Here is a 144,179-nt window from a genome sequence, read left to right as displayed (position 1 = left end):
GACAACATGCTAGCAGCCCTCGCTCACTCTCAGTGCCTCCTCGGCCTCGGTGTCTGTTCTGGCCACACTTGAGGCGTCCTTCAGCCCACCACTATGCTGCGGGGGCCCCTCTCTGGGGCTGGCTGAGGCCGGAGCTGGCTCCCTCTGCTGGCAGGGAGGTGTGGAGGGAGAGGCGCGGGTGGGAGCTGGGGCTGCACGTGCACTCACGGGCCAGCGTGGGTTCTGGGTGGGCACGGGCTCGGTGGGCCCTGCACCCTTTGTGGCCAGCTGGTGCCTGCTGGGCTTGATCAGGGGACAAGCTCCCTCTGGGCTACCAGAGTGCCCAGCCTAGGTGATGCAAAGTCCTATGGCAAGTGCCATTGAGAGGTAAAGCTGGCTGGGCTTCTGGGTCGGGTGAGGACTTGGAGAACTTTTGCGTCTAGCTAAAGGATTGTAAACGCACCAATCAGCACTCTGTGTCTAGCTAAAGGATTGTAAATTCACCAATCAGCACTCTGTGTCTAGCTAAAGGTTTGTAAATGCACCAATCAGCTCTCTGTGTCTAGCTAATCTGGTAGGGACTTGGAGAACTTTTGCATCTAACTAAAGGATTGTAAATGCACCAATCAGCACCCTATCAAAGCGGACCAATCAGCTCTCTGTAAAATGGGCCAATCAGCTCTCTGTAAAATGGACCAATCAGCAGGATGTGGGCGGGGCTAGATAAGGGAATAAAAGCAGGCTGCCTGATCTAGCAGTGGCAAGCTGCTTGGGTCCGTTTCCAGGTTGTGGAAGCTGTGTTCTTTTTCTCTTTGCAATAAATCTTGATGCTGCTTACTCTTTGGGTCCGCCGTTATGAGCTGTAACACTCACTGTGAAGGTCTGCAGCTTCACTCCTGAAGCCAGCAAGACCACGAACCCACTGGGGGGGGACAAACAACTCTGGACAGAAGGAAGGAACAACTCCAGATGCGCTGTCTTTACCAGCTGTAACACTCTCCGTGAGGGTCCGTGGTTTCATTCTTGAAGTCAGCGAGACCAAGAACCCACCAATTCCGGACGCACCACCAGGACCCTCCTCCAACTTTGAGGATTACAGTTTGACGGGATATTTGGGTGGGGTCACAGAGCCAAACTATATCACTCCTTAAACCTCAAATGCCTCCTCCTCTGTTCATAAATATTCTAGCCTCCTTTCTTCCCAGAGGCCTAGCAAGATTGCAGTCCACAGGCCCCCTTTGAAGTTAGATGTGACAATGTTACTTATTTTGCTGATGATATGTAGACGAAAGGTCATATATCACTTCCAGAGACAGGCTTTAAGAACCAGAGTGCCACTTTTCTTTTTTTACAATCTTGGCAAAAGAGAGCAAAGAAAGCCTCCTAGCTCCCTAAATGAGGTTAGAGCAAGCAGCATCCTCTAGCTGATCTACAATGGACACTTAGCATGAGAGAGAAATAAACCGTTGCTGTGTTAAACTGCTGAGATACAGGAAATAAGGAGGTTGTTATTATAACATCCCAGCCTATACTTTACTGCCTAAATTGGTGAGAAAATAGAAGCAATCAGAAGATAACTTCTACAACCTCCCATGACCACATCTGTGACTGATTAGTCACCATATACTCTGTCCTCCTCTAATATTTGAATGAATTCTCCATAGTCCTATCTAAAGTCCGTCTTTTATCTTGTATACCGGATGGGAACTACTTTTCGTTACTCAAGGCTGACATTCAAACATTTCTCTCCTTTGTCTTTTATATAATCAATGTTTCCCTTTCGACTAGATCCCCTTCATCAGTAAATAAACATACATAATATCTCCTGTTTTTAAAGAATCTCTCCACTAGTTAACAGCACCTCGATCCCATCTCCAATGTGTTGTAATACTTGCTCCCATTCTCTTCAGAATTATCTCACTAGGTTCTGCTTGTCCCACTACACTGAAAACTGCTTTTGTCCGGGTAACCAATAATATGGAATTTATTAAGTCTGGAAGTCAAATCTTGGTCCTGATCTGACATAACATTGACTTGGTTGACTGTATTCCTTCCTTCTTGAAATATTTTTGTACATGGCTTCCAAGACACAACTATCCTACCTACTAATCCTCTTCCTACCTCACTGGCTGCTCCAGCTTGATCTCCCAAAGTCTAAATGTTGGGGTTCAGGCCTTGGGTGTCTTTTCTCCTTCATTCACACCCTCTTGCCAGGTTACCTCATCCAGTTTCATGGTTTTACATTGTCAACTGAAGAATAACGAGGTTTATAAATTTAGAAAGGAGAGCTTTATTTTTCACAAAGAAAAATAAAACTGAGTGTCCAGTATGTGCTAAGCAAGGTGTCTGCCACTGATGGAGCAATGCCCAAGCAGCGGACACCAAGGCCAGGAAGGGGAAGGCTGGACAGAAGGGTCTGAGAAAATCGTGAGAAAATAGAGGAGGGAGAGGAGGAATAAGAACAGAAGGAGGAGGAAGAGGAGGGGGGGAAAGGATGAGGGGCAGGAGGACGAGGGAGAGGAGAAAGCGGAAGTGGGGGAGGAAGAAGAGGGATGAGGAGGAGGGAGTTGGAAGGGGAAGAGGAAGGGGGCAGAAGTCAGAAGAAGAGGGGGAGGAGAAAGAGGAAGAAGAGTAAGAGGAGGTGGAAGACAGACAAGGGGAGGAGGAGGAGGGCGGGGAGGAGCTTCGCCGCGGCCTGCTCCGCCCAGCCAGGTTCCGTGGCCACATGGCTTCGGTCTCCTCTGCGACCTTCTTGGGCCACGGGGCTCGGTCTCTACTGCAGTTCCTGCGGCTGGTGGGGCAGCTCAAGGTGAGCGGGCGCCAGGCCCGGAGGCTGCGGCCGAGCGGGCGGGACTGTGGGGCGGCGGAGCTTCCGGCTCCCCGCTGGGCCCGCGGCCTTTCCCCTTCCTGCGCTGGGTCCGCCGCGCCGAATTCGGGAAAGGCCCCAGTCCAGGGGATGTGGCCGCGCCTCGCGGACTGTGGACAGAGGAAGAAGCCGGAGGGGCAGCCGGGCCAGCTGGGACGGCGCGCAGTCTGAGCCTAGAGCTCGGGGCCGCGGGGGCCGCGAGCTCCGCCCTGCAGCCGTGCCAGTTCCCAGAGAGCAGCCGGCCTCGCCCTTCCTGCACTGAGCTTTTCCGGGGCTCAAGACCCCAGAACCACGTGCGTGTGTGTGTGTGTGTGTGTGTGTGTGTAGGGTGGGGCTGCTTCTGAGCACGGGTGGAAAGAATAGAATCTGTCGGCTCTGCAGATTTTAAGTGGAGCGCTTTACCTCTGCCTCACAGTTACTTCCAGAAACAAGACTTTTCTCAAGGCCACCCCCCAAACAGGATTTAATGTCATACACATGAGTTTCATCATGTGCGTCTTCCCCGTCTCTCTCCCAAGTTCAAAGTAAATTATCTGTTTCATGCCACTCTGACTACTAGTTATAACATTCCTTAGCGATGTAGAATTCTGAGGAAGAAATGCAGTTTCACAAGATGAGGTTATGATGTGAATAAAAGGAAGAGTCCCGGCACGTGGTAGCATCAAGCAATTAGAAGTGCCCTTATCCCTTGTGCCTCAGATTTTGGAAGCCTATCACTCGTTCACGTTCAGAGCCTTCAATACAGTGTTTTCTGCGTGTGTAGGATTATTTGAAGGCAAAAAGCCACAATTCTTGTAGTTAGTAAAAATGCAGTTTTTGTTTTGTTTTTGTTTTTGTTTTTTAAAGAACTTGCATATGTTCCGTCATTATACATCAGTAACAGAGTAATCTGACGAATGGACTTTGTGACTTATCTCTCTCTGTCTTCTCCCCCTTTCATTCTCTGAGCTCTCAAGTTCATTTGATTCCAGATGTCTATCATTTTAGCTAGTTTAGCAAAACATTTTGTAATAGGTTCTGAAACTATGACCCGGTTTCTGTGTGTTATATCCTGGACATCTCTTGAAGAGCATAGCAGATAGTTAGTATTTGGTTTTTAAAACTTTTTTCTTCTTCATATTTATCAGAGAGTCCCACGGACTGGCTGGGTATACAGAAATGTCCAAAGGCCGGAGAGCGTGTCAGATCACATGTACCGGATGGCAGTTATGGCTATGGTGATCAAAGATGACCGTCTTAACAAAGACCGGTAAGCTGAGCTGGACTTTGATGCTCGTGAGGGATTCTGGTCTATGGGTGTGCACCCGTTTTTACCACTGAGACCTGTGTCAAATCCTTGTAGGTTAGTTTATAGGTCAAGAAAAATTATTTGAAGCAAACCATGCATATTTAGGATGTGGGTTGTGTTGCCTCCGTTGTTGTAAACTGCAATCTGGGTTTTATGTTGGCAAGTGATAGAGCCTGCCTAGGGTATCAGAGGAGACTTAAGTGTGATATTGGGGCCTTGAAGGTGAGTGTGTTATGTCTAAAATTCTAGCATTGTATTATACCGTGTGCTCTTTTCTAGTGCCTTTTATGGATAGTAGCATACATTCATGAGGCTCTTTTTGGAGTTGTATGTGCAAGACAAGAGGTATCCTCTCCCCCTTCATTCAATTGACAAGTGTTAAAATGCTTTTTGAGCACAGAACAAAAGTAAGTTTACTAGCGTATAAGAGAGTAAATAAATCCCAAGTGACTTACACAGGCCCAAAATAACTTCTATAAGAAGTGAAATATAAGTTATAGTCGAAAATGTTAAGTATTGTAAGAGTAGGGGAGATCACCTGTTCTTGGTTGATCTTTATGGAGGAGGTGCAATCTGAGTTGAGCTCTAGAGGGTTAACATAGGCAGAGAGGTAGGAGAAGGCACTGCATGCAAAGAGAAGGGCAGATAAACCAAAGCCCTGAATGTAGGAAAGTAAAGGAGTATTTTGCAAATGAGAAATAAATCAATTTGACTGCAGCAAAGGGTTCACTGGGGAAGCCTGAGTAGTCCTCTGTTACTCAGCAGATGGTATGGAGCTGAGGAGGTTTTTGGCAAATAGTACGAAGTGAAAGTGAAGTCCAATAGAGATGCAATTTGGAGTAGTCTGGGATTTGAACTGGACCAGAAAGAGAGTAGACGCAGGGAAATCTCAAAGGACACTGTTGGGCCTTGTATTGCCTCGGTAGTATGGGAGGCTAAAACATACTGGCCCGATTGGGCATTTATCTCATTACTTGACTTCCTGTTTTGATGACGATTATCACAACTACTATTCCTTAACCACTAATAATCATAACCACTTATGGAATGATTCACATGTGTCAGGAACATGAAAGTTGTTAAATGTAATTTTTTTTTTTTGAGACAGAGTCTCACTGTTGCCCAGGCTGGAGTGCAGTGGTGCAATGTCAGCCCACTGCAACCTCCGCCTCCCAGATTCAAACAATTCTCCTGCCTCAGCCTCCTGAGTAGCTGGGATTACAGGTGTATGCTACCACACCTGGCTAATTTTTGTATTTTTAGTACAGATGGGGTTTCACCATATTGCTAGGCTGGTCTCAAACTCCTGACCTCAGGTGATCCTCCTGCCTTGGCCTCTCAAAGTGCTGGTATTACAGATATCAGCCACCACACCCGGCCTATTTATCAGCCTTTTAAAGTGAGATTTCAGAGACAAACCATTTAAGAAAAAAAATTCATGCTAACAATTTCCCCTCCACTCACATGTATTTTATTGAATATGAACTAACAGTTTTGATCAGAACTGTTGTAGGCTGGCAGAATGTAACTACTTTAGAAAATACTACATTAAAATACTCTGTTAAGGTGGAGAAAAAAATATATTTTATGCAATTTTGGAAGAGTATAGAGAAGGAACTTGTAGTGAATATAATTCTGTGTAATTATTCAACATTTCTTGCCTGATCAGATGTGTACGCCTAGCCCTCGTTCATGATATGGCAGAATGCATCGTTGGGGACATAGCACCAGCAGATAACATCCCCAAGGAAGAAAAACATAGGCGAGAAGAGGTCAGTGTTGACTGTTGACTCTGCAAAAAACCACCAGAAAAACCTGTTGCTGAAGCAAAGCTAAGTTTATGAGACCTGTTGCGGTTAGGGAGAATACTGCCTTGATAGTCTTAGTAGTGTCTTAGGAAGGGGAAGGTCAGGGGAGGATAATTTTAGAGATTCAGGGCCTGGGCTGGAGAGTGTTAAGATGGATCTGACAAGTTAGGCAACTAGCTGGGATTGCACAGTTTAGGACATAATAGATTTAGATTAGTAAACATATGAAGGAAGGTCGTAATGAGTTTTGAAGAGTAAACTGTTAGTGTTGACTCTGTTTTAGGGGTTTACAGCCTTATCTTCCAGAAGCAGGGATTTTCTGGAGTAAGCAGCAGATTGGATTTTGCTTGTTGTGTTAATCTGTTCTTTTGTAGCTTTTATAAAGAAATACCTGAGGCCAGGTAATTTTTATTTTATTTTATTTTTGTTAATTTCAACTTTTATTTTAGATACAGGATATATGTGTAGATTTGTTACATGGGAATATTGTGTGATGCTGAGGTTTGGAGTACACATCCTGTCACCCTGATAGTAAGCCAACAGGTAGTTTTTTTAACCCCCCTCTCCCTCCACCCTCTAGTAGTCCACAGTATCTGTTGTTCCCTTGATTATGTGTATGTGTGCTTAATACTTAGCTTCCACTTACAAGTGAGAACATCCAGTATTTGATTTTCTGTTCCTGTGTTAATTTACTTAAGATTATGACCTCCAGCTCCATCCACAGTGCTGCAAAGGACACGATTTCATTCTTTTTCATGGCTACATAGTATTCCATGGTGTATATGTACCACATTTTCTTTAACCAGTCTGCCAGTGATGGGCACCTAGGTTGATTCCATGTCTTTGCTGTTGTTAATAGTGCAACAGTAAAGGTATGAGTACATGTGTCTTTTTGGTAGACTGATTATTTTCTTTTGGGTATATACTCAGTAATGGGATTGATGGATTGAATAGTAGCTGTAAGTTCTTTGAGAAATCTCTACATTGCTTTCCATACTGGCTGGACTAATTTACATTCATACCAACAGTGTACAATCATTCCCTTTTCCCCACAGCCTCACTAGCTGTGGAGAAAAAAAAGTCTTTTTTTGACTTTTTAATAGTAGAGTAATTTATAAAGAAAAGAGGTTTAACTGGCTCACACTTCTGCAGGTTGTACAGGAGGCATAGCACAGGCATCTGCTCCTGTTGAGGGCCTCAGGAAGCTTCTAATCATGATGGGAGGCAAAGGGGGAGCGGGTGCATCACATGGCAAGAGCGAGAGCAAGAGAGAGAGGGTGGGGAGGTGTCACACTCTTTGAAACAACCACATCTCATTTGAACTAATTGATCAAGAACTCACTCATTATGAAGGGGATGGCGTTAAACCATTCATGAGGGATCCATCCCCATGATCCAATACCTCCTTCTAGGCCCCACCTCTAACACTGGAGGTCACATTTCAGCATGAGATTTGGAGGGGACAAACATCCAAACCCTATCACTTGTCTCATCCTTAACACAATAAGAGGGGTTTATGTCTGCTCCCAGCTTTGTTTAACACAGGGACAGAAAATTGTGTTGGTTTCAGTTCTCCCTAATATGTAGCTGTAGATAGTATAACTTTCATTAGAATAGTAGAAATAGCTGGAATTTAAATGAGGTTGTAGGAAATTCTCCATGCTAACTAAGTTCTTTGGAGAGAAGTTCTATAAATCACAAATCGAATCATTATTATAATTATTATTTAGTAAATTTTAAGTTACTCCTTTAACTTAGGGGTTGAAGGTAAAGAAAAATCAAATATTTGTATTAGAAAGAAATGAATAACATCAATAATGTATTAAATTACCATCAATTTGGACTCTAAACCCAGAGCCCAGGGCAAACGAGGAAGATGTGTTTGAAGCAGAAGTTGGAAAATGAAGGAAGCCTTTTTTGAATGCTGAATGGTTGGTTTTCAATTCAAGAGTTATTGCTAGCTACTTTTTTTGGAGGCCTAAGAGATTGGTCCTAAACTGCTGAGTAGTAGGAGTCTTTAGTGAGATGGTTTAACAGGGCAAGTAGGCTTAAATGTCTATTCTCAGAGCTGGGGAGACTGGAGCTTGTGGGGAAAGGAAAGAGAGATCAGACTGTTACTGTGTCTATGTAGAAAAGGAAGACATAAGAAACTCCATTTTGATCTGTATTTTGAATACACCTATAGACTAACAGGGGCTCAGTAGCCAGCAGGATTTTTGCCCTCCAAAGGTAAGAAGGGCCACAAGGAATGAGGGTCTCAGTTTAAGAGTTCCAACCTACCCAAAAGTATAGGCACAAGGGGAATCGTATAAGGAATGTGTTCATCCTGCCAAAGTTTAGGTCCAAGATACAGGCTGACCAAGACAGGAAAAAGGGAGGAGTCTAAGGAAATGTTTCTCTATATGAATCTGCACTGCTATGAATAAAGAACTGTTCTGTTGACTGGCCAAATTAATATAAAAAGAAACCAATTAGTTCGAGATTCTGAGTTGCAGAAAGGAATTGGTACCTGAAGCAGAGGATGGTGAGTAATGAAGTATAACACAGGGAAAGGAAGGGAAAAAATTCCTCAATTATACAGCTCATTGCAGGATAGTTTTATTCAAGGGTAAGTCTGGACATTGTGGATGAGAAATCATATTCTAAAGTACCAGTGAGTCATTGAAGTCCTTAAAGTGAAGAGAAGGCAAGGAGAAATGGGGCCCAGAAAAAAAAGACAGACTTCCCTCTGGAAGCACACAGTGAATTTGAGATTCACTCCACAGAGGAGCAAGTCAAAACCTTCTGGAGAAGAACCAGTCAGTGTGAACCATCTCCAACAACTGGAAATGAGGAAGATCTACGACTGTTCCTAGCAGAGCTGAGTCCTGGCTGGTGACACCCCATGGACAGGCACAGAGGGGACCTGAGCAATCAGAGAGGGTACTGCTGCCTTCCAGGATGCTATTTCCTGGCTTTGATGAAAAACCTTTCCAGCCTCATTAAACCTCCTGACTGCTGCCCACTCCTGCTGATTCACAGGGGAATCAATGTCATAAGCAGAAGGCAATGGGGAAACATCTTAAAGAATCACAAGGTCTTGGACAAGAAACCAAAGGTTTGGAGAGCACTGATGTTCTATTGCCTCTTCCTGCTGCTAGTCAGGATTTGGGAAGAGAGAAGAAAATGAGGGAGGTGAACAATTCTTTATGCAGATGGTGTTTATGAACAAGATTTGGATGTCTGAACCATGCATTAAGATAATTAAATGAGGATTTCTTGGCTCCTGGTGGAATCTGCCTAATGAGAACCAGGAAACCTCATTTGCCCTTGCTGGCTAGATCATTGAGCCTCTGAACTGAAGTAGGAGGGAGAAAAAATACAGTGGCCCCTCAGTATGTATGGAGTATTGGTTCCAGGACCCCCATAGATAACCAAATCTGCAGATGCTCAAGATAAAATGGTGTCATATTTGTATATTACCTGCACATATCATCCCATATACTTTGTCATCTCTGTTTTACTTATGATACCTAATACAATGCAAATGCTATGTAAATAGTTGGTAACACTGTATTGTTTTTTATTTGTATCATTTTTTTTCATTTTTTTTTTTAAATCTATGGTTGGTTGAATCCATTAATGCAAAACCCGCAGATATGGAGGACCAACTGTACTTGATAAACCTGGAGGGCTGATTGTTTTGGAGAAAAGTGGGTATGAAGATGAAAGGGAGAATGAGGGCATAGAAGAAGCAAATTTAGAAAGGGGGCCAAAAGCAATACTTGTAGTCTGGCCTCATTCCTAAACATATTAACATACACTTGATATTATAATGCAAGTTGATAAATGATGTCTGATAAGGATCACCGTGATCTAGTGAGGTGGAACTTGAAGCTGGAATACAGCAGTGGCAGGTCATATTCCTTTGCAAAGGGAAAACCTTATTGAAACAGAAGGCAGAGTCGTGGTATGCATGTGTCTGGGAGGGTTAAAGTTGCTAAAGAACTGGGAGATTACAGCGAGAATGGAACTTTATTATAGAGTGAGCATGACAAGAAGGAGAAAATGAAAAACATAGCAAACATGTATAGAGTGCTTATTATGTGCCAGATTTATAAAGTGCTTAGTATTGGCACATAATAAGCACTTTATGTGTATTAACTGCTTAATCCTTATGATCCTCTTAGGTAGGTACCATTATTTGACCCCATTGTGTAGATGAGAAACCTGAAGGACAAAGAGGTCAAATGACTTGCTCAGGGTTCCACAATTAGTATTAATAAATGGCGAGCCGGGTTTGAAACCCAGTCTGGATCTGGTCTTCAGTTGACTGCTACACTTTTCAGCCTCATCAGTGTCTGAATGATGAATAATACCTTCCAGATACTTGTCACAAAACTGACACAAAATATTTGCCGAAAGCTTCATTCAGCTCAGCGCTTTAGGCAGATTTTTGACATATTTTGCTAACAGAGGAAGAGGCTAGGGAAGCTGTCACTCTAAATCTATGTCTGAACAACAAGGTGAAACTCAGTATAGAAGTGGAAGTGGCAGGGCTCATCGCTTGCCAGGAAGGGAAAAGACTGGCATACTTAGCTGTGTGCCCTGGACCTGAGCCATGTTGATTTCAGAGGGTTCAATTAAAAAGGTGGGCTTGATTCTGGTATATGCTGCCAAACAAAGAATATTAACTCTCTACAAGGTTGCAAAAATGCAGTTCTGATTGTGTGATAACAAATACCAATCAGCCTAGATTCAGAAAATTATAGTTCAGTTTCAGGAAGAGAGCAACAACATAGTTGCTGTTTTGTTTTTTAAAGAATATGGTGATTTTAAACAACAAGAAGCCTATTAATAACTTAGTAATTGGACATCATCACCAAAAAGCCAAATCAGTCTTACACTGCTCTTAAAGGAATATAGTATCTACCATGAGGAAGGTGATGATTCCATTTTCTTCCACCTTGGTCAGATCATACATAAATCACTGTATGCAGTTCTGGGTGTGTCGTTTTAAAGAGAATAAAATAGCCTCTTGTCAGAGCAGGACTTTCATATTTGCATTCTAAAGTTGAGATTTTCATATACCTGTATGTACATATGATTTAGTTCTTTCTTTTCAACTGGAAGTAGTTGGCAAACTTGTGTTTCTGGAATTATGTAGAGAAAAGCAATCTATAAAGACACAGTTGATTTGTGAAAATATAAAGTATTTTCTCAAGTATTCTTGGCTGAAATTTATGAAAAAGAAACAAGGAAGAATGCATGTACAACATAACACTAAATTTCTTCATACTAAGGGTAGTGTGATGCTACCACTCTATAACTCAATAAGCCATTCAAGATGGTGTTGTTATTTATAAGAGGGGATTGTTGACATTGGCAAATGTGGTTTGCTCTGGAAGTGGTTGTATTCTGTAACATTTTTTTCTCCCAGTAATAAATAAATATACACACAAATGTCCAATTTTGTTTTCATTGCTTTCCTGCAACTCACTATTTTATTTTATGTAAGACCTTTATATTGCCAAAAATGGTTTTTATAGCCATATTCCATTCAAAGAGCCTAGCCTCTGTGGTTAGAAGGACTGAGCCGGATTAAAAGGTATGGAATGAAGGTGGTGAAGGAATTTGAAGCCATTTGAGAATACTCGAGTAATTCAGAAATAAAGGAAGGATACTAGAGTAACTCATAAATAAAGGAGGAGAGTGGAGGATAAGGGTAGCTCCTGAAATCTTTGGGACTACAAAGTACAGAAAGCCTAGAAGTACAGGACAACCTCTACTCTCTTATTTCGTCTATGCTTTTCATTAGGTTTTGGCTAACTCTCACGCTTCTCCTTGTGGTGGGGAATATGGCTTCTCTCCTAGCCTCTGCGTGACAAATGCAAATGGCCCCTGAGTGGCCTGGTTTGAATTATAAGGTTATCTCTTGGACCAGTCACTGTGGCCACAGATAGTCCAGCCCAGTGGGGTCACTGTCCACCTGTTTGACATTGTGTTTGTGGGTGAGAGAGGAAAGCAGGAGGGATGGGTTAGGTGTGGTAGAAGAACTACAGGGAAAATTTTCAGCTTGATGTAAGAAAGTAATTTCTGCCAGTACTGCCGAAAGCCATGGGGCAGCCTCTTGAGGTACTAGGCTTCCTCCCACTGCATACATTTTTGGAAAGAGAATAGAAGCGTTCCATGATGCTATTGAAGGGTTCAGATACTACATGGATGGTTTAGCTAATTGCTGTTTAATATCCCTTTTCAGCCTGTGAGTCTGTGAGCCTACAAAATTCTATCATGTAACTTCATTTATGTTAATGGCAATAATTGCTCATTTGTGTTGTACTTTACATCTTGCAATAAAAACATATTAACAATAGAAAATGAATATACAAAAAATCTCTTTGAGCTTCGTAATTCAGTACTCCTTTCCCATTCTCCCCACTCAGGTTTGTTTTGAACTCTCATATGCTTATGATTGAAATGTATGTGGGTATGTTGTGATTTATCCACAGATGTAAAATGGAACACCTCTGATATTTTTGTAATTGTCTCATGACCTCTTCATTGTCCTTTTCTGTGTCTGTTGTGTTGTAGACCACAAAATAGGTGCTAAGCAAAGCCCATATGAAGATTACACTTATTTTTTTAAGGTATACAACTGCCTGCCTTCCTTACAAGCTATAAATATTGTCCAATATAGGCCAGTTTACTCTGCTGCCCCTGTGGGAGTTGTTTGTAAGAATCCGAACCCATTTGTCTTTTGCAGAGTAGTTGTTAACTTTGATAAATGTCAATATAATTAAAGTAATGGTTTGATATTTCAGGAAGCTATGAAGCAGATAACCCAACTACTACCAGAGGACCTCAGAAAGGAGCTCTATGAACTTTGGGAAGTAAGTATATATAATGCATTACTGTTTTTAATTTCTAACTGAATTTATATGGCTCCCTGATGCTGTAGTTGACTTAGATGATCTTAACAAGGGGTCTCTAACTTATTACTGTCTGGTTTGTGTCTGTTTGTCACTTCCCAGCTGCTGCAGAAATTTCTCCTGATGGATAGAAATTTTGTATCTCTCTAAGTTCCCCATTTCCCTCGCCACCCCAACTCCTGGCACTTGACTCACAGCCTTGGATTTCTTGCTGCTTTGCCCACACCCACCCATTTTTGGTCCTTGAAGAGAACATGGACTTGGGGATAGTTCAGAGCTGGGATTGAATCCCACCTCTCCACTTTGAAGTTCTGTGACCTCGGCACGTTTCCCTCGCTGAGTCTGTTGCTCATCTGTAAGACCCTGGAGGGTGGTTAGGGTTGGATGAGGTCAAGGTAAAGTGCCACAGAGATGCGTGGCATGGAACAGGGCTCTACCAGTGCTCACTCCCTTCCCAGTGCTGCTGACAGTGAAGGGAGGTTGGGCTGGAAGGAAAGGGCAGGTTCAGCTCTTTTTTCCCATTGCTTCCCTCTTCTGCTGTTGTCTTTCATTTGTGAAGGGGAAAAAAAAATTCCCATTTCCAATTACAGTTTCTCTCTTCCAGCCAGTCCACACTGGCCCTTCCTTGCTTGAGCCCTAAGCCTCCTCTTATTTGTGAATAGCCTTCCCTCCCACTCTTACTTTTCACATTTTCTTCAAAGTCCATATTCATCCTCCTGTCTTAGAGCTTGATCTTCCACCTTCCCTTTCTACACTCAGGCCCCTTCCACTTTGCCTCTGCCAAAACTGGCAGAATTTCCTGTCTTACTGCCTCATGTGTTGGGGTCAGGTCGTCCCTTGTCTTAGGAGTGAGAGAGGAAGTGCCCAGGGTTGAAACCCTGTACAACTCCCTCTCCTAGAAATGCCGTGTAACGCTCAGATTCTGTATGGCACTGCCATTTTCTGTGGTTCGGGTTGATGATGGGATGAAATAGCCATTGTAAGGCATTCAGGTGTGATGCAGAGACCAGAGCCTTGCAGCCAGAGACCTGAGTTTGAATTCCAACTCCTATTTACACACGCATGTGTGAGTTACTTGACTCTATTTAACCTCATTTTCTCCACTAGAAAATGAGAGTCATACAGGTTCCCACACCCTTATCCCCAGTCATGAAATTTGAAAAGCTCAGAGAACCAGTTTTTAGGAAATTTGACCTGACCTGAACTCATTAGACAGCAAATCTTACCTGAACCAACGTGAGGCTATTTAGAGTCCTCATCCATCTCTCTTGGCATGAAAATTAGTATTCTTTGATGCAGAAATCTTCATCCAGCAACTGAGTGCTGTCCCAGACCTCATTAGAGGCGTGACTTAGTATATACCGCATGTACCATACTATTTTTCAAAAAAAGAAAATGCTGAAATCTGAAAGCTCTAGCCCCAGGGTTTAAGATGAGAGATTGTAGGCCTTCAATACCTATCTCATTGAATAATCATGAAAATTAAACCTGGCAAAGTATGTGTGGTATCTAACTTGGAACCTGGCTCAGATGGTACCTGTTACTACTAGTTATAGCAGGGTTTCTTTAGAAAAGTGTGCCTCATCTCAAAGTATATACTTTCAAATGAACTTTCAGAACATTCCTTATATGTTGGGAAATAATGGAGTGGAGTTAGGTTGCATCTCATACATAAAAGAAAAAACAATAGCACCTCATGTATTGTCGCCTAAGGGGGAAACACTCTTGTATTAATAATTTGAAAAACTTCTACAATAATTTGTACCTTTGTGCCTAATTATTGTAAACATGGTAGCAGTTATCTATCAAAATATTTTCTTAGCTATCAACAACTGGTGAAAAACTACTGCAAAATTTACTGTAGTGTCTTCCAAAGATAAATGCTACAAAAGCTATTTAGAACGGCTTTGAATTTGAATAAATATAAAACACAGAGAATTAAAACACTTGATAACCCCTAAACAGGTAACAATTTTACTATCTTATAAATGTCATTGGTTGAATTAATGAAGCCTGATAAAGATTTCTCTCCAAAAGCAAAAGGAGGATTCTTCCTTGCCTTTTTGTAGCTTTTGGTTATCGCAGTCCTTGTCTTGCAGACACATCACTGCAGTCTCTTCCCTGTAGTTACATGGTATTGGCCCTATGTCAGAACCCATGTCCAAATTTCCCTCTATTGAATAAGGGTCCACTCTCATCCAGTAAGACCACATCTTAACTTGATCACTTCTATCGAGACCCTGTTTCCAAATAAGGTCACATTCACAGGTCACTTTTATAGGCTGTAGGTGTACATACATTTTTCAACATAGTATTCGACACAGTACAAGTTTCTGTAATAATTTATGCATTTGATACTTCATGTCTGTTGTTAGTACATAAGCTTCAGACTTCCAAGGTTCAAATAGTGACTCCCCTGTTTACTAGCTGTGAGATCTTGAGCGATTTACTTAATCTCTATGCCTTAATTTCCTCGTCTGTAAAATGAGGATATAATTGGCAATATATGAGGCAATAATTATAGGGTTATAGGAATTAAAGTAATTAATATACATAAAGCAATGAGGATACTGCCTGGCACATAGTAAGCTCTATTTTTCTCTGTCTCCAGTCCATGTATCAAGGTTTTTGGTTTAAGAAAGTAGGGTCATTCTGTGCCCATTGAGCTTAGAATAGCATGTAACTAACATAGAAAATGACAGTTGATTGGTTTTAGAAATGCTAATTACAACTATTTATCACTTTAAAATGTTTCTCAGCCCAGAGGATCACATCTATTTGCAGCCATTAAACATCCTTGATGATAATTTATCTTTTATCATAGAAGGTGAAATCACATTTCACCAAGCCAAGAAAAAACATTTTTTTTTTCTGAAAGTATCACAGAAAGATGTCTACTGAACCACCTGCATTTTGCCTTAAAGAAATGTCCTTTTCAGCCCCAAGGCATGAGGGGAGCCTCTCCTGCATGTGAAATGCCTAGCACTCCCCACCGTCCTTGGATTGTTTCTAACCCCAAGTTTTCTCTCCACATTGTCAGAAGTTCAGTCAATTGTAGATACAGTTAAGGTAACAAGTACCCTTTTAAAAATGTCTCCCCCCAATTCATTCTTCAAAGTACAAGTGGGGTTGATGTAGAGCAGCATGAGGACCCCAGGACCCTGGAGGGAGAGTTGCTAGGAGGTTGGAGAGGGGAAGATGCAAAAGATAAACTTTCAAGAGATCAGCACTTCACTCAGGGCCAACATTTTCCCCAGGAAGGAGAAGGAAATGTTAATCTCACTGTTTTCCTTTCCTCTGCCTATTTAGTCCTCCATTTTCAGGACCTAGAATTTGAATCTCCAGCCTGCTTGGACTCCTTGCCCCTCTGTTTCTTCGAAACCCCAATCTGAGTCATTTGGTCACATGTCCTCTCCTGTCCTACCAGAAGGCTGCGAAACACTGATTCAGAGTCTCTGTGCCTGGGGACTGGGGTCACAGCTGCCCTGGCCACCAGGCTCTGCAGAGCCTCAGGGCTGCTAGCACCCCATCAGTGGGCCTCAGGTCACCTCCCTGCTCCTCTCTCTGCCTCCCCTGTCTCTGCCCCACATCAGCTGTTCAGCCCTCTCTTCAAGCATCTACCTTGCCACTTCTCCCCTGATTTTATAGCAAGTATTCTTGCCCCTTCCTTCCTTAAGAACATAGACGCTGTCAGATAGGAAGTTTTCCAGCTTTTTAGAAGACTTGCGAATATGTTCACACAACCCTGTTTCGGAATAATTTTCCCTGAATGCCACATTTCCCTACTTCTCTTCACAACTAAACTTCCCGCTTCTGCTTCCTCACGGCCACCATGCTGTGACTGACAGGCCCACCAGGCGCTGCTCTGGCTAAGGTCACAGCCGGCCTTCATGTGGCTGAATCCGGCAACCCCGCTCTGCCTGTGTGCTGCCTGACACTGTGGCAGCCTGAGGTGTTGCCACTCCCCTGCTGAAAACCTCATTCCTCAGGTCGTGAGATTGTCCTCTCCTGGTTTTCTCTGTGCCTTTCTGGCTGTTTCTTTTTTCAAATGTTCCCCTCCTTCAACCTACATCTTCAGAACCTGTGTCTTCCTCTTGGGGCCATGTCCTTAGCCTTCTTTTCTCTCCACACCCCTCCTGTGCCTCAGCAATCATGTGCTGATTGCTCCATAGATTCTACTGAAAAACCTTCCTCCTAAACCCCAGACACGTAAATCCAGCAGCCTCCCGAACAGCTCCACCTAATCATCCACAGGAACCTCGACTCAACAGCTTCAGGCCTGTACGTGTTCTCTTCTGCCATTTATATTATTTTTAAAGCCTTTTATCGAGAAATAAAAAACTCAAAACCATGCAAAAGCCCAAGAGTAGCATAATGAATTATTAGAAAGATAACTTTCTTCTAACTCTACAACTCAGGTAAAGATTTAGAACTTTTTCATTCACCACAGAAGCCCTTCCCTGTGCCATGATCCAAACACCCTCCCCACCCAAATTAACCACTACCCTGATTTTCACAGATATCCTAGAATGTCTTTAAGGTTTAATCACTTAACTCTTCATTTCTAGATATTTTAGTTTAATCATGCTCACTTTTTTTTAAAGCTTAATGTCTTTTAAATTTCCTTTAATCTACAGTCTCCCCCTGCATTTCTTTCTTTTTCTTATAATTTACCTGTTGAATCCAGACCATTTGGCCTATAGAGTTTCCCATAGTTTCCCAGTTGCACACTTGTGGTGCAGGTCGTGTTCCTCTGTTCTCTTATTTTATACAGATTGGCAGCTGGATCCACAGACTGGATCAGACTCAGGTTGGAACCTTTTGGCAAAACTAGGGGGCATATTGGATTCTTTTGGTCATGCACTACATAATGACTAGTTTTTCTTCATGCTTACATTCCTTAATACTTCGGGGCTTCAGAATGGTAATATTCTAATATTTTATTTTTGTTTTTATTTATTAGCTGAAATACTTTTGTGCTTCACTCTCATCTACTCTGATTACAGTTCATATAGGAAATAATGCTTCTTCGATAGCAGAAATGGCAGGGCGTTCCAGCTTCATCTTGAGCATATTCCACCCTGACCTCCTGTTTTGCTTTTTGTTTGTTTAATTTAAAATAGCAAATGGTATTTCAAGACCACATAATGAGCATTATGGATGGTCATTGTACATATAATACCTTGTGAGTTCATACTGATGTTTTCAATTCAACTTCAGTACTACAGAGGTTTTACTTAACCACTTCTCTATTATGGTACATATCCTTTTTTCCACAACAGGAATTCTGGCTATATAGTACAGAGAGGATGCTAGCATTAGAATGTTTTATACATACTCATTTGCTTTATCCTTCTTTACACATGAACCAGTCTCAGAATGACAGTTGTATATACCACCATCATTAATTCTGATTACTGAAAACAATTTTTAAAATGGTTTTGCCTATACTATCCCTGAGTCACCCTATTTTTTTAAATAGTTGTACTATATCTACATTGTTAAAACATTTCACTATTACACACTATAACCTCTTCCTTTTTAACTGCATTTAGTTTTACTTCTACAGGTAACCATATAGTTATGTTCAGCACCAGTCCTTATGTCAATTTCTCAACAGTTTTGGTTTTCTGAGACTCGTTGCCTAGTAGATTCCTCATGAAAGGCTCACAGAACAGTATTCCTTCTTCTTGCATGTTATTAATAGTTTCTCTGTGTTCTTTATACTTGAAAGTCAGTTTCACTGCATGTAAAATCTTTGCTCCCAGTTTCTTTTCTTGAATATCTTAAATCAGATTATTTATATCAAAGTAGAAGTAACAGATTGAAGATTTAAGGTCCCGGGATCCTTATACTGCTCTACATCAAGCCTCACCTGTACTTTGAGGAACAGATGGGGAGAGACATTTTTAAAAGGGTACTTGTTAAGGCAACTGTATCTCCAGTTGACTGAACTTCTGACAATATGGAGAAGCTGTCGAAGTCTGATCATAATTTTATTTTCCTTAAATGCCAGATACTCTTTTTACATAGGTGTCCAAAGGATTTTTTTTCTTTTAAGTCTGGTAATTTTATTAGAATGTATCTTCATGTTGCTCATTCTGGGTTAATATCCTTAGGTATTTAGCATGCATTTTCAATATATACTTTGAAATTTTTTATAAAAAATTTAATTTTAAGGGTTTCTTGAGGTATAGTTTTCCTTTTGCTTTGCTTTTCTTTTTTCTGGGACTCTTCCGTATCTGTATGTTGGTTCTTCTTTGCCTGTCTTCACTATTTGTCACCTTATTTCAAACCCTTTATATCATCTTCATTTCTGTTCAACTTTTAAACTTATCTTCCTTTTCCATTTCTATTTCTCTTAAGGCATTATTTATCATATTTAATTACCCTTGTGTTTCTTATTGCTTAGTTTCTAAAACAACCTTTTATCTTACATTTCACTGTTTTTATGTTGTTCTTCTATGTCTTATATCATTTTCTTTTTTTTTTTTTTTTAATACTTCAAGTTCTGGGATACATGTGGAGAATGTGCAGGTTTGTTACCTAGGTATACATGTGGCATGGTGGTTTCCTGCACCCACCAACCCGTCATCTACATTAGGTATTTCTCCTAATGCTATCACTCCCCTTGCCCCCCACCCGCTGGCAGGCCCCAGTGTGTGATGTTCCCCTACCTGTGCTGATATGTTCTTATTGTTCCATTCCCACTTACGAGTGAGAACATATGGTGGTTGGTTTTCTGTTCCTGTGTTAATTTGCTGAGAATGATGGTTTCCAGCTTCATCCACGTCCCTGCGAAGGATATGAACTCATTCTTTTTTATGCCTTCATAGTATTCCATGGTGTATATGTACCACATTGTCTTTTTCCAGTCTAACATTGATGGGCATTAGGGTTGGTTCCAAGTCTTTGCTATTGTGACTAGTGCCCCATTAAATGTATGTGTGCATGTGTCTTTATAGCAGCATGATTTATAATCAATCCTTTGGGTATATTCCCAGTAATGGGATGGCTGGGTCAAATGGTATTTCTACTTCTAGATCCTTGAGAATTCGCCACATTGTCTTCCACAATGGTTGAACTAATTTACACTGCCACCAACAGTGTAGAAACATTTCTATTTCTCCACATCCTCTCCAGCATCTGTTGTTTCCTGACTTTTAATGATTGCCATTCTAACTGGCATGATATGGTATCTCATTGTGGTTTTGATTTGCATCTCTCTAATGACCAGGGATGATGAGCTTTTTTTCATATGTTAGTTGGCCACATAAATGTCTTCTTTTGAAAAGTGTCTGTTCATATCCTTTGCCCACTTTTTGATGGGGTTGTTTGTTTTTCTTGTAAATTTGTTCAAGTTCCTGGTGGATTCTGGATATTAGCCCTTTGTCAGATGGATAGATTGCAGAAATTTTCTCCCATTCTGTAGGCTGCCTGTTTACTCTGATGATGGTTTCTTTTGCTGTGCAGAAGCTCTTTAGTTTAATTAGATCCCATTTGTCAATTTTGGCTTTTGTTGCAATTGCTTTTGGTGCTTTAGTCATGAAGGCTTTGCCCATGCTTATGTCCTGAATGGTGTTGCCTAGGTTTTCTTCTAGGGTTTTTATGGTTTTAGGCCTTATGTTGAAATCTTTAATCCATCTTGAGTTAATTTTTGTATAAGGTGAAAGGAAGGGGTCCAGTTTCAGTTTTCTGCATATGACTAGCCATTTTCCCATTTATTAAATATGGAATCCTTTCTGCATTGCTTGTTTTTGTCAGGTTTGTCAAAGATCAGATGGTTGTAGGTGTGTGTCTTGTTATTTCTGAGACCTCTGTTCTGTTCCATTGGTCTAAATGTCTGTTTTGGTACCAGTACCATGCTGTTTTGGTTACTGTAGCCTTATAGTATAGTTTGAAGTCAGGTAGCATGATGCCTCCAGCTTTGTTCTTTTTGCTTGAGATTGTCTTGGCTATATGAGCTCTTTTTTGGTTCCATATGAAAGTAGTTTTTTTCTAATTCTGTGAAGAAAGTCAATGATCGCTTAATGGGAGTAGCATTGAATATATAAATTACTTTGGCCAGTATAGCCATTTTCACGATATTGATTCTTCCTATCCATGAGCATGGAATGTTTTTCCATTTGTTTGTGTCCTCTCTTATTTCCTTGAGCAGTGGTTTGTAGTTCTTCTTGAAGTGGTCCTTCACATCCCTTGTAAGTTGTATTCCTAGGTATTTTATTCTCTTTCTAGCAATTGTGAATGAGAATTTGCTCATGTTTTGGCTCTCTGTTTGTCTATAATTAATTGGTGTATAGGAATGCTTGTGATTTTTGCACATTGATTTTGTATCCTGAGACTTTGCTAAAGTTGCTTATCACCTTAAAAGTTTTGGGGCTGAGATGATGGGGTTTTCTAAATAGACAATCATGTCATCTCCAAACAGAGGTAATTTGACTTCCTCTCTTCCTATTTGAATACCCTTTATTTCTTTCTCTTGCCTGATTGCCCTGGCCAGAACTTCTAATACTATGTTGAATAGGAGTGGTGAGAGAGGGCATCCTTATCTTGTGCCAGTTTTCAAAGGGAATTCTTCCAGCTTTCGCCCATTCAGTATAATATTGGCTGTGGGTTTGTCATAAATAGCTCTTGTTATTTTGAGATATGTTCCATCGATACCTAGTTTATTGGGAGTTTTTAGCATAAAGGGGTGTTGAATTTTATCAAAGACCTTTTCTGTATCTGCTGAGATAATCATGTGATTTTTGTCATTGGTTCTGTTTATGTGATGGATTATGTTTATTGATTTGCATACGTTGAACCAGCCTTGCATCCCAAAGATGAAGCCTATATTTAGGATAGTTAGCTGTTCTTGTTGCATTCATCCCTTTACCATTATGTAATGCCCTTCTTTGTCTTTTTTTATATTTGTTGGCTTAAATTCTGTTTTATCAGAGACTAGGATTGCAACCCCTGCTTTTTTTTCTTTCCATTTGCTTGGTAAATCTTCCTCCATCCCTTTATTTTGAGCCTATGTGTGTCTTTGCACGTGAGATGGGTCTCCTGAATATAGCACACCAATGGGTCTTGACTCTTTATCCGATGTGCCAGTCTGTGCCTTTTAATTGGGGCATTTAGCACATTTACATTTAAGGTTGTTATTGTTATGTGTGAATTTGATCATGTCATTATGATGCTAGCTGGTTATTTTGCCCACTAGTTGATGCAGTTTCTTCATAGTGTCGATGGTCTTTGCATTTTGGTTTGTTTTTGCAGTGGCTGGTACTGGTTTTCCCTTTGCATATTTAGTGCTTCCTTCAGGAACTCTTGCAAGGCAGGCCTGGTGGTGACAGAATCCCTCAGCATTTGCTTCTATGTAAAGGATTTTATTTCTCCTTCACTTATGAAGCTTAGTTTGACTGGATATGCAACTATGGGTTGAAAATTCTTTTCTTTTTCCTTTTTTTTTTTTTTTTTTTTTTTTTTTGAGATGGAATCTTGCTCTTATCAGCCCGGGCTGGAGTGCAATGGCACAATCTCGTCTCACTGCAATCTCTGCCTCCCGGGTTCCAACAATTCTCCTGCCTCAGCCTCCCGAGTAACTGAGATTACAGGTGCTCACCACCCCGCCTGGCTAATTTTTGTATTTTTAATAGAGATGGGGTTTCACCATGTTGGCCAGGCTCATCTTGAACTGCTGACCTCAGATGATCTGCCCACCCGGGCCTCCCAAAATGCTGGGATTACAGGCATAAGCCACTGTGCCTGGCCCTTTTTTTTAAAGAATGTTGAGTATTGGCCCCGACTCTCTTCTGACTTGTAGGATTTCTGCAGAGGATCTGCTGTTAGTCTGATGGGCTTCCCTTTGTGGCTAACCCGACCTTTCTCTCTGGCTGCCCTTAACATTTTTTCCTCCATTTCAACTTTGGTGAATCTGACAATTATGTGTCTTGGGGTTGCTTTTCTTGAGGAGTATTGTTGTGGTGTTCTCTGTATTTCCTGAATTTGAATGTTGGCCTGTCTGGCTTGGTTGGGGAAGTTCTCCTGGATAATATCTTGAAGTGTGTTTTCCAACTTGGTTCCATTCTCCTCGTCACTTTCAGGTACACCAATCAAACATTTGGTCTTTTCACATAGTCCCATATTTCTTGGAGGATTTGTTCATTCTTTTTCATTCTTTTTTCTCTAATCTTGTCTTCACGCTTTATTTCATTAAATTGATCTTCAAACTCTGATATGGTTGCTTCCCCTTGATTGATTTGGCTGTTGATACTTGTGTATGCTTCACGAAGTTCTCATGCTGTGTTTTTCAACTCCATCAGATCATTTATGCTCTTTTCTAAGCTGTTTATTCTAGTTAGCAATTCCTGTAACTTTTTGTCAAGGTTCTTAGCTTCCTTGCATTGGATTAGAACATGCTTCTTTAGCTCGGAGGAGTTTGTTGTTACCCACCTTCTGAATCCTACTTCTGTCAATTTGTCAAACTCATTCTCCCTCCAATTTTGTTCCCTTGCTGGTGAGGAATTGTGATCCTTTGTAGGAGAAGAGGCATTCTGATTTTTTTGAATTTTCTGCCTTTTTGTGCTGTTTTTTCCTCGTCTTTATGGATTTATCTACCTTTGGTTTTTGCTGTTGGTTGGAGTTTGGATGGAGTTTTTTGTGGTTGTCCTTTCTGTTGATGTTGATGCTACTCCTTTCTGTTTGTTAGTTTTCCTTCTAACAGGCCCCTCTTCTGCAGGTCTGCTGGAGTTTGCTGAGAGTCCACTCCAGACCCTGTTTGCCTGGGTATCACCAGCAGAGGCTGCAGAACAGCAAAGATTGCTGCCTGTTCCTTCCTCTGGAAGCTTCGTCCCAGAGGGGCACCCCCTAGATGCCAGCTGGAGCTCTCCTGTATATGGTGTCTGTCGACCCCTGCTGGGAGGTATCTCCCAGTCAGGAAGCACGGAGGTCAGGGACCCACTTGAGGAGAGAGTCTTTCCGTTAGCAGAGCTTGAGACTGTGCTAGGAGATCCACTACTGCCTTCAGAGCCAGCAGGCAGGAACATTGAAGTCTGTTGAAGCTGCACCCACAGCCGCCCCTTCCCCCACGTGCTCTGTCCCAAGGAGATGGGAGTTTTATCTATAAGCCCCTGACTAGGGCTGTGGCCTTTCTTTCAGAGGCCCTGCCCAGAGAGGAGGAATTTGGGAGGTACTCTTGCTACAGTGGGTTTGCAGCGCTATGGTGGACTCCACCCAGTTAGAACTTCCAGCAGCTTTGTTTACACTCAAGCCTCAGAAATGGTGGATGCCCCTACCCGCACCAAGCTCAAGCGTCCCACATTGACTTCACGCCGCTGTGCTGGCAGCGAGAATTTCAAGCCAGTGGATCTTAGCTTGCTGGGCTCTGTGGAGGTGGGATGCACTGTGCAAGACCACTTGGCTCCCTGACTTCAGCCCCCTTTATAGGGGAGTGAGCAGTTGTGTCTCGCTGGCATTCCAGGTACCACTGGGGTATGGAAAAAAAAACTCCTGCAGCTCGCTCACTGTCTGCCCAAACAGCTGCCCAGATTTGTGCTTGAAACCCAGGGCCCTTGTAGTGTAGGTACCTGCGGGAATCTCCTGGTCTGTGGGTTGCAAAGACTGTGGGAAAAGCATAGTATCTGGGCCAGAATGCACCATTCCTCACAGCACAGCCCCTCACAGCTTCCCTTGGCTAGGGGAGGGAGTTCCCTGAGTCCTTGCATTTCCTGGGAGAGGTGAAGCCTCATCCTGCTTCGCCTCGCCCTCCATGGGCTGTACCCACTGTCTAACCAGTCCCAATGAGATGAGCTGGGTACCCTAGTTGGAAATGCAGAACATCACCCACCTTCTGCTTTGGTCTTGCTGGGAGCTGCAGACCAGAGCTATTCCTATTCGGCCATCTTGCCCGGGGAATCTCGTCTTGTATCATTTTCTTAATGTCTTTTATCTGTTTCTGAAATACAGATTCGAGTTCTCTTTTAAAAATGTAGTATCTTTTTTTTTTTTTGAGACGGAGTCTCGCTCTGTCGCCCAGGCTGGAGTGCAGTGGCCGGATCTCAGCTCACTGCAAGCTCTGCCTCCCGGGTTTACGCCATTCTCCTGCCTCAGCCTCCCGAGTAGCTGGGACTACAGGCGCCCACCACCTCGCCCGGCTAGTTTTTTGTATTTTTTTTTAGTAGAGAAAGGGTTTCACCGTGTTAGCCAGGATGGTCTCAATCTCCTGACCTCGTGATCCGCCGGTCTCGGCCTCCCAAAGTGCTGGGATTACAGGCTTGAGCCACCGCGCCCGGCCAAATGTAGTATCTTTTTGATATGTCTTTTTGACACAAATTGGCTGTGAGATGTTATTTTGCTGCTTATTCTTTTTATCTTATGGGATAGCTATATAGGATATGACCTTTCTGCCTTTCTGTTGCTTATTTTGATTGGCAGTTAGTTTTACTGAACTTTGAAGGGAAATTTGGTTCAGGTTGCTCTTTTTCTTTGTTTTTTCATTTTTATTTATTTTTAAATTGACAAAAATTGTTTATATTTATGGTTCACAACATGATATTTTGAAATATATAAATATGGAATGGCTAATCAAGCTAATTAACATATGCATTACCTCACATACTATATTTTGTGGTGAGAACAAGTTGCATTTTTAACTTCAGAGCTGCTTCTGCTTTTGTTGTTGTTGTTGTGTTTTTTTTAATGTAGCATTAAAAAAAATGTGGTGGCTTGCTTTTAGAGATGTTCTCCTGGCTTTGTTCCCCTTCCCCTTTTTTATCTGGGTCTTTTTTTCATCAGTGTTATTTGTATCCCACTCAATTTTGATTTTCTTCCCAGCAGTTTCTCCTCATGTGGGCCCTCTCCTGGGAAGGAGCCCCAGCAGGTCAGATTGGAAAATTCACTAGGGCTGGGCTGTCTTTGATGTAAGCTCCTTGCGCTCATCCACTATTGGAGTGGGCAAGATCCCTCCCAGTGTCAACTACTGTTCTTAAAATGTGAGGTTTCTAGAGAAAACCTTTTGGCCCTTTTGAGATTCTCCTATTCTCAGGTCCATCAGACATTAATCCTCTTACTCCCATGCTGATGTCATGCAGGGCTTATGGCTGGAGGTGGTTGTCTCTACTTGCATATATTTGGACTTGATTGGAATGTCATGTCCCCCAGTTTTTGATTGGGTTTTGCTATTTCTTTGCTGTGTCAGTTTTTGTCTGTTTCTTCTCTTTTGCTGACCCTTTTATCATGAACCTAGTTACTCAAACCAGAAACTAGGCAGTCATTTTCAGTTTTCCTTCTCGTTTACTTTTATATTTTAGTTCACTTCTTTATCCTTAATATTTCTTAAATCCTACCACTTCTTTCCATTTTCACTGTTACTATCTTACACCAGATTCCTATAACATCTCTGCTAGTGCTACAGTCTTAGAATCTGATCTCTCTGTTTCCAATCTAGATATTATCCACCTGTAGTTAGTGACCTTTCTGAAATGCAAATCTGAACCCAACTCTTCCTGACATTAAGAGCTACTTGCAATAATTTCTCCAAATGCCAATCTTTTTTCTCACCCCTAGAGTTCTGTCTGTAGTATTATATTGTGTGCTTTGCCTTTTTATTGGAGAATGCCTATATCATTATTTTTTGAGAGAAAATTTCAATAATTTATATTTCTTTTAAAAGAAATCTGTAAGTTCACAAGAACTTGTTATAAGATGTATTGTATTTCCTAATGGTCTTTAAATATTTTTCTCACTTTCAGCTTTCAACAGAAAAAAATAAATTCTAGACTGCTATGCCTGGAGTATTCCATTTCCTTTTGTGAAATCATGAACTTGAATTTATTAAACATAAACATATAACTGTGAATGTGAATAAACAAATAAAATGAAATTATTTTTAAGTGCCTTTGAGATAAAGCAAAGTGTGTTTGGTTCCATATTTAAATGATTCCCCTGTACAGTTCTCAGCTTTATCAAATCCAAGTAGCTGCCTTTATAAGAATAAGCATGTAATAAAAACTAAGAAACCTTTAAGTGATTCATATCACATCACCCTGCCAAGAAACCATGACAGGTTTATTATCTGAACACATCTGGGGTAGAATTACAAACAAGAACTTGGCAGGGAAACCATTTGGGAGCACTTTGGTCTTAATAGAAGAATGAATCTATATAGTATTAATTGGGACTTGCAGTTGGGTGGCAAGCATCATTCTATAAGAAGCAGACCTCCTGGAGCTTCTTGTTCGAAGTCTGCACTGCAGAGGGAGGGACCAGTGGGAAGAGAAAGGTAAAAAAACTGCTCCCACCCACCACATTCACCACCCTCCCGCTGCAACACATGCACACACCAGTGCATGTAAACCTCAGATCTTGGCTGTGTCCTCAATAGTCTTAACCCAGAGAAACTTAATTAAATCTACCCTATGTGGAAAGTAAGCAGAGAGATTCCCAGGTGAAGTGGTAACCAAAGGTAAATGATAAAGCTAGAAATTCACTTACAAATGACAAGGAAACCTGACATGAAATGGAGAGGGAAATACAAGTTTGAGAGGCATAAGATGAAACATCAGCTTGAAGTTAAAAATATCTAAACTACTTAGGTAGATTAAAGAATAATGATCTGAAAATGAAGACAGGTATTAAACAGGAAGAAAAGATCTTGGAAGTACGTAAGATGAATATATGAGACTTCCGCGGATTCTGGTAGAATACTTAGAATGGAGAGCACATCTTTCTTGTATAGAGTCCTGGTGTTAGGCTGTGAAATTACAGGAGAAGCGTCTCTGAAGGATTTCTAAACAGTAGAGAAATGGGGCCGATACAGAATGTACTTGTAGCTGTCACTCTGATTTCTGGTGCCAGAGTCAGAATTTTCCCGGGATACCCTATTATGCAGTGCTAATCATGCTGCTTTAATTGTCCCTTTACTTAGGAGTACGAGACCCAATCTAGTGCAGAAGCCAAATTTGTGAAGCAGCTAGACCAATGTGAGATGATTCTTCAAGCATCTGAATATGAAGACCTTGAACACAAACCTGGAAGTCTGCAAGACTTCTATGATTCCACAGCAGGTACTCAACACCATTTTCAACAAGAGTCCGTTTTAGTTTGGCTTACTCGGTGTAGTGACCAATGTTAACATTAGGGAAACCCACTGTTAGTACCCTTATCTGACCCTTTCACGTGGAGCATCTAAAAAGAAAGGGAAGGAAACATTCGGGTAAGAGGTTGAGGATAGGAAATAAATGGAATAGAGTTTAATGTGGAATGAACAGTAAGCAACAACAGACACAGGCAAGAACAGACTGTGAGAGAAGAGATGTTGGGGTGAACAGTCCCCCATGCTAGCTGTCATGGACCTACGATAGCTTAGAGCTTGGTTGCTACCAAAGCAGAAATCTGGGGAGGTCTGAGGAGCAGGGATGACAGTACAGATCAGCCAATTGAAGTGTAGAGGTGTTTACAAGAGAGACACCAGCATCCTTGTTTACATCCTGAGCCGGCCTAGCCCCTCTGATCTTCCTCCTTGTCTTTTCACATATAGGTGCTTCATTCTCCTTACTTAATTGCAGGTTTGGGATGGGCAGAGATTGTCGTCAGCTTTCTGAGCTCTCACACCTGAGTTTTCCCATAGTTCCTGGTAGAGGCACTCAGGAGCCTGGTGAAGTTTCCCCTAGCTCTGCCTAATTGATGATTCCTTGCCTGAGTCTCATCCTTATTCTCAGTTGCACCTGGGGTGACAGAGCGTAAATGCCAAGTGGTCCCCTTCGGCCCCTTCCCAGGACCTGCAATCTCCTTCTGCTTTGGAGTGAAGCATGGGTCAGATCACAGACTAGAGCCCCCAGTGAACCCTGGGATCAAGCTGGGGAAATGAATGTACTCTCTTGTCAATATGGGAATGTATTTTTTGCTGTTCTTTTGCTTTGCAGGAAAATTCAATCACCCTGAGATAGTCCAGCTTGTTTCTGAACTTGAGGCAGAAAGAAACGCTAACATAGCTGCAGCTGCCAGTGAGCCACACTCCTGAGACACTCTCTAAATTGCTGCACTCCTGTAAAAAACATTATTTTTCCATTTCATTGTATTGTGTTTTGCCATTGTTGGTCTGTTGATTTCCCTAGATGTGAGTCTGTTTGTTTTCAGTTGTCTGGACTTCAGCAAGAAATGTGATATAACTTGGGCACTAAAGCCACAGAACAGGAAGCGGTTATGAAAGTGCCATGGATGAAGACTTGAGGGGGCAGTGCCTGTTTATGAACTAAATAAATAAATATTAAACACCTAAAACTTTGGAGTATTTATTGGAGATTTAAAATCATCTTATTCTGACTTAATTACCAATATCCCTGAAGGCCAGATTCATTGAACAACAGAAAATTTCATTATGATTGCTTTTAAGAACAGATTCTTCAGCTGACTTAGTGATAAGAATCCAGAAAAGAAAATGTACTAGTAATGTATTCTCTCCCCGGATGAAATTGCTGCCTTATTCAGATTCTCTCTCTTGAGCCAGATTTTGAATTTCACTGCAGACTGCTTCAGACTCCTAATCATAGGCTTGTAAACCTACTAATAAATAGGCTCTTCCCCTCTTCCCAGTACTTTTTGTCATTTAGAGATATAAACTTGGACATATAAAAATGCAACTTGTATTCCTCTGTATATTTCTCCCTGACTTATAAATCTTGAGACTTTGATTGTAAGAGCATGTATCATCAGATGAGAAATATAATAGGAACTGGGGTCATTGAGCCTTAGGTAGGGAATATATCAACCCAATTTCTTCCTCTCTTCTCCCTTTTATAGGACAAATAATCTACCTCATCTGCTCTTACATTGAATAGTGCAAAAAGGAATACGATTTCCACAAACCTGCCACATATTTTGTGTGGAGCAATGATGCTTGTCCCTTTAATTCAAATGTCACTTTCCATTTGAAGGCCTTTGAGGCTGGCATGCTGAAAATTCTAGGCAGCGTTTCTTTGGAAACTCTTTGCAGTATCCATGGATACCCAATCTGCAGGAAGCAAGGTGCATGATCTTTTCAGAAGCAACACACATATGTATGTGTAAATGATCTGTATCAAAAAGAAGAAAGAGGGTAAAGTCTGCTACTGGATATATGGTTAGTAGGAAAACAACCCCATCTATTAGGAATGTGGAGATTTTGCCTTGGCATGAAAACATACACACAAAATAACCCCAGATGAAGTTCAAGTATTTCTAACCAGAAGGTGTTCTGTGGCCTCACAGTTTTATTTTCAATGTTTTGTCTACCATGATTTTCATAAATAGCTAACAACACAGTTCACAGAGAGACTTTGGAAACTTCTACTGGGTTAAACTTTATAACTAGTCACTTAACCATTATCTCAGTTCATCATCTACCTGCCAAATGGGAGTTTTCAATTAATCCTAAACCTACCTTCCTGAGGAAATACACCTTTTAAAGGAATAAAGAAAAAATATAATAGTGTTATAAATAAAACATTTGATAAGATAACAAAATGAAGATGAATAAAAATAACAGCTCCTGAGTCTGTCAGCAATGTCTATAAATATTTGAGCATTATTACTTAAAAATGTTTTCCTTAGAAGATACCTGCCACTTACCTAGAATTTGTCTTCTGAATGACAACCCTATAATTACAATGCAGAGTAAATAATTATTCGTGGTTTGAACTCAAGAAAAAAGAATTATTTGTTACTGTTTGTCGGATTGTAGCCCAAACTGAGGTCCAAGGGGAGTTGGTGGGCTGGTGGCGGGTAGCTGGAAAAACTTGAGGAATCGTAGGCAGTTTTGACATGGCCTTATTCTCTCTCTGGGCGTGAGCCATATGTACAGCATCAGGGGGGTAGTTAAACCTTTTACAGACAATAGTGAATCCAAGCCAAGCACAGGCTCCTGTGAATGGTCACCTAATGTGCCTCATGTGGCGTGGTTACATAATGTGTAGTTGTGCGCCTGCGTTCCAAACCCACTGAGTCATCCTGTGCCAGAAGGCTGCCTCAGCCTACTCCTGACTAAAATGCAGCCATTTCCCTTACACTCCATCCCCTAGGCTGAGGGGAGTCTTTCAGGTAGGGATACGTGCCCATAGGGTGGAGCCCTGAATTCATAACCCACAACAACAATACAAAGAGCGACAGCTCATTACTAGGATCCCAGCTATGCTACTTAGGACTATTAGGGCCCGGCGTAGGCCAGAGCCCAGAGATGTCCACCATCTCTGCAGGGGGTTACCAGTAAGGCTCTCAACCACCCTGATCTCCCATGAGACCTCTTGCAGGGCTGCTATTATGTTCTGCCAATTGTCAGGGATAAAGGTACAACACTGTGTTCTTAAAAGAGCACAGGTGCCTCCTTGTGCAGCAGGTTACTGTGTCTAAGCACATTCAGTTTTGCAACACCACGTTTCTCATCTGATGAGCCTCATCCATTAACAGGAGGAGGGCCACTTGGGTGTAATTCAGAGCCCAAGTGGTGTGCTCTGCAAGAGAGGTAACTCGTGCTTCTACAGTTGTGACACCCACTCCAGGGATAGTCACTGTCAAGGGGTAGAACCACCAAGGGGCTCGTCGCACTCAGAAACGAGAGTGTAGTGCCTCCCAGTTATGCAGTGTCTGGGCAATGTGGACAGAGCAGTGGCAGGTACATAAGACCACCCCCAGGTCCAACATTTAGTCCAGTTCACTGGTAGATAAGGCCACCCTGTGTCCCCACAGACCCATAAACTCCCGGGGGCACAAAATCCATTGGGGCCCAACCTTGGTGGGGCTGCTTGTTCCAGCATACCTTCAGTATGGTGACATGTGTTATGTTTACACAGGCCATGATGGGTACCCATCCCACAGTAGTGTAAGCCCAATGTTGCTCTATGCACTGTGACACCTGGGCTGGGGGTACTACGTGTTCCCCCACTAGCCAGCCCTAGCCATCATAAATGCTATGGGCCAGTCAGGTGATGGGAGCACCATGGATCTTGCAGCATCCTTTGTCTAAAGCTTGCCATGTTGCATTCCAGTTGTCAACCATGGGACCCCAAGTCTCCAACCAGGTCCAGTTCTCTGCAGTCACTGAATGTATATGCCAAGGCAAGTCATCTGCAGCTGCTGCTGGAAGGGCAGTGCAGACCCAAAAGTTGGAAACATTGGTCACCTCAGCATAGGTGTGGGCGCAGTTTACAATGCAGTTGGAGCATGTTAACCTATGGCCAAAATGGTAGAGCAGGCACAGCTATGAACAGGTAAATCATGTCCCTCAGACAAAATACAGGCTAACTTTTCATCCATGGATAACAATGCAGCTGCCAAGAGCTTCTGCCCTGGGCAATGGTACCATACCTTCTCAGCTCCCCATGGCTCCTATGGATCCAGTGTCTATGCCAAAGTCAAGCAAAGTCAAGGAGGAGCTCATAGTAGGCCATGCAGACAGTACTTACGTCCCCCAGAGGAGCGTTTCTTCCCTGGCCATTGCCCTAAGAACAGTCAACCAAGGGTGACATGCATTGAACGCCCAAGGAGTGACATGCAAGTCATACTGTAGGCCCTCCCCACAGGGAGCTACAATGGTCAACCACCAGCAGTGGGGAGCCTGGAGGGTCCATGGCCACAGCCAGGTTTTCTGTTCCCCTCCCTTCAGGGGCGTTGGGGCAGGCAAAAAAAGGTTACCGTTTGTCCCCATACCTGGTCAGAGGAGGTCATCCTTAGTGTGTATCTGCAACTGAATAGGGGTGGTGGCCCAGTATAACAAAGCCTCTGCAAGGGCCGGGCCATCTTTCCACGGCCATTCATGCAAGGTTTGAACCACCAGGTCCAGCTTGGAACTCCAGCCCTGCAAAGACAGGGGTGTGACATGCAAGCATAACCCATTCTTCAAGAGCCCTTTATATCACTCAATCATACCTACAGCTTGTGGGTTGTATGGCACATGGAATCCCCACTTTGTGTCCATTTGTTGTGCCCATTGTTGTACCTGTTGTCCAGTGAAATGGGTTCCCCTATCACTCTCTAGAGCCAGAGGGCAACCATACAGGGCACATAAGTGTTGCAAGACCCGGAGGATGTGCTGTTGATTGGCCACCCTGCAAGGGTAGATGTACAACAGTCAGGCCTGTGACCATGTCCACAGCTGTTAGCACATGTGCACATCCTTGCAATTTTGGCAGCAGCCCGATGTAGTCTACTTACCACCTGGTCAAGGTCACTCGAACTATTGTCACTTGTGTAACAGTGGGCAGATGCCTCCATCTAGGGTATGACTGAGTACATGCAGGGCATTTCTGATGAGCCTCCCAAATATCTTGCATCGGCAGGGACAGACTCCAACGCTTATTGCTCTGTTACATCAGTTTGCCCCTGGCATGTCCCAGTTTCTGGTGTAGCCACAAGGCCACATCTTGTGTAGGTGCCGACTAACCATTGGACCTTGGCCAAGACATCTGTCTCAGCATTACCAAGAGGGGCCAAAGGCACATGGCCTGACACATGATAAATAGTTACATCTTTCTGATGACCCATTTCCCAGAGGTCTTGCCACATCACTTGGCTCCACATAGGCCAGTGGCCGACTAGCCAATTTTGTATTTTCCAAGTAGTTAACCACAAGGTTAAGCCTAGAGAGACTGCCCAACTATTGATACAGATTACCATGGATGTCTGCTCCTTAGTGATCACCATCTATACTGCTCTAAGTTCAGCCCATTGGCTACTTTGCCCACACCCAGTTTCAAACCATATGGTGTCTGTACTAGGGTTGGACAGCAGCAGTGGTCCAGGCAGCATTAGATCCTAGACTAGATCCATCTGTGTACCATGCCCCATGGGGAATGGGGGTTACCCTTCCTTAAACAGTGATGTCTTGGGGTCTAGGGGTGCCTCAGGCCCTATGGCCTCTTGCATTAGGTCTATGGGTTCCAAGACCTCTTGCAACTCTGCTGCTAAGGGTCTTGTACTCAGCAAACTTCACTGTTCCAAGTAGGTACCCCACTGTGCCAAAGTGGATGTCTGGGCCATCCCAGTCCAGGGGGACATTACCCATGAATGCACCCACCCTGCTATTGGGTAAGCCATCCACATGATGACTGTAGCCCATTCTGTCACACTCTCACAAGACTGAAGTGCAGCATATACAGCTGCTAGCTGTTTCTCTATCAAGGACTGTTGGAGCTCAGCTCTTTTCCATAGTTGGGACCAAAAGCCTACTAGTGTTCTCAGGCACTCTGTGTGCTGCCACAGGCCCTAACTGAAACCATCTGTGGTCACATGCACATCCAGCTCAAACAGGTGCCCCTGGTCAACTACCCATAGGGCTTGTGCCTACTGAATAGCCTGCTTGGCTGCCAGGAAAGCAGTCTCAGCCATATCATCCCAATTCCAGGTAGCTCCCTTCTTTGTTAATCATGCAACGGTTTTATTATTTGAGCTAAATGGGGTAGAAATGCCTACCAATATCCCAGGAGGCCCACAAAAGTTTGCAGCTGCTTCACTGTGGTGGGCCAGGGCTATGCCTGAGTTTTGTCAGTAATAGCTTCTGGTATGGCCATCATCTTACCCAACCAGGTAACTCCCAAGAATTTGGCAGATAATCCAGACCCTTGGACCTTGGATTCATTGATGGCCCAACTGCATGCTGCCAAATGTCACGAGAGGAGCACCGCCACATCTAAATCTACAAGAGAATCAGAGGTTAACATAATATCATCAATATAATGGAATAGGCGAACCCCTTCTGGACATTGCCAAGTGACTAAATCCATGACAACAAGACCATGACATATGGTGGGGCTATGCACATAGCACTGTGGCAACATTGTAAAAGTCCACTGTTGCCCTTCTCACATGCAGGCAAACTGTTCCTGGCTCTTGGAGCAATGTTGGTGGAGAAAAATGAATTGACCAAGTTCACTACATAGTGGTACTGTCCCAGTTCCATTGTCAAGCATTCCATCAAATCCATGATTGACGGTACAGCTGCACGCAAAGGGGGTGTTACTTTATTCAGTTCCTGATAGTTTACCGTCATCTGCCAAGTTCCATCAAACTTTCTAACTGGCCACACTGGGGAATTGAAGGAGCTGTGGATGCCACACACTATCTGCACCTCCTCCAGCTTTTTAATTGTCTCAGTTATCTTCGTATGCCCACCCAGCAAATGGCATTGGTGGGTGGAAGTAACCAGTTGGGGTTGTGGCAGGACCTGAGGCTGGTGATGCTTATGCCCGCGCAGCACCAGCTTCACCAGATGCACTCGAAGTCTGAATTCCCTGGCCGGGGTTTGTAACATCAGGCCATGTAAAATGTCCACCCCCAGGATGTATTCAGGTCTGGGGGAGACATACACAGTATATAAATAGGGAGCCAAGCAGCCAATGCTGAGGTACAGAGACACAGGTTTCACTTTCAGTAACCAGCCTCCACAACCATCAATGCAACAGCATTGCCCGGAAACTTATCTGATTCCCATACACAAGGCTACAATCTGTGCCAATATTTACCAGCACTGGCACCTGCTCTAAGTTAGTGGGGGACTGGTGAATTGCTAATTCTACATGTGGCCACTGGTCATCTGGTGTCCCCCCAAGCTGGGCACTTTGGCCAGTTCCCTAATCAAACAGGAAAGGTGCTACATTTCAACCTGGCTGCAGCAAGTAGTCCTTGAGTTGGAGCACCTGGGAGGGAATGGGTCACGCAGCAACGTCCTTCTTCCCCTTGGTGTTTTCCAGAATTGCTTCTCTGGAGACAACTGTCTCCACAAAGTTAAGACTACTTCATTGGGCAGCTTATTGATATTTTTCTCAGTCAACCCTGGCCAAAATCAAATCTATCCACATCTGTGAGCGTGTCACTCGCTGGGGCCCCCTTTTTGCCCATGGGGGAGCCCTCTGTGGGCAGGGCACCTTCCTCTTTATGGTGTGGATCCCTCAGTACCACCGACAGCCTTCTGCTTCCCAGAGAGCCGCCAGAGCTGTGGTCACTTCATTTATGCGGTGCCCTCCCTACAGGGTGAGGACAGCAGCTAGGAAGCCAAAGGCACTCGGAGGTGCAGAGGTAAACGTTCATCATCTGGCCCCGGATATTCAGGTCACACATAGCCTGCCACATAACCACTGCCCAGATGACTTGCACCAAATCAGCACATGACTGCCATTTACTCACAGTTTCAGATATTTCACCAATGTCATTTCACACAGTCCATATGGCTGCCCAAAGCCACTCAATCAGGGTGTGTTCACCTTGCCCTGCCACTAACCACCTGCTCACTTGCAACCACTGAAGGAAGGAGGGGAGTCATGATGGAGGCGAGTCATGATAGAGGCCAGCTTTTCCATCCCAGAGGCAGAACAGGAGATACTATCTACTCCCTCATCCCACAAATGAAGCATCTGGGTAGGCAGGGGTTCCCCTGGACGCTGGCAGCTCTACTTGCCTAATTCTTGCAACTCAGTTGGGGTAGGCAATATATGAACTGTGTTATGTTACCACTCTGGGAGGGGGTCCCTGAGCCCACCCTTGGGGCCCCAATGGTTGTTCATGATCTACCTTCTGATGGACCACTGAGCAAGTCCACAACAGAGGTCCCTCTTCCACGGTATCAGACTGAGTGGGGATCTTCAGCCAAGACAACAGACCCAGACCTCGAAGCCTCACTCCTTGTTGGTGCTCTGTGCTTCCAGCTGCTTCAGTGCCTTCTCTATGCGCTGAAGCGTGACCCATCTAACACTGCCCAGGTTTCCAACAGAGCCCATCTGAGCAGTACAGCTGCCACTGGGTACCACAGCCCATGTTCTGGCCACGTGGCCGACCCAGAATCAGCAGGAACCAAAGGCTCACTCACCTCATGATCCTGCTCACAGCATCAATTGTCAGGTTCTAGCCCAAGCTGAGGTCTGAAGGGAGCCGGTGGACGGGTGATCGGTAGCTGGAAAAACACTCAAGGAATCATAGGCAGTTTCGACATGGCTTTATTCTTTCTCTGGGTGCGAGCTATATGTACAGCATCAGCAGGATAGTTGTACCTTTTATAGACAATAGTGGCTCCAAGCCAAGCACAAGCTCATGTGAGTGGTCACCTAATGTGCCTCATGTGGCAGGGTTACATAATGTGTGGAGTTGTGTGCCTGTGCTCCAAACCTGCTGAGTCATGGTGCGCCAGAAGGCCACCTCGGCCTACTCCTGACTAAAGCACAACCATTTCCCTTACACTCGACCCCCTAGGCCGAGGGGAGTCTTTCAGGTAGGGATACATGCCTATAGGGCAGAGCCCTGGATCCATAACCCACAACAGTACAGAGAGCAACAGCTCACTACTAGGATCCCAGCTATACTACTTATGACTTTTAGGGCCCAGCATAGGCCAGAGCCCAGGAATGTCCACCATCTCTGTAAGGGGCCATCCATAAGGCTCTCAACCACCTTAATTTCCCATGAGACTGCTTGCAGAGCTGCTGTTATGTTCTGCCAATGGTCAGGGATAAAGGTACGACATTGTATTCCTAAAAGGATACAGGTGCCTCCTTGGGTAGCAGTTAGTATGTCTAAACACGTTCAGTTTTGCAACACCACCTCAGCTTACTCCTGATTAAAGTGCAGCCATCTTCCCGACACTGTTTTTCCCTTATGGATCGGTATTTTATCAGCTATTACATAATTCTCAATGCCCTTGTATTTGAAAATGTTGATTCACCTCAAAACTTTGTGGTGGTGATACATGCTCTGGGGTAAATGACTGATGAAGTGCTTTGTAAAAAAGCATCTCTGTACTCAGCATTTTCATTTAAGCAACTTGTCAGTATTCACATTCAAAGGTGAAATGGGATGATTTCTGTGAAAGACATGATTTTGTTATTTTTGGTTTGCTTTAATTTTTTTATATATATATATATAATTTATGATGGATAGATATATGTATTCTATATATTTTATATATAATGTGTGTGTACATAATATACCCTCTGGTGTGAACTGAAAGTCAAGTAGAAATGTAGCATAAAGAATTTTACCATGCTTAGAGGTTATCAAAAGTAGCCATAAATAGCAAATATAACAATATTTGCCAAATATTATAGTTTGAAGTTACATTTGAATGCCAGGTTTGAAGAAGTTGTTTCACATTTCATATTAAGTTACTTTTTAACCTTACCACCATCTTCCTTTATCACGCCACTTCTACTCAAATTGAATACTAAGTGAGAGGAGGACGATAGGGTTGATGTTCAACAACTTTCAAGCTTACATATAATTTTGGAGCAATGAATGGTGACAGAAGAGCCATGTAGATCCCTGGGCTCCCTCCACACTGGCCACTGTGAATGGTATGGCATATCATCACATTACATCCTAAAGCATGCAGTTTGTTCTGTTTGCTATGATTCAAGAACAGATTTCTAACAAAATTTGTAATTTAGAGTAAGATATGCAGATTGCATTGCTAAAAATGACCTGCCAATAGTTGTAATCTTTTTTTTTTTTTTTTGAGACAGCGTCTCATCTCTCTGTCACCCCGGCTGGAATGCAGTGGCATGATCTTGGCTCACTGCAGCCTCTGCCTCCCTGGTTCAAGAGATTCTCCCATCTCAGCCTCCCAAATAGCTGGGATTACAGGGATGCGCCACCACGCACAGCTAATTTTTGCATTTTTAGTAGAGACAGGGTTTCACCATGTTGGCCAGGCTGGTCTCGAACTCCTGATCTCAGTTGATCCACCCACCTTGGACTCTGAAAGTTCTGGCAATACAGGCGTGAGCCACCACGCCCAGCCAATAGTCATAATCTTTATGTGATGTGAGTTGTGAGATAAAGTTAGCATTATAAATTTACAAATATGTTCATCATACCACAGTATTTAAAATGTGGTAAATGGTTAAATTTCAGAATGGCTTACTTTTTTTTAAAAGCTAGTTTGTTTTGTAATCACAATTACATCAGAATTTTTGATAATTTAAAGAACTGACCCTTGAACAACTCGGGGGTTAGGCCTGCACTTTTAAAATCCGATTCTTGGCTGGGTGCGGTGGCTCACGCCTGTAATCTTAGCACTTTGGGAGGCCAAGGCAGGTGGATCACAAGGTCAGGAGTTCAAGACCAGCCTGGTCAAGATGGTGAAACCCTGTTTCTACTAAAAATACAAAAATTAGCCGGGTGTGGTGGTAGGCACCTGTAATCCCAGCTACTCGGGAGGCTGAGACAGAGAATTGCTTAAACCCAGGAGGCAGAGGTTGCAGTGAGCCAAGATTGCGCCACTGTACTCCAGCTTGGGCGACAGGGCAAGACTCAGTCTCAAAAATAAATAAATAAATAAAACAAAAATCTGATTCTAACTTTGGACTCCCCCCAAACTTAACTACCAACAGCTACTGTTGACCATAAGCCTTACTGATAACATAAATGGTCAATTAACATATATTTTTATGCTATATGCATTACATATGGTATTCTTACAATAAAGTAAGCTCTGGAAAGAAAATGTTAAAAAAAACCCAAAGAGATAATATATGTACTATTCATTAAGCGGAAGCAGATGATCATAAAGGTCTTTATCCTCATTGTCTTCGTGTTGAGTAAGCTGCAGAAGGGGAGAGGTTGGTATCACTGTCTCAGATGTCGCAGAGGCAGAAGAAGAGCTGCACATAAGTGGACCCTCACAGTTCAAACTCCTGTTGTTCAAGGGTCAACTGTACATTTTCTGTGGAGGTATCCTTTCATACACACATGGTGTTGACCTGAAGTCATTTTGGTTTGTTCATAAAAGGTTATGTTCATTGTGTGCAATTACTTTTTAGGACTTGTGAAACATTTTAAACTACGGCTTGTGAACTGAGCCCCACTAGATGTCATTGAGAAGCTCAGCAATCAATTGCATCAGGATGAGCTTGCACACCCATGGTGAGGGAGAACCAGACAGCTCTTAGTGATGCTCCCGAGGCTAAAAGTAGGCTCACTGCCTAAACTAGGCAAGACTGCCCACCTACCAACAAGTGTTTGATTTATCTAATCTGAGTTATTCACACACATTTTATGACAAAAAGAAAAAATGTTACTTATGCCATGACCATTATGAATATCACATCTAGGTCAGAGTGAATAATGAAAAGCTTTTAGATGAATAGAGATGATGTGAATAAGATTCTTTCCAAACTAATGAAATCAGAATTTTGATGAATGGAATAAAATAAACAGCTAAAATATGTTGGAGGCTTTAAGATATTACCACTAAGTTTTCTTGATTGTTTTTCTATCCAATTCTAATATTGTGTTTTCAGATTGTAAGGCTGAGACTAATGTGTGCAGAAACTGGTTGGTGAATGGAGATATTTGTTTAAAGTACCATAACTTTATCTAATACAATGTGGTGTGCCGAGTATGGTTAAAAAAAAAAGAAGGTGGCAGGGAGTTTTCACAAGTTGGCCACTTCACACTCAACAGGCAACTACAGATTGGGCGCAGAGATTGAGTACCTGCGTGCTGTGGTGGTCGGGCCAGCACGGCCTGCGAGTCAGCTCGGCAGAGTTGGCTTCCTGCCTCTGCTTCAACCAACAGACTGGAAGCACAAGTATGGGAGAATTCCAGCATTCCTGCTAGTGAGCCTTCTTTGTTTACATTCATCCACTGTGGTTCAAGTTTACAGCCTCATTCCCTGTGCTAAGATTCCAGGCATCAGAGATGATGTCGTCCTGAACCACCTTGGTTTTCGGTTAGGTGTACAGATTGTACAGATTGTCATGCTCCATTAATTTGAGTAGAATTTTTCAGATGTGCTTTACTTCAAAATGTCATATATATCTACTTCTATTTAATAAACACAAAAAATGAACAATTAGCATGCTAACAAATATGTATATATTATATGGGCTTTCTAAAATAGTGATTTTTTTTTAGGTTGGATGTCTGTTCAGTGTGCATTTTACAAATATATCTTAAGTCTATATCCCTGCTACCTAATAACAAATATATGTTCCCATTTAGAAAAAGAAAAGAGATACATATGATATGGAAGATAAAAGTTAGTGCAGAAATCTGAGTGGATTGATAAATACCATTTTCAAACATGTGAACAATTTACAAACTGAAAGGGGTTGCCGAACTCTGCTTCTCCCATTTTCTAGCTCTCTCTTTTTTGGATATCCTTTATCTAACTACTACTGTATGTAGATGGGAGAGAATTTTAAAATTGGAGATTGTTTTAACATCCTAGGACAGCTGAGGTAATATTTATTTTCATATCCTCTCTCATGTTCACCAAACCAGCGTAAAAGTTGACTACTTATTATTTTTGGAGACAATGTCTCACTCTGTCACCCAGGCTGGAGTAGTGCAATCATAGCTCAGTGCAGTTTCAAACTCCTAGGCTCAAGCAATCCTCCTGCCTCAGCCTCTATTGTAGCTGGGACTACAGGCAAGCAACACTATGTCTGGCTAATTTTTTTCTTTTTTTTTGTAGAGACAGGGTCTGTGTTGCCCAGGCTGATCTTTAACTCCTGGCCTCAAGCAATCCTCTTACCTTGGCATCCAAAAGAGTTGGGATTACAGGTGTGAGCCACCACACCTGGGTAAAAGTTGATTTAAAATTGCATCCGTAAAATCATAACTAGCAACTTTTAAGACAAAGAAATTAAGAATTCAAAGTCATTAAAATCAATTATTTTAATTGCTGAAATTAACATACATAATTGATGTAGGTGAGAGAGATCACAAGTAGTTGGATGAAATTTATAGTAAATCATCCTATTACTGGAGACAGTCGTGAAGAGCTCCATCCTGTTGATCTGCTGAACTGAAAAGGACTGTTCATTCAGCCTTCAAGGACATGCACATCATAAAGGAGGCCAAGCAAAAATCAAAGCAAACAATAGCTACATGTTTGGAAAAATATACATCGAATTACACAGACAAGAGTTATGACCAGTTGTGTACCTGCTCAAGTGGGAACATTTTAAAATGTGACAGTCATCTATGAATACTGAAATGTGATGGTCAAGTGGTCCATCATCAACACAAATACAAATGGAAATCATTAAACTTTCTTGAGGGGCCATTTGAATAACAATGTCAAAGCCTGGGTTTTTCCCAGCGGGATTTTGGTCTTCTTATCTGGATAAGCACGGGCAGAGATGGGCTGGGTAGTGGCCGGTTTCTGGATGCAGCCACATGCTGGCTGGACTTAGCACTGCAGCTCCTCCTCCTTGGTCCGCGGGGAGCCTCCTGCCAAGCTCTGGGCGCTGGCATGGGCCGTGGAGCTGAGGACCTCCTCAAAACTGCCTCCATTAGGGTTCGTCCCGCCTACTTTCGTCTGAAATGAGCAGATCCACAAAAATGCAGTGAGTTGTTACTATCATTTTTGTAATGTCTTTATAAGAATGCCAAAGGCTGGATTACTTTCAAATTCAGAAATACTTTCTATCTTTAGAGACAAAAGAATGTACAGAAGTTTGTTTCCTTTTGCAGAGTGCTAGAATGTTATTCATACTTGGGTTCTGGGATAGGATTCCAAACTTTAATTTTGTACTATTTTAGCACCCTCTTTTTATCTCTTCTACATCCAAGATTTTAATTCCTTCAGAAGCATAATCGGATCCATGGACTTGGAACATCTATCCCCACTCACCCAGATAACTGATCTAATCAAAATGGAATTTGATTTTTTATTAATTCCTCCAATTTTACAATGTATAAACATCCTTACATGACATAAACTTAGATTTTTCTACTTGGAAGTTAGCAGGGCAAACTGGATTTCTGACAAATGTCTTTTGAAAAGTCAGAGTGGCTCAATGGAAAATGATTTCTGGTTTCTGCTTTGAAAGTTGAAGATGGATCAAGTCTTAATCACTGGTGATTTCACATCATCTTAGACAACTGCCTTTTGATACGGTTTGGCTGTGTCCTCACCCAAATCTCATCTTGACTCGTAGTTCCCATAGTCCTCATAATCCTACCAGGGAGGAACCTGGTAGGAGGTAATTGAATCATGGGGGCGGTGACCTCCATGCTGTTCTCGTGATAGTGAGTGACTTCTCACAAGATCTGATGATTTTACAAGGGGCTCTCCACCTTTTGTTCTGCACTTCTCCTTCTTGCCACCGTGTGAAGAAGGACATGTTTTCTTCCCCTTCTGCCATTATTGTAAGTTTCCTGAGGTCCTCTCTGCCTTGTGGAACTATGAGTCAATTAAATCTCTTTCCTTTATAAATTACCCAGTCTCAGGTATTTCTTCACAGCAGCGTGAAATGGAATTAATACATCCTTATAGTAGGAATATTCTTTACAATGCAGTTATGATGTTTTACAAGGCCTTTTTCTCGTGTATTTGTTATTGACTAAGAATAGAAACCTGAAGGAATTAACTTACAATTTAAAAATATGGCTAAGTATTTTGAAACATTCCTTATTAAAACTGCTGTATATTTGATGATGCAAAATACTTAGTGCAAGTCCATTAATAGTCACATTTGCCTTCCCTCCCATTGTTTTTCATAATGTAGAAAAACACTTTGAAGAAAAAAAAAAAAGATATAGAATACATAATGTTGTTATTGCCAAACTGATGTTGATGCCTCACTGTCACCAAAGTAATCACTCACAGACACCAACAACACTGGGGAGTGTGTCCGTGCTGCCTGGCCCGCCCTTTTAAAAATGTAACCAGGGTTCAAAGGCAGTTCCATCATTACAAAACACACTTTTCTCCAATTGTCACTAAAATCTCTCTCTGCATCTTAAATTTATTTATTATATTGAATTTTTGTACTCTGCTTGGTGTCAGAAAACTATACCTGTAAAGGGCCAGACAGTAAATACTTTAGAGTTGGGAACCACATTGTCACACTCACAGATACTCAAATCAGTTCTTGTAGGAAAAAGCCACAGTCAATACCTAAGTGAATGAGCATGCCTTTTCTTTTCTTTTCTTTCCTTTCCTTTTCTTTCCTTCCTTTCTTTCTTTCTTTTTCTTTCTTTCTTTCTTTTTTCTTTCTTTCTTTCTTTTTTCTTTCTTTTCCTTCTTTCTTTCTCTCTCTTTCTCTCTTTCTTTCTTTCCTTTCTTTCTTTCTTTCTTTTCCTTCTTTCTTTCTTTCTTTCTCTTTCTTTCTTTCTTTCTTTCTTTCTTTCTTTCTTTCTTTCTTTCTTTCTTTTTCTTTCTTTCTTTCTTTCTTTCTTCTCCTCCCTCCCTCCCTCCTTCTTTCTTTCGTTCATTCGTTCGTTCGTTCTTCTTTCATCCTTTCTTTCTTTCCTTCTCTTTCTTTGGGACGGAGTCTTGCTCCATGGCCCAGGCTGGAGTGCAGTGGTGCAATCTTGGCTTACTGCAACCTCTGCCTCCTGGGTTCAAGCAATTATTTCTGTCTCAGCCTCCTGAGTAGCTGATGTTATAGGCGCCCACCGCTATACCCAGGTAATTTTTGTATTTTTAGCAAAGATGGCGTTTCACCATGTTGGCCAGGCTGGTCTCAAACTCCTGACCTCTGGTGACCTGCCCACCTTGGCCTCCCAAAGTGCTGGGATTACAGGCATGAGCCACCAGGCTTGGCCAAGGCTGTATTTCAGTAAGACTTAATGTATGGACACTGAAATGTGAATTTATATAATTTAATTTTCAAATGTCACAAAAATTATTTTTATTTTGATTTTTTTCAACCATTAAAAAATGTAAAGCCATTCTCAGCTTATGTACCATTCAAAAGAAAGGGGTCAGCTTAGTTTGTGGACCTCTGGCAGAGCACCTCTGCCTTCCCTCTGTTATCTTAACACTGGGAACTGGTGGGGGAAAGGGATGGTTTCCACTGTGTGATTTTTCACTATGCTTATTTCTTCCCTGAGAGAAACAAGTAAGATTAATTCCATGTAATCTACTCTATTAATAGTTTCCTCTCTCTTTTTTCTTCCATTCACATTCTCTCTTGCAATAGAAGTAACACACAATATTGAATTCAGTGAATAACAATTACTGATGTTTTCTTCTGTGCTTTGTTTCATTATTCTTCCCTGTTTCTTGATTTCCTCAAACCAGAGTAGTAAAATGAAGAAGGAAGGAATGGCTTTATAAGAAATCAATTTGGCAAAGAAGGAATGGAATCAAAGACATTCCCAGCCATGTAGGTTTAATGACTGCCTACCGCAATACCTTAGGTAAGGACCTCCTTAAGCAAAGATGTGAATGATAAAAATCTCCTGGACCCTTCTCTTCGTAATTGTTTTTCATACAAGTATTTGTCACTGTGCCCCCAAATTATAATCATTCTTTGCATAGAATTTCATTTGAATTGCTGAGTTGGGCTTCCTAATCTCTCATAATACAAAAAGAAACAAAACATGTAATGTAACTTGGCCCCCCCCCCCTTTTTTTTAAGGTTTTGGTCCAGGCTGTGTGATGTATTTATCAAAAAATAGGTGCACTAAAAATATGGTCTGCTTGACATGGATGCAAAATGGTTGGAAGAGATGTAGTTACTCATGACTCATTGGGAGATGGTAGAAGATACCAAAAGTGGTTTCACAGAAGTTGGTTCTGCATTTGCTTGTTTGTTTTGGATGAAATAGAAAGCATGCTCAGTGACTATACAGGTGACACCAGCTGAGGTGTCAAGGAATACATTGTAAGGGCATAGGCAGAACTAAATTTTATAGGATTGGAAAAGTGTTTCATGGAAAAACAAACTACAGAATTGGGTATAAAGAATGAACCATGGATTTGGTACAAGTGCCACATGGTACATGACAGATTGTGTGAGAAGATGGCAGGAGTGGACCTTTACAGCAGAACCTATTTTCTCACAGAACATAAATATGACTATGATTCCTTATCAGCAGTGTCTTCAAAAATCAAATTGAAAACCGGGTATGTGAATGGAAATGCAGCTCATAGACCTGCAGGAAATTCCACTCATCTTTACCGATTTGTGAGTCATTCCCTCAGCAGAAAGCAGTCTAAGGATCCTTAATTAAAGAACAATATAGACATTTTGGAGATTTAGAACACAAAAGTAAACTGCAAAAAATAAGCTATATAAAAAAAGTATTATACATATCTATTATTTAGTCTAGTGGGGAAAAAAGGACTGAGAAATTTGTAATTATTGAGGAAGTGGGAAGTTCGACACAAAGCATAATTATCAGCTATTCTCCATTGCCTGGGTGGACAGAAAAAGAGGAATTAGGCTTTGGCTATGAGATAGGAGGTGTGTGGGATGTGTGTCTTGTTAAACCACAATCATACAAGCATAGAATCACTTTCAGAAGGTCTTCACAAAGGCTAGTATCTGCTGGGCTGGGTTAGTTATGTGCATATCTGAAGGAGGTGGCAGGCTATACCTTCTATCCCAGTGAGGTGAGAAAAGTGAGAAGCTGAGCATGTGGATTAAACACTTAAATCCTGTGGGAGCCATGAGCTTACCAGAGTTTCCTAAAAGCAAATGAAAATAGGTTTTTCTTTATTCTTCTTTTGCTTCTTCATAGCTCCTTCTTCTAAAGAAAACCTAAAAAGTACAACTTCTCCTCTGTCAGAACTTGTGTAGAAAAGCAATGGAACCTGTCCTCACTGGGTCGTCTAAGGCTGAAAACCAAACGTTTAGAAACTGACTCCTGGGATTTTTGAGCCTTTCATTTTGATCTTCTAGCAAGAGAAATGTTCATAACATTGGATGCTCCTCTCTTTAAAAAAAATTTTCCTACCCATGGGGCAGTTTAACAGCTCCCACTGGTTCCTGTATGCTCAATAAGGGATGATGTTGGCATGCAGAGCGGTGAAACTGCAACTGGAAACTTCTGGTGAATGAAACTGATGAAGGCACGGTAATGCTGAGTAATAATTTCATTCCTGGGCCTTAACACCTAATTATGTGTCTAATAAAGTAGAAGTAGACTATGTGAAAGACCCTGCCCTAAGAAAAAGACTCTCCAGGTCAAAATCCACAAGAGCACCTGGAACCGCGAGTAAGGAATAACTTACAACCTCACATACACTTATCAGGCAGCACACGTGACAGCAGCGTGGAGACACAGGATTCAGAGGCAGCTGAATAATCAGCATGGGATATGAAGGTTTTTGATCTGGTTAAAGATCACGTATATTCTTAATTTTCCCAGTTATGGTAAAATACAGAAATGGATTGTATATGAAATAGAGATAATGATAGCAAGATGTAATTAAGTCATTAAGTGATACCTTTAAAAAATAATCTTAGTAGTTTTAATGATTTTTCTTGTTTTAAAAATTCAAAAGACTAGACTGATTTCATTTTACTCTTTTTATTCAAACTTACCTATGCTCAAACAATAATTCCAGTGAATTTTAAAAACACTTACCCTGTAATAGGCACATTTTCAATTTACACGCAGGGATGAAATGCATTATAGTGTTATTATAAAATGCATTTTGTGACTCAGTTGAATTTTTCCCTCTATGATAGCCATACTGTGCTGTGCTCTGTACCTGAATTTATAAACAAGTCTAGGTAGCTGATGTAGTGGATACATAGTCCTGAGTTTGTTTTTGCTGTTCCATGTCCAAACCAGAGAAGCTATGTGCTGTTATTGAACTTTCACTCACACTCTAAATTCAGAATTCATATAGCCTTTATTCTATCCACAGTCATCTCTCACATATCTACTTTTGGAGGGATAGCATTAAGAGATTAAGTGGTAAACACATACCCCAATTCACTTTAATGAACAATTCACCCCTGAATGGTTTATACAAACAACTCTAAGGATACAGTAACACTATTCAATAGTGGTTTTATTCATAGATTTATATGTGAAGGAAAAGGTCTGACTTGATGCAAGTCTGCCTTCTTGGCCCTGCCTCAACTTTAACCGCAGCAATGGCTAAGCTGTCCTGAGTCAATGGACCCACTCACACAGAATTCACTTCATCTGTACCTTGAGGCTTGTGACAGTTGTCTCAACCCTCTCCTCAAATGATTTGAAAGTAGGAGAATTCCTAAAATAACAAAAAGAGAGAGGTCAGCTCCAAAGGCCTAGCTGTCTTAGCAACCATGCTGTTTGGTTTTCTGCTCATATTTGTAAACATGGCCTCTGCAACAGAGCTACCTGTCAGCTTGCCATGTACACCAACCACGTTTTAAAATGTATGTTACTTCTGTTAGGTTAGGTTCAGAAACCATAACCTGACATGGAGTTTTTCTAGGTAAAATGATCAGATACTCAACTATACAGTAAATAATATGGTATTTGGCAATGACACAACTGTAATAATTCCATGGTACACTGTAAATCGTTTCCAATGAGCCAGTGGAGCAATAGGTACCTTAAGTTTTCATTTAGCATTTATTGTTTCTATCACAACACTCCTCTTCCTGACTCAGGATTTTTAGTAAGCAATGGAAAATCCATATGAAGAATGTCATGTTTGAGTTTTGCCACTTGGCAGTATTTAAAGTTATTTATTTCAGCAAATGTGAGACAATTCAGAAATAGAGCAAGGAAAAAAATGTTCATATATTTTTTCTTTTCCATGCCTTAGAAAAATAATCATTTTGACAACTTACATGAAGTGGTGTTTTGGAAAGTTAATGCTTTCATTATTTTAAGATGAAACATACCCATTACCTACCTAACACCCAATGAAAATGGTGTTATTAGCATGTGTTATTTTTTCTACCAAATAGGATACACCTATTTATTCTCTTACCAAACAGAACCTTTGCAGCCTAACGGCTTTTTCTTTTTTCTTTTCTTTCTTTCTTTCTTTTTTTTTTTTTTTTTTTGATACAGAGTCTTGCTCTGTCGCCCAGGCTGGAGTGCAGTGGTGTGATCTTGACTCACTGCAACCTGTGCCTCCAGGGTTCAAGCGATTCTCCTGCCTCACCCTCCTGGGTAGCTGGGACTACAGGTCCCCACCACCACATCCAGCTATTTTTTTTGAATTTTTAGTAGAGACGGGGTTTCACCATGTTGGCCAGGCTGGTCTCGAAGTCTGACCTCAGGTAGTCCACCTGCCTCGGCCTCCAAAAGTCCTGGGATTACAGGCGTGAGCCACTGTGCCTGGTCCCTAATGACATTTTATCTGTGACTCATTCATTGTGTTAAATAACCTATACATCATTTTGTTGCTTTAAGCTTAAAAACTTCATTTGGTGCTTTCTGGTGTTCTATATTGGATTTGGCCCCATAATATAATTTAATGATATGACTACCATTAAAAATGTCAACTCCGACTAAAGAAACAGGAACTGAACTCAGTGTATTTAAATATTGTATCCATGTCAGCTTTCAGCAGCAACAACTGCCATCATTTTCAGATCAAATAATTCAACTAAATGTTGAATTAATAAGGCACTTGTTATTCTCTCTTGAGTGCAAAAAAAAAAAAAAAGTAAAATAAGAGGAATGGCCTAGAAAAACTTTATAAAGGAGAACGGCTATAGAATATAGGTTTTATTGTATGGTGCAGAATGAAGTATCACTCTTATACCACTAAAAGGCAATGAACATAGATGTTCATGAGTGAATTTGGGAATTGTCTGCTGAGTCTTTGGTGCTCCACAGGGTCAGAAATGTACTTGCATTCAGGCTGCACAGATTAACAATGGTGAGTTCAGAGGGTCCTGACATGGCATCACATTTTGTGTATGACTCAAACACAAGTCAAATTCCTATGAGTGATTCTCCATAATCCTGTTTCATGATGAAATATTAGTAAAATTATACTTGCACGACTCAAAAAGTATATAGTTATTGGCACTTCATTTCCATTGCAGATTTTACTTGGCCAAGCCTGCACACATGACTGCCTGTCATCCATCAGTTACACAGGCCCACAGTGAGGAAATGGTTCATGGGTGTATGTTAGACAAGCAAAATAATTTTTTTTCAAGTTAGTTTCAGGCAAGCTCATGCAGATTGCGTTTGACCCATAAGCCACTACCAGATGAATTCCTGGTCCACAGGGGAAAACCATGTTAATTTTTCCAAGTCGTCTTCTGACACCCAGATTCAAAATTTGACAGGTAAAGGGGAACAGAGCTGTAGGTTCCACTACCCACCTTGGGTATTCTTATGCTAGGGAGAGCAAGCCATTCAAAGATGAACTAAGCAATCTTGAATCTGTACTCTCTGTTTACCACCAAATACAGAGAACTAAATACTGTGGTTAAATTTCCAAATCAACCAATTAACCACATAACCCCAGTGCAGAAGAGCCTTCCTTCATAAAATATAATAAAATAGACATTCATCTAATTAAATTATACTAGGATACATGCTGGAGAACAGGGAGAAACTCTTTAATCAGATTTAAACAGATGTACAACTTTAATCAGATTTGATCAGATGTACAAACTTTTAGCACTGCAAATGACCCTAGGAAGAATTTGGTTTCATGACAGTTAAAAAACAGAGGAAAAGATTATATATATAAAGAATCTGGCTTCAGCGGTCTCAAACTTTTGAAAGTAACTGAACTCCTTCTATAATGCACTCAAACCAGAACATTAATATAAAGCAGGTAGAAGAGGCATAGGTCTGACTGAAGTGGGGGAAGATCCCAAAGGCTTCATCTCTAGGCAGCCTTAGGGCTCAGTGGGTGGAGGGGCACCTTTGGCAAGCAGCTGATCTGGTTATAGCCTCTTATTCTAAACATGATGAAGCTGATACCGTTGAGGTGATTTTTCCATGAGTGGAAAGTTAATCCTTGGCAGAGCTGGGCTAGAGCCTGCATTTTCTGATTTTCAATTTAACACTCATTCCTGTCTTGCTATTAGTTTAATTTTATCTGACTGCATCACTATGCCATGCAAACTTGAAGTGAGGAATGTCTTTCTCACCAGTTTTTATCTGGTCAGTAATTATACTGGCATTTTATTGTTTAACAAACATCTCACCTTAATATCTACCTTAAAAAATCCTAATGATATCCTTTCTAGAACTTTAGCCTTCTTAGTCTTCAATCCTTTCATTTAAACTTTCCCCCAGGCTGGCATTTAATTCTGCTGAAATGAGAAACCCAAGGTTACCTTTGCAAGATTGCTTGGCATGTTCAGACACTGTGCTAAGTGCTTTATGTAGGTTCCTTTGTTTATGCCTCACAAACATCATATGAAGTCGGTCTTATTTCTTGTAATATATGGATAAAAAAATTGAGGTTAGGTCACTTGCCTTGAGTCACACAGGAAAGGCTAGATTTAAGCCAGGATGTCTGGTCAAAAGCCCAAGCTACACAATTCTTCTACAGAATTGTCAACCTTTTCTTCTGAAGACCATCAGCAATTTCCTTTCGCATAAAGCAGGGGAACCCCATAAGTAAATATAAATAAAGTAACACCTTAAACACATTCCACATTAATATTACATAAAATATTTTACACACATTACCTCATAGCAGGCATACTTATGGAATGGCGAATGGAGTAGCTTCAGAGCAAAAGCAGATTAAAGGGGAAAAAAGAAAAAAGAAGAGAGCACACATAAGTACACGAAAAACTCCCTATTTATAGTTCTAAAACAGCAATTCCAAATATCTGAAATATTCCCTGCCCATCCAACCAAGATGATATTTGTTTTTGTTGGGTATAATGGGCATAGTCAGCTTTCAAGGGTATAAATGAAAAGTAGATGGTGGATCCACAGTTGCATATTATTTTACTTTCTGCAGCCTCCTTTTGCCAGGAAATCTGAGAATGTCTGGTTTCTCCCAGGTGAGCCCAGTAGCCCATGAGCATCTTCTCCAGGCCCAGCCTAGGTCTCTACTCCCTTCTGCTCAGGAAGACAGTAAGGAGCAAAAGGCAGTACCCAGGAAATAGAGCCAGGCAGGTAGAAGCTAATCATTCCATGGTAGAGAAACTGGCCAGAGGAAAGCAAGAAGTTAACATAAGACTTTCAAGGAAGCACATGCCAGGCAAACACAGTTCTCATAGGCCAATGTGAGGGCAGGGACTTCTGCATCCATTCTGGTTTGATTGTCAGGATGATTGATTTGTACCAGATGATTGTCAAGAACATCTGGTGCAAATACAAACATTCCTGAGAATTTTAAGAGATTTAGACTTCTCATCCTATGAATCCTAGTAGCTGATTCATCTTCCCTCTGGTGAATTGCCTGTTACTTTCTATTGAGTTCCACTCAGAAATCAGGCTGGGTAGGGGGAGGAGTACAATGGGTCCATTTTCCTGGCCTAGTGCTGGTTCCCACCTCACACTTTTCAACAGCACTCCTGCTTTCTCTTCTCTCAAGAAGCTAATAGTTCAGGGACCAAATCTGTCACCCTTCACTGATAATATCCACTGAGGGCATTAGTATGGGTAGCACTTTGCTAGAACACAGAAAGAAAAGGACAAAGAAATTCATGGGATACTTACGGTCTTACCCTAGACACTCGATTTAGAAACTATTAGGCAGATATTTCCTCAGAAATTACACTTAAAAAGCATCACTAAAAGAGCCTAATCTGCATTACCAATTGGTGTATCTCTGTAAACATAGACCACTTGCTCAGGAAAAAATTTAAAAAATAAAAGTGTATAATAAGATTCCAGCTAAAAGAAGGCTTAGTTTGGGGACTTGGGACTACCAATCACAAACTTCTTAACATATGCACTTTTCCAGTAGCCTTTCTTCCCTTCAACTTCAGAAGGCACAGAAAGTTGAAGGTGAAACATCAACACAAATTACAGGTACAAGAAATTCACAGAAACATGACAATCTACAGAAAATCTGTTTCTGTTTCTCAACTTTACTTTCTAGAAGCTTTAGAAAACATACATAACTTTCAATCTCCACGTTGTTTTTTCTTCTTTTAATTCTATGGACCTCTGTCAACACCGGAAGAAATGGTGCAGAGAAAGAGACTCCTGAGAGATTGTTCAGCTAGTGAGATGGTGTCAATGATTCAGAAATGAGATACAGACATACTTCAATAAGTTCAAATGTATTAAGTGCCCTATAAACTATCTTCCTGGTCATGGACACTCTCTGGAAAATAGAGCGTAGTTTTGTTGGTTCAGGCACAGGGTGAAAGAAACAGGGAGCCCTGGGAAGCAAGGAGGCAGCAAGGCAATGGGCAGAGCCCCACATGCAGCCCCGTGGCGCTTACCCGATGGAGTGAGACCTGAAGCCGGGAAGCACAGGAGAGAAGAGCAGGAGCAGAGTTAGCAAACAGTAGGCGGGGAAACACCGCACTGCCCTTGGTGGTCCCCTTCCAAGGGCCCCAGGGCAGAGATGGGGTAGCTTCATTTACCGGTCTTGATTATACTTTTTAATGTCTCTGACAAATCATTTTACCAACTCAGGTTTTGCTTCTAACTGCTATTCCTATAAGTATATAACATTGATTGCACTGTAATAAAATGACATGCCTTCTCCAAACATTTTGTCCCCACTGGATCACAGTTTGAACAAATTAATCGAGAAGTTCCCAGAAGATGCCAATGTTATTAGAAAAATGATTCCAACCACTTGGATTTCTTCGGAGTACTTTCCTAAGTGTGACCTCATTTTAACTTTACAGGAAACATTTTGGTTAAGTGGGTATTAACAATGTTACTTTACGGATGGAGAAAGGGAGTGGAAAATTCCATGACAATCAGGTTAAAATGAGAATCTTACTTAGCTCAGAAAAATACAACTAATTTTTACAAAACATACAAATTAAATCCTAACATAATGCTTCTTTTTTTCCAACTATTAAAAGGCCCAAATTCTAGGTTTTACAAAATCTGTAAATATTAATTTGGAGTAATTTTAAAGAAAAACTGAGAGGTGCTGTTTTTCTTCCAAGGTATTTGAATTTTGCTGGTGATGTTTTTGAATAAATTCAGAAATTTGTTATCAGAATGCACAAAAATGTTATAATATAACTAATAAAAATGTAGACTAATATGACACTTTTAACCAAAAAGAAGTTTAAAATAAAAGGTCTGTGACCAAATTTTAACATATCCCCCATATTTACAAATTGGCACATTAGTTTTTGACCAAAAAATCAAAGCTTACTAATTTTTCTCATTTAAGGGCTTTTATTAAATGAAGCTTAAACACTTTTAAAATGACTTTTATGTATATTACTTGCTTTGGCATAATTTAAAAGTAAAAATCTTTGTAAAACTTGTTGCTTTCACAGAGAGTTATTTATATACAAGTGTTAGATATAGTTTGAGAGAAATATACACATAAAATATTATGAAAATAAAGCTCTGAAATTTTCAAACTCTTCAAAATATTTCAGGATTGTATTTGATTAGCAACATAGACTACATTTTCCAATATTTTTAGCCACAGTGTATAATGAAAATTTTGTATCCTTTACATGGGGTAATAACAAATGGAAAGTTTGGAAGTCCTGGAAAATAGGCCATCCACTATACTAAACAAAGCCACATTGAAACAGGAGGAAAGGCAGTCAATACAGCCTTGACATTATACCCAATTAGTGTTTGAATATGAATGTCAACATATTGCATATGCTTCATTCTTCACTGCTGGGAAAAACAATTTATGAAATACCGTGGGCTTCTGTTAATATCCTCTCCCTAATTTTTACCATCTTGTAACCAAGCAGGTCATTTAAAGATAAAAACTACTATTTTTTGAGTGCATAATACATGTCAGGGTTTCTTCTGCTACTTTTGTAATAGTCCAATGACATTTTTATTCTTTTTTTTTTTTTTTTTTTTGAGACGGAGTCTCGCTCTGTCGCCCAGGCTGGAGTGCAGTGGCCGGATCTCAGCTCACTGCAAGCTCCGCCTCCCGGGTTCCCGCCATTCTCCTGCCTCAGCCTCCCGAGTAGCTGGGACCACAGGCGCCGCCACCTCGCCCGGCTAGTTTTTTGTATTTTTTAGTAGAGACGGGGTTTCACCGTGTTAGCCAGGATGGTCTCGATCTTCTGACCTCGTGATCCGCCCGTCTCGGCCTCCCAAAGTGCTGGGATTACAGGCTTGAGCCACCGCGCCCGGCCGACATTGTTATTCTTATCTCCATTTTATCAGTGAGAACTCACCTAAGGTGAACTAAGTTATGTCTGTCTTCCTCATAAATTGACCCTCTGAAGTCAGATTATTCGGAAGCTTGTTATAAATGCAGATTCCGAGACTCCACCCCAGACTTACTGAGCACAACCTCTGAGAGGTGCAACCTAAGAATACATATTTTAAACAAGCTTCAGAGGTGTTTGTAAGGTCTCCTAAAGATGCAGAGGCACTATTCTAGTTAGTAGTATCATGCTGGAGTTCCCAGGGTTCAAGTGAAAGATTTCAACACAGTATGAAGAGAACCAGTTTTATAAACATGGGAAAATATGTTTTCTTGGGTATAATAGGTACCCAAGGGTATAAAGATAGACAGATATTTGCCTCTCAGTGTCAAAGCTTTTCCTTTTTTTTTTTTTTTTTTTGAGACAGAGTCTCAACATTTTTATCCATTATAATAAAAAAAATACATATGTTGAGATGACCAGCTGATAGCTAGTGCTCCCTTCAAACGGAAAGCCAAGGGCTTAGCACTGTTCGCATAGTATTTTCCCACAGTACCTCATGTCTCCGAACTTCTTGCTGATGGCCGTTCCAACATTGCTGAAAGCTGCAGTTGCCTTCTGCCCTGCGTGACTCAGGGTTTCATGTGTTTTCTTGTAGCTAGAAGTAAAACAGAACAACATGGTTTTTATGTCATGATCTCCCATAAACAATTCATCTTCCTTCTCACTCCTTACTTTGAAAACGTTCTTTCCTCAATAGATTTAGGAAGAAGATCCACAGAACCAACTGTTTCCATTCATTGTCTGGGGATGACGGGTTGGCGGCTGTTCATCAGAAGGAAAGTCAGACCATTAAATCTGAATTTAGGAAGTATATACAGATACAAATACAAATACAGATCTGAATGTGCAGATCTTTCATGACAAATAACGGAACTGCCCAGAGAGAAGAATGTTGTTCTTGAAGTGTATTAGTTCTAAAACAGACACGTGTCAATGAAAGCTCTAGGCACCAAAGGTGACACAGAAATTAGAGAATGCAGGTTTAGGTTTTGAAGGGACATCTAAGCTTATACTGTTAATTTGGGTAAAAGAAAACCCAGAAAAAGGCAAACTACAGCTAGTTATTTAGTTTACTTTTCTAGTGTTTATAGCTGGGAATAATAAAAGCACATCATCTGAAGATGATATAGTGACTTTTTTTCAAAACAGTTTTAGGAATACGGTACTGTGAATATTTGTTGATAAGCCTATGTCACACTAGACTTGACTACTTGAGGGCAAGGAAGCCATTCATCTTTGTGTCCCTAGTCTCTGACAAAGGGATAAAGGAGAAGCTCCATAAAGAGTAGATGAATGAGTGGGTGATATCAAAAGGGACAACCTTCTGTGACTCTGAACTGGGAGTAGTGGCACTAGGAAAAGAAAGAGGTATGATGGATTACAGGGATCAAATGGATAGATTCAACAGGAGATGGTAAGTGACAAATAAGAGCAAGACAAAAGATTGTCCTGAGGATATGAGCATCATGACAAGAAGGACAATGGTGCTACTTATAGGGTTGAGAAATTTGAAATTTCTGAGTTAGTTATTAAAGTGGGAAATAAAAGGTACATAACTTGAGGAATAATAGTACATCAGCAAAATTTTTATACACATTAAAAAAAAAACTCAAATCTTAAAAATGCATATGCTGTCTTCTTCTGATTTATGCTGCTCCCAGGTAAGTTCTTCCAAAACCCTGTTACACTTGCATGCATATGGTACCTGTAAGAAAACATTATACCCTATGAAATCAGCTGTGTAGGAACTGCCCTTTTCCCTCTACCCCTTCCATCTCCCACAAGTCATCCAGCCCTAAGTATGATCTCAGGCTCTAGTGAATGTTTTAAAATATGTGCCTTGGTCTTCCCTAGGACAGAAATAACTTTATTAATGTGGTATTCTTTTTGTCAGCAGGATGGAATCTTTCTATAATATTGTTAGCATTATATGTTATTTATTAACACAATGCCTGTTTTTTTAGGAAGTATGAAAGACATACATTAACTAGATCATAAAACCAAATGTTCATTTACTAAACAGACATTTCCTATCAAAAATGAAAAGACCGAGGGGAATAAGGTCAAAGAAGAATCTGGTGACTAGGGGGTCATTTGTGTCTCTGGAGAGGACTGTGTGAGGAGAACAAGGAATGTGGATGCCAGATGGCACTGGGTCAAACAGCAAATGAGACAAAAATGAAAGAAATGAACAGCTTTGAGGAAGTTTGCTTAATTTATTTTTTTCTGTGACGGTCCAAAAAATATCAGCTGATTCAAATTAAACTTCATGTTTACATTTTGCTACATGATTTTGGGTTTTAATTTTGGAAAAACATTTTTTGACTACATGAAACCATAGAATTTCAGGCAGTGTATACATGAAATCAAATAATATCATCAAGGAGACAAGAGGAAGATGGCAGATAGGAGGCAGACAGGCTAACGTGCATCTTGCACTTGCTCAGACAGAACAGTGTGTGGAGACTCACATCATGAACTTTTGCTCCAAGAAGCACCACAGGAACTTAACAGGAACACCAAAAGAATTCACAGATCCTTTGAAAGGAGTGGCACACTACTGCAAATTCTGAGAGACAGGTGAAAAACTGAGTTCCTAGAGTGTGAGAGGAGAAAACCTGCCTCTGAACCCACGTCTCCACTAGGGAATCTGAAAATCCAGATCACAGGAGAAGGAATTAACCTAACTTAGAGCTGGCATGGATTTAGGTATCTGGGCGAAATATAGCAGTAGCAGCAATGGGAAAAGCCTTATAGGCACTCCAGTCTCTAGCTTGAGCCCAGGGAATGTATATAACTGTATCTCACAGAGCGCCTCAAGGAAGGCAGCCAGTGGAATTAGGGAGGGGTCATGGGAGGAAAGAAGTTTCCAACTGAATTTTATAATAATTTCCACTGGGCATGAACTTTCTTAAGCAGAATCTGGGGGGTGACTGGAAACTGCTGCAGATAAGAGTGCAGGAGCTACCAACACTGTGGGCAGACAGGGAGGGGTGCAGCCTGAAAGTTGTGCTTGCTTTCTCAGCAGGGAAGCCTATGGCCTGGGGCAGGTCTGAGTTCAGTGTGCGCAGACTGCCTGGATGGAAACTCAGCTCTGTTAGCAGAGCACTGCAGGAGTGAGACTGGCCTCGCCAACTGCGTGGGAGCTGGGTGAGGCCTTTTGCTACCAGGTATCTGCCACTTCCCTGATGAACTATATGACGCAGCAGAGGCAGCCATAATCCCCTTTGGAAGGTAACCTCATTGGCCTGAGAACCACACCTCCCAACCTCCAACAGTGGCTGCAGCAAGCCCCACCCAAGGAGAGTCTGACCCGTCCAAGGAGAGTCTATCCCTGCCCCCACTTGATGGTATTTCTCTACCTGCCCTGGTAGAGAAGACATAAACTCTTGAGGGCTTTATGGACTCAACTATCTCCTGAGAAACCAGAATACCTCTCTTGGACAATTTAGGGAAAGCTTAAATCCCACTGTTACTACTGCAGCTGGTGCCTTCTTAAATACACCACCTTCTGGCTGGAGGCGGACCAACTCAGGCCATTACTGCAACTCATGACAGAATAACTCTGATCCCAGGAAAAAGAAAAGAACAGCTAATACTGCTGCCTGTAACATCCTGGCTAAGCAGAGGTCCTGAGTCTGTCCACATGACAACTTCACTGCTAGCATAACCAGCATCTGAGAAAGCTGGCACATTAAACCTATCTACAACCAAGGATTCTCACAGAGTCTACTTCAGTCCCTTGCCACCTCCACCAGAGCAAGTACTGGTATTCACAGCTGGGAGACCTGAAAACTGGTCATATCACAGGACTCTTTGCAGACATTTGCCAGCACCAGCCTGGAGCCTGGTAGTCCTGCTGGGTGGTTAGACTAAGAAGAGAAATAACAATCACTGCAGCCCAGCTCTCAGGATGTCCCATTTCTAAGGGAAGGGGGCGAGCACTACATCAAAGGATCACCCTATGGAACAAAAGAATGTGTACAACAGGCCCTGAGTTCCAGATCTTTCCACTGGTGGGAAGTTTCTCATAGCAGAGACACAATTGCCGTGCTGGGCGCAGTAGGGAAAGTCTGCACCTCTACCCCAAATGTCAGGCAGCCTCTGTGATTGTAGGGACTTGAAAAAGGGGTCCTTGTTCCCCCCGGCACTCTACTGTAGACACAGCTGGACTTCCCCCAGAGGAATGGAGGCACCTATAGACAGCCTTTCTGGAAGAATCCAGGGTGAGTGCAACCCCACAGGAGGAACACACCCCAGATTTAGGCCTGCATGAGAGGCAAAGTCACAATTCCTCCCTACTTGGAACATCAACATTTCCATAGATGAAAAGAGGCGCCTGTCTGATCTGAATAGCCAGAACACTGGGACAGGAATGAGGCTATGCGGTGAGTAGCTTTCCTGCTGACCTGGTAGGAGAGCTGAGGTAGCTCCCACTCTTCACCCTGATAAAACCTCAGCACATCTAATTGAGAGCTCCTCCAGCCACCTTCATCAAGGCTGGGACCTCAGTCCACCATCAGGTATTACATCTACCCACCTGCCTTAGCCACAACCAGTGCCTAACCAGGGATACCTCTCCTAGTGGCCTAAAGCCTGAATCATCAACTCAGTAAATAAAACAGTGGGAAAAAAGTTAAATAAATAAATAAAGGGTACACCATGAGAGAACGAGATAAGCTTCAAGAGATACCTGCCATTCGAACTCCATAAGAGGCAGTGAACTCGCCCACACACCAAGAATGTAAGGACTACAAACAGCATAAGGGAAAGCCAGCTCACAAAAAAACTTTCCGTCACTAAGGATCTCATACAGAGTCTTCACCCCTACAAGCACCAAGAATTAAATTAGGCTAAAATAAACATTAACGTCTAATCCTTAAGAGGCAAAAAATAAATTTAAGTTTAAAAAAAAATTCAAGCCAAAATAAATTCAAGAACAATTTTAAGAAATAGCCTATCCAAATGAGAAGAAACCAGAAAAATAATTCTAGTAATACAACAAATCAGGGTTCTATAACACCCATGAAAGGCCACACTCGCTCCCAAGGAATGGATCCAAACCAAGAAGAAATCTCTGAATTGCCAGACAAAGAATTCAGAAGGCTGATTACTGTGCCACTCAAGGACATACCAGAGAAAGGTAAGTTGGCTGAAAACTAATTTAAAGAAACATAAAAAAAAAAAATACAGGACATCAATAAAAAAATTTTTCATAAGGAAAAAACAATCATAACTTCCGGAAATGAAAGATTTGCTTAGGGAAATAAAAAATGCAGTGGAAAGTTTCAACAATAGACTAGAACAAGTAGAAAAAAGAACTTTAGAGGTCAAAGAAAAGGCTTTCAAATGAACACAATCCAACAAAGACAAAGAAAAAAAAAATGAACAAAGCCTCCAAGAAATTTGAGATTATGTTAAATGGCCAAACCTAAGAATAATTGCTGTTTCTGAGGAAGAAGAAAAATTTTAGCTTGGAAAACGTATTTGAAGAAATAATTGGGGAAAACTGCCCTGGCCTTGCTAGAGATCTAGACAACCAAATACAAGAAGCTCAAAGAACTCCTGTGAAATTATTCACAAAAATATCATCACCTAGGCAGTCATCAGGTTATCTAAAATCAAGACCTCCTACCTTAGTGCCTCTGCTCTAGCTGTTCAGCTTTGTGATGCCATAAAATACGGCACGAAAAGGGTTGTGCTATATTTTAAATGTCCCATTTTGAAGAATTAAAAAGACTTAAGCCTGCACCCTTGGGAAGACTGTAAAAGCAACCTCTTTCTGTCCAATCAAGGCCAGAGGTCCCTGGGGCCTTGGCCACTTAGTGCCTACAAAATGGACTGAGCCCTAGGGAGAAGGGAGTGATAAGGGTAAAAAGGAAACCAGGGAAGGGTGGAGGAAAGGCAGAAAGTCTATTGAGCAACCACCTGCCACGGACTCTGTGTGGCCTGAAAGGTGACTCAAGGGAAAAGTAAATAAATAGTCTGCAATATCTGTGGCTTTTGCATGAAGTTGGGACTGGCTACTAGTTAGAGAATTCATTCTTGTGTTGGTCCCACATTTCTTCAATAATTCTTACAATTAGACCCAATATTTAATTTTCTTTTAAGCTTTTCCATGTAGTTTAACTTTATATATTTGAGAATGTTTTGAATTAAGATATGATTTTTAAAATACTTTTTTCTGTGTGTGTGACAATCTGAATTTAATGCATAATTTAAATATAGCTAGCTAGAGAGAAGTATATATGGAAAATAGGTGATAGCTACGTTGTGTTTTAAACACATTTCTACAGCAAAATGGGAGGTGAGCCTGTGCAGTGATCTGATTACTTTAGTGTGGATTAATATTATTTATGTCCCCACCAAGAAAAATGCAAGTCTATTTCTATGTGAAATTTTATAGTTAAAATTCAGCTATACAGGTACTTTAATGCAGTGTTAAAGATTTTAGGACTCCTTATTTCCAGTAATTATTTAATGTTTAATCTGAAGGGCATTGGAGCCGAATTCCTTCAGATTACAGATGATGAAACTGAGGCCCAAAAGAGTTATGTGACTCTTAGTGACACAGGTAAGTCTAGGGCCTCGTCCAGGGTGCCTGCTTTCCATTAAAATATCTTGTTGCCTTGAAGATGATAGACATTTAAAGGTGAGTTGGGTCAGCTTTCTATAGCACCAGTGTTCAGAGAGAGAAACAATATTGCATTTCAAGAATGCTAAAATGCACATTTTTTTCCCCCACATTTTTATACCTCTTCCCTAAGCTAAACATCATATTCCTTTTATATATATGTATAGACTTGGGATCTCACTATGTTATCCAAGCTGACCTCAAATTCCTAGCCTCTGGAAAACCTTCTTCCTCAGCCTCCCCAGCAGCTGGAATTATAGGCAAGCACCACTGAGCCCAGCTAACCATCACATTTCTTGAAAACAGTTAGTTGCTATTTTATATACATTACTTGGAAATCAACAATTGAAAGAAATTTCAAAAGGGTAAACAGTGAGAAAGGGTTATATGTAGGGAAACGATTTCCAAGAACACGGTAACCAGAGACCCCAAGAGAAATAGGCCATTGGGCTCCAAGACTTAAAAGCACCAAGGAGCACCACTCACACTATAGCCTAAGCCAAGCTTGTCCCACCTGTGGCCTGTAGGTCACATGTGGCCCAGGACAGCTTTGAATGCAGCCCAACACAAATTCATAAACTTTCTTAAATCATTATGAGATTTTTTTTTTTTTGCAACTTTTTTTTCTTTTTAGTTCATCAGCTATCTTTAGTGTATTTTATGTGTGGCCCAAGGAAGCCCAGATATTGGACATGCCTGGTCTAAGCAAATAGTGCCTCAGGAGTTATGTATTGCACAGGCCCTGTAACGTTATGCTGCATCCTGATTGAACTTGATCTTAAAATTGGCTGAGTAATGTAGATCCCCATCCAGAAGTTAGGAGTCTGAGTCTTGGAAAAAAAAGAACAAAAACCCTCCTATCAGCCCAAAGAAGTTGGTGCTTTATTATTATTATTATTATTATTATTGTTTTATTTTTTTTTTTTGTAGACAGGGTATCACTTGGTCACCCAGGCTGTAGTGCAGTGGTGTGAACACGGCTCACTGAAGCCTCCATCTCCTGGGCTTAAGCAATCCTCCCACTTCAGCCCCCTAAGTAGCTGGGACTACAGGCACATGCCACCATACCTGGCTAATTTTTTGCATTTTTTGTAAAGACAGGGTTTCACCATGCTGCCCAGGCTGATCTTGAACTCGTGAGCTCAAGCAATTCTCTCACCTCGGCCTCCTGAAGGGCTAGGATTATAGGTGTGAGCCACAGCCCTCGATGATGTATTGCATTTTATTATGCCATGGAATGTGGCACATTTTTAATACTTAAGATTGTTTTTCAACACTATCATATGGAAGTATGTGCTATAATATTCAAATAATGAAAAACAACTTAAATACTAATACCCTGATTGACTTGACAATCTTCTAATTTAAATACAAATAGTATTTAGCATTTCAGATTGCTAGCTCTCTTACTTTAAGCTAAATATAGGTTCACCATTGCTGACTTACACAATTGATAAAGCAGAAGAACAATACGTTTTCCTTAAGTAAAAGCATGAATGTGTAAGATATCTTTGAGTTGCTGTCAGTTGTGCATTAGGTGGCAGAAACGTTGAAAGTATATGCTTCGAGTCTGTGTTGTGTGCCTGTCCTCACTTCAGCTACAGGAGCAGAATCAGGAGTTTCCAGTGTGAAGCTTCTAACTCAAGAGAACAACTGAAGCTTTCAGGTGAGTGAAGAGAAATCTACCCCTGTGTGTTCTAAAGCCATTCCAGCAAACAACACCGCTGTAGGGACCTGCACTTCTGAAAGGGTCAAATCTGGTCTAGGACTGAACACTAGCTGCCATTACTTTCATGGTTAACCATTTGCCTTTCTTTGGCAGCAGTGGCAATAGCAGCTCACGTTTTTGAAAGCAATGGCAGCTAATGTTTATAGAGCACCTCATATGCATTAAGTCATTTAAGACTGTTTACTGAGAGATGTTTGGTTTTGAGTACACATAAACTTCCTGTTTTTCAAAGAAAGTCAACAGGAAAGTGGGCTTTACTTTTCGGAGACTCAATTTAGCTGGAATGGATAGCATTTATTGGCAAGGACAGGTTAGCTGTTTGGCCAGCACGCCAACCGGGGATCTTCAGTAGTGTGAGGTAAGGGTCTCTGCAAGCCAAATAAAAAGCATTCTGTTGACTTTTCATGCAAAATCCACTTGACATGTTTTAATAATTTGAACATCAGTGTTAATAATCAAAAGGAGAAAGCATGTTGTTTTCTAAATTGTTTTGACTTAAAGCATTTTTCTACACACAACTAGAAGAAATAAAAAGTTCATCCTTTTAGAAGAAGGTATTTTATACCACGAATATATTTCCTCTTATGAGATTTAAAAGAGAGTATTCCTTTAATGGTTGAATATACACATTTCATCAAAGATACAAAAAAATTCATTTAGGATTATTTTATTCCAACGGCTCCCTAAATATGTTATCAGAACATAAATTTACTACTTGAATCTAGAAAAAAAGAATCTACTTCCTGCCTTGTGTAATAAGATGAAAGCCTGAAGGTAAAAAGAATGAACAACCATGTGAGAGACCGGGTATGTACATCTTTTAAAATTAGGTCTTTAATCTTCACTGGCACTCCTGAACTCAATAGCGCTACAACCAGGATCCCTCATAAAAAGAGATAATAAGAATTCTTGACCATAATGGCCTGGAAGTCTTAGAAGCACAAAATCAAAGAGTAAATAAATCATAAACTAACCTCCAATTTTTGAGCACTGTGCATTTTTAAAATGCTGAATGTGAGGCTTTTAGTCCTCTTTATATAAGATAAAGTTATTAAGCTTTCAAAAAGATAGAATAGTTTAAATTCCTTTCCAAAATCTCTGCCCTCTGTCGACTTACCATTTAGATTGTGGCACAATTCAGAGGGGTTTATTAGTGGGGGGATTTCATGGGTTAGAAAGCAGAACACTTGTTGAATAAATGAAGCCCACTGCTTTGAATAGCCCACCATAAAATTGCATTTCCTGATTCTACTTCTGCCTACAGAAGAGGCTGGATTTCTCCTCCTTTACCCCAAAGTCACCCACCTCTCTCATGTCTCCTTGAAGTCTAATAACAACATAAAAAGGCAGCAGAAAATCAAAAAATGGGGAGGACTTTTTTGTATGTTCTTAGATACAAATCTAGGCAAGTAAAATCTATGACAAGAACGACAGCAACAAGAAACCCTGGATACCGATGATCCCTTGACCTGTTCCTGTATTCCTGGAATCTTTCTGTAAAGGAGATAATTTCAGTCTGCTGTGTAATTATTCCTGCTTATCAAGGCCTATTTCGGTTTGAATCTTACTGCAGACTGAAATATGCCAAGATCTTTCATTAACATACCATAGATTTTCTTTTCATTATAAATCAAACTAAATAGGTCATGATTGCTTAATCAGTATGCAAAGTATTGCCTCTGGGAATCACACACATCCTCTGACAGCTAAAATTTTTTTTACTGCTTTGAAATCTAATTCTACCCAACCTAACCTGATCATAGTTCATCATTTCTTCACGTCAAATTTTTCATCATATGAGGTGTAGATTTTGTCCTGGAATGGGTATCATGAACAGCACTAAGAGCAGGGGGTTAATTAATTCAGAGGGATACAGATTTTATCGCTCCTCCAAATATGTGATTAAGGTCTACTGCCTTCCCTCAGCAACCAAGAAGAAAAGGTTGGAGACAGACCCTTTCTCCAAATTATAAGGTTGATAGACTTATGCCTCCTCCTAAAGATGGGGATTGGTTCTTCCCTACAAGGGAAAGTTCACTTCATTCCTAAAGGTTAGTGAGTTCATGACCATTTGTATTTATTAAGTAATCCCCAAGGAAATCTCATCTAGTCATCTAGTTTTCAATGTTATCTATATGCAGATGAGTCCCAAATGTCCATCTCTGCGTTAAACTTTTCCACTGAGTTGTCCTCTCAGTCTATAAATCTGTTTATCTATCGGGCATTTCAGACTTTATGGAGCCAAAACGAATTATTGGGCCTCTCCTCCAGACTTGTTTCTCAATCTTTCTCACAGCAGCAAATAATCACTGCATGCCTGCAAAGAGTCAGATGCTCTTCTGCAGGCTTTACAAACATTAACTTACTGAGTCTTCACTACCTATGGGAACGGTATTAAGATGATCTCACTTCATGAATGCAGCAAGGCCTAGATTTCAACCCAAGCAACCATGAGCCTAACCACAATGCTCGTAAACAGTTCCAACACTCAGTAGCCCAAGTCAAAGGCCTAGACATCACACTTGGTCCTATTTCCTTCATCATCCACCTGCAAACCACTGTTGATCTGTTCTCCAAATCCTTTCTATCCCCCGTGTCCATGATTTTGTCGAATAAACAAACAACAACAACAACAACAACAAAACTCAAACTCTGTCTTCCTAACTAGACTCTAAACACCATAACCCCAGGGAATAAATCTGGGCTATTCATCCAACAAAATGCTTTACATTAAGTAGACTACCTGGCTATAAAACCTATTAGTTTTTCAAACATGGAAAAACACAAAGTAGACATTATCCTCTGTGGGAAGAGGCTAGAAGCCTTCCTTGAACTTGCCAGCTCTATTTCCAGTCCCAGGAGGGAATATGAGTCTCTCCCCTCCCTTCCCCTAGCAGACCTTGCACAAACTTGACACTCCCTCTGCTCAGACATTCCCACCTCCCTGCCAGGCACCTCTTTCCTTCAGCAACAGAACTGCCAGCATTGCCCCGCCTTCCATTTGGGTAGTTTACCTGTGCAATGTGATTAGGAAGGCCATGAAGGAAGGTCTTCCTGGTACTTATACACCACAGGGAAGTTCAGACCAATGTAATATGAAGTCCTTAGGCCAGAGTGCGAAACTACTGACAGATAAACTTATTTAATTTAATGTCTAAAATCCTGTTATCCTTTCAGGAGCTTGTTCATATGGTGTTGCAATTTATCTTTTAAATTGCTGCACATCAGTGCGTGAGTTCTTATTTTTTCCCGTAATTGTCATCATTAGGTTGGGGAAGGTTGGTTAACTTCTGGAGATAAACTGACAAGCTCCCTGGCTCCATCCTGCCTGACTCTGGGCTGTGCCCTGAACCTATCTGGTTGAGTCCTTAGGGTGCACAAGCATAGAGCCCAGTAGGACTGCTAGGCCATATTTAGAGGGAGAGAAACATTCTCATTCTTATGGAAACTAAGGAAGTTGGGGAGATGTCATGCTCATTTTAGACCCAATTCCTCATACAAAGGACATCTTCACATAGCAGCAAAAAGTCTTACACTTTAGTTCTTAGGAACCAGCAGGCAAAGTTGGCTGCTGGCAAAACTGAAATAATTGCTGTCAATCATTGGTACCTCTTCCTACCATCAGGTCTCTCTATGCCTAGGAGAAAGAGAGAAAAATTGGCTCCAACTTAGTTATTAGGAATGCAATATCTTTACCTTCCAAAGTGTGATAGTAGAGAAGAAAATGCATAACCCGAAGACAATTTCTTAATGGTGAAATTTGGGACTAAAGTTAGGGCTAGGGATAAAGCCTCTGTGATTTCCTCACCAGCCCCTAACCCCCAATACACAAAAAGAAGAAAAATTACATCACATATGTGGAGTACTCTTCTTTGGTACAAGACCCCCTGGCAGGTAAAATACTTTGCAACATTAGAAAAGTACCATCATCATTAAATGTTTCACGCAACTTAAGAATAATAAAAAAAGTGTGATTGTAGAATAATCGAGATTATTCTGTACCTTGCCTAACATAAGACAGGATGATAATGGCAAAGCAAAATCCACTTCTTCTTTTTTTTTTCTTTTGAGACAGTCTTCCTCTGTCGCCAGGGTGGAGTGCAGTGGTGCCATCTCGGTTCATTGCAACCTCTGCCTCCTAGGTTCAAGTGATTCGCCTGCCTCAGCCTCCCGAGTAGCTGGGATTACAGGGGAGTTCCACCACATCCAGCTATTTTTTTGTATTTTTTAGTAGAGACAGGGTTTCACCATGTTGGCCAGGATGGTCTTGATCTCCTGATCTCGTGATCCACCCACCTCAGCTTCCCAAAGTGCTGGGATTACAGGGCCAAAACAATTTCTACTGGTCTAAACCCAACTCTAAATACTCCCTAGAATAGTGAGAATGAAAAGTGCAAAACAAAAGACGAGAAGTACAAGGTTTTCTTTGTAAATCAACTGCCAACAAGTCAGTATTGAAACTGCCAACCAGTTTTGGAAGACATACGTAATGAGTGTCAAGTGTGCTGAGGAGAAAACACCTTCTCATTTATAGTTTTTACGAGAAGAAGTTTAAAAAAAGTATATCTGACAAATGTTTAAAAATATAAAGAGAAAAGCATTCAAACAATAAAACCTAATGAAAGAAGTCTGAGTGAAAACAGAGTTTCAGTGAATAAAGTTTTATTTCATGAAGCTGCTTCATAGAATCTGCTTCACGTGCAACATACTTAATGATTATTCACATTTCTTTGCTTTGCTTTTAGAGAAAGCATTGTTTTTTCCCTAGCTTCATGCACCAAATCAGCCTTGTAGGAAAAATGAAACAAAACACAACAGAGTGAGGAGCCAGCAGGCTGGGTTAATAAAACACTGTTCACATGATACTTACGCAGTGGTAGTCTGCATGTCATGCCAGCTTTTGCTGAAGTTCTGTTTTAATTCATTCATCAGGTTCATGCCGAGTTTTTGTTTTATCTCAACTAGATGCCTTTCTTTTGCTGACAAAACTTGTCGTAGTGTTGTAATTTCGTCTTCTAGCTATAAGGTGGAGGGGAAATGGAGGGGAAAAATGTCAGACCAGCAAAAAAGGATACTTACAGAAGCTCTGGGTGTTCCAAAGCAGCCTCTGACCCTCCTGTTTATACAACCCCACGTGTGGGTTTGCCAAACACACTCCCTACAGATGATAGTCTAATATCTCAAAGTAGAAACAGAATTTTTCATTTTAGTGATTATAGAAGTAATCAATGCTGCTTGTTTAAAAAAAAAGTCAGATTGTACAGAAAAACATAAACAAGGAAATAAAAATCACCTGTATCCTACTAGGAAATAGCCACTGCTTATTTTTTGGTTTCTAAACTTCCAAATGTTCTTTCTATAAGTTGTATACAGACATAATTTTTGAACAAAAATTGGTTTTCTACTGTACCCTTATTTTATATAACTTCTTCTCAAGCGTCACTTTATTTATTTATTTTAAAGAGACAGGGTCTCCCTATGTTGACCAGGCTGGTCTCAAACTCTTGGCCTCAAGGGATTCTCCTGTCTTGGCCTCCGAAAGTTTTGGGATTACAGACGTGAGTCACCATGCCTGGCCTCAATGTAGTTTATTTTTTGCCAACCACACACAGTTGCATTGGTGCAGGAATGGAATTGGCAGACAATGGGGTTTTGCCAAGCTAATGCCTTAAGAAAGGGAGGAACAAGGGAATAGAGGATGTATGTAAAGGAGTGATTTGTGTTGATTTTTCTTTTTAACAGTTTTATTGACCTGTAACTGTCATACAATAAGCTGTAGACATTTAAAGTGTACATGTATAATTCGTAAGTTCTAACATATGTATCTACCCATGAAGCCATTATCACAATCAAAGTAGTGAATATATTCATCACCTTTTACTTGCTTTTTGTCATTCCTCCCTCTCTCTTCTTTCCTCTCCCCCAGTTCACTCTCACCAGACAGCCACTGACTTACTTTCTTTCCCTAGGGTTTAGTTTGCAGATATTTCCTAGAATTTTACATAAATTGAATCATAGCATATATACTCATTTTTGCTTGACTTTGCAGATCGTTATTTTACATTCATCTATGTTGCTGCATTATCAATGGTTCTTCTCCTTTTTTGCAGACTAGTATTCCATTGTATGGATATACCACAGTGTGTTGTTTGTTTGCCTGTTGAAAGGGCATTTAGGTTTGGCTAATGCAAATAAAGCTGCTATGAACATTCATGTACAAGGCTTCGTATGGACATATTTCCTCTTTCCCCTGTGCTACAGAAAAGCAGATCTCTTCAGCACTATAAAATTGCTCTTGCAAATGCAATTTCTAACACAAGAGCTCTGTAAAGTACTCAGATTTTGGAAAGTGCTGTTCTATCCTGTGAAAATAAATCTGAATAAATCACAAAGTCTTTGATTTTCATTAGTTATTATACTCTATAATATATTGCTTTGGTAACAGTGCTTACATTTACATCTTTGTTTTCTGAAAAACAGAAAACAAATTTTATGACTTTTCCTTGTTAAGCCAGAAAAGAATCGTTAGAACTACCTTAGTATCCCACATGCATAGAGGTAATAAAAGTCTGTCACTTTAGTAGATTTCTCACTGAATTTTTTTAAAAAGGAGCAACTGTGGCTCATTTACATGTAAAGTGTCACTCTACTTTGGACCACAAGCTGTATGTATCACACCAACCCTGTCAGCCTGTCAGTCATCTTGCAAATGCGTTCCTTGGATCTCCAGAGTCAGAGCTCCTAGGAAAGCACCTCAAGAAGGGCATCTGCCTTTGCAAAAACAAAACATATAATAAAACCCCCCGTCTTTTACCAGCCCCAATAGTGAACAGACAGAAATGGTTCTGGGAATCTTTATATATACAAATAATCATGTAAGCAAACCAAGCAGAAATACTGAAGCACAAGCATCTCAAGCATCCACAGTAAGAAGTAGAAATATCTTGGGGTTTTTAATATCAGCAAAATGTCCTGGCAATTTAACATTATCCATTTCTTTATGTTCATGGAACATTTTTCATATGTACATGGACACCTTTCTAAAATCTAAAGTGAATTACATATTCTATAAACATAGTATAATCAACAGAACCCTGTCTTTCCTTGATGAGCAAGAGTCTTCAGTGTACACACATACACTGATGACTATAAAAGGAGTATATTTAGGGACCACCAAAGAGAATGATGCTTTTAGTCTCTCCATTAAATGAGAATACACTGTTATTTTAAAATTAAGCCCTTCTATTCTTTTGTTATCATGTCATATTTCTCTTTTTCATCTTTGTCAATTTGTCCTCCTGCATTTAATCTACTGCCCAATATTTCTCATGGTTGTATCTCTTGCTCTTTTACCACAGAAAATGTTTGGGGTTCCTGTCAGCCTTTTATTCTCCATTAAAAAGGCCGTTTCTGCTTTCTTTCATTTAGAGTGACTGAAATTACTGAGAGTCTGTTTTTTGTTTGTTTTTATTTTTTGTTTGTTTGTTTGTTTGTTGTTGGTATATTGAGTGTCACAGTATTTTCCACTGTGTAAAAAAAAAAATGGGAAAAAATTTTAACTTGCTGAAATAAATTACAGATGTACACAAGGAGAAAGAAGCTTGAACACCTTAATATTCTCAACCTCATAGCTATGGAGCCCCGTAAGTGTATTGAAAATCACGGGGGGCTGTGGATTATTCATTTGTTATCTGGAGGTGGGGAGAGAGTAAAGGATTCAGAGCTACCATTAAATTTTTAATAAAATCTTGATCCCCAAAAAGCGATAGAAACATTAAAGTGACCAATTTAACAAAAATCATTAAAAAAAAAAGAAAGAAATATAAAGTCCCACATTTAATAATTTAAAAATTCAGGCACACTTTGAAAGGCACACATGGGGAAGAGACCTCTAATAAGAAGACATGAAGTCAGCTATTTAAGTTGGATGTATTCTCAGGTTCTATAATAAAATTCTAACCATTTCAGTGCAATATTTATCAGAGATCTAAATATATGCCAAAAACTCTATTAAGCAAATCCCTAAAGTTGGAAAAACAGACACTCTTTAATTACATTAACTTGTAAGGTTCCAAAGGACCAACCACCTCCCTTTGTGCAGAGCCAAGAGTCCTGCCACAATGAGGTCTTTAATTACAAATACCTTACAGGCTGCTGCTGATGAACTTCAATCCTTTATTTGACTGAGATCGTTCGGTCTAGTTATCTCAGTGGTTCTCAACTTCAGTTTAAATAAGAGAGCTTAGTTAAAATGCAGATTCCCAGGCATCTGCTGCCTTTTAATGCCCTGAGAGTTCAAGGCCTTAGATTTGGTGGAGCCAGACTACTTGTGTTATTTAGCAAAAGCATCCTGAGATATTCTGATACAAGTAGTATGGAAACTCTATATTATAAGTGCTGCTGTAAGCCACATCCAATTTGGAATGAGATGAAGTGCAAGTAAATCACGTTAATGAATGAAAGTATTTAACATATCTTTTCCTTTTAATTTTGAATAATTATTTCTTCATTCCAAATTAAGGGTCTAGTTCTTTGGTTTCTTGACTCCCTAGAAGATCTCCTTGTAGGATGAATATTTATGCCCAAGATTAGATATTTAAGCTTGATTATTTAAATATGAATTAACAGGAAAATAACAAGTATTGACAAAGATGTGGAGGCATTGGAACCTCTGTACATTACTGGTAGGAATGTAAAATAGTTCCACCACTGTGGAAAACAGTCACGCAGTTTCTCAGAAAGTTAAACACAGAATTAATTTCCCCAGGACTCAGCAATTCCACTCTTAGGTATATACCCCAAAGAATTGAGAACAGGTACTCAAACAAATACATGAACACACGTGTTCATAGCAGCACTATTCACAATAAACCAAAGGTCACTACAGCCCAAATGTCCATCAAGAGGTGAATGAACAAATTGTAGTAGATAAATAAAATGGAATATTATTCAGCCATAAAAAAAATGAAGTACTAAAACATGCTACAATGGATGAACCTCAAAAACATCAGGCTAAGTGAAAGAAGCCAGACACAAAAGGTCACATATTGTATGATTTCATTTATATGAAATACCAAGAATAGGTAAGCCCATAGAGACAGAATGAAGACTAGTGGCTGCCAGAGACTGGGGAGCGGGAAATGGAAGCAATGCTTAATGAGTACCAGTTTCCTTTCAGATGTGGTGGTTACACAACACAACATTGTGAGTGTACTAAATGCCACTGAATTGGTCGCTTTAAAATGGGTAAGTGTACATTATACAAATTTATCTAAAGAAAAATGCAAAAAAGTGAACTAACTAGTCTGAATTAGCTAATGAATTAGCTTCAGTATGAAATTTATAAAATTTGTTTTTCTGTTTTATCTGCTAGATTACATAAAATTTCTAACTGCAACCCAGAAGGAAAAATACTTTCATAAACTAGGCATCATCCGTATGTTGCTTAGGAGTCACCACATTTGGTCTCATGTGCACTTGGCTTCAAGGCCTGCCTCTCTGGGCTACTCCTCCTGCCTTTGGCTAAGAGACCCAAGATTAAAATGTAGATACTGTCTGAGAGGGGCATAACAATAAGATATTATGGTTATGAACACATTAGCTGTCCACTAGCTCAGTCCAGAAAGAGTTAAGGTCTTCAGGAAGGAGCAGAGAGAGAGAGAGAGAGAGAGACGCCCAGAGCCTAAGGCACTTCTTTGCAAGTGTAAGACACAGTTAGCTTGAGGGCACTGTGTGTTCGTGGGGACTGCACAGACGAAAGGAAGAGGAAAGAGCCAAAGGAGAGATTGAGAGAGCATGAAAATAGGCTTTACTTACTTGATAATGCTGTCTGGTATTTTTCCTATTTCTATTAATGCCTATTTCTCTTAAGTCATCTTATCTCAGGGATATTGGCAGTACTTGATTGTTATATAATCACAAATTTACAGTACTAATGCCAAAACTTTATCCTTTTCAAAAGGCAAGAAACGTTATGGAAATACTAAACATAAAATGCAGCTTAGTGAAATTAAAGTGGGAGTGGGATGATAGTGGCACAGATTTTTGGGCAAGTGTGTTTAAAGAGAGAGAGGGAAAAAAAAACCAGATGTGTAAAGACCTCAGAAAAAGTGTCTGGTAATAAGACTAATGAGAATAAATATCTGAAACAGAAGATTACTTCTTTATTTATTGACAAGGTTTGTAAAAAAAAAAAAGCATATTCTACTTTTGGCATTTACAAATATAAATGTTTGCTTAAAATATAAAATAACTCAAGCTAATTATAAATATTAATTACCTTCCTTTTATGCATGAACCAGTGCACCAGATCAGAGGTGATACTGGCCTCACATTTGACGAACTATAAAAAAGATACATAATGCATGACCACAACAATAAATTAAAGATCAAGTTATGTTAAAAGAGATTCCTCTTTTTCTTTTTTTTTTTGAAATGGAGTCTTACTCTGTTGCCTAGCTGGAGTGCAGTGGTACCATCTTGACTCACTACAACCTCCGCCTCCTGGGTTCAAGCAATTCTTGTGCCTCAGCCTCCCGAGTAGCTGGGATTATAGGTGTGTGCCACCATGCATGACTAATTTTTGTATTTTTAGCAGAGACAGGGTTTCTCCATGTTGGCCAGGCTGGTCTCGAACTCCTGACCTCTGGCGACCCCCCACCTCGGCCTCCCAAAGTGCTTGGATTACAGGCGTGAGCCACCATGGCTGGCCAAGAGATTCCTCTTTTAAAATGCCAAATTTGTCCAAGATGTAAGCCTTTTGGACACTACTGGCTTATTTTACATCTCCTACCAAAAGAGGAAGTCTTCCTCTTGCCAGCACTTGGTAAGCAGATAAAAATACGTTGGCTGTGTGGGAGAATGGAGTTATGAGATTGGTTGAAGTCTAAGGGCAATCTCATGGGAATATTATCAACAAGATAATGCAGGATAAGACAGACGGGAGGGAAGAGAAAGAGAACTGGGAGGAAGGAATCCAGCATAGCCAGAAAGCTGTAGGAGGTGTCAACCTGAAATAATAAAGTGGATCAGAATCCAGTTTAAGAGTTAATTCAAGTGAAAAGCTAAGGATAGACATCTGGGAAACATAGACTCTGAAGGAATGTGGCTAGTGCTATGAAGCTGAAAAGTTAAAGTCTTATGTACATAGGCAAAAAACAAAGAAATTTAATAGGATTACAGCATCTTCCATATATTGCTGGTTTATGAGTTACAGCAATTCGATTAGTTACAGCTTGTTTAATTTTTCTTTTCCAATTTAAAAGTATATGTTTAACATTCCATCTTAAACAATCTAAGGTGTTTGTGTAAGAGAATAAAGAGGGAAGTTAATCTATAATAAAAGAGGTCTTCTCTGGTGCCCTTTAGTCTTTTATAGCATTTTACAAAACAATGTAGGTAACGAAAAGGCTAGTCTATAATTAGAGAAACTGGTTACAGCTGCCTAGGTTACAGCTGCCTGTTATGTGACTCAGGTCCCATAATCACATTCCTTTAAGACTCAAAATAATTTAAAGTTCCAACAGCTTTTATTTTGAATTATTTATTTCACAGAGGAGATGAGGAAAGTAGGGAGAGGAAGGAAACAAAGAGGAGACTGGACACCTGGCACACTCAAGACCTCTTTTCAGCAAAGCAGTCAGGGGTCAGAAGTCCTTGTACACACAGGTCTTGCTTTGGATCGTGACCACAACTGAGTGCCTGACTCCAAGGCCGTCATCTAATAGGCTGGTCTCCGAGGTATCTTCAGTACCCAAGGAGCTAACAGACCCAGTAGGATCTTTCCTCAGACAGAAAGAGGAGTTGTTTGTGACCAGGGGCCTGTAAAGAATCTCTGTGGAGATTTGGGGCAGAGGATGCCTCAGTTCTCCATAAGGCCAGCAGTGAGACTGCAGAGATGGCTTTCTGTGTGTCCTTGTTAAAATTACATCCTAGCATTGAAGGTAAAATCCGAACGCATATGTGATATCAAAGAACTCGAGTTCCTGTGTCCACACATCTGCATGCAGACTTGTAAAAGGGTAAGGAAAGTTGTTTGAAAAACAGAATGAGCATAAAGCAGAGGTGGCCTGACGTGGAGAAAGAGAAATGTGAAGAAAAAAATTACAAAGATACACTTCCTCTGCTTTTCACCGGGCCTGGGGCAGACAGCTGTGTTCATGTGCCGCTGGAAGTCAGGATGCTACCTTTGGCAGCATGTGGTACTTCTTCATCTCCGAAGAACCCAGAAATAAGAGCCAGGAAGCATGGAGGCTAGTGCAAAACATGAATCCTTGTAACTTGAACACAGTAACAAAGAGTCTGGTGTTATTTCCAGAAGTCAGGCTCAAAAACTCTCAGGAAGGAAATGTGCTGGAAGTGTATTACTGTGGCCAAATGAGACAGGAATTTCTGAAAACACTTCTAGTTCTTTATATTCATGCGGCATCCATTTAAAACCAATACTTTTTTCTTGATTATAAAAGTAATATCAAGCTCACTGTTGACATTTAGAAAATAGAGAATGTACAAAAATCAACATATATTCGTGTATGTATGTATGTATACCCCAGTAATCCTAGGGCCCAGAAAAATAAAAATCAAGGCATTTTATAGAAATTGGTCTGTTACAGATAGTGTGCCTGAACTTAAACTAGCATTATCACCGTGATGGAGTGAAGCTTTAGCTTAGACTCAGTTGGCTTACCCCACTCTGCAGAATATGACATTTGGACCCTGCAGTTAGTATGAACTAGTCATGAGCCAGAATTTCAGGCCATAAGAATATGTGGAGTCAGTCCATTATCTGTTAATGCTAACTTTGGTCCATGTACTCTGGTATGTGCAGCCACTCAGTGGCCACAGACAGACCCAGCTAAAGATTTGAGGCACTGTGCTTACTGAAATCATTTTTGGTTGTACCAGAGGAATGTGCTGCTCTTTTATTTTGAAATGAAATTAACTTGGGGGTGTGTCTTGTAAAAGCACCTGAAAGTCTTTACTATTATTCTGAGCTGTTATAGACAAACACTATCAGAAGGTTAGAACTCAGAGTTCAAAGTGGACAAAGTGGGGAGAGGGTAAGCTGAAGCTCAGAGCTGTGTCTTCAGCCTGTGGAGAGGCCAAAGCAGGAAGGCCAAGCCTTGCTTCTGTGGGAACAGGATCTTCCTGGCCTTTGAGCCAGGACAGAGAATGGGGAGGGAATGTTGGCCTTGGCTCCTCTGGCTCTGATGCTTCCTCCTACTCAAGGAGCCCTTTCTATAACACTCTCCTCCCAGAAAGTAAAGGCTTCTCAACAAAGTGTCTAAAGTGGGTATTGCAAGCGAAAGACTTGAACAAAGACTTGTATTCATAATGAACCTGATATCCTCCTCCTCCCTAGGTCCAGATCCCCAGAGCAGCTCCACAAGATCTAATTATGCCTCGATGAAGCATAGCTTTCCTCTCTACCCCCAGAGCTTTATTTTTCTGCCAACAAGTACACAACTTACAAATTCAGTTGCTTCTATGATTGACTTTTTCATTTAAAAAATCATTTCAAAGTAATTGTTGAGCTAAGTTGCTGATCTAAAATCAGAACTGGTCTTCAAAAGGATCTTGCACCTATAACATGGTCTGGAATGAATTCTATCAAGTTTGTAAGTAATTTATTATTCCCATAGTATTCTGATAGTAAAAAGAATAAGAAGTGCATATTTAAAACCAGTTATGATTGTTGCTTAGGCAGCACAACGATTCATTCTACAACTGTAACCAACAGGTAATAGATAACATTAGAAAAATGCCCTGGAAAAATGAATCATCTTGTAATGTATTCGTTTAGTAATTTTACTAAATGAAAGACAACATAATTACAATATGGGACTTACATCAAACTAATAATAACTCTCAAGATCCAGAGATAGAAATAGCAACAATAAGATCACTAAACATACCTGAACTAACTCTGCTTTTAACTCTTCCTTTTCCTCCTCAGAGAGCATGCTAGAGAAGTCAGCACTGGTTACTGCATCTTCATCTCTTCCTTGCAATGGTTCAGTCTCCAGCAAACCTTTAGGCAAAATTGATAAAAGAGAGTGCAATTTTTAAAGTGAATTTAAACCAACTTCTGCTTCCATAGTGTGGAGGACTAGATGCACTGACAGACCCTCCCACTGAAAAACAACTAAAAATTCCAGAAAAGACAAAAATCCTCCTAAACGTTTGATGAGCTCCAAGAAAGCAAAGAATACCAAGAAGCCAAAACATTTAAGAGAAAATGAGAAGGCAGAGATGTAAACAAGACAAGCTTTCAGGGAGGTCTACATTTACCACCTTGGTGAATTCCAGCTTAGCTCTTCACTGTCTGGTGGGGTGTAAGGGCAGAGGACAAAGCCCAAGGCCCACCCATGGAGAGGGGTTTAATGTGAGATTCCTGTGTAAATTGGAGGTCCCAAGGGCTGCACCCTGAGAGTCAGGTGAACTAGAAATAAATACTTTCATTCTTCACACATCTTGCAACTCAGCACTGAATGGACAGAGAAAAATAATCCTCCCCTGAGAACTCGTGACCCTGAATGGGATTGCATGGGAAAGCAGCTTGCAACTTGAATGCACACCACCTGGGTGGTCCCGAATTTAAAATATGAAGGCCTTTTTTCCACTGCAGATGTGGCTCGAAGCAGCTGGAGCTGTGAGGAACCATCACTGACAAACTGACTCTGGCAGAGGAAAATACGAGAAGAGCCGGGTTGTTGATGCCATCATTGTGCCTCGGGATAATCCAGAATAGCTTCTAACTTGGTATGTGAGATAAATGACTTATTATTTAAAATATAAAGAAGTTCCCTGGTAGGGCCCCTCAACATCTGGCTGACTCAAATGCCTGTGTTCTCCGGGGAACCCAGAAAACAGTCCCTACTCAGAGGGAAACTTCATCTACGACATGATTCAAGTCAGAGTTGGCATTTACACCTCTGTAGGGAAAGGAAATGAGACATTCAAGTACAAAGTGGTCCCTGGAGAAACTCCCACTGGCCTGAGCACTGGGACAACAGGTTGAGCCATGGAAGTTTGTGCCGTTTTTAGGGGGTAGGAGTCTGACCTTTCTCGTTCCAGGGTGGTAACTGGGAATTCTATCTGTGAGATGGGGGCTTGTTAACAGGAAGCTCTCTTGCTTTGCTGAGTTTTTTTCCTTTTCACCCAATAAATTCCATTTTTCTCACCCTTCAAATTGTCTGCAAGCCTAATCTTTCACGGTTGTGTGACAAGGACCCCGTTTTCAGTTGAACTAAGGAGAAAGTCCTACAACAGAAGGGTTTTTAATAAATTGTCCTGGAACAGTTATTTCTATAGAAAAAAAACACACTGGACACCTTTAAACCATTCACAGGGACAAAACTATAAACATTTTAGAAGACAATCTAGGAGTTTGTGTTTATGAACCTCCGGTTAGGAAGGGACTTGTTAAGACACAAAAAGGCAAACCATGAAAAAAGGATGAATAAGATTAAGAATGTCTCTTTATCAAAGACGCTATATGGAAAATGAAAAGACAAGCCACGAATTGGAAGATGATATCTCTCACATATATAAGTAAAAAGATTTGTTCCCAATATATACAGAATTCCTCCAGACCCACTTTAAAACCAGAAATAATCCAATAGAAATATGGGTCAAAAGACCTGAACAGATGATTTATAGGCAGAAATTACAAATGTTAATAAACCCAAGAAAACATCCTTGACTTCACTGATGCTTGGGGAAATACAAATTAAATTAGTTCATGCTCAATAGAGGAGCAAAAATTTACAAGTCTGACATTACTAAATGTTGGTGACTATGCAAAGGATAGAAACTCTCATATACTGCTGGCAAGAATATAAATAGATAAAAATAATTGGAAAATGATTAGGCATGATCTACATTATCTATTAAAATTGAACATTCACATATCCTATAACCCAGTAATTCCACTATGTGTAGACCTGAGACAATCTACATGAGCATTAGATGTTATACATGCACATCAGACACCATTAATAAAAGCTTTCACAGTACCAACAAACTGTAAGTCACACAAAAGTTCATAAACAGGACAATACATAAATATACTGTGGTGTATTTCCATGATAAAGACTTGACAATAGAAAAATGAGTGAACTATCACTATACATACTAAATGACTAAAACTTGGAAATAAGATATTGAGTGAAAAACTCAAGTTGCAGAATAAGAAGTATAATTCCACTTAATGAAGTACAAAAGCATGCAAAACTAAAATATTACTTAGGAATTAAATTATAAAGAAAAGCAAGGCAATAATAAAAAATTCAGGACTGTGGTTTTCTCAAGGCAGAGAGGAAAGGAGAAAGGAATGGAGGACCTCACAGGGCAGGGGTCCCCGACTCCCGCGCCACAGACCAGTACCGGTCTGTTACCTGTTAGGAACCAGACCACACCGCGGGAGGTGAGAGGTGTGCGAGCTGGCAAAGCTTCGTCTGTATTTATGGCCACTTCCCATTGCTTGCATTACCACCTGAGCTCTGCCTCCCGTCAGATCAGTAGCAGCATTAGATTCTCACAGGAGCACAAACCCTATTGTGAACTGCGCACGCGCAGAATCTAGGTTGCGCGCTCCTTAAGAGAATCTAGTGCCTGATGATCTGTCACTGTCTCCCGTTTCCCTCAGATGGGACCGTCTAGTTGTAGGAAAACAAGCTTGGAGCTCCCACCGATTCTACGTTATGGTGAGTTGTATAATTGTTTCATTATATATTACAACGTAATCATAATAGAAATAAAATGCACAATAAAAGTAATGTGCTTGAATCATCCCAAAAACATCACCGTCACCCTGTGTCTGAGGAAAAATTACCTTCCACGAAACCAGTTCCTGGTACCAAAAAGGTTGGGGACTGCTGCCTTAGGGAACTCTTACAGGATCAATGGACATACTCCATTTCTGGACACTGACTTTCTGTTCATGAGTATTTTCTCCACTTTACCTTTATATTGTAAATATTCTTTTGTGTACTTATAATTATTTCATAAACAAATGAAAGTGCATTTTGTCTAAAGTCAAAAGAGAAAGGTAAATCATTATCCTACAAAATCAGAACATTTTAGATAAAAAGAAGAAAAATATGACTCAAGTGTGTATAGTTCTGAAGCTGTCCCTTCTCTTGGGTCCCTGGTATTCTCATCCTTATGCCTGAATCAATAAGGTGCCATTGGCACCCTGATGTCACTGCCAACATGGTAACATTCGTAAACATGGCATATTGCTGATCCATGTTCATCAGATCCTCATCCCTTCTCTCTATGCCAGAAGACAGTTTCAATGCTAAGTAATTTCCTTTTTCATAAGTAATATCTGGTCATTATAGAAGACAGTAAGATAAAATTATCCATTATTAATTAAAATCAACATTAATCCTGTTACCCAGAAATTGGTATTTTGATCCTTCCTTTCTGGTACTTCTTCTGAGCATAGGTGTATTAATATTTTCATAGATAGATAGATAGATAGATAGATAGATACTGGATTTACTGTTGCAAACTTGGTTTATTTATTCAATAGGATAGTAATATCTTTTCATGTCTAAAGACACACATATACATTTATGTATTTTCAATGGTTGTGCATTATTTTGTCTTATGGATGATTAATAATTTACCCTGTTTGCTGGGAAGCTGCAGTGAACATCTCCTAGCTAAGTTATTAGGTACTTCATGATGACTTCCTATCCATTGGATTACTCAGTCAAATGGCATAGACGTCTTGTAACCTACTGCCAAACTATCACCCAGAAAGGCTGTACCAGTTTTATGCAACATCAGCAACCTATGAGACTACAGACTCAAGAGAAAGGACAGAACAGACTCCTGGTAAAACAATGTAACTTACAGGTCATTTAAAGTTTTAATCAGTGCTCTAGGATAACTATCTAAACCAGGAATCAGCAGCAATTCCAAGCACAGCTATGAGAGATAGAACCAGAAGGTAAGCTCTGCCCCCCGGCATTGGGGGTCAGGAGACAGTCCTGGGGGTACTGCAACACACTGTGGACTTCTCTCCACTCAGCCTGGCCCAAGAACTTATGGATATTGCTCAAACTTAGCTGGAACCCAAATTCTCAATCTTCCCTATCTTCATAGCGTGAGAAGACATGGTCCAGGGAATAAACAATAGTTCCAGGTCCTTAGACTTTTCAAGACATCAAACATCTCTAGTACCTTCTATATTCTAGAAAGAAAAGAAAGTTCAAAATCCTATTTAACTGGTAATACATGAATTGGGAAGCTTCGAGTGAATCTAGGGAAAGGGAGACGCAGCACCCAGCCGGTAGCTTCCATTTTTCAGAGGAGGAGGTGCATAAACCTTATAAAGTGAGAAACTCTGAACTGGCCTTCAGCTCTGATGGGCCAAACATCCCACTCCTCAGAGACATCATGAATCTTTCAAAGTCTCACTGCCAGAAGCCACCCATTCAAGAAATCTGCCCAGAGACCAGTTACTAGTTAGTCTAGGTCTAAGTTCCCCTCATCCTTTCTCCACTTAGGCACATATTTTTCTCGGTTGCATCTTGTCCCAGTGGTGCTCTCTGAGTTACACACAGGGTGTCACATAAACACAGACAAAATGAAAACAAGACCTGCTGTTTTCAGCAGAATATGTTCAACTCACTGAGTTAGGAAAGCAGCAATCAAATGATGAGGTCAAAGGATAATTCAAGAATCAAGAAGTAGTTGAAAAGAGGAGGTAGATTAAAAAGGTAACTAACCAGTGAAATGAAGTCAAAACCAGGAATGAAAAAAGCAAATGGTAAAAGATACCAAGTGACAGATGATAATGCAAGAAGGGCAATAAAATAAGTATAAAATTACCTAGTTACCATGGAAGTAGATATTAGAAAAAATTAAAAACATATTTTTCAATGAAAGCAATTATCACTGGGCAAATGCTTGAGTCACCATTTTTAGCAAGTACAGTATATTATGAACCAATTTCATGAACTTGGTTCTCTTTTCCAAATGTGCAAACTGTGGCCCCCTGTCTGGCAGAGAAGAAAGAGCACTCTAATGGGAGTCAGGAGATCTGGAATTCTAGCTGTGGGTTTGCTATTAACTAGCAGAGTACATTTGACCTCAATTATCTCATCTGTAAAATGGATACCTTGCAGGATTGTTGCTAAGGTTAAATGATGTTAAATCAGATAATATACTTGAAAATGCTATAAAATTTTAAAATTTCCATACAAACTATAGCAGCATGAAATTGGGGAGTAATAGCTTTTAAAAGTATTAACGTGCTATATTCTCTTTGCCTCTCCCAAAATGTAATATTTTCCTAGTTAGTCTAAGGCATCCATCTGCCAGCGGCAGGACAGAGAAGTTAAAGAAACACAAAGAAAAGGTTAATACTTAAGATTTTGGCATTTGAAATTGGATTTACCAGCAAGAAAACAGATTTACAAAGATAAATTTTTATTTTAGGCAATGTTCTACATATCATTATTTCTCTCTTGGCATAGCAAAAGTCAAGCCCAGGACATCCAACCCAAGCAGTTCCCCTTAGATACCCCTTAGATATCTAGGACTTACCAAGGAGGTGTGTGCCTCTGGCTCTATCCCTGGTAGATGGTGGGAAGAGGAAAGGGTGAGAGAATGAGGAGAGCTAAGCCCTGAGATGTGTATGTCCCACCTTTCTCTTTGGGCATGGCCCAGAGAGTATGAAATGTGTTACATTTATAGAGGAATCTGCTGGAAATTCTGTTTGCTCCTTCAGACCCACCCTCTACCCTCTTAAACCCTTCCCTGTGCCCAGGAGATGACCTAAGGATTATATCAACATGATTCCGTTGCCCTTGGCCAATGGGAAGCCCCTGCAGGACACTGGAGGGCAGAAGCGAGTGGTTAGCAAATGTCTAGTCCTGCCTGACTCCCTCCCTGCCAGGCTGCGTCTTGTAGTTTCAGCTTTCAGCTTTCAACTACCATAGGCCAAAGCTCCCATTAGATAGCTCCCTTCTACAGCTCAGCCACTGTCTGGTTCCAAGAACTCTCCTCTGGCCTAAGGACTGTATTGACTTCCTACTGTGGCTGTTCCAAGGTGCTTCAACACCCCTATTCGACACCCTTAATTCTTGCCATTTTTCTGATGGCCCATTCATTAAGCTTTCTGGAATCAGGCATCCCTTTTGGGCATGCCACTCATTTACATCTTTCCTGGTCCCTGACCGGTACAGGAAGCCTGCCCCAATTTCCTTTTTGAACTCTAGGAAGGAATATCTTTCAGGCTATCCCACACCAATCTGGTACACAGCCACATCACTGTAACCTTGGCAGGTCCAGGGGTGTTAGGCAGAGAGGCCCCTGGTGTTTAATTCTCCAGCTCACTCCTCTGCAGTCAGTTAACCATGGATAGGATTCAGAACATCCCACAGTACTCAGGGAGAAACTTACTGCCTTGGCAAGAGGTTGGCGCCCCTGCATCAGGGGCTGGGGCTACCAGCGCTGGCCAGAGGACAAAGGGAGGAAGTGGAAAGAATCTCCCTCCAATGAGAGCCAAGGCAAAGCTGAATGAACTCGGAGGGGCTACTGAACCGAAACTCAGCTGAAGGGGACAAGATCATGAGTAGTATCTGCAAATAACTTCAGCACCAGGGCACATCATGTTCCCAGCTGCCTGAAGAGCCATACAAGCAGAATACAAAGCACTGCATAGTCCTTCAGGCTTCCATACACCAGACACACCAGATGCCTCCTTAGCTAGGACAAAGGAAAGGGGATATGAAAAAGGAGAAATCTGAATTAGAAGATAACTTTACTGAGGAAATGAGTAATATTTAAAGAGGTTTTTAAAATAATTGCATTGGAATGGACTAGGCCTAATGTTTTTTTCCCACTACTCAAAGCCTAGGTGCTCATACTCATACAAGTATAGGTTAAAAAAAATTGAGCACATATACATATACCAAGTTGTAGTGTAAATAAATGTTGCTACCCTGCTATTGGAGTATTTGGCACTTAAAGACAGCCATTTTACTCTTTTACATGCAATAAAATATATGGAATTGTTTTAATAAAGGTAAATAATCAAAGATCTGATTATAATCGAGTAATTGCACTTCTCCGTTGGCCAGATGAGGTCTGTGGAAAACAGGTAGGTCTTAAAATATTTGTCAAATGTTACTATGTGCCTGTTTTCACTATACCTACAGTTAGCCAGTGATGACTCCATTTAAATCTCCCATGCAGAGCTGAACAACACCACAAATTAAACTGGCTCCAACTGAGAAGTCACAATGGTCACTGTGGTCTGCTCCCAGCCTTGCTGATGAAGACCTGCAATCATGGGACCTGGGGCTCAGTCCCAAGTTGCTGGGCTTTAACTAAAGCTAGTCTGGCTCCAAAGCCTACGCCCTTCCCTGTCTTAAGCCATCTGAAGAATGTAGGCAAAATCTTGGCAAGTATGAATCCAGAGATCAGCTTTAAAGTGTCTCCTTCAACCTTGCAATGAAATCACTCATTGGCATCCACACACTTACAGTGCATGCTGGCAAGCTCTCCTGTGGAGTAGGTGATGGCTTCATGGCCATGATTGAAACAATTCAGAGGGCTGGGAGTTAAAATGATTACAAACTATGATTTTGGATCAGTGGTCATACCCTGCATAGTTGGCAAATATGTAAAAGTTGCAGAATTGCTTTTAAATTGTAAAATAATCTTGCACTGTATTAGATAATTAAACAAATCCAACTGTGTAATCAAGCAAAGGGAGAAAAGCATACACTTTCAAAAAGAATACAAAATTATCCTAAGACTTAATAAAAGAAGGAATGCAATAAAGTAGCTTACATGAAAATTTTCCATGTTTTAAATAATAGATTTAAGACTGTAATATTTATTACTTAATTATATTTTCTTCATGATGTTTGGTGAAAATAACCTCAGGCATTCCTAAACGTAAAACTTCAAAATATCTAAATGTATTCCCCAAGGGAAAAATTATTGAGTTAATCATATTACTGTTGGATTTATGATTATCTTTAAGACCACAAAAAATCTAACACGAGTCAATTCTAGATGGAAATTAAAAATATAAAACAAGTTTATTTATTAGAATTGTACTTTCTGTGCATTTACTAGATGTACTACATTAACCTAGACATTATTTCTGAAGAACTTCCGTCATTGAACAGGATGCTTTTCCTTCATTTGCTAACAACTCATATCTTGCCTATTATTGAATCAGGCGTATAGTAAAAAGGTCTTTAAAGTGTGTTTTATTCCTGTTGCTCTGAAGTTTTGGCAGAGGCTCCAAATGCCAAGATCAATACCACGGGAGATGTATATCCCCAAATTCTAAAGCCACGCATAAAATCTCATGCGTGAACGCTAATGTGTGACGTGCTGAAAGAGTTTAAAAGTGGTTCTCCTGGGGCTGGGATCACCTACTTGAACCTTTGAGAGTGGGATGAGAGTGGAGCAGGGAAATCTGCATACACAGATGAACAATCATAAAACACAAGTCATACTCTCACCTCCCAGAGATCACCACTGTAACACTTGGGTACTTTTCTCTGGATCTTTTCCTACATATTGCAGCATAGACTTTTTTTTCCCCACACATTTAACATCTTTGAAATGAGGATGACTTTCATAATCAATTATGTCTTGCAATTAATTGACAGCACTTTTTCTTTCTTAGTGATATATAAAACAATGGGTATTTTACATCTTTAACATATATGTTACATGATAGATGATAGATAGATAGATCCATATATCTAAAAATGAAATCGCAGGATTTTGTAACTTGATTTTTTTCAGACAAATTTCTCCTGTTATCCTTCTCATCTCATCTAAAAGCTGACCATATCAAAGGTTCCCCATTGGTCCCATAATTTATTTAGAGCTACTTTGCTCAAACCAATATTCAATAAAAAACTACGTGCTTACCTAATTATGTGCCTTAAGTGTCTTTACCTGACTAATGACTCACGGAAGAGACCTGGGTCTGTCCTGCAGAATTCATCCCAATATTTTACTTAATGATCTGTCAGGTGATTGCAAGATAGTATAGTGATAATGGAAAGGGTATAATTTTGGGGAACAAACCAATCTCAGGAAGAATTCCAGCTCCACCCCTTTTCAACTTTGTAACTGTGATAGTTGAAATCTCATTCTTTTCATCGGTAAAATGGGGATAATAATGCCTACCTACAAGAACAAGTTGTGAGAGATTACAGTTTTGTAAAATGCCTAGCACAGTGTCTGGCGTATAATAGTACATTAGCTCCCAATCTGGTCATACTTGAGTAACATTCTTCCTTGGTCAGAATTATTTATAAAATTGAAGCCCTATAGAAGAAAAAGCAGAAGCTATTATTCTGTCCTGAAGAAGCAAAAATATTTCACTGTGGTGCCACCCACATATATACCTAAAGTAACACCCATACATGGTAGTCTGCAAGTACATACAAAATGAATGACTTCGAGAAATACAAACCCACAGGCCGTGTTCAGCTTCTTATTCTGGCTTAATCTGTCCGACCCTTAGAAGCGAGCCCTACGTTCATTTGGCATTACTTTCTCTGGCTATTGCTTAATGGCCTAAGATGGGCCTCTGACCCAGGGGTATTCTCTGGATTCCTCTCTTGAGATTTTGGGCCAAGAGACACAGGAGAGTTAAGTGCAGTAAGATTAAGTCAGGTATTGGTAGGACAGTAGTGTAGGCCTCAGTGTTTCTCTGAGCTCTCTTAGGTCATTTGTGAGTTCATTCGTTCATTCATTCATTCATTCAACGAACATTTATTAAGAGTCTATTAAGTGCTATGCAGGTCTCTGAGCTCACTGGAATTTATAATTCAGCCTGGCCTGAGGCCTGATTATTTGACTTCTCTGAACGTCCATGAGCTTTGTCTTTATCCTTAAAATAAGCCTCATTTTTCATTGGCACTAGTCTGAATGTCATGTTCTTTTTCTTCAAAGAAGAGCTCTGAGTTAAACAGAGACTAATAATATCACAGAATTCAGGTGAAAGAGAGATCATTATGAACTCTCTATCAAGTTTCATCTCTATGACTTCAATGACTTGCCATGATCTCAAATTAAATTAATTAAAAATTCAATAAATTATTTGTTGCCCCAATCTGGCTTCCTCTAAGCCTGAAGAAGTCACTTTGTCCTCTGTACAGTTCTTAAGATCTTGTCTGTAATAAATGGTCTAGGAGTCTAAACCATACTTGAACAATATACAATTTCCTTCTTTGCTTTCCCTGAGCCCAGCCCCCTTCACTCGGAAGAGGGCCAGGTGTGGGGCCCTAGTGAACAGGCCACACAGTGCCCCCAGCATACCTCAACACAGCAGCATTGTTAAGGCATTTGGATTCTCTGAGACAGATGGGACTGTACCTACCAGTTGTTGGTCTGTGGTCTCTATTTGGATTCTGAAGATAGGTCTGGTAGTTAAGATGTGGCCTTTCCATAGTTTACCTGGAAACATTCTCTACATGTATACAGAGAAGTTCGGGGATGCTGGCTCAACCACAAGAGCCAGGGACCCTTCTGGGACTATAGTGAATATCCCTGGAGAGACCAATCAGGAATTTCCTGGAGGTGAGGGTACAGGACTGGTTTCCTGGAGTCTCCTGAAGCTTGGCATAGACCTCATGACTGTGGGCTTGTCTTTAAGCTATGTTCGTCTTCATCTGCCCTGAGAAATGCCAGATGGGCGTTCTCTACTCCAATGTTTGAGGCTGAGTTCAATATGCCTGGCCCTTCATGGCTAGGGCCTCCTGAGAGCGTAGGCCAAGCTGGAACCCATGGTTTCATTTGGGTCATGTGGCCATAGATGGCAGCCAAGGGTTATATGTCTCCAAGTTGATGATAGCAGTCACTAGGGATTAAGCCTGAAGTCAAAGATCTAAAACAAGTTGGGCTGCCAGTATCAGAGTTCAAGGCTGTGTATGGGAAATAAATAAATCTGTGTCAGAGGCACATGGTGGAGATAAGATTTTGAGACTCTGAACACAGTGCTCAGCATTGCTTGCCTCAACAGCTCAGCATAGGCTTCTACAGCTTTGAGCTACACCTTGGGCCTGCTGGCTCATTCCTGCCCTTGGGATCGAAAGGCTCTCTTCACTGGTGTGAGGGCTCAGGACCCAGACTCTCCCTGGGAGTGCTGTCAACACACAGTACTCTCTCAGCACCTGGCCCACTCTCAGGCATTTGCAACTTTTTCTCCCAGGTTATGTCTATTTGCTTACGTGTCTTACCTCCCTTACTTACAATGTAAGTAACTGAATGATAGAAAATCAGTTTTATTCACCTTGAAACCTCCACATGTCCTAGCATGAGGGCGTAAGGGCAGACCACAGCTAAGGGCAAATGTACTCACTGTGCCTGGAGCCACCAACAAGAAAATGTCTCTAAAAACTGAAACCCAGCATCAGCCACCTGAGTGTCATACTAAAGTGTTCAAAAAAAAAAAAAAAGGCATTAGGTGATAACACATGTCAAGAGACTACAAGGATGATGCTCCTTCCTCCACCAGTCCCTTCTGGGAACTATCCATCCTTCTTATAAGAACAGTTGCTTGCATCTTCTCCTTCAGATTGATGTCCTCTGAGAGACAGCAGTTTTTCTCCTCTTCCCCAGGCCCTAATCCTTTTTCCTCTGTCCTAGGAAACTATCTTAGATGACTATGTTTATTCCTCCTCATCCCCAGCTGAATCCTAGTAACATGGATAAAGAATTGCTATCAGGCTACTCTTTGTTGCTCTCTAATGATATTTCTTGGTCTTGGGAGAAGTTAATGAGGGACTCAAGACCTTCAATTGCAACCAAGCAGCATAATAATCTACTGTTCTTAAACTTTGTTGAGTTCTTCTCTATGAGTCATGCCCAAATGTATCCTGAAACTCAGACAAAGGATCTGCCCTGACTCTGAAACTATATTGAAAAAGGGATAACTGCTGCTACCACTGCAGGAACTTTCTTGAAGCAGCTGCTCACTCACTCTATTAAGGGAAGAAGTGGAATAAATGTGTGTGTTTCTTTTTAACCACGTGCTGTGCTCCAGGTGTGTTACATATCTTATCTTGCCTCGTCCTCCCCAGAAACACATTAGGCAGGTGGCATCAAGCACTATTAACGGTCTGAGATTTTACTCAACTTGCAAGCTAACAAGTTAATCCGCAATAGTGTCATGGATGCTAGCAGAAGATTCCAGACTCCTAGATCAGACATTCATGGCACAGCAAATAGCATGAACATCATGTTCCAGTGAGTTCCCCTTGCTACCAAGTCCCATGGAGGGTGCAATGGAAGGACCTAGGTGGATACTGCACAAGCAATGGGTTTGCATCTCAGCTGAAGAAACTTGGGCTCAGGGAATCTGAATCTTTTCTAATAGGCAGTAAGTAAACCTGTTGGCCCTTTGCTCTGGAGGAAGAAGCAAAACTGACTTCTCTAGAAAGAGACATTGCCTCTGTCTTCCAACGTTGTTCACTATAAATGAATTTGAAGAATAGTCCAGAAAAAAGACCATCAGTGTCTCTGCTTACAAAATGTGTAGAAACACAAGAGATCTATGGAGAATCATCTTCCATAGGTGGCATTTCCTCATTTTCCAAAAGGAAAATGATGGTTCAGAAAGTTAAATAAATTGCCCAGACTCACATAGCTGATGAGTGGTGAACTTGAGATCTTAATGCAAATCTATTAGGTTGCAGAATTCATGCTATTTTGACTTTACCACAACACCTCATGCAGAAATTTGACAGGAACTGAAATGTCTCCCAATCCCACTCAAGACCCCAATCAAACAATCTGGACTTACTGAAGGCCTAAGCCTGGAGCTTTAATAGCTGCAGTTTCTCCACATTGACCACTGGGAAGTGTCCAGGGTGGCTTACGTCTCCCAAACTGTTTCTGATAGGACTTGCTCAACCAATGTTTGTTGAATGAATCCCCTAAGATAAAAACAACCAAGTCTTCTTGATGCTCTTTTCATAATATCTGTCATGTCTGTTTGTCAATAGCAAAAAATAGTTAATATTCTTGATGCATCGACTCCAGGAACTTCCTTCTCTGAACAAACTCCCAGACTGCATGAGGAAAAATAAATAACCCTTTAAATTTCATTTCTATATGACAGCAACATAGGGGTTTCATCACTACATACTCAGACCACTGAAGTCTTAGCCAAATTTCATCTTCCTGCTTGTATTCTCTTTCTCCTCCACCCAATCTACACAACACTCAGTATTTTGAACACATTGCTTTCATCATGCCAAAACCCTATTCAAAAAATATTCAATGGATGGATTCTCCATTGCTTCCAGCATAGATTTGAAAATTCTCATATAATAATTCAAAGCCCTCCATAGCTGGCTGTAAGTGGTGATTCCACCTAGACTGCCTGTGATGTCCCTACCAAAGCCTCTATGCCAGGTAGGCTGTCATACTTACAGCATTCTTCAGTCATGTTCTATTCAGTCCTAGCTTTTAGTGCCATCTGTCACTCTAGAAAACTTCTTTTTCCTCTGTTTCTCTTCTAAGAATCCTGCCAAATTGCCAACAGCACTAGAATAATGAGTATCATGTTCTGTGCCTTAATTTGATCTAAAATATTTTTCATCTCATATATATATATATAATATTATATACATTACTAGATACCTTACCACTATATACTATATATGGTATAAACGACATTACAAATTGCATTATAAATTGCACTAAGAGACATAATATTACATGTTACTATAATTATGGTTAAATACTTCATGAAGAAAATATTTCAGACACTGTCCTGTAAACATTTATTGTCCTTCTGAAAATATAAAGAACATATGAGTCACCACTATTAATAGTACTGTTTTCTAAAGCTTTGGTTTCATTTAATAATGTGGCTAAAAAAAGAAATTATGTCCGTAATGTTCAGCCTGAGAATGTACTAATCAGTTGACTATAGAAAGAGATTAGAAGATGCTTCTGAAGTTGTAGCCGACTAAATTAAACATCTTTTCCTTTTTTAAAAAAAAAAAAAATATGCTGCTTAGGTGACAATCCAAGTAGTTAGATGTTGATTAAAATGGACTCTAGTCTTGAAAGAAAGATTTGTGGCTGTCCAAAACCTAATTTGGGCTAAAAATGGAAGTGATATGCGATTACATATAGAGGTCCACAAATACATGGAACTCTTTCCTTCCCTTTCTCATTCATCCATATGTACAAGGCGGCCATCTTCTGACAGCCAGGAAAAATATACCATTGATACAACAATCTCAGGTTAACTGTGTATTATTGAAGTAACCAAAATTCAATATAATACTAAAGATAGCAGAAAGCATACGGTACCCAACAGTTAACCAAGTACCACATGGTCCTAAAGAGTAGGGAATCTTCCAGGAGCTCAAACCAATTAAAGGTTTCAGGAATATACATAAGCCTAAATTATTATCTCTGTGGCCAAGACCTAACCAAGGACTCCTATTCACCTCCAGAGTGAAGAATCTGAGAGCCTGAACTGGCTGCTTTTACCCAAGGCCTCCCTGGTCCCATCCCTAGCTTGTGCCTATACAGTATGCTCTTTACGGCACTGGAAGCTGTGGAAATTTGAAGTGATGGGAAGGACCATCTGAGGTGACACTGCGCAGAACCATGGGAGTGGTTGGCTTGGGACATCATTTCACTGAGCTAACTACAGGAAATGTCCCTGTATTAAGACCCAGCTTTCATTACCATATAAGATCAGCTGGCCTTTCAGGTTGGGGTCACCAAGTTGGCTGCATATTTGAGAGATACCATATTCCAAGCCTTCACCTGTGTTTTCTCAGGTCCAGAAATTATATTCCACCAGTTTACACAATGGTGATTAGCCTCTTGGATGACAATTTCTACGAACAAATCTGCTGGGAGATTGGTTTGACTAGTAGGCCAAATACCTTAAGGTAAATTCTGTGCTCTCTTTCCTTCCTCAGAACAAAATCCACTTGAAAAACCAAATGAACAGTAAAAGATGATTTGCTAAACATTGTGGAGAATAAAGAGAGTTAGGTGACTTAATATTGAAGCACTTACTATGCTGTATTTTAATTCCACAATTCATTGTCTTTTTCTTCCTCTAGATTGTGAGACGCTCCATTCTTTGTGTCACTGCTGCCTTGTTCATACTAGGTGCCCAATAAATATTTGTGGAATAATTTAATTAGCTATCATGCCCTTACATTTGCACTATTCAAATATCTATAAATTAAATCTGATAACTAGCGAAGAAGCACATTTCTTCTTAAAGTGCTGAAGATAAAATAACCAAGACTTACAACCAATGCAATGACCATTAACAAGTGTGGCAAATAACATGTGAGAGAGAAGTAACAATCAGCACACATCAGTATACCAGCTCTACTGGGACGAACACTCCATTTTTGTTAATGCATCTTGTTTCTTCAAGGACTACATTAAGCCAGAGTCTAGCTTTCATTCCATCAAATTCTGCTTGAGTTTATACCTTTATATGCTCAGGTAAAACGAATGCTAAATCCACAGTTTCTCAGGAAAGTAATAAGTAAGTAAAGTGAAAAAGATCAAGATGAATCAGGCTCTTCATTACATTGCAGGTAACACTAGAATGTTAGTTCCACTTGGTAATTAAAGACACCTACAGCAGAATCTTATCCACCATCCTGACAAGTTGAAAACTGATGTCTATCTGGGACTATCTGCAGGAGAAAGGTGTCTCTTCATGTCATTAGGACATAGTTGTGTTATATTTTCCAAGCTCCATCTTAATTTATGTTGTTTAGAATATATCAGTAAAAGACAGCTCTGCTTGACTGTAATATCATTGAAATTGTTTAAAAACTGTTTTAGAAGTAGGTCAAGGGAACAAGTATAGAAGGCATCAGGTCTTCTGCAATGCAAGTCAGAAATACAGAAACTTAGGTTCCTTACAGATGGGGTGGCTCCTCCACGGTCTGTGTAGAACTTCACTCCAGGGGAGCCAACTCGATTCCCAACCAAAGGGTGAGCTGCTCAGCCCTGAGCTTTTATTCCTGACCTGAGGTCACATGGCCTTACGCACACACCAAGGGCTTCTGTTGTGTCATTAGCATGTCAGTGACCACACTCAAAACCATGCAATCAACAGCTCTATTTTCAATGAAAAGATGGAAAATATGTGTCACAAGTCTCCTCAGCTCCTCCAATCGCCTGCATTTCAAATATAAGATTAAAGCATTTGGGATACTCTTCCTATTTCAAACCATTACTTGCTACTCTTGAAAGGGACTGTTTAATACACACGAAATAGATGCATTGTGGGTAATACTGCAAGCCAGATCAAAACAACTCCCCAAAAAAGTCACAAGAATACCGCAGCCACAAATTTGTGAAGAAAAAACTAAACAAATAGTTATGCAAAAAAAAAACAAACAAAAAATAGTTAATGTTCCTGATGGATAGACTCCAGGAACTTCCTTCTGTGAATAAATAAACTCCCATAGTATGTGAGAAAAAATAAAAACTACTGCAGAAATGGGAATAGACAAACTAAAAATAACCAGACCATCTAAACCTTTAAATCATCCTTCTCTCTGTATCCCACCCTCATTTCCCAACACTCTCCCTGACCACACAAACACATATTCAAATTCACATTTCACGGACTGGGAAAAGGAAGCCAAACCTGACAGGATAAACCTCCACTGGGAGGCTGAAGTGGGTGGATCATCTGAGGTCAGGAGTTTGAGACCAGCCTGGCCAACATGGCGAAACCCCATCTCTACTAAAAGTACAAAAATTAGCCGGGCGTGGTGGTGGGCGCCTGTAGTCCCAGCTACTCAGGATGCTGAGGCAGCAGAATTGCTTGAACCAGGGAGGCAGAGTTTTCAGTGAGCAGAGATCAGGCCACTGTACTACAGCCTGGGTGACAAGAGCGAGGCTCTATCTCAAAAAAAAAAAAAAAAAAAAAAAGATAAACCTCCAAATTTAACACCCAGCCTCCTTACATTTTTGCCCTAAGCAAAAAGGAAAACGGTCTCACTTATTATATTATAAGAAAACTACAGGTAATAAATTATTCTGAATTCAAACGCATTAATAAAAAGTCGCTCATTTCAATTAAAATGAGAAGTAATCTCTTCTTCTTCTCCTTCTCCTCCTCAGCCTCCTTCTTCTCACACCATCAAAAATAGACCAGATAACTGATTTTCCACTCATTTCTTTGGTTAGCTGAGTAGTTGCGAGACACCCTAGCTAGAGTTGAGGGCTCTGGGACCAGTTTCTCATCTTCTTCAACTCCTGAGGGAGTGAGATGAACACAGCCTGTGCATGCCTTGAGCTTCCCCGGACAGAATACATTCCATCTTATGTCACTCCTTAAAGGTTTACTGATCTTAGAAAGTGCTGGGTCATCCTTTAGAACTAGTTCAGTAAAAAGTTTTCTTGGCAATGAAAGATATTCACTATGAATACAAAGCAGGGCAAAATGAAGCTTTTTTTTTTTTTTTTTTTTGCAGGTCATGTTCAAAGAAAGGGATAGATAGTAAGAAATACTTCCTCAGACAGGCCTGAGATTTTTACAGTTCTCTAATCTTTGCACAACTTCAAAGCTATGACGAGGGTTACAGAGTGATGCCATGATGCAGCCACCAACACATCAAGCCTGGACCCATGCCTACTGGGACTGTAGCCAGATTCAGGGGCCTGAACATTCGAAAAGCATTGGTCAGACGTGTAGACAGTCTTCCCTTTACTTTAAGCAAAACGGTTCAGTAACATTCACATTTCTTCAATGTCTCTTATCAAATCTTTAGCATTCCAAACAGCTACTACTGACAATGCCCAGGAAAAAAATTCTTTTTCCTCCTGAAATCTGAGCAGCAAAATAAATGCTAAAAGAAATGGAAATATGTATTTCTGAGTCGTGACATGTTTAGCAAGAATAAAATATGCAAGAATTAGAAAAGTTTCACTCAAGTCACAGACAAGAAAATGCAATAGTGAGATGAAATATGAAGACACTTATCCTCACTAGCAATAGGGAAAGCACAAATTAGAATCACAGAGATACTGTTTTTCATCTAAGATATTTGCAAAGAATCCAAAATGGGATAAGAGCCTGTGTTGGTAAGGTTGTGAAAAAACGGATCCTCTAACCACACATTGTTGGCTTTTGCACTGTGACACCTGACTGGGAGAGCCTTTGACAGTGCCATCCCACTTTTGAGAATCGATCTTACAGAAAAAAAGGTGCAAACCTAAGGAGAGAGTATAAATCATTGTTGGTAGTGGTAGAAAACTACAAAAACCTAAATGTCCATCAGTAAGGTACCAGTATTCAAGTATAATATACCCACACTGTATACTATTTTTCAGTTCTTAAAATTTGTGAAAATAAATATAATGCAAAAGCTATTGGAACCCCCAAAGCACTTAAAGCCTTGAGAAAGATGTGACTGTGATCTGAATCACATATGGTTATAATTTCTGTTTCTCAGATTATACATTAACTCACTGTCTTATTTTTCTTGTTCTCTACAATGGCTAGAGATAATTAAATGTCCAGGACAAAAATCTCCTGCCTTCTTAATGACCTTTGCTATAGATTGACTTCCTCTTTGGTACCTTGCTTTGCTAAGACCACATGACAGAAAACCCATGACTACTATGCCCTCTGTAATGAATGTTAAATGTATCCTTTCCAAAGAGAAACGCTGCCTATAAACCAATCAAATTGCTGTAACTATGTGCCAACCCTGTCTGAAAAATGAAATACTGCTAAAAACTTCCCTGTCTCTGACTATATAAATGAAACCTTAATTTCCCTGCTTTAGAACGCTGACTCTATTCCTTTGGAGTTGGCATGTTTGAGTTGGCCATCCTCACAATATGCACTTAAATAACCTCTCCTTAAATTGGATTCTGACACTTCTGACTACGTTAGGTTGACAAAATAATAAATTAGATTGGCATGTATTGACTAGGAGGAATTTTCATTGTATATTGTTGAATGCAAAAATCAAGTTGCTGAGTCATATTTGCATCTGCACCATTTGGGGGAGGAATAAAACACCATTTTTATGTGAACACGAACGTCCATGCATTTGTATGAGCATTGAGAAAGGTGAGAAAGGATATGCACCAAATTGGTAATGTCGGCTGCTGCAAAAGGGTGAGGTTGGACAGGGAGAAGATGATTCACTGTGTTTTATATTCCTCTGTATTACTTGACTGGTTACAATAAGCACATATATAACTGTTAATTTTTTTTTTTTTAATTTGTATTTACTTGCTCTGGAGATAAATGACTACTGAGGAACATTTAAACATTAGGACATGCTAAATTATTCAAAAAACCAGGTATATCTTTTGTATCTAGTTCCTGAAAACATTTCCAATATTTCAAATAGATTTTTTTACAAAGAAAATACCTATATAAATCTGTTTGTGGCTAGTGCAATTATAGACAATCTTGAACACTTTTTTTTAACAACTGACTGAATCTAGAGATTTTTTTTTTAAACAGATCAAACGATCTTAAGAATTCATTAATGGAATTTATGGCATGCTGAACATAAAAGCAGGAAGAGGCCTATGTTCTCTTTCAAAATCCTTCCCAGATGGGAAACAAAGCTCGAAAATGAAAGTCTGCAAATAAGATGACTGAAAGAGGGGCTTAATAATCAGTGGCTTTGAAAACGTATGTTCCCTTTTAAAAGGTGACTCTTCAGAAGTTTAGCACAGTAAAGCAACTACGAAAGGTAGCAATGACCCTGTGTCCCCACTTACCTAGTCTAGGCAATGACCCTGTGTCCCCGCTTACCCAGTCTAGGCAATGAGGGAAGCCACTAAGGAGGCTTTCCCTAATGTAATGGAACAACATGGAAATACAATGAAAGTCGAGCTTTAAAAGGTGCTCTATGACTCCAAAGCCTTTTTACGTATTTTCTGCATTTTTATGACCTAAGTAATTTTTAATTTTTCACCATCTTATTTCCTATAATTTGTGCTGTAAGTGCTCAATTCTAGCACATTTAATTTGTATATTGCAGGCAAGCTAAACATAATATCTCCTTTACTTTTATTTTTTTTTTTTTGAGATGGAGTTTCGCTCTTGTTGCCCAGGCTAGAGTGCAATGGCGCAATCTTGGCTCACTGCAACCTCCACCTCCCAGGTTCAAGCGATTCTCTGGCCTCAGTCTCCCAAGTAGCTGGGATTACAGGCATGCACCACCACGCCTGGCTAATTTTGTATTTTTAGTAGAGATGAGGTTTCACCACGTTGGTCAGGCTGATCTTGAACTCCTGACCTCAGGTGATTCTTCCTGCCACAGCCTTCCAAAGTGTTGGGATTACAGGCGTGAGCCACTGCACCTGGAATCCTTTACTTTCATTTGACTGAAAATAATTATCTCTGTACATAGAATTTAACATGTGACTTTTTCTTGATCCTACATGATATGCAAATATCAATAATTATTTAGTAAATCACACAAGTCTAGCAAAACATTTTTTATACTACATTATTGGTAAAAATTAAAATCAACAAAATCCAGCCTTAGGTCCTTCAATCTATTGTTCAATAAACAAATTGAGTCATTAGAATTATTTAAGTCAAAACCACAAAAACCTTTTACTTTCTCTTGAGAATCAAGGAAGACTTTTCTCTCACCAGAATCAGATTTTGTTTCATAGCAGGGTTTAGATTCTACAGGCTCTTTCTCTCTTTAAGTGCTGGTAGAGGTCAATAATGTTAATATGTTAACATGTTTTTATTCCTAAGGATGAAGGAAAATCAGCTAAACTCATCTCATCTTGCTATGACCATTTTGCCGGGTTTCTCGGCCTCAGCACTCTGGAATTTTGGGTAGGGGAACTCTTTGTTGTGATTGTGGGGAACTGTCCCGTTCACTGTACAATGCTCAGCAGTATATCTGGCCTCTGCCAACTAGATACGAGTAGTACTCATCCCCCCATTTGTGGCAATCAGCACTGTCTCTAGACATTGACCATTTCCAAAATTGAGCCATTGACAACGCATTGAGGAAGCTCTGCTCATCAGACACAGAGACAGCTGCATGCCCATAATTTTGGCTGACACTTGTGTTCACAATGCGTTAGGCACTGTGCCGAAGATTTTATGCACATTATTTCATATGCATCCCTAATTTATAAAGAGAAAAATTGATGTTCACAGACAGAAAGTGGTTGAGCTGGGTTTCCCTGCTTTTTCTATACTCAGGTGACCAATAACCCCTGTGTGTCCCTGGCACTCTCAGCTTTGGAAGCTGGTCATGTGTTTGTGGTCACGTGTTTGTAAATAGATCTCCCTTACCCAATGCATGCAAGCATGTATGCAGGGATAGAACTGGGTATAACTCTACCCAAATGAGTAGAGATGGACAATGAAGGAAAGAACTTTGGAATTCTCCCATCTCTAGTAAGTAGCTGAAAATCACTTATCACTATAGGTTTCCAACGGTATACAAGATGACTGTGAAGACAATAGACACAGAAGACTCAAATTGCCTGAAAGGGTTTAGAGCACTGTAAGAGCCTCCCAATATCTGATGGTCTCTTGGGTTGTTCCTGCTGTAATCAGGAAACTAACTGCAGACCTCTGTCCCTGAAGGTAGACAGAGCTCCGTCTCCTTCTCTCAGAGGGCAAAGCAGAGTTCAAGATCACACTCAGATCAGCCAGAGTGCCCTGGTCTTGGCTTGAAGCCCAGGGACAATCCTAGTTCCTGGTAGGGCTTTGACTGTGTTGACCTTCCCAGATCCTGGCTGCTTCTTATTTAACTGGAGCCAAGGACTCACTCAGAAGTTCCAGGGCTAAGCGATCCCTTGGCCTGCCTCACACTGACCTTGAGCTGCAGCATTTACCCAGCCTCTTGTGAGTGAACTCCAGCAGTGAGCTGCTATTCATCACATCCTGTGGTAACATCCCCTGCGTCCCTCTTCCATTTCCTTTTCTCTGGAGACACTAGTGCCTGTGCTGTTTCAGGTAATGGACACTCAAATGCCTCTTTTAGACTCTGAAAATCGGATGGGGCAACCCCTCACCTCTGAGGCTTAGTGGGCTGTTATTTTATAAATAACATGTTTGTATAACTGATTAGTGCTTTATATTATATTCCACCTTGGGTGAAAAATAGACTTTGCTTTAAAAAAAAATCCTTCTGACTATACTTCCTCTTAGAGTTCTAAACTCTGCACTTTTCAAAAGAGTCTGTACTTTTGGGCCTAGCAAGCAGAAAGAGGGGAGTGTCTCTTGATCTGGGGACAAACATTTCCCTAAAATTCTCCTGGTAGAAAAAGAACTCGAAATAGAAGTGAAAGTGAGTTGCCGAAAAATAAGAAAAGTTATATTTCTTGCCCTTCTGAGTTTGTGAACTCACTGGCTACCTGCTTGATATTGAACTAGATATATGGTGGATATGTGCAGATGAGAGCTATTAAACTAGAGTATAGAGAGAACAGACTCACCAAGATGAAAAAGTAAAATCATTGAAGGGGTTGGAAGGTCAACATAATAACACATAAAACAGATTTTCATCTGGAAAAAGGACATCTCTAGAGACTGTTCATACAAGGGGGCTTATTCAAAGAGAAAGGACAGTCAGCTCTTTTCTCAGCAAGCAAGAAGGCTGGGCTAAAATTTCAGCAAGCATGATTATGAGTCTGTTTTAGGGGATACTTTCAGGTTATAAATTAAATGTAGCTCTCCGTGGTGTAGAAAAGCTTGGAAAAAATCTTTTCTGACAACCCCAGTGGGAGATTCAGGACATGATTATTCTGATGAAAGGCACAGATCCGGCCAGATGTCTCTGAGTAGTTTTTCTTTTCTTTTCTCTTTTTTCTGCCTAATGATCTAGGAATATGACTACAATTTTGATACTATGGGAGAGGAATTCCAATGCTGGGTCTGCAACTAATTGGCTCTGAGCAAGATTCTTATTCACTCTCACCTCCATGCCTCATGTATAAGTAAGGGTGACAGCATGCCATACATATAAATCCGTAAACACCATGGTGATGAGTGAGGTGGAGAGTCTAAGAATAGTCTGATATCAAATACAGGAATGTGAGGAAAAAAGAAAGTTCTACTTTCAAGGAAATTTGCTACACAATTTGAACAGAATCTGATAAACACCAAAGTATATATTATAGATAAAATAAGCATTTCTTTGTAAGTTACTAAATGTCATGCGCTTTATATAAGCTAACAGAAAACATAATTCAATAATCATTTAAATGCAGTCTGCGTCTTAAAAATAATTTGGTGATCACTGGTCTCGTGTTGAGACAGGAGCCAGGATAATAATTACTTAGACTTTTTTGTATTTGTGGGGCACATGCCGAAAGTTGTTTATACATTAAAACTATAATTAAGCTTTTACATTAATGAAGCAGTAATTAAAACTTTGGAACTGCCCCAGGTGTTTCTGTGGCTAATGTAAGCTCATGTTTGATCTTATTTTTCTCTCCGCGGCAGTCACAAGGCTTAAGGATATGGGATGAGGGTTTAAAAGAAAATATAAACAATTTTAAAAACAGCTACAACTTCGGAAGCTATGGAAAGCTTATCTTCCCTTGTTTTCCTGAGTCTTTGATGATTAATACATTTAGAGCCAAATTTAAGGGCATCGCTCTAGTCCTACTGAATCAGAATCTTTGAGGTTAACTTCGCACATCTGTGTTTTGTTAATTTCCACCAATGACAATGATGGGCAGCCAATGTCAAAACCCACTGATTTTAAATAATATAGTGTGATGTAAGGGGCATTACTGTGAGCTCTGCACTATTCTAGGTCCTGGAGAGACAATGATTATCAGAGCAGACAGGGCTCTGCTCTCCTGAAGCTTTAGAGACACATGATGAGCAGGTGAGCAACAACTGACCTGGCTGTGATAGCGCGAACAGGGCAATGTGATGGAGTGACTGGAGACAGGCTTTGTCACCGTGCAAGACCAACAATGGTCCGAGAAGTTGCAGAAAGCCTCTCTAAGATGGGTCAGTACACTCGGCCTTAAGAAGGAGTTGCTATGTGACATTCCAGAATAAAAGAGATTTCCAGGGAGCCGTAACAGCTCAGTCAGATGCCCTAAGGGTAAAACCTGCTTGGTACATCAAAGGATCAAAAAGATGCCTGTTGACTGGAGCAAGACAACAATGCGATTTGTTCAGTACCATCAGAGAATTTCATGTAAGTGCCTTTTCCATAGATCTAAAATTTACTTAATCTTATACCACTCAAAAATTTACTCATTTTGTATAAAACCTTCCTCTCATGGATGGGTGACACAAAATGCATAAGACATGCTTCTTAATCTCAAAGGACTTAGAGGTCCATGATGTACCCACTGTGAAAATAAATATGATTTAAAAGCTGTTGGAACCCTGAAGACACTTTAAGCCTTGAGAGGGATGTGACTGTGATCTGAACCACACAGGGTTGTGACTTTTGTTTCTCAGATCATAGAACAACTTGTTTCTTATTGTTCTTGTTCTGTACAATGACTAGAGAGGCTTAAACAACAACAGGGACAAAAACTTGCTGCCATCTTAATGACACTTGTTATGGATTAACTTCCCCTTTCTTGTCCTGCTTTGCTTAGGCCAGTTGACAGAAAACCCATAACTACTATACCCTCTGTAACAAATGTTAAATGTATCCTTCCCAAAAAGAAACACAGCCTATACAGCCAATCAAATTGCTGCAACTGTGTGCCACCTTTGTCTGAAAAATGTTGTAATCCTGCTAAAAACTCCCTGGTCTCTGACCATACGTAAATGAAACTTGAACTTCCCTACTTCGGAACGCTGACTCCATTCCTTTGGAGCTGGTGTTTACAGGTGGGCTATCCCCAAACTTTGCCCTGAATAAACCCTCTTTAAGTCAGATTCTGACCCTTTTGATTATTTTAGGTTGACACCAACTAACGATAAATAAGAAAAGAAGACATTAAATGCTTTAACCAAGGTTTAAACTATGCGCTATTAACACAAATAAGGAATGTTTAATTCCAATAGTTGATACCAAAGATCTTCATAGAGATAATATTGTCTGAGTTTGGTCTTACAAAGTGGGAAGATTTCATTCTCGTTTCGGCAGCACATATATTAAAACAAGATTTTGACAGATAGAGGTAGGGAGGGCATCTTATATGGAAGGTCATTGGCAAAGTATCAGATACGTTAAAAGAACCAAGAGTTGCTTAATTGTGTAGGGTCAGGGTTCTAGGGCACCCTAAAGATAGTAGGAAATACGCCAAAAAGGACATTTGGTCCAGATCATAGAGGACATTGAATCGCACAATAAGGAGTCTGGAAGTAGTAGAGAAGCACAGATTTTTGAGCAGGGGAATGACAGGATAAGAGATGTGTTTAAGGAAGAAAACACTACTTTCTTGGTGCTATGATGTATTTCATGCATGACCTGAGGGGTTGTTGAGTTATAAACGTCCTTAACCTTTAAACAAAAAGCTCAGTAATGCTGAGACTGTAGAGTTTATGGGTCTTCTGGATCTTAGCCTGCTGTCAGCTGGCATTTCTAGTTTATTGTAAACTAGAAGCTTCCAAAGGAAATGGAAAATGACACCTAATACTAATCCTATAATTAAGCAAAACAAAAACTCAAAATCCATAAGTAGTTCCAGTCCACTACTATTAGAAACTAAAAAGCATGGGGCCTTGTCCTTTTATCGGCTGTTTTTTTAGGAAAAAAAAAAAAAACTTTTCAGAAGACTTTTCCACAAAATTCTCTATCTATCTGAATCATTATGATTTAAGAGACTTGATCTAAAAATTGAACCATCAGTGTTAGCCTCAAGAAAAGCAAAAAAACCATTGGGTTGTGAGCTCCTTGAAGACTTGGGCCGGGCTTCATGACCACCAAGGCCCTAGCTCACTCTGCAAGGCTCCTAGCAGTTGCTCAATGAAAACTGGTTGTATAATGAATGCATAACAGCTTGCATTCTTACACTGATTCTGGAATTGGGGAAGGAGGACATATATACACACATGAATTCATATATGTGTTTTTCATATATTTTTCATCTGTATGTGTTTTGCATATGTATGTTTTTCATATATATGTTTTCATATTTGTAACAGTCATATGTTTTCCATATATATGGCTATTTTCTGTCCTTCCTCAGCACCCGCAGCAGTTTGGTGGCCTGTGAAGTTCTGCCATCACAGAGAGAGCACCAAAGGCAATAATTCACAGAAAAGCTGCTTGGGACTTTTGCAACCATTCTTCAGTCCACTGGTTCTCAGCTATTTTTCCACCCCGATATTCCTGAGGACTATGGCACACCTATGAGGAACAGTGACTCCGTGTGACAGCAACAGACACACCCACACCCCACCCTACCCAGAAAGCATATCAGAAGAGGGAAAAGGAAAGGATGAGGGAAAGGAAAGGGGAATATAAACATAAGCAGTTTGAACAAAAAAGTTCCTAAGTCCTTCTGCTATACCCTATCAGGACAGGTCTTAGCCACAGCTTCCATTCCCCCAACTTGAAAATCAAGTATCATTTAAGTGGATGGCTTTCAGAGTTAGAGGGGCCTGAACCTAGTCCTAGCAACACAATTATCAGTGGAGTGATCTCAGTCATCACATTTAGCTTCTCTAAGCTTCACTTTCCTCATCTGCAAAACAGAGAAGATAATAGTAACTATCTCAAACAGCTACTTGGAGGATTAAATGAGACTAAATTGTATAAACCGTTGGGCACAATGTTTAACACATGAGGATAATAAATAGATGTGAACAATGATTATTAACAACCCGCCCTTATAATTAAATGTTTGCTAAGGAGGACACGGATGCTAATCAAAGCTTCCAAGAAATCAGGTGGGACACTTGTGATAGATCCAACTGTCATTGGGCTTTATCAACAAAGTATATGTGCAAGTCAGGTGCAGATGTGAGAGAGGTGAGTCCATGCCGGTCAGTGCAGACTCAGGCCCGCCACCAAAGCCGACCATACGCAGCAAAGTGCTTGGTTGGTATTTGGAACCACGACTAATGTTCCCTTTTCTTTCTGGGTTCTTATTAATTCAGAAAAGGGGGCTCAGCCCTAGTTGGAAAGTCAACACAGGGAACAAAACACTGATGCTGATTTTCTTAGGAGTTAAGATGGGGCTCTCTGTTAAGGGGCTACTTCCTGCCCCAGGACTTGCTGGCAGATAAAATCAAGGGCTCTCTGGCAACAGCACATCCCCTGGTGGCCAGATGATGTCACTGCAAGTTTTTCTCCATTAAAAGAACAGAGTATGAATGAGTCACATCACAGCTGCAATTTTATTTCTCCTACCCGGGATAGACTATGTTCTAAGCTACCAGCAAGTACATTCTGGGATCCTGCTGAGGCAACACCAGATTAAAAAAAAAGTTTTTTATGTTGTTCTCAAAACTCTGATTGCTGCAGATTGAACCCAAAGAACTTTATTCTGCTCAGGTCAGCCGGGTTCTGAAACTCTTGGCATTAAAAGCAGGTGTCAGTATGGCTGGGTGACAATCATAAACCTACAGTTAAATGTCTGGTGTCCTGAGTGCCAGGCTCATCAGGAAAACAAAAATTTCCACTTGTAGTCAAAGCCAACCTCAGCCCCTCCCACTATTCTCCTACAACAAAGGCCCTAAGGGAACAGTGAGGAGAGAACATGGCTTTCTTTCCCCGGGCATCTACAGAAGCTATCACGAAAGCTGATATGTCAGGGTCCTTCATTCATAATTTTGTTCAAATCTTTTGATTCTACTTAGATTATGTTTTAGAATAGCAAGGTCCATATGCTATCATACAGTATGAATACTGGCTCTTTTTAATTTCTTCTTGAACTTACCTTGTTAAAAATAATAATAGCTCATAATGACAAGGTATGTCAGTGCCCAATGAACAGAAGGGAGGGGGAGAAAAAACAGAGGTATCTGGAGGCCACTGAGGATAGGGAGACATTCCACAGTTGTTCACTTTTTCCTTCGCTCCCAGCTCTCTCTCCTCAGATGATATGGAGGTAAACATGCTTAGAGTTCATTTGGTACACTCAGAATGTCTGCACACTTTTTCTCTATTTTGATGAACTATATGCCAGGATAGCCAGCCAAGTAGAAAACACTGCTGTTCTTGCACATCTACAATGCCGCACAAGTAACATTACACAATGGGTAGGTTTCTCTGCACTGTTTCAGTTAGAAGAAAGAACACAATTCACCCAATTTTAAATACATCATTATCCCTTCACCATTTCTTTTCAAAATCAAAGAAAAGGAATTAAGTCCATATTTTGATGGGAGCTGGGGAAAAAAAAAAAACACATTTGGCCTCTCTCTTATTCATTTAGAAAAGGAAGAGTTTCTCCCTTTCACAGAAACACATCAAGCAAGTGGACAATGAGCGACACACAGGTGCAAAAGCCAAAGGACAATTTGTTCTTCTGCAAAATCATCCACCAGGAAATAAGGCTAAGAGTATTACTGAGAATAAAGAAAACATGGCTGGAACAAAATAAACAACAACACAACTCCACAGCAAGAAAAGAAAACCCAAAATCAGCAAGGAATGATTCAGTGTAAGAGAGAAATGTTAACTGTAGTTGTGAGGACAAGTGAATTTAAAATCATATTAAGATTCCACATAATGTTATATGATATACAAATCACTGTAGTCAATATGTAGAGTGAAGACAACAAGACAACCTTATTGCTATTGCAATAATGGTGCCATTGTTTCCTTGATGTAGCAACAGAGAATGATATATTCAGTACAACATACTCTAAAGCAGGGGTCCCCAGTCCCTGGGCTACAGTCAGGAACTAGGCCATGCAGCAGGAGGTGAGTGGCGGGCAAGCCAGCAAGGCTTCATCTGTATTTACAGTGGCTCCCCATTGCTTGCATTATAGCCTGACCTCTGCCTCCTATGGGATCACTGGCGGCATTTGATTCTCAAAGGAGCACAAATCTTATTGTAAACTGCACATCAGGAGATCTAGGTTGTTTGCTCCCTGTGAAAATCTAATGCCTGATGATGTCACTGGCTTCCATCACCCTCAGATGAGACCATCTAGATGCAGAAAAACAAGCTCAGGACTCCCACTGACTCTACATTTTGGTGAGTGGTATAATTATTTCTTTATACATTACACTATAATAATAATAGAAATAAAGTGCACAATAAATACAATGTGCCTGAATCATCCCAAAACCATCCCCCGACCTTGGTCTGTGGAAAAACTGTCTTCCACAAAACCAGTGCCTGGTGTCCAAAAGGTTGGGGACTGCCGCTGTAAAGCCTGCTGCACAGTCTTCATGGCTCTGAGTCTCATGCGTTCCTGTCATCAGTTTGGTTGTTGCAGTGACTCCCGCATGCCACTAACTTCAGTAGTGTTTTCAGAAAAAAATAACCTAGAACCTATGCAGAAAATGGAGCACCAGGGACAACAGTCAGCTTCATTTGAGGCTGGTCACAAAATTGGGGTCATATTTTGAGAGTTCTACAAACTAAGAAAGGCATTCTTGCCATTCACAATGTCACAGCTGGTAGAAATTCTTCAAATTATGATCAATATAGTTCACAGGAACTACTTCCAGTGGCACTTTTAGTTACTTGGAAGTTGTCTTCGGCCATAGAAAGACATGGCAAATGTCTTAGAAGCAGATAGCTATATCTATACTTCCTTCTATCCTAACCACCAACACTCCAGTGTTGGCAGAGAATTCTAGTAAAGAAAGGAAAGTGGAAGGATGAGTTTTAGGAGTACCTATAATTTGACTTTCTGTGTCTCAACATACCCTTTTTGGTTTTGTGTTTTGTCAAACCTAAGTTATTATTGCTATTGCTTTTATTTTATATTCTTCTCTGTGTGGTGCATACTAAACAAACCTAAAAGCAAAAATGGCTCAATTTACTTCAAATACTTCTGTAAAATGAAATCGAGTTCCTTCAATATCAGATTTGGAACTACTTCAGAGTGAAAGGAAATAACAATGAGAATAGTGAAAGGAGGCTCATGGAAAAGTACCAGGCAGAGAGAGGTTGCCAACCTTTCCCCTTGTGATGAACTATCTTTTGACAACACCCACACAATCAAAGGCATCAGTGTTAATCATTCAGAAAAATAAGTTAGGTTAAAAAATAAAGTAAATGGCAGAATAGAAAAGGCTTTGTTTCCCTAGTGAATATTTAAAAATGTTTCTTATACACATCTTAAATTAGGTATATTGTAAAAGAGGCCATAGGCAGAGTCCAATTTCCACTGGCTTTTTGAAATTCTTTGCTCCCAAATCCGGTTAGATATAACACACTTCATTTTACTTTGCAGTCAAAGTATGAGTCAGATTTTCAAACACTTCCACTTTAAATACCTGTATATAAGTCACCTGTGTTCTTATGACCCACACAAATCCTGTATTTGGAACAGTGTACAACTGATCTCTACTGACTCTATGAAGAATTAATTAGGCAATATGCCCAACCGGGGTTATTATTATAAAAGAATATACTTAAGTGTTGCTTAGTTTCATATGGAAATTCTTCTTCCAACTTCGGCATATTATTTTAAAGCCTAAATGCGATTGGGATCCAAGAAAGCTTAGGGCAGAGTTGAAATCAACTGAGATGCCTTCTATTTATACCAAGATAACCAGTCTTCTCATGTCAGTCCCAACTGTAGGAAACATCGTTAGCTAAGGCATCTACCACAGCAGTTAAAATTTCTTTGCCTCTAGCTTAAGCTAATTCTCTAAAAGTATTGCAATGCTTTTGCCCAAGGCAAACTTAAAACTACCTTAAGACTTTCTGCTATCAGAAAGTCTTTCACATAAGCTGACCTTATTGGCATATGTGAAATGAAGTAAAACATGCCTAGGTCTGTATTTGACCTCACTGAGCAACTGTCTCTCCAGTCCAGTGAAAATCTTCTGACCATGGAATGCCATGCATGCCGCTTTGATAGGAGTCCTTTGATGCAGTATGTTTTCAAACTGCAGGTCACTACCCCATTTAGTGGGTCACTAAATCAACTCAGTGTGCTGTGATCATTTTTTAAATGATAAAATAAAGTAGACTAGAAGAGAGTAGAAATTGTTTGGAGTGCATATGATAAGAACAAGTAATGTTTCATAAAATTGTGTTCATTATTTTATATGCACACACGCAAGCATCCACACACCAACACAACTCAATGTGATGTAAAACGTATTTGTTACCCTGTGTCAATTTTTGAGAAGTCTGAAAACCACTTCTAAGAAGGATATTTAATTTTATTGTTTCACATAACATCTAAATGTTCACATACTACCAATCTATTCTCTCTTTTCAAGAAGGTAAGGGTGGGAGTAAACAGGATGGGTGCACCCACTTTTAGCTACACTAAGAACACAGCCGTGGGAGGAAGAATCAACTCTTACTAGGTGAAGAAGACAGATCCACTGAAGGATAAAAATGTGCCTTTCCACTTGGATAACAAGCTGATGACGTGGATATCTTAACAGATGAGAGAAGCGCTGTAAAGTTTCCATTTGAGTCATTGATTTTTTCCAAATATGGTAACTGGTTCCAAAACCTAAGAAGCTGAAGGCTTTGGTAGAATGTACTAATTAATATATGCTTGGCTAACTATGAGATACTCCCATTCAATAGGTGATGCCATAAAACCAGGGCCTCTTCTCAATAGAAACTTCTAAGACAAGATCTCTATTAATTATTCTTAAATGTAAACGCTCCCCCACTCTCCACCACACCCCAGCTAATGCTGTGTTCCTTGACATCATGAAAAAAAAAATCTGAGCTTAATTTCCCAGTGTTTGAGAGGGTAGTTTAACTAATATCTTCTCTTTAAGGGGGGGGTTACAAATAAAAGTGCATCTGACACTTTCTGGATTTAAAATAAAACAAGATTTCATTTATTCTTTGGCAATGTGTGCGTGTATGTGTGTACATATACATTTACAATATAATTATACATACACACTACAGTATATATAATTATACATACACATACCAGAGTCTTTGCCACTGTTTGACAAAAATGATTTCATATTCTATAAACTCCTCTCCATCTTGTTAATCTTCACAATTCATACTAAGTGTATATGCCAAATGTTGGAGTTATAACTCATTCTTTTAAAAGACTGCTGAATATTTCACGGTAAGCAAATACTGCATGTATTTAAACATTGCTCTTTTCATGGACATTTATTTTATTTTGTTTTTTCTGAGGAGGGGGTCTGCCTACTATAATCAGTGCTGCAATGCATAATTTTTGTACATGTATCATTACTTAAGCTAATTTTAGTTCCAGGAGAAGAATTTACATTTTAATAGCTGTTGCCTGATTATTTCCCCAAAAGAGTGTAGTAATTCAGATTTCTACCAGCAACACATGAAACTACTCTTTCTCTATCCTCGACAGCAATTGGAATTATCATACTTTTAATATTTTGCCTGTCCAAGGGATATAGCATAATATTATATTGTTACTTAAATCTGCATTTCCTTAGCATAGTTAAGACTCTTTTCATACATGGTTGGTCAGTTATTTTTGCTCTTCTATAAATTGCTCATTCAAATTATCTGCCTATTTTTCTATTGCTCTATCAAATTATTAGATTTTTTCATGTTTTGTTGATATTAATTTATTAACTGCTATATGTGATGAAATTCTTTCTCCTATCTATTGTTTGTCTATTAAATTTGATGATATATTTTTCCATGCAAATATTTAACATTTTCATAAAGGATAAAATGCCTATTTTTTTCTTTTGTACCTTTGCATTTCCAATCCCTTGGCTGAAACAGTCGCCCCAATTACTACAATGTACTTAATCATCTCATTTTTCTGTGAATATTTGCATTGTTTTATAATTTTTGGTTAAGATTTTAATTTATAGAAAATTAACTTTATAAGGCATGCAATAAAAGTCACATTTTATTTTTTTAAGTAGATGGGTCAGTTATTACTAAATAAAGCCTATTTGCCACAGAATCACAAATATTAAATTCCAGAAAATTCTATGATCTGTCTGTACTCTATTCTGTGGTGCTTAGCTATGGTGTCAACATCACGCTGTTTTGATGAAGGTGGCTTTATGGTACATATTAACAGCACATAAGGCAATTTCTTCTGCTTATAGTTATCATAATGCTTTGTCATGTCTCACAGTTTATTCTTCAACAGATGCTCTAGGAGCACTTAATCTAATTTCGAAATATCTTTGTTGGGACTTTAAATGAAATTACACTAAATATAATATTAATTCATCTATTCAAGTTTTCAGTTCTCCTTGGCTCAATTTTGGTAGTTTGTATTTTGCTATACTGGGTTCCTCTGGTTCAGGATTTGACAAACTATAACCTGCAGGCCAAATCCACTCATGGCCTATTTTCATAAATAAAGTTTGTTGGATCACAGTCATACCCATTTGATCCATTTGATATAATAATGTCTAAGGCTCCTTTTGTGCTACAATGATTGAGTTGGGTGGTTGTGACAGAGGCGGTATGGTCCACAAAGCCTAAATCATTTACTCTCTGATCTTTAGAGAGAAAGTTTGCAGATCCCTGCTCTAGGTTTAAAAATCTAGTTTCCAGGCCAGGCACGGTGGCTCACACTTGTAATCCCAGCACTTTAGGAGGCCGGGGCAGGTGGATCAGGAGTTCGAACCCAGCCTGAATCAGGAGTTCGAAACCAGCCTGAACAATATGGTGAAACACAGTCTCTACTAAAAATGCAAAAATTAGCTGGGCGTGGTGGCATGCATCTATAATCTCAGCTACTCTGGAGGCTGAGGCAGGAGAATTGCTTGAACCTGGGAGGTGGAGGTTGCAGTGAGCTGAGATCGCGCCACTGCACTCCAGCCTGGGCGACAGAGTGAGGCTCTGTCTCAAAAAAAAAAAAAATCGAGTTTCCAAAAAGTTATACGTGTTATCTCCATCTTCTAGAATTTCTTCAATATTTTGGTTATGTTTGTTTTCTCATTTCTAACTTTTCTCCAGAGAAAGGTTTCAGAGGGGATTTGTATATTACCACAAATTAACTTTTGAATTTATTTATCCATTCTGCTATTTTAGTTTTTGCTATTTTCCATTTTATTAACCTCTGCTTCCATCTTTTTAAATTCTCTTTTCTTTTGGTGTATTTTTTTTTCTAGTTTCTTATGTATTAACTTTTATTATTGGCAGTCTCTCTTTGTCTCATAGATTTTGAAGTGTTCTCCTTGCCATTGTTTTTTAGGTAGTTCAGAATTTCATTCTGATTTTACCTTCGTCCCAAGCGTGTTTCTTAATTTCCAAGTTGATAAAAATTTTTGGTTATATTTTAATACTTATTTCTAGTTTTATTGGGCAATACTTAAAGAATGTGGCCTATAAAAGCTCTTTTGAATTTTTCTAGCCACGAAAATTGGCTAGAATAGTCAAGTACTCTAGGCCAAGTACTTGACTAATTTTTCTAAATGTTTCATGGCACTAGGAGGCTAGAGAAAGGACATGAAATTCTATATAAAATTCTGTGATATATACCTAGTAAGTCAGTTTCTAAATTGGATCATTAAACCTCTCTATCCTAACCTGTGATCTACTATCTACTCATTAAAACATACCACCATAAAACTGAATTATCAATCAATTCTTCCTGCATTGTGACAGTTTTTAAAAATGCATTTATACTTGCTGTGTTATTTGGACATGCAAGTTTATGACTTTACAAATTGCTCCTCTTTCTACTATTTTATGCTTCCTTTCCAACACAAATTGCTTTTAGTATTATTTTGTTTGCTCTTTGTCTTGTATATTTCTGTTCATCTTTTCACTTCCCTAACCTTTAAGAAATATGGCTTAAAGTTTTTGTAAGCAACTCATGTGTGTTTTTATTTTTATCCAACATATTCCTAATCTTTCTTTACATAGGAGTATTTAGTCCTTTTACATTTTAATGTAGCAATGGTGCACTTGATTTTTTCCTTTTTTTTTTTCTTATTTTATATTTACAATTTACTTTGTTGGTTTCTCCTCTTTTCCTCTACTATTTGCTGGCTTGGTCGAGTTTCAGCTTATTACCTTTTTTTCTCTTGTTAATGTAAATGTTCTATCATTGTTTTCAATTCTGTAAGTTGTTACCCTCCCTTCACAAATAATTGTATTAAAGTGTTCTGAAAACAAAATGCCTGATACTAGGAACCAAATGAAACCAAATGTTTGTTATCATATGCAAACAAAATACCAACTATTTCTTCCTTCCAGATACTTGCTGCTACATTGCTTCTCCCTCTCTGTGTGGACAAACCTGCCTTTGCTGCAAAGTGCTGGAAGCTGGCCTCTTTGGAGCCAGAGACTGAAGGGTAACTTTGGCCTGGTCAGTGAAATGCCTTCTAAGAGATTTGTGAGAGAGCAGCCACTTCTGCTGTTCCTATAGTCAAGCACAGTCTTGGAGGCATCAGTTTTCTGTGACTGAGGTCCCAGTTTTCTGCCCCTAACTACGTGGTGTCAAAAATATCCCATCCATTTTGCTGGTGCAGACAGGAGCAGTTATGGAGCCAATGAAAGGAGCCACTGCTTGGTGCTGAGGCAGGTGTGATGGCAGTGCCTTCCTGATCCTAACAGCTTCTTAATAAGTTGCCATGGCAGCAGCAATGTGGGGCCCCAGTTCTGGGAGCAGCTTTGAGTTTGAGAGTTGTTCCTGAAAGTTTAGTTTAGAATCTACTACTTCAGCTGTGCAATGATTCTGAGGCCCACTTACCATGGCTCTGTAACAAATTCCTTCTTGTTTAAAATAGATGGGTGGATTCCGTCCTCTGCAACTGGAACCTGATTGAGAGATGTTCTCCCTATGTCCCCATAGAATCTCCAGATTTTACTGAGATAATAATAATTGAATATTTTTAATTTTAGAAAAAGTTTTTCTTTCAATATGTCTCTTCTGTATCAAGAATCTATATTTAGCTCATATCTTATACATTCCCAGTCACTATCATAATCCATTTATTCCATTTATGTTTATCCAACATTTCAGTGTCAACCACGTTTCCGGGAATTGGACTTTGCAGAAAAAAAGGCTGCTAAAAGTCTTATTGTTCTATATTAGTTACCTTCACAGATTTTATGTTTTCCAGTTCTAATCTCATGTAATCCAGTGATGCTTTTTGTTCATCATTTTCATTAAAAATACTTCCCTTAAGATCTTGGGGAGTCATAAAGAGAAATATCAACTACATCATGTGCTTCTACTCAAGGCCCTTCACTGACTGGGCACTCTTCATGTATCTATGCTTCTTCTGAATACATATAGCCTATCATTTCTTTTCTTTTCTTTTTTTTTTTTTTGAGATGGAGTCTCGCTCTGTCACCCAGGCTGGACTGAAGTGGCGTGATCTCAGCTCACTGAAACACCGCCTCCTGGGTTCAGGCCATTCTCCTGCCTCAGCCTCCCATGTAGCTATGATTACCGGCACACACCACTATGTCCAGCTGATGTTTTGTATTTTTAGTAGAGACAGGGTTTTGCCATGTTGGCTAGGCTGCTCTTTTACTCCTGACCTCAAGTGATCCACCCACCTCAGCTACCCAAAGTGCTGGGATTACAGGTGTGAGCCACCACGCCTGGCCTCCATTTCTAACTACAAAACCCGGCTCCAATCTCACCACTCAAAAGTTATCCTGCATAGCCCTGTCCCAGGCTGGCCACTCTGAAATCTTCTGGGTGCTTCAGTATTCTTCATGCATTTTATTTTATTTTTTTATTTTTTATCTTTTGAGACAGAGTCTCGCTCTGTCACCCAGGCTGGAGTGCAGTGGTGCGATCTCGGCTCACTGCAAGCTCTGCCTCCCGGGTTCACGCCATTCTCCTGCCTCAGCCTCGTGAGTAACTGGGACCACAGGTGCCTGCCACCACGTCTCGTGATTTTTTTGTATTTTTAGTAGAGATGGAGTTTCACTGTGTTAGCCAGGATGGTCTCAATCTTCTGATCTTGTGATCCGCCCGCTTTGGCCTCCCAAAGTGCTGGGAGTACAGGTGAACCACCGCGCCTGGCCTCTTCATGCATTTTTAATGTTGCTTTTATGCTTTTCATCCCTACTTATTGTATAAAGACTGGTTGTATTGGAAATTCCTCAAAAAAGGGGAATTTGTCTTTTGGCTCTACTCACAGTTTATAATACTGTGACTGGCCTAAAGGACTCAAAAAATAACATTCCTTGCATTCGTAATCCCCTCCATCTACGTGTGTGTGAATTCATATGTGATATGTAAACACACAGTAATTTTTAAATACTTGGCACACAAGCTGCTTAAGTTCTCTGGGCCTCTGTTTGCTCGTCTGTGAAATGATGATGCCATCACCTACTGCACAGTTGTGTTTTGGAAAAGATTAAATGGAATCGATCCTGTATGGCAATATTTGCTGACAGTTCTTCAGGACTGGGAGGCCAGAAAGCTGTACGGAGAATGGTATCTGACAGCTAATCAAGTGCTCTCAACTGCCCGGCTCTCTCAGCTTTTCTCAGTCAAATTAACTAAATGTCCCCTTTTTTCATTTACTCCAGAAGCAAAGGCTACTTTAAGAAGCTGTACCCAATGCCTGGAACATCATCACACTTCCAGATGGCAGGTTCCCTCCCTTTCTACCTTAAACCAACTCTCAAAAACCACCCCCTCAATGATCCTCTCCTGACTATCAGAGAGGGTAACACTCATCAGCACCTCACTCTCCTGAAAAATGCAACTCCTACAACACTTTGCTCACGACTCCAGCTCACGACTCCTGAAAAAGGCAGCTGTGCTTATACATCATGAAAAGTGACAAAAGTCCACAGCGCTGTGCACTTGATCTGTGTTTGCATGCTTTTTCAGGGCTCTACATGCTTATGATGTTTGCACATCTGCCCTAGAGAAAGCACAGAATTGGTTTAAATTGATTTGTACGATGCCCAGCCAAGTAATACACGTTTCTAAATATTAGCTTTTGAAAGGCCCCAGGCAGTTACTCATCATCTATACCTACTTGCCTTTCAAGTGGCTCTTGGTCATTATCTTTACCTGATTTTTAGAAAGTACAGCTGCAGAGAAGTACACTTATGCCTTCTAATGCCAGAGGTATCTGAGGGGAAGCCTTGTCCATAAGCCCTGACATGAAGGGGTGATCTAGACAAGGGCCACCTGGGGAGTGGCTGTGCAAAGCCAAATTTCCAAATTAAACTCCATTGCCCTAAAATTATCATAATATCCCTGAGACACCTTAGTTCCTGGAGTCAGTGCAGAATCTACCACTGACTTGCTCCCAGTTATCCTGGAAAATCTTGGCCTTTGAAGATCTGGGAGAAGACAGAATATGTCTAAAGATCTATGGCTTGCACTATGCCAATGTAAACTGGCAAGTCCTAGTAATTCAGAGTTGTCTGTGCTGACACAAGTTAGCATCCATTCTAGTTCATCAGACAAACGCTAGGTATCCCCAGAATCTATGCATGGCCTAGCACAAGGAAGATGTTTACCAAATGTTTGTGAGTAAATAAATATAACACGTGCTTCAATTTAGGTCTTTCCGCAGTACTCGTGTAAAACACATATATTCTTTATCTGTTCATAGTTTGATATTTAAATCCCATGATGCTGATTAAGTCTCAGTTTTGCTTCCTCTCTCTCTATGCTCTCTAGAAAATGGACAGCATACACATAATAATGTAAAACACCGAGCACCTCTTCACACCATCGCTGAATCCCCACAAATGCCTTAGTTCTTTGTGTATCCTGGCGTAAATGTTTCTTGGTGCTCTTAGAGAGGTCATTCAGTTCTCTTGGTTATTCCTACATCCTTCTGAATGGGTATCTTGTGTTCTGACCTCTTAGTCATCCTGAATTTTGATCTTGACATAGTTCTTTATGCTAATCATTTAGATCAGATATTATCAGGTTTACTACTTAATTACTATAAATTAATTACTATAGCATATAAGTAAACAAAATAAATAACATTATAATATTAACATCATATTCATTACTGGGTTCACTGCCATCAGATTCTTCATCTTTCCAGATCTTAAAGAGAAAAGCAAACTGTAGGCTTGAACCCAACTTCTAAGAATGCCTTAAGCCATCATTTTTCCCCCTTTTTCTGGTTCTAGCTTTGTAATCTGCATGAGAGCAACACCAGCCTCCTTCACATCACCAGAAAGGGCTGTGAATACTCACAATCAAATGTACTGAAAAGCATTCAGCAAATATAAAGACCTATGGTAATAGCAAGTCATTTGGCTGCAACTCTGTGGGCCTCCAAAGCAGGAAGCTGCTGTGGTTCTCTTCCTTTATTAAAATAATTCTGAACAAGTAAATAGAAAACATTTTTCATACCTGAATGCATCATTAGAAGGACCAGGAAACAAGTGTTTTATGCAGATGTTAAACAGCTCTCCTTCATGTTTTCCATTGTAAGTTGAATTATCCAGAATGGGGTAATTAACACTCTCCTTTACGTCCTCTATCAAGAAAAGACTAAATAACTCTCTCTCTGTCTCTCTGTGTGTGTGTGTGTGTGTGTGTGTATATATATATAATATATATTATGGGTGTGTGTATCTTAAATATATATTTAAAAACTATGTACCACATTTAAGTTGCAAATTCTTATATGTGTCAGTAATTTCAGGACCTTAAAAGTTAGGGTAAATTTTTGATCAATTTTAAAAAGTTATAAACCGCGTTTGGCATTAACTGTCTCCAACTGACCTTAAGAAGTGGTAGATAATTCTGGGAAAGACTCACTTTTCAAATAAACCTGTGAAAATGTAATAGTACAAGCCTGCCTATCTTTTCCTATCTCCCCTCCCTTCCACTTTCTCCCCATAAAAGAATCAAATTGACTTAAAACATCATATATGATGAAGTAATAATTACATAGAAATAAACAAGGGCTGTGCAGCAGTTATTCAAAATGACAGAAGGAAAGAGAGACATTTGAGTACTCCCAAAGCCTCTGAATACAACAGTTACCCATGTGATAGAGTGAGAACTGAGGAACAGCGATGACCAGAGCCACAGGTTAGGGTCATGAAAAGACACTGTCAGGACAGCATCAGAGTTCTGTCCAGTGATGGATACAGGTGCACTCAGACTCCAGGTAGAAAGTAACTTTTCTAGTTGAAGTGGCTTTCAAACACCCTCCTTTAACAAGATTGTCAAGATGATGTTCCCCAGAGCAACACGGCCCTCTTAAAAACCACTCCTGAATTTTCCATAGAATGCTCAAATAATGGTATAGTGCATGAGAGCAGGAAAAAACTCCTTTAAGTAAGAGCTGCCTTCTTCACATTTCCATCTATAAAGAGAACACTGGTGTTTAGAGTGGGATAACTGAATGAACAGAAAAAAGAAGTTAGTTCTATTGAGTGAAAATAAATAAATGAAAGTTCATCCTGATATATTGAAGCTATCCTGTGAAAAAGAACTTACGCCTGAATATACACCAGGCACAATAAAATGATCAGCATTGTGAAAATAAAACAGTGGTATCACTCATAGTATCCTAAAGCCTAAATACAAAGGGAAAGGGATTATCTGCTTGTGAAATGCTTTGAGGGATTTTTAAAATAAGCATTCAACCATTAATAGTAAGGAAAACTAGCATTCTTATAGTGGTTCTTAGTTTAGACAGTGCTTTGGGACACATAGGGATTCTTATAATTCCTTTTCACACTTGAGGAAGTCCAGTCTTTGAGCCATTGCCTGCAACCAAGAGGCTGAGTGGGACATGACCCTATGTCATTGAGCTGCACTATTCTGCTTTAAACAACATGTATTGAGGGACTGCTTGGGTAACCCATTGTGTTCTGCAGGACACAGTAATAAATGAGAAAAAAAACAGAGCTAAGACATAATAGTATTTATCCTCCTGAAGTTCTCTATCCTCTTGGAGAGCTAAAATTGATCAAGAAAGTGGGAAAATTGTGTCCACATTTCAGGACAAAACCATGAGGGATGCCCAGAATTCAGCCAGATGTGTCTGTTTAGACTGAATGGTCTGAAGAATCTGAAGGACTTCAGGGCTGTGTCAAAGGTTGTTCCACTTGGGTGGGAAGTCTGTTTACATATTATTTTAAGAGCCAAAGACAATCAAGTGATGTGGCGGCTACAGGTTTCCCTTTGGAAGTCCGGGAGTTGTGGACAAGCAATAATAAATTCAGAGTATTCACCAGAGTCAGCAGTGAGAATCCAGTCAATGTAACAAGCCAAATCTCTGGTCCTGGTACAACCTCAAGTGTACTCAGAAGGTAACACCTCTCTGCTGGAAAGTAGCCTTAATTAATTAATAAGGTATTTGTGCAGAGTATTAATCCTAGAAAAAGGCAGCATCATCTGCAACCACCATTCCACCCATCCCTCACATTTCACATCCTGTCTTCATTGATTTTTTTCTTTAACATTTGCCAAAATCTAGCATATATATATTTAGATGGAGTCTCACTCTGTCGCCCAGGCTGGAGTGCAGTGGCACGATCTTGGCTCACCACAACCTCCACTTCCCGGGTTGAAGCAATTCTCCTGCCTCAGCCTCCCAAGTAGCTGGGACCACAGGCATGCGCCACCACAGCTGGCTAATTTTGGATTTTTAGTAGAGACAAGGTTTCACCATATTGGCCAGGTTGGTCTTGAACTCCTGACCTTGTGATCCTCCTACTTCAGCCTCCCAAAGGGCTGGGATTACAGGCGTAAGCCACTGCGCCTGGCCTGTATTTTTTACTAATTTATGTTGCTTACTATTTGCCGCTTCCCTAGAATTTGAACCTCACAAGAATAGAAATTTTTATTTTGTTTGCTAACGTTTTTCTAGAGCCTAGAGTATTGCCTGGCACACAGGTATATTTTAGATAATTACTGAATGAAGAAATAAATAAGGCAAAATCATAGAACTAATGTTTTTGTGAGAAGGCACCTGAATATTTGGTGTTTTATATTATGATGGAAAGAATATGGTCTATTGAGGCTTATAATTATAATTTTAAATGTTTAATTAGGTTAGTGACTTAAACTTGGGATTTTTAAGTGGAAATCTTACTAAATTTGTAAGTAATATTGAAACAGCTAAAGAGAATTTTTAGATTCACTTCTTATATATTCAGCTTTTAAATTTATAAGATTTAAGTACTTAGGAAGGCTACTCAAATAGAAAATTGAAGTGCTTAAATATGAAATTGAGTATATTAGTTGAATTTGTATATCAGTTAATATCATACTATTTACGTATCATATTTATCAAAGTTGCTTTAAAAGTAATGGTTTGTTAATTTTATAAATAGTATAAGACTTGCAAGCTTCACTTAAAAGTGGAAGTTTTCGAAACCTAAACTTTAATTAATAAAACGTTAACTTTTAAATTAAAAATAAGCCTCTAAACAGTCTGTTTAATAAGACATATGGATGAATAACTGCAAAGTGCTGGAGAAGGTGAAGGGCTGATAATACAGAGAAAGGATCACTGGGCTGTAGTTAGAAAACCTCAGTTCTTTTTCTGGTTTTCCCATATATAAGATACTAGCTCAGGCCAATCCCCTGATCCCTCAAGTGCTTTCAGCTACAAAATGTGGAGACTGTATTAGGACATTTATTAAGTTCTCTCCAACTTTGAATTATGATGCTGTTTTTTAAGGACACTAAAAAGATTCATAATGCTGTGAGAGTTGAGGAAAAAAAAGGAGGATGACTTCCAGGGGGAAAATCAGGAGTTCACTGTCAACAATATGGGTGAGATCTGACAAGCTGAAATGAGGGTAACAGCAGTGCAGGTGGACAAAACCAGCTGAGCAAATGCTCTAAATTAGGAAACATAGAAAACGGGTTTGGAAAATTGGAAATCTGAGAAAATGGTCAATGGTGAGCTAGCCATCAAGTCTGATCAAGAGTGGACTTCACCAATGTACTGGTGAATGTATCTCAAAACTCAAAAAGCTAAGGTACCAGCACCAGCTGTTACTGTATCCATTAAGATGACAGATATTCTTTTTATTTTTACATTTATTTATTTATTTATTTATTTATTTATTTATTTATGAGACAGGGTCTGGCTCTGTCTCCCAGGCTGGAGTGCAGTAGCATGATCACAGCTCACTGCAGCCTCGTTCTCTTAGGCTCAAGTGATCCTCCCACCTCAGGCAGCTGGGACTTCAAGCACACACCATCACACCTAACTAATGTTTAATTTTTTTGTAGAGATGGGGTTTCACCACATTGCCCAGGTTGGTCTCGAACTCTGGGCTCAAGTGATCCACCTACCTCGGCTTCCCACAGTTGCTGGGATTACAGGTGTGAGTCACCACACCAGGCTGCCAGAGATAGTTTAATAATATATGATAGTATTCACACAGGACCTAAACAGTTGATTATCATAATTTTAACATCTATTTGTATTAAGATTAGATTTTGCAGAAAGGATATGCTCTTAAATTACTCTCACGGTTACTTACACAAAAATGATCTTATACTACTGTATTAGTATAAGGCCAACAAGGATTCAAAGATTCATTTTACAGATTCCATCTCAAGTTCTATAAAACTAAAAGAATAATCTGCTATTTCTGAAAGTGATTTCCTCTGCCCCAAATTCTCAACAAAGCTAAAAATACTCTCCATTGAAAGGCCACTGAAATTTGGAGATGAATGGATTTGTACCCATCAATATTTCAAACCCTAGCAGGCTATAAGTGAGGACTTGGGGAGATGGCACATACAGGGAAGGAAATCAGCATTTTACGGGTTTAGTTCAGTAACTACTTGCAACATGAAGAATAATGTTTTTAAGCAACAAGAATACGGATTTATGTTTTCTCATAAATCTCTATGAACTAGCTAAGTAGAGCAGGCCGCATGTGCATTATAAAAGAAAATGCCACCAAATTATTGTCATTTTTATTTCTGTAAATGAGACTTTGATTTGCCAGGTTAAAATAACTTGAACAGGTGTTGCCAATCCAAGGTCTGTGATCACTCTGAAAATCACCCTGAAGACAATTTTAAGCTTAAGAGTCCATGGCAATCTAAGAGACCATCCCCATGGGATTTGGCTACATTCTCCCCTTCCATCTCTTCTACTATGTTGGAACCTCCAAATCAGGACAGCCGAAGAACAGGGACATGCAAAACATATGGCTCAGCTGCATATCTCATGCTGATAGTCTATAAGAATTTCCTCAATATTTGTTTAGTGGAGACAGGGAGAAAATGAATACCTATTTCTTTGTAAAATATACATCAGCTGTCCATTGACCTCTTTCCTTTTAACCTCTCCCACAACAAAACTCTAATCCCACAAAAGTTTGAATGAGCAATGCAAAATTTACTAATTATTTCATAGGGGAAGCTAGGAGTTGGTTTATAGAATTTCCTGGGAAAACATTAGAAGCATCTCTTGTCCTACATTTCTCTCCCTAGCCTCCAGGCATATTGTCCTCTCTCCCTATTTATTTTTCTCCTTCTGGAGCTCACTCTTTGTGAATAATTTCCTCTCCAATTCCCATATTTTCCCCTTCCTCTCACTCTTTCTTAAGAAGGGTAATTTAGTTCTACCCTAGATTCTATCTTTATGTTGACACACTTGGACTCTTAAGCTTAAAGTTGTCTTCAGGATTTCAGTGTTGGGAACAACATTTAATACCAGTGGTGGAGTACTGAAAATTCTATCGTCCTAGCATTTCTTTAATTTTAGGAGCTTTTATAATAATTTATAAAATTTTTAAACTATTCATTTCTTACAGAAGTTGAAATGTCCATGCTGCTACCACCTGCCTGGTTGGATATAATGCTATATGCATTCAACACTATTCATTCATTTATTAATTCATTCATTGTTTTCTCCACATGTATTTATAGAGTGCTCTCCATGAACAGTCCTTGTTTTAGATATGGGGATATGGCAATAAAGAAAACGATCAAAGCCGCTGCCCTCAAGGAGCTTAAATGCTAGCTAGGAGAAAAAGTAAATGATTATGCAAAATACAAAATATTTATGAAGAAAAATAAGGCAGAGTAAAGGTGATAGATGATAGGATACACACACACACACGTATATATGTAAATATACACAAACATATTAAAAGCTTTCATTTTGTGCCTTATTTATTTTTTGAAATACCTAAAATGGCAAGAGCCGAAATCAGAACAGTTGGAGGTCTCAAGCATGGTGTTAAGTAACAGACACCAGGATTGTCAAAGTCCTACCATGGAGGACATGCACCCTTCTCCATGCACTTTGCACTCCTTTCAGCAAGTCTGTCTTGTTATCAGCAATATCCAAGCCACAAGAGACCGGAAATAGGATCTGCTAACTGAAGAGGTAAGCACTGTTGGCATTTTCCCTGGTGCTCTACTAAGTTATTTCAAAAGAAGCAATGGAAATGTAAGCAAAACATTTAACCTGTTCTTCCTCAAAATGTAACCAAACAATGAACATTGCTTTGTATATCTGCTATGCAAATCTTTAAGCTTTCATCCTAGTAAATAAAGAAGGACCAAAAGCAGCAACCATTTAAAACACTTAGTGTCTCATTAGCAAAATTTCGGTATTTTTTAGTAGGTACAATTTATGCTTCAGATTTGCATGCAGGCCAGATAGCCAAATTCCATCAACTTACATATTTATTTCTATCTTCAACCTACTCATCTTTCCTTAGCTCCAGAAAGCTATTTTTAACTTTGTGGTAGGTAGCATACCAAAATCCAATGAATTTTTGGGTAAAATAATGCATTACAAATAGTTACTTAACACCTAACTGCTATAACAAAAATAGGGTGGTAAACTCACAAAGGAATGGACTTTGGTTTTTTCATGTCTGTTTCACTAGTGCCTAATTTAGGGCCCAGCACAGGCAATGTTAAATGTATATTTCATGAGAAATTGATAAATGAATCTCACTTTTCTCTTTCATTGCCATAACAGTACCCAAGCACAGTCGTAAGCAATTCATCTGCATCATGTCATTCAATCATCACAAGATCCATTGGGGGCCCTGCATTTCCACCATTTTGTAGATGAGCAAACTGAGACTTGGGGAAGTTAAAGTCACATCGCTGATAAGGGACTGCGTTGGGAAATGAATCCAAATCTTTGTGACGACATGTAGGCTCTTTGTCACTACACTAGGATCCCTTTATGTGACAGGCCCTTTGCTTTGCTTTCTTCTGTGTTCTTCTTCCTGACTTCCTCCCCTATGACCACAGTCATCTCAGACTGGAGGAATTACTTATATGAGCATGCAGAGTCCTTCCTTAAACGAGAAGTATCAGCATCTAGAGTAACATTCTAGGACTTACTTTAAAAAATGCAAATATCTAACTTGACTGCAGACTTTCCTCATAGGAAATAAAAAAGCAAACATAGTTTAAGGAACAGCTTAATACATGTATTGGTAGGTATGTATGTACGCATGTATATATATTTAAAAAGCATCACCTATTGAAGGAGTTTAAACAGGTTTTTTAAGAATAAGCTAGGCAGGATCTCAAAGGGCAACTAATCCAACCCTCTTGGGTAAGAAAGAGGTGAGCAAACAGAGGAGCTGAGAAGGGAGTGGCAGAGTGGTGGTGAAACCAAGATCAGAAGCTGCACCTCTTGGGTCTTGGACCAGGACACTCTCTGCATCAGGCTGCCTCTCCAAAGGGTTTGATCAAGAGAAAAATGGCAGAGAACAACAGAAAAGAACTACCAGAGAAAAATTTAGATTTACAATGGGGAGGACAACCAAGCTGCTCTATAAACCATTCCTTGGACCGTGTGCCTGACTCAAAGTGGAAAGTTCTTTAGCTTAAATGACTGAGCCAGGAACAGCCTTGTAATTAAGAAAAGAGAGAAAGAAAAATGGGGCACAGCTTAACAGGAAGTTGGACTTTTCTTCCTCTTGGATTCCTTCTGTGAGCATGTGCTCACACACGCACAAACACACAGCAGTCAGGCCGACAGGGAGTGAGAAGAGACAGGCTGATAGAAATTAAGGGTTACATTCAATTGCAATATTGGTCGATAAACCAATTGGTCTTGTAAAAACAGCAAACCCAGAGTCAATTTATTATTTTTAATGGGGGAAGGGCAGGGAATGAAGTAAATTTTTTCATTTGCCGACTCCTTTGTTGAAATTATTTCCTTCTCATTTACTTTTACCATTCATGCAATTGCCTAATAATGAGGAAAGACAGTAGGAAAAACCTGTTGATTTCAGTGAAGCATTTGCCAGGATCCAGTGGACTTTCAAAAACATTATAGCTTACTTTATTTATTCAATAAAGTCTGATTGAATCTCTACTGTGTGTCAAGCCCTGTTCTAGGTGCTGGAGAGTAAGCAGTGACCAACAGCAAAATATCTTGGGCCTGCAGGACTTACATTTAGAAGGGGTGGGAAGAGACAATGAAGAAAATAAATTAGGTATATACATACATAGCATGATAGAGGGGAATAGCGGCTAAAAACAAAAACAAAACACACACACACACACACACACACACACACACACACACACACACACAAATCCAGGCCAGATGTGGTGGCTAATGCCTATAATCCCAATACTTCAGGAGGCTGCCGTGGGAGGATCATTTAAGGCCAGAAGTTTAACACTAGCAGGATTGCACCACTGCACTCTAGTCTGGGTGACTAGAAAGACTCTGTCTAAGGAAGAAAGAAAAAGGAAAGAAAGAAAGAAGGAAGGATGGATGGAGGGAAGGAAGGAAAAGAAAGGAAGAAAGAAAGGAGGGAAGGAAGGAAGGAAGGAAGGAAGGAAGGAAGGAAGGAAGGAAGGAAGGAAGGGAGGGAGGGAGGGAGGGAGGGAGGGAGGGAGGGAGGAAGGAAGGAAGGAAGGAAAGAAGGAAAGAAAGAGGAAAGGAAAGGAAAGGAAGGCAAGAAAGAAAGAGAGGAAAGGCAGGAGGCAGGGAGGGAGGGAAGGAGGCAGCGGGGGAAGGGTACCATTTTAAATAGAGGGGCCATGACAGACCATCACCAACATTTGCAGAACCCAAGGCAAGGCAAGAGCACAAAGAAAAATATACATCCCATCCTCTCCTCCCACACAGAGCCCTGCCCTGTGTTAGCTCTGGAATGCTGCTGCATAACAAATGACCACAGAGTTAGCTACTTAAAACAACACACATTTATTATCTCAGAGTTTCTGTGGATCAGAAATCCGGGCACAGCTTAGCTGGGTCCTCTGCCCAGGGTCTCATGAAGCTGCAATCAAAGTGTCAGCCATACTGCACTCTCATCTAGAGGCTGGACAGGAGGAGAACTGTTTCAAGGCTCATGCAGACTGTTGGCAGAACTCACTTTCTGGCAGCACAAAACTAAAGAACCAGGTTTTTGTTGCCTGCCTTATGTCCTAAAAGACACCCAGTTTCTAGAAGCTGCCCACAGTTCCTGGTCATGTGGGTTTCTCCAACTCAACTGTTTACTTCATCAACCCACAAGGAGGGCCTCAGCTCCAGTCTGCTAAAACGAAGTCTTATTAATGTAATGTAATCATGGGAGTTACATCCCATCAGTTTGTCATATTCTATTGGTTGGAAGCAAGTTACTGTCTTGCCCACAGTCTAACTAGGGAGATAATACAAGAATATCAATAACAGAAGCTGGAAGTCACTGGGGGTCACCTTAGGGTCTGTCTGCCACAAGCATTGATAGGCACCTTATGCACATGTACGTGGATAACCTAGTCTGTTGAGTGTGCATCATATCATCAAACATAAGTGGGCATCAGAATCTCCTAGAGTGCATGTTAAAACACAAATCGTTCATTCTCAAAGTTTCCGATTTGGTAGAAACAGAAATGGGTGGGGCCTAAGAATCTGCATTTCTAACAAGTTCCTCCAGGTGGAGCTAATGATGCTGGTCAAGGAATCACAACTGAGAACTAGTTTGCTAGCCTGTATGTTCAAGCTACTTTCATTGCCACCCCCAAAATCAGTCAGCCCTTGGTCATCTCTTGGGGTGAGGAATACACATTCTGGCAGCATAGTCTGCCCATGAAAGGCTCATGGACACCTGGTAACACACTCAGGGTTGTTTGGATAGGGGATTCTGAAGTCTCAGATACCCAGAGCATGGTCTAGAAGAGGAGGCACAGGTTCTACGTGAGTCTACGAGCTGCTCACTCTAAACAAAGGCTCAGCCAGAAGAGGGCTAAAGTGGGGCTCTCTAAAACCAAAGGCTCTGAACAGGTGTCAGAAATGTGAAGGGTCAGAATTTTACCCTATTTGCAAGCCAAGACATTAGCCTGCCAGTTTCATGGATGTTGGCAGAAGACACAAGACTTCCGGGTCATATACAAAAGACAATTTATTACTCACAGCAATAGCAGTAGCCAGAGAAACATCCTTGTTCTAGTTCTCCGAGCCTCAATTCCAAAAGGATGATGTGACAAGGGCCAGGTGTTACCTGTTCATGCAGTCTGGTGTGTTACTGGAGAGTAACACTGAGATTAGGAAAACCCGATTTATATGAGAGCTACTAGCAAATCTGCCCAACATCTGGTCTTTATCACCTTTATTATCCTGGACAGTAAATAAATCTGCCCCTAAGAGAGAAAGTTTCTATTTTTCAAGGCTACACAATAGCCCCTATACAACCTAATCTCAGTGTTTCCTAACCCCAGTGTTACTCTCCTGTAACATACCTGACTGCATTAATGGGCAACACCTGCCCCTTGTCACATCATCCTTTTGGAATTGAGCCTCAGAGAACTGGTAGAATGATGTTACTGTGGCTACTGCTATTGCTGTGAGTGACATTCAAACATCTGGAAAAGAGAATCCAGGGAAAATGATCTGTTCATACCTTTGATCAGAAGATGTGTTGTGCAGAAACTTGACAAAACCCAGGGATAACTGTCTGTCCCAACAGATCTGGGTCCAGTTGCCAGATCTGAGGGTGGTAGTGACCAGCAACATTTAGGTAAGAAACCAAAGAAGGTGAGGAAACAGGCCCAGAAGACATCTGAGGAAGTGTTTTGAAGAAGAGGGATTAATAAACTCAAAGGCTCCTAAGAGTAAGCAAAGGGAATTAAGGGAAAGAACATTAGGAAATTGAGGTCCAGGAAATAAAAGGGGAAGAAGCAAAGGCCATTGTAAGGTCTTTGCCCTTTATTCTGAGTGAACTGAGGAACTACTGGAGAACTTCAAAGGAAGGAGTGTCATGATACACCATGATTGAGAGAATCACTCTGATTACTATGTTGAGAATGGAGTGAAGCCAGTCCAGGGCCAAGGCAGGGAAACCTGCTAGGAGACTCCTGCAGTAATGCACATTGAAGATAAGGAAGGCTGGGCCAAGGCAATACCAGCAGAGGTGGTAGGAAGCTGTGCCATCCTAGATACATTTTGAAAGTAGAGCTGGCATGACAGACTGGAAATGGGGTACAATGGGGGGGAAACAAAGCTAAACCGTGGAGGATAGGTTTTGGGCTTCTGCATTTGAAATGGGGTTGTCATGAACTGAAATCAGGATGAATTTAGGAGGACTAGGGACATTTTGGAGGAGGTCAATGTTAGACATGGTGAGTTCAAGATGTTTATTAGACACTCATGCAGACGCATCATGCAGGCAGTCTGAAGTTGAGAAGCGAGGTCCAGGCAGGAAAAATAAATTTTGGAGTTGTAAGCACATGGATCCAATTCAAAACCATGAGTCATGAGATGGTGAACAGAGCTAGCGTAGATAGAAAGAAGAAGCAGGCCAAGGACGGATCCCTGGGGCAAGCCAGCAGCTAGCAAAGGAGCCTCTGAAGAAGGAGAACTGTTCAGTATCCTGAAAACCAAGTGAACAAAGTGCTCTGAGGAGCAGATAGTGGGCAACCCTGCCAAGATATGCTAATAGGTCAATGAAGATGAGCACTGAGAATACAGTACTGGACTTGGTACTTTGAGAGAGAGAGAGAGAAAGGGAGGTGGAAAGGAGTAGAGAGAGGAAGGGGAGGGCACAAAGAAAGAGGGAGTAAGAGAGCGACCACGTGCAAGTGAGTGCTGACTTTCTCTTTTTCCAAATCTAATGGAATCCAAATTCAAGCTATTATATGAGGCCATTATGTTTGAAACATACATAACAGGTCCTATTACATTAAACCAAAACATTTATTTTCCCTCAGTTTGGGAGAAGGGATAAAAACAAAAAATAAAAATCGGAGACGATCTTAATCCCAGCACTTTGGGAGGCCGAGGCGGGTGGATCAAGAGGTCAAGAGATTGAGACCATCCTGGCCAACATGGTGAAACCCTATCTCTACTAAAAATACAAAAATTAGCTGGGCGTGGTGGTGGGCACCTGTAGTCCCAGCTACTCTGGAGACTGGGGTGGGAGAATGGTGTGCACCCAGGAGGAGGAGCTTGCAGTGAGCCAAGATTGTGCCACTGCACTCCAGCCTGGTGACAGAGCAAGACTCCGTCTCAAAAAAACAAAACAAAACAAAAACCCAAACAAACAAACAAACAAACAAAAAACACCCTGAGAAGGACAGGACAGAAGCCAGTTCTACAGAGGCAGGTGTAGGACACCATCTGAGAGGAGAGGGGACTGAGAGGAGAGGATACCCCTTGAGGTGGGTCTCAGGATATCATTTGAGGGGAGAGGGGACTGAGAGAAGAGGATACTAAGAAGAGAAGGTACCCCTGTGATGGGTCTCGAAATCATCTCAGGGGAGAGGTTACTGAGTCCCTTATGATGGCTCAAGAGTCGAAGAACACTGGCACCAAGTTCTTTCTCTTGCTGAGGCCAGATGTCACAATAAGATAGGTTTTGTATTTTCATATGTTGTGAATTCCTGGGTCATTGAAAACAAGCATATTTAATAGTAAGTACCCCAAACGTGGGATGAATAATTTTCTACTGTTGCTCTCCATTAGCAAAGGTCGTACAAAGTTCTATTTGTGTCTAATTGAAAGATTTGAGATAGTGAGTGATAAACTGGCAGTGCTTGATAGAACCGATCTATTTTCCCATCACTTAATGAAAGAAGTCACCAACCCCATAACCAAATGAATTTAATTCAAGGTGGCAAATATATTGTGACTTTAATTCTTTTCAAAAGTATGTCTGAATCTCTTTTCAGATGTATGTTTTATGATAGTTTACTGTTACTCAATCCACCCTGTTTTTTTTTTGTTTTTTTGTTTTGTGTTTTCAGTACAAGATTTGCTTTGCAAATGTATAAAGTTGCTCACTGCTGAGTATGGGGCTTTCCTACCCTATGGATGCCACAGTGACTTCCGTAAAGGAGGGGCCAGCGTCTTGGTGTCTTCTCCTACATGTAGGAGGAACTGTAAAGTGCACGTGTTATGCACTGCACGATGTAATCGCATGTCTTCTGACCGATGAATAGCACTTTCATATTTTCTACATGCAGGTTTTTTTGAAAATTGTAAAAATTCAAAAATATTTGTAACAATATTTCAAACACTTTCCGAATGTGTGTTCTTATTTCTACATGTTCTCTAAATTATCATGTGAAAATTACAAGTCCTAATCTCAGAATATACTTCCTGCTTTGAAGGCTACTGTTGTTGAGAATGGGCTACCAGAGCCTGGTGGAACATCTTAGAAATGAATGAAGCCACACCAGATACACAGTAGTCCAACAGTAAACAGGTATTTTCCTTTCCAGTAATGCCCTTCATATAGTGGGTAAAATATGAGCAAATGATGAGTGCTAAAAGGGATCAGCATTTTCCATGCCAAAATATGCCACTTTGCCATAAGAGGTGTTTTTTTCATTGTTTTGTTTTGTTTTTTTCGAGACAGGGTCTTGCTCTGTCACCCAGGCTGGAGTGCAGTGGGACGAATGCCTCCTAAGCTCAAGTCACCCTCCCACCTCGTCTCTTAAGTAGTGGGACTACAGGCATGCACTACCATGTCTGGCTAATTTTTTAAAATTATTATTTTTAAGTAGAAGTGAGGTATTGCTATGTTGCCTGGGCTGGTCTTGAGCTCCTGGGTTCAAGCAGTCCTCCTGCCTCAGCCTCCAAAAGTGCTGGAATTACAGGCATGAGCCACCCTACCCAGCACATAAGAGTTATTTTGAGCTGAAGGCATTTGAGTTCCTGAAATCCTTTATCTGACTAAAAGCAGAGGTTCCCAAAAGAACTCAGCTGTCAGAAATTCCTCCCACTGGGAGCAACTCTTTCTTCTCTTCTAGACATTGTCACAAACTGTCATATCTCCCATCTATTCTCCTAAGGGCCCATTTATATTAAAAAAAAAAAAAAAAAAAAAAGAAGTCATTTGCTCTCTCAATATTGCCTTTTCTCCACCTCCCTTTCCTGTAGTAAAATGATACAGAAAATCAAATCTCATCACTCCTTGGGGTATTCATTTCTTTCCATGACACCCTTGTGCAAGTAAAATTTAAAATAAGTAACTTTGTAAGCTTTTTCTCTTGTTAATCTGTCTGCTATAAGTTTAATTCATAGGCTCTTAGGCACTTCACCTAAGAGGGTAGAAAAAAAGTTTTTCCTCTCATCCAGGTATCTTACACTACTTGTAAGATACCTGTTACAAGTAGTGCAGGTATCTTGTAACTTCCTGTTGGAACCCTGGGATATCTAAAGAGGAATAACAGGAGCCAAGGTCTATACTTCTTTCCAGGGCTGACCTAACCCTTCACTAAGAAAAAACATCTTTCCATGATGTCTTTATGTAGAAATGAGTCCATTTTGGAAAACAAAATGTTGGAAAATATTTATAGACAATGAACTATTAGCTCTTTGCTCATTCATGTGAAGGGGAGAAAAATCAGTGAAAAACTACAAATATCCAACCATCAGAGACTTTAAAACTGAGAGATCTGAAGAGATCTCCTCCCACTACCCCCATCCCAAATTGGCTTTTTCTTTTGAATGAATCAGTTCTGCTTCCGTGAATATGCTTGGGAGATGGTTAAATGAATAAAACATATCCATGTAAACAAGTAATTATAATACTCATGAGGCAATAAAAAGCTTTCTTTTTTTGGGTACTCATTGAAATTAGTCCTTTCAGCCAACATCTAAAGGATACAAATCCTACTTTCTGGAAACAAGCACGCAGATCCTATGACTTATTTATTTTAAAATCCTGAGATTACTGGGTATGTACGAACACCAAGTAGAATAACATATTTGAACTATTCCATATTTGAACTGACTTTTCCTAGCAGCTGGTGATAAAATTCTATACTGGTTCTAAGAATTACATGTCATATGACTTTTATAGATCTCTTTAATCTTGAATCAGTTCTGCTTCCATGATCCTTGACAAGACGCTCTTTCTATTAATGGACAAAAGAAACCTCTAATTATAAGAAAAATGTATTTCCAAGGAGTTGAAGAGTTTTCTATATTTTATATATATGTCAGGGAAACTGTAATTTGTATAAGATACAAATAACCGTAGGTAAGTTTGGAGATGAGGTGTAACATATACATGCATTTTTCGTGTGTGGTACATGGTCTGGCTAGAGCAAAGTGCTAGATTTTTGCCTTTTGAGAAAGAAGCAATATGTTGGTGACTAAGGGTATTCTTGGAGATTTGTGGTTTTATTCTGGGAACTTCACTTCCTCTGCATCAAAATGCATCACTTATAAACGATTCACACTGTGAGAAACTGCTTAAAATTCATCTTTCCTTGAGGACCCAAAGCTTCCTTTTAGCCATTTCAAATTCATTAAAATATTCTCCTGCCTTCCCTGGTACATTAACAATGCTTCTCAATTTAATGCATATATTTTAAATCGTTACACTTTATTGCTTAAATATTCAGTGAAAAGTAGGATGACAGATGCGAATATCCACGTTTTGAGGTCATCTTTTACATGTTCTTAACTGCATAGTAACTCAGTAAATTTTTTCTTGTTTTACTTTTTTCTTTTAGTTATATATATATATATAATTTATATACATATATATAATTTTTTTTTTTTTAAAGAGACAGGGATTTTGCTTAGCCTGGGTTTGAGCTCTGGAGCTCAAGTGATCCCACTGCCTCAGCACCTTGATTAGTTGGGACTATAAGCACTCACCACCATGATCAGCTTAACTCAGTAAATTGAAGAAGTAACTGTGTTTATGATGTTGTTGGGGACATTTTGCGACAGCAGTAATGGTGAACCTCTGCCTGCATGGAGAGCATGCCAGCTGATCAATGGCTGAGGCAGATGCCCTCTTTCCTGCACTTGCCTCTTCAAACCATGAAAACTCAACACAGAGATGGCTACAGTAGCTTAAGGACAAATCCACTGATGGCTTATTTTTTTCAACAGTTTTATTAGATATTTTCTTAAAGTAGATATTGTGCTAATATGATTGGGAGATGGTGAGATGAATAAAACATATTCATGTACGCAAGTAATTATAATGTTCATGAGGCAATAAAATGCTTTCTTTTTTGGGGTACTCATTGCAATTAGCCCTTTCAGCTAGCATTGAAGAATACAGATTATGCTTTCTGGAAAGAAGCATGCAGATCCTGTGACTTTTATTTATTTTAAAGTCCTGAGATGACTGAATATGGATGAACACCAAGAGGAATAACATATTTGAACTGACTTTTGTTTGAGCTGGTGATAAAACTCTGTATCGATTTAAGAATCACATGTCATGTGATGTTTATAGAATTTTTTCTTCTTGAAAACAGAACAAAAATAGCAAGCTGTTGATAAATGAGCATCCTCTACCTGCAACTTGACATGTCACAAGGATTATTCTTAAAGATCTCCAGTCCCATTCATATTCCCAGACTTAGACCCTGCCCACATATGAAATGAACTGTACAATTAAATTCTGCCCCTTTAAAGTGTCTTTGATAGTATAGAAAATAAAGCAAAACCATTATTTAAAACATTGCACACTGACTGCTTGTGCATACGAAGTACCTATAGAATGGTAATTGAAATCTCGAGGTATGAAGTCAAACTCTCTGATTTCAAATCCCAACTCCAACACTTCCAAGTTGTATGAGTTGGAGAATGTTGTGGAACTAGTCTGTCAATCAGTTTCATCATCTGTAAAATCAAAATGTTACCTTCCTTGTGAGTTTGTTATTATTATTGTAGGTTTTATTTATTTATTTTTTTTGAGACAGAGTGTCACTCTGTCACCCAGGCTGGAGTGTAAAGGCATGATCTCGGCTCACTGCAACTTCCGCCTCCTGGGTTCAAGTGATTCTCCTGCCTTAGCCTCCCAAGTAGCTGGAATTACAGGTGCCCACCAGCTAATGTTTGTATTTTCAGTAGAGATGGGGTTTCACCATGTTGATCAGGCTGGTCTTCAACTCCTGACTTCAGGTGATCCGCCCACCTCGGGCTCCCAAAATGCTGGGATTACAAGTGTAAGCCACCATGCCCAGCCTGTTGTACTTATTAAATAACATATTTGGAATTTTTTTTTTTTTTTTTAAGACAGAGTCTTACTTTGTCCAGCCCAGACTAGAGTGCAATGATGCAATCATAGCTCACTGCAACCTCAAACTCCTGGGCTCAAGCAATCCTCCCACCTCAGCCTCCCAAGTAGCTGGGAATACAGACATGCATCACCATGCCCAATTTATTTATTTCTATTTTTTGTAGAAGCAGGGTTTTGCTATGTTGTCTGGGCTGGTCTTGAACTCCTGGGCTCAAGTGATCCTCCCGCCTTGGCCTCCCAAAGTGCCAGGAACCACTGCACCTGGCTAAATAACATGCTTTTTAAAAAAGTGCATGCCATAGTATTTGACATTTGTAAAAACACTAAAATATTATTATCACCCTCAATGTGAATTAGCTCTAATTAGCACTTTAGCACTCAAAAAATTCCACTAGGATGGAAATATGTCCTCTTATTAGTTCTAGGTGTTAACCCACAGGCACAACTCTCAACTCTTTTTTGCCTATCCTCCTGAAAAGATGACACCATGTCAAGTTCATCTTAGCTTCCCCTTTGCACATGTGGCACAGCACACATTAAGGCACAGTGCAGTATAGCAGTTAAGCTCATTCCCCTGGACCCAATTAAACTTGGAGTTGAATCCTGTCTTCTTCATTTAATTTTTCTGACTCTTAGTTTCCCTGTTTATAAAATGAGTTAAAAGTAAAGGTATCTACCTCATGATGTTATTATAAGGTTCTGATAAAATAATGGATGCAAAGTTTTCAGCATATGCTAATAAAAGCAACAGCAAACATTTATATACTACTTACCATGTGCTGGGCCCTGCTTTAAGCACTCTGCATGTATTAACATGTTAAATCCCCATGTCAATCCTATGATATTGGAGCTATTACTATCTTCACTTTGCATATGTAGAAACCAAGATAGAAGGCCGGGCGCGGTGGCTCAAGCCTGTAATCCCAGCACTTTGGGAGGCCGAGACGGGCGGATCACGAGGTCAGGAGATCAAGACCATCCTGGCTAACACGGTGAAACCCCGTCTCTACTAAAAAATACAAAAAACTAGCCGGGCGAGGTGGCGGGCGCCTGTAGTCCCAGCTACACAGGAGGCTGAGGCAGGAGAATGGCATAAACCCGGGAGATGGAGCTTGCAGTGAGCTGAGATTGTGCCACTGCACTCCAGCCCGGGCGACAGAGTGAGACTCCGTCTCAAAAAAAAAAAAAAAAAAGAAACCAAGATAGAGAGAAATCAATAACTTGTTCATGGTCATATTAATGGTAGGTAACTTGGCAGAATTAAAATCCAGGCAGTTGACCTTCATCCTGGGATCTCAATCACTATGTCCTTTTCCTTCCCAATAGTATGTGGTTGTCAAATATTTGCTATTACTACAGTAATCAATAAGTATTTGTTAAAATATTTAATGAATCGATATCTGCTGAAGTATTTGTTTATTATTTACTATACATTATTAAGTAGCATATTTTATTATAGGCCACAAAAATGGACTCCTTTGCTTACAAGTTTTTGAAGAAATTCTCAGATTCTGCCTACCCAGATAATTAATAAAGTGTATACTAGGGAAGGCAATTCAAAATATGTTCCCATGTACTATAATAGCTGCCATTTGTATAATTAGATTTTAAAATAATTTAAAATAAAACAATGGTATACGATTTGTTGCAAATGACTGACTTCATCTAAAATATACATCATCACCTATTTCAAAACCTTTACTTAACTAGGAAATAAAACTACCGGAGGCAACTTTGAAAATAGTATGAATAGTCTTAATAATACTCTTAAAAATCATAAATCAAAACATATAACAGCTTGCTTTCATAGTTTGAGGTTTATTATTATGTTGCCTAAACTGCAATGTAACATTTCAAATATGAAACATAAAATACAAAATCATTTTTTCCTTGGATAATTTAATAGTTAGACATACCTCACTGCACTTCACTTTATTGTACTTCACAGATACTGTTATTTTTACAAATTGAAGGTTTGTGGCAACCGCAGGTTGTGAAAGTCTATTGATGCCATTTTTCCAACATGTGCTCATGTCTTGTCTCTGTGTCACATTTTAGTAACTCTCACAACATTTCAAACTTTTTCATTATTATTATATCTGTTATGGTGATCTGTGATTGGTGATCTTCGATGTTATCATCATAATTGTTTTGGGGAACCATGAACTATGCCCACATAAGATGGTGACCTTAATCAGTAAACCTTGTGTGTGTTCTGACTGCTCTGCCAGCCACCCATTTCCCCATCTCTCTCCCTGGCCCTGGCCCTCTCCACTGTCTGAGACACAACAACATTATTAGTATGACAATTTACCCTATAATAGTCTCTAAGTATTCAAGTGAAACGTAGAGACACATATCTCTCACCTTAAGTCAAAAGCTAGAAACGATTAAACTTAGCGAGGAAGGCACACTGAAAGCCAAGATAGATCAAAAGCAGGCCTCTTGATTCAAGTTGTGAACGTGAAGGAAAAGTTCTTGAAAGAAACGTAACATGCTATTCCACTGAACACACAAATGATAAGAAAGTGAAATAGACTTACTGCTGATAGGGAGAAAGTTTGAGTGGTCTGGATAGATCAAACCAGCCACAACATTCCTTTAAGTGAAAGCTTAATTCAGAGAAGGTCCTAAGTCTCCTCAATTTATGAAGGCTGAGAGAAATGAGAAAGCTGTGCAAGAAAAGTTGGAAGCTAGCAGAGATTTGTTCATGAGGTTTAACGAAAGAAGTCATCTCAGGTCGGGCATGGTGGCTCATATCTGTAATCCCAGGACTTTGGGAGGCTGAGGCAGGTGGATCACCTTAGGTCAGGAGTTCAAGACCAGTCTGGACAACATGGTGAAACCCCATCTCTACTAAAAATACAAAAATTAGCTAGGTGTGGTGGCAGTCACCTGTAATCCTTGCTACTCAGGAAGTGGAGGCAGGAGAATTTGCTTGATCAACCTGGAGGTGGAGGTTGCAGTGAGCCAAGATCGTGCCACTGCACTTCAGCCTGGGTGACAGAGCAAGACTTCATCTCCAAAAAAAAAAAAAAAGTCATCTCTGTAACATAACAGTACAAGATGAAGCACCAAGGGCTGATGCCAAAGCTGCAGCAAGCTCTCCAGAAGATCTGGCTAAGATCATTGATGAAAGTGGCTACACTAAACAACACATTTTCAATATAGATGAAACAGCTTTATGTTGGAAGATGTCAGCTAGGACTTTCATAGCTAGAGAGGAGGAGTCGATGCTTGGCTTCAAAGCTTCAAAGGGCAGGTTGACTCTCTCGTTAGGGGCTAATGCAGCTGGTGACTTTAAGTTACATGTTCACTTACTATTCGAAAAATTCTAAGGTCCTTATGAATTATTCTAACTGTAACCAGATGCAATGGCTCAGGACTGTAATCCCAACACTTTGTGAAGCTAAGGCAGGAGGATTGCTTGAGCCTAGGAGTTCAAGGCTTTAGTGAGCTATGATGATCTCACTGTACTTCAGCCTAGGCAACAGAGCAAGACCCTTCATCTATGAAAATGCAAATACAAATAAATAAATAAATAAGTGTACTAAATCTATAGATTTAGAAAATGTGCTCTATAAATGGAATAACAAATTCTGGGTAACTGTTTACAGTATGGTTTATTGAATATTTTAAGTCCACTATTAACACCTACTGCTCAGAAAAAAATATTTCTTTTTGAATATTACTTCCGGTTGATAACACAATTGTATTAGTCCATTCTCATGCTGCTAATAAAGACATACCCGAGACTAGGAAATTTATTTTAAAAAAAAAGAGGTTTAATGGACTCACAGTTCCACATGGCTGGGGAGGCCTCATGATCATGATGGAAGGCACGTCTCACATGGTGGCAGGCAAGAGGACATGTTCAGGGTAACTCCCCTTTATAAAACCATCACCTCTCCTGAGACTTACCATCACGAGAACAGCATGGGAAAAACCTGCACCCATGATTCAATTACCTCCCAGGGGCTCCCTCCCATGACATATGGGAATTATGGGAGCTACAATTCCAGATGAGATTTGGGTGGGGACACAGCCAAACGATATCATACATGGTCACCCAAGAGTTCTGATGGAGATGTACAAAGGGATTAACATTGCTAACACACGTCTACTAACATGATATCCACTCTTCAGCTTGTGGGTCCAGGAGAAATTCTGACTTTCAAGTCTTATTAGTTAAGAAATACATCTCATAAGAATACAGCTGCCATAGACAGTGATTTTTCTGTTGAAACTAGGCAAAGTACATTGAAAACATTCTGGAAAGGATTCACCATTCTAGATGTCATTAAGAACATTTGCAATTCATGGGAAGTGGTCAAAAATCAACATTAACAGGAGTTTGGAAGATGCGGACTCCAACCCTCCTGAATGAGTTTGAGGAGTTCAAGATGTCAGTGGAGGAAATGAAGTGCAGATGTGTTAGAAATAGCAAGAGACCTAGAAGTGGAGCCTGAAGATGTAACTAAATTTATGACATTTTAATCTCACGCTAAAACTTGAATGAATGAGGTGTTGCTTCTTATGGATAAGCAAAGGGTGGTTTCTTGAGATGGAATCTACTCCCAATGAAGATGCTCACAGCATTGTGGAAATGACAACAAAGGATTTAGAATTATATAAACTTAGTCGATAAAGCAGTGGCAGGGCTTGAGAGGAGTGATTCCAATATTGAAAGAAGTTCTACCGCAGACAAAATGCTACCAAACAGCATTACATGCAATATATAAATCTTCTTGAAAGGAATAGTCAATCTATGTGACAAACGTCCTTGTTGTCTTACTTTAATAAATTGCCACAGCCACCTCAGCCTTCAGCAACCACCATCTGGATCAGTCAGCAGCCATCAATATCCAGGCAAGACCCTCCACCAGTAAGACAATTATCACTCAGTGAAGGCACAAATGATCGTTAGCAATTTTTAGCAAAAAGGATCTTTTACATAAAGGTATGTACCTTTTCTTAGATATCATGCTATTTCACATTTAGTAAACTACAGTATACTATAAACATAACTTTTATATGCACTAGAAAACCAAAAAACTTGTGTGACTCGCTGTATTCCAATACTCACTTCTTTGAGGTAATCTGGAACTGAACCCACACTATCTCCAAGGTATGCCTGTATAAGAGACTGAACCTGCTGCTGTTTGACAGAGGGAAGAACGGTTCTTTTATTGTTTTATATAAAAATGCCATACTTCCTTTACAAAGCAATAATTTGCTTTCCATGCAATATCAATAAAAGTAATGTGATTATATTCATTTTTCTAGAGCTTCATCCCTTGCTTCCTTTTCTCTCCTTATCCTCATTTATTTTCTTTCATCTATTTTTAATTTACATTATCTTGTTGCATTTCAAGTAACCATATAAACTGCCTTATTATTCCTGAAACAAGATACAATTATATTAATGTTCTGTGAGCAAAGTACAATGAAAGGTATATGTAACATTTTCATTTAAAGGACTTTGCAAACAGTAGGATGCATCTGATGTTTATTGCTTTATTTCATTCATGGACATCTGAGAATCTTCTTGAGTGGATGTCTGAATATAAAAAATAATTACTATACTAAACTGAATAATGGCTCCTAAATACATCCTAACTCCTGGAACCTGGAAATGTTACCTTGTGTGGAAAAGAGTCTTTTGCAGATGTGATTAAGTTAAAGGTCTTGAGAGAGAGAGAGATTATCCTGGATTATCCAGGTAGGCGCTAAATGAAATCACAAGTGTCCTTATGAGAGAGAGGCAGAGGGAGGTTTGACACTAATAGAAGAGAAAGCAGTGTAACCATGGAGGCAGAGAGATTGGAGTGACGCAGCCCGAGAAGGTCGGCAGCCACCAGAAGCTGAAAGAGGCGAAGACCTCCAGAGGAAGGGCAGCCCTGCCGATACCTTGATTTCAGCCTAATGATAGTGATTTTGGAATTCTAACCTTCAAACTATGAGACAGTACATTTTTATTGTTTTAAGCCACAAAGTTTGCGGTAATTTTTACGGTGGCAATGAGAAACTAACACAGTTATTAATTTGAATATATGCAAATGTTAAAAAGAGACAGTTTTCCTCGTAACATTAAAGACATTGGGAAAGGCAAAAAAACAAAGTTATTTCCATTTAGAATAATAACATATTGAAGGGTAGTTTAAAAGGATCAGGAAGTTTTTATTTTAAAGGACTACTATATGTTTCAGGAAAATGCTACATTTCTAACCCAATTCCCTCTCTAACACATCAATTATCTTAAAGCAAAATTATCTGGTACCAGTGGAAAGCAAATAGGAATGCCATTCTCCTGTGGACATCTCTCTCCACATTGTTTTCCAGCTCTCCTCAGTGAACCGCTCCACTCATAATCCCACTTCCTGTTTTCTGTCCTACCACCGCCCCTGAAAGTTCTCTTGTTTTGCTGGAAGTAATCTATTACTTTACAAAGCCAAAGAACATATTTGCATAATTTCACTTATGGGAAAGTTTCTAGCACACTAAGTTGCTGCACTTACTGAGCTATATGGGCGAATCATGTCCATAACGCCTTGGTGGCTTCCTGGACAATATGAGGTACAACTCATCAGCACCTGCCTGCTTAACCTCACTTATCTTTACCTGTCTCTAGATTACCGGGCAGAAAGGTAAGCCATCTCCGCTCTAGATAATTCTAAAATAAACTGTGCCGAAGGTGGAAACTTACACTTTGAAAATCACAGAACTGTCTTATCTGGAATCTAAGAGGGAAATCATTCATTTAGCCAGAAAAATGTGCAAGTGGAAAAAAAGATTTATCTTTAATATATGCTATAAACAGTTTGTGAGAGGTTTTTTCTTAAAGAACTCAATATGTCTGCTTCCTAAATAACAAAAACTCTGAAAATGAAAATCTTAAAATGCTAGGCAAATGAAGATTTAAGAGGTAAGTATCTTTCATTTGATTGTACAAGTAGGAAGCTGGGGTCATCCTTGACACTGCCCTCCTTCACATTCAATCCAATTTTGACTTTTCTTAAGTTTTTTTTTTGTTGTTGTTGTTGTTCTCTTTCTGTTTATCTTTTTTGAGGCAGAGTCTTGCCCTCTCACCCAAGCTGGAGTGCAGTGGTATAATCACAGCTCATGGCTGCCTCGACCTGCTGGGCTCAGGTGATCCTCCCACCTCAACCTCCCAAATAGCTGGGATACAACATGCACCACCACACCTGGCTAATTTTTGTATTTTTTTGTGGACACAGGGTTTCACCATGTTGCCCAGGCCGGTCTCAAACTCCTGGGCTCAAAAAAATCTGTCTCCTCCAACCTCCCAAAGTGCTGGAATTACAGGTGTGGCTGGCCTTTTTTGTCTTTTTTTTTTTTTTTTTTTTGAGACAAGGTCTCACTTGTGTCCAGACTAGAGTGCAGTGATGGGATTTTGTCTCACTGTGGCCTCAAAATTCTGATCTCAAGCAATCCTCCCACTCCAGCCTTCCAAGTAGCTAGGCCTACAGGCACATGCTACCACACTCAGCAAATTTTGTTTATTTTTTGTAGAGATGAGGTCTCTCTATGTTGTCTAGGCTGGTCTCGAACTCCCGGGCTCTAAGTGATGCTCCTACCTTGGCCTTCCAAAGTGCTGGGATTACAGGTGTAAGCCACTGCACCTGGCTTCTTATTTCTTAAATCTGTTCACTTTTCTCATATCCATTTGCCTTTTTACTAGTCTTCTTTACACCCAAAGGTTCCGTCCAGTCATGAGGGGAAAGGAAGGGCACCACAGGGCAGCTGGAGATTCAGGTGGGGACTGAAGTTTACCTTTTCTCCAAAAGTCATAAGCTTTGAGTGAGAATGAGTCCCTCACAGCATCAACTTTGCTACTTTTTACCTATCTGGCTGTAAACAAGGAATTTATTAAAAAGTCGTGGCAAAAATTGCCATTACTTTTGTAACAATCTAATACCTTCCATGCTTGTTTCCTCTCTGTAGAATGGGAATGAGAACATGAACTACCTCATGGGACTGCTGTGCACAGGAAATGAGTCCATCAATACACGCAAAGCACAAAGAACAGAGACAGGCACACAATAAACAATCTGCTCTTCTGATTATTGCATACTAGGGTTATAGTTTTTCAGGCTCTCGCTGCACTATGAGGCCCTTTCTTAGCATTAGCATGCAGTGATTTTACACGTTATTTTTCAAATAGCTATCAAATTAATACTTGTCTCTTCCTCTACTGCAAATTTTATGAAGCAGATACCAAGTCTGTCTTTGCTCTTCTTAGCACAGTGCTTGGCAAAGGAAAGCACTGAAATATTTGTTAAGTAAATCTTGGAACTAAAGCAAAGCAATAAAGCAAACCAGTGACACCAGTGGTTACCAGTCTGTAGTTTCGGATGTCTTCAGAAGTTGTATGAATGCTTCCCATCTGCTATAGTTCTTCTCCAACCTCACTAACAGAATTACCCCGGAAGCTTTCAAATATACCCATGTTCAGGCTCCAAAGATTCCAGTTTGATTGGGATGGGGTTGGCCAAGGCCAGTATTGAAGACTCTCTAAATTCTAATCTGCAAGTCAGGTTGGAAATCTCCGGTGCTGCTCCCACCAGCTTCAGTTCTGGTGTGAAGGCCTCCAACCTGACCTCTGCTTTTGAATTTGACCAACAGCCCGCACCCTCGGTTGAATTATCCTTTCCTATCTACATAATAGAGGAAAGAATATGGGTAGCGGCAGCTTTATGGGCAGGACCTAGGCAGATGGAACAAACGAGTAAGGTTCGTGCTGTTCAGACAATTGTAATCCTGGCAGCAAACCTGTTGGGCGACTCCAGGCCCACGCACTCGCCAACCCACACTCATTCAGGGCATTCTGCCCCTAGAGGGCGAGCGCATCAGGTCATGAACCACTTTTTTTTTTTTTTTTTAATGGGATTTTATTTATATTAAGAGCCAACACAAAGTTTCCTACAGTGTAAGAGTGGTGGCGATGACTGCCTTAAAGGCTGAACTCCGCAAGCCATACCTTCTGGGCGTTGCTCCCCAAGGTAGACCACTGATTCCGTTTCCTTCCCAACTGTCTCTCGCTCCACATCCGCCCACCTCTGCCCCTTTCCACGGTCCGTTTACCCCCATTCTTGAACGGTGTCATCGGAATTCCCCAACCCTGTTCAAGTGTGACCCCAAGATATGAGGCCGCCCTTCGTGAAGCCACCGCAGGTTCCTCCGGCGGGCAGCCCGGGAGCAGGGAGCTGGGTTGCCGGGGGCCCCGCGCGCCACGGGAGGCAGAGGTCGCGCCCCGATCGCGGGAAACTGGGACTCATGTGTGAATCTGCTGGAGGTCAGGGGGCCGGTAACGTTCACCTGGCCTCCGAAGGCAGGTCCCCGCACGGGAAGCCTCTGGCGTAGCCGGGCTGCGGAGCCACCCCGTCGGCTGACGGTCCCCTCAGTCCCTAACTTGGGACCCACAAGCCGCGAGTCCACGGCCCTGGGCGAAAAGAGTCACATTCCCTCCCCACTCGCTCAAGGGAAAGGGAGCGAAACACGCTTTCCGGACCCGGCACAACAGGTCCTTTGGACACCCGCGAGGTTGGGAAGGCCGGGGGCGACTGGCTGCGGAAGAGGGTAGAGCATTCCACCGGCGCATTTCCTGAGGAGGGGCCTCTCCACTTACGGATCCCCTGTCACTTTACTGAGCCCCAGACCCACAGCAAATCCTGAGTTTGGGGAGCAGGCATTATACCGAAGGCGCGGGTGGGAGTGGAGTTCTAGACGCGTAGCATGGCACCAGTCTGTTCTGTCCGAGAGCTAAGTTAGGAGGTGCAGGAAAAGAGCAGTTATGCGCGCCCCAGGACCTGACTCTCGGGGCGATCGGCGTCCACTCACCTTGTGCCTGCGCCTCCATGGTGGCTGACTTCGAGCTGAGGGCGGCGGGGACACCCCGGTGCTTCCCAGAGCAGATGGCAGCTGTGCTCAGCCTCAGAACGCAGCTGGCCCCGCCGCTCTCTCCCACTCCTGGCACGCGTGTCGCGAGCGCTGCGCGGAGGGGGTTGGGGACGCAGGCAGCAGCCACTGGCCGCTTCTGGTTACCTCCGCCCCCTTCCAGTCCACCTGGCCCAAACCAAGCTGGAAAGAGCTCGCCGCTGGGCGCCACCTGCCGGCGCTCTGCACAGCGGGCGGAAGGCACCCACTCCCGGCGCTATACGGACATACCGCAGAGATATTGCAGATTAGGTTCCAGACCCCCGCAATAAAGCGGGTATTGCAACAAAACGAGTTGCACTAATTTTTCAGTTTCCTAATGCATATAAAAGTTACGTTTACACTATGTGTAGTCTATTAAGTATGCAATAGCATGATGTCTAAAATGAGCAATGTACATACCTTAATTTAAAAAGATATTTTATTTCTAAAAAATGTTAAAGATCATCTTTACCTAATGGGAATCTTTTTGTTGGTGGAGGGCATTGCTTGGATGTTGATGGCTGCTGACTGATCCCGGTGGTGATTGCTGAAGGCTGGAATAGCTGTGTCAATTTCTTAAAATGGGACAATGAAGTTTGCTGCATCAATTGACTCTTCTTTTTATGAAAGATTTTTCTGTACCATGCAATGCTGGTTGATAGCATTTTATCCACAATATAACTTTTTGCAAAATTGGAGTCAATCATCT

General features: G+C 40.3%; 2 protein-coding genes across 8 annotated transcripts; one reads left to right on the top strand and one right to left on the bottom strand.

The window, feature by feature from the left end:
* Positions 1 to 2,632: 2,632 nt before the first annotated feature.
* On the top strand, positions 2,633 to 29,109 carry LOC105465549 (HD domain containing 2). The gene is made up of 6 exons (XM_011714008.2): positions 2,633 to 2,788; positions 3,973 to 4,094; positions 5,803 to 5,905; positions 12,742 to 12,810; positions 27,755 to 27,893; positions 28,752 to 29,109. Exons 1-6 carry the CDS (start codon positions 2,705 to 2,707, stop codon positions 28,847 to 28,849), a joined length of 615 nt encoding a protein of 204 aa, XP_011712310.2. The 5' UTR covers positions 2,633 to 2,704; the 3' UTR covers positions 28,850 to 29,109.
* Positions 29,110 to 41,448: 12,339 nt separating this feature from the next.
* LOC105465546 (TPD52 like 1) lies at positions 41,449 to 143,591 on the bottom strand. Of its 7 annotated transcripts, none has more exons than XM_011713999.2 (8): positions 143,393 to 143,591; positions 77,077 to 77,192; positions 68,034 to 68,182; positions 55,294 to 55,395; positions 52,863 to 52,877; positions 51,145 to 51,183; positions 47,692 to 47,752; positions 41,449 to 42,109 (listed from the first exon to the last, which is right to left on the bottom strand). In XM_011713999.2, exons 1-8 carry the CDS (start codon positions 143,409 to 143,411, stop codon positions 41,981 to 41,983), a joined length of 630 nt encoding a protein of 209 aa, XP_011712301.2. In that variant the 5' UTR covers positions 143,412 to 143,591; the 3' UTR covers positions 41,449 to 41,980. The 7 variants fall into 7 exon arrangements, with proteins under 7 accessions (XP_011712301.2, XP_011712304.2, XP_011712302.2 ...); XM_011714002.3 differs by lacking the exon at positions 143,393 to 143,591 and adding an exon at positions 77,456 to 77,479; XM_011714000.2 differs by lacking the exon at positions 52,863 to 52,877.
* Between the last annotated feature and the right edge of the window lie 588 nt (positions 143,592 to 144,179).

Source organism: Macaca nemestrina, chromosome 5, assembly GCF_043159975.1.
Source record: "Macaca nemestrina isolate mMacNem1 chromosome 5, mMacNem.hap1, whole genome shotgun sequence".
Classification (NCBI taxonomy): domain Eukaryota; kingdom Metazoa; phylum Chordata; class Mammalia; order Primates; family Cercopithecidae; genus Macaca; species Macaca nemestrina.
Note: the sequence above shows the minus strand (reverse complement) of the source record. Positions and strands in the feature narration are given on the sequence as shown.

Excerpts from the sequence above, each read along its gene's own strand:
- LOC105465549 (XM_011714008.2), top strand. The coding sequence starts at position 2,705 with ATGGCTTCGGTCTCCTCTGCGACCTTCTTGGGCCACGGGGCTCGGTCT. Across the intron at positions 12,811-27,754 it reads AGCTCTATGAACTTTGGGAA|GAGTACGAGACCCAATCTAG; the intron begins GTAAGTATATAT and ends CCCTTTACTTAG. Across the intron at positions 27,894-28,751 it reads CTTCTATGATTCCACAGCAG|GAAAATTCAATCACCCTGAG; the intron begins GTACTCAACACC and ends TTTGCTTTGCAG.
- LOC105465546 (XM_011713999.2), bottom strand. Across the intron at positions 68,183-77,076 it reads TAAAAGCAGAGTTAGTTCAG|CTAGAAGACGAAATTACAAC; the intron begins GTATGTTTAGTG and ends TCCACCTTATAG. Across the intron at positions 42,110-47,691 it reads CAACTGTCACAAGCCTCAAG|ACGAAAGTAGGCGGGACGAA; the intron begins GTACAGATGAAG and ends TGCTCATTTCAG.